Source organism: Martes martes (assembly GCF_963455335.1).
Source record: "Martes martes genome assembly, chromosome: 7".
Classification (NCBI taxonomy): Eukaryota; Metazoa; Chordata; class Mammalia; order Carnivora; family Mustelidae; genus Martes; species Martes martes.
In genome coordinates this window covers 20,271,365-20,415,543 of record NC_137894.1, presented here as the reverse complement: position 1 = coordinate 20,415,543, position 144,179 = coordinate 20,271,365, and the positions used below count along the sequence as shown (strand labels likewise).

Below are 144,179 nucleotides of genomic sequence, written 5' to 3'. Positions count from 1 at the left end.
AGGGAGAGGGAGAGGCAGGCTCCCCACTGAGCAGGGAGCCCAGCATGGGGCTCGATCCCAGGACCCTGGGATCGTGCTGAGCCAAAGGCAGAAGCTTAACCAACTAAGGCACCCGGGCACCCCCAAAATGTTTTAGTACTTTCAAAGTAAGCCAGGGGCAGAGTGAGGGTAAACTCTAATGTCCTGCCATAGGGACTGCATCAGATCCTTCTACAGAGGCTGAATTCTCACTAAGATGAAAGTCTTAGAACGTTAGAAAATTAGAAAGTCCTACAGAGAAAGGCGTTGGCGAGGTGACCCTGGGTGATCTGAGTTCCCTCCTCTCAGTCCGTCTGTTTGTTCTATAGCTTCAGGCAGGGCTCAGTCCACCAAGCTTGCCCTCCGCAGCCCTGGCTCCTTCAGAGCCCAGCTCAGGGGACTGGAGGGGGGTGGGTGGTGGGGGGTCTTACCTTGACAACCTTCCTCACTAGGACCAGATCCAACTCTCCATGAGGCGGGGTCATCCCACCTCCTAGACAACGTTGCTGGAGGCTAGGCCAGTCCCGAGGAAACTCACTCATAGCCTGTGCGGGGAACCCACTGGAATACAGAATTCCATGTGTAAATCCAAGACAATTTTCATTCTGAGGAAGGAGCAGACCCAGGCAGCCTCATTTCCCTGTTCTTTGGGACGAAGGGGACGAAGGTAACAGATCCCACCGCACCTGCCACCTGTCTCTCTCTACTTCACCATCGCATGTGGAGTAAAGTCCGAACTCTGTCTAGGGTACCCGGCCAGGTGCTGTCTTGTTAACTTGTCAGTCCGTCGAAGACCGATACTTTCGTGGAATGCAATAAAGAAGAATGACTAAAACTTGAAGTTCTCAAAAGGTGTACAAAATCCAGGCCCTAGGGTTGTCTTTTTATTTATTAAATTCCACAGACATCCATTGATTCCTTCAAATTACTACGTTCGTGTCCAAACCTTGGCCTCCGTTTGCTGCGTTCTTTGGACAGGGCCCCTTGGCTCGCTGTCTGCACCCTCTGTGCTCAGAACATACTTTGAGTGCAAGGGTGCAGGGAACTCTGCACCTCCCCTCCCCGTGGAACAGGGGCTCCGGTCCGCTTCCAAGCCGAGGAAGGTTCTCCGAGGTGAGAGGCTTGCCCGAGGAGCCTCCATCCAGGCTCTGCTGTGGTTGGTCTCTCGCAAAGGAGTCTCGTTCCAGGAGCCCTGCAGAGTGCTCTGTACCAAGTCCTGGGAGAGCTCCAGCAGCCGGGCCTGACTCACCAGCCTCAGAACTGTGTGAACACAGAGCTCTGGGGGGGCACCCCGACCTAAGAACTGGCCCCAGACCCCATGCCCATGTCTGAGAAGCGTTCTCTAGGCAAGAGTTCTCTGGGAGAAGTGGCATGGGGCCTGAGTCATGTGGTCAAGGGCCCTGGAGTTGAGTTGGGGACGTGCCACAGAAGGTCACCAGCTTAAGGACAGGACACTGGCCAGCAAACACTCCCTTCACCCACATGACGACTGTCTTCCTTGGGCCTGTTTATCCAGCCCCTCTCTGGGGCTTGGTATGTCATTCCCATCTACCAGTAGGCACCAGCAACCTCTCGGATTCCTTCCTGTTCCATATCCTCCACTTTTAGCTCAGTGGCAGAAAGTATATTTACCTGGTTCCTCTGCTTTGAGGGGCAGAGGCCTCAGACTAGGCCAGCAGGTGGGAGGCAGGGCAGGAAATGGGTTAGTGGTGTTTCCCCAAAGACCCTGCCCCTTGAAGCACCAGGTGAGGGAAGAGACAGCAAGGAACATGTGAGGTCGGACATGGGATGCCACCTCTGGGGTCTATGTATGAAGGAGTAGGTCATGGGGAAAAATAGCCAGCTGGGAGGGGGAGCAGGATGATGAGGAGTGAGGGGGTGAAGGAGCTTGACAGCCCTAGGGGCCCACAGGCTGACAGCCGGGTCTGGTCAGGGCTGAGAGACCACGGTGCTGGTGTGGGCTGCTTGCTGGCCCAGGCCAACACATGTCCAGAGCCCCCATGCCTCTGAAATGCCAACACAGCCTCCACACCTTCCTTGGAGTAAATACTCAGCAGAACTGCTGTCTCAAGGTGCTACATGATCTTGAGCAGGCCAGCCCCCCGGCTGAAGGAGGCAAGGGGCAACTCTTGAAAAGAGACAACGAAGGGCAGAAGGTAACTCTGTAAATTCTGGGGAGGACCCTGGCCAAGAAGGTTGTGAAACATTTGGTTGCTTTGTTCAGTTAGCCCAAGAATGAGGGAAAGAGAATGAATATAGGCTTGAGTGGAAATCTCTAATTCGTCGGGTGGGAGTGGCTATAAGCAACTAAGACATCCTCTTGCTTCCAGACTCCCAGGAGGACCTTTCAAAGTCTAACACCAAGTGGACCCTGGAAACGCCAGCCTCTGGGCATGTTAGACCCAAACCAGAGGGACCACAGAGGGCCCTTTCAGAGATTCACAATGCCTATCAGTCTATTAAAGGCTCTGATAAGTCCTGCAGGAAAGATACCTCCATTTAACCCGGAGTTCCCCACAGAAACCTTTCCAGGTAAAATGGGTCACCATTTCTGGAGCCCAGCTCTGAAATGCCCTTTAGGCTGTGGGAAAAGCAGCGTTGTGAGTTAGCACCTGTGGATGAAATGGAAAATCCACCTCATTCCTAACTTTCTGTGCAAACTTTAGTTTCCCAGGCCCTGGGGATGCTATAATCTATAATCGTAGAATATTGAAATGTTTGTTAAAGAAAGACGGGAAAGTAGATTTTGCTGTTTAAAGTCACTGTGGCATTGTTGATATCCATCAACAGAGTATTTTCAAGTTTCAGGATCGATGGACTTGGCAGAACCTTGTCAGGGGGGAAGAGAGATTTTAAAGATGCCCATGACCAGCCTCAGTAGCCTGTAGACCCATGGGGCTGTGTGCGGCTCTCAGCTGATTCTCAAAGCCTCACGAGAGCAGCGAGAGCAGCGTTTGGTTCTTATGCATATGCTACAGCACGCAGAGCCAGTGAACTACGACTGAAATCCTTACAAAACCTTGGAATAACCTGCCCCCACGCTGTCTGAGCTGGAATGCTATTTTCTTGGGGTTACACACAATGTAACTTGTGCATATAGCTAGATGTGGCCCCTCAGAGACTGGAGTAAACTCTCATGGCTGGCAGGGATTTCTAAAAGCCACCTTCTCCCGCGCATCCCTGCCCCAAAGCCAGCAGGGGCCTCTGGTGTCCCTTTGCTCATGTGCTTTTCCACGCGGCCCCGAGATCCTTGGGAGCTACAGTTGTACCCATGCAGCCAGCAACCTGGGAGCTTCTGTGTCCGCCAGGGTGTGCCAGAGCCCCCAGGCGGAGGGTCTGTCCTCTGGCCTCACAGTGGCCCCTCCCTTCGTTCCCCTCCTCCCTCTTTGTCCCCATTTCAGGAGCGAACCCAACAAATGTTGCAGACTGCTTCCTGCCTGGTTTCTCCGGCTCTCATCCAGGAACTGGTGCTTGCCCACGTCCACGGCCGTTCCCTCCCCGGCAGAACTTTGATGGTGGCCCTTTGGCTAAGTGTTCTCCCAGCATCTCCATATGTGTGTCATTTTCACGGGCAGGTCCACATCTCAGCCGCAGGCGTTGCCCTCCCACTCAGAGGGGGTGTGTATACGAGGCTGGTGCCATTTCTAGTTGTGGCATGCAGGGTGCACGCCAGCTACCCCCAGGACCACGAGGAGGAAAAGCTGGAGACCCTGGGGTGCTCGCCCTGGGCTCCCAGCTCAGAAAGCCTCAGAGATCCTCAGACCGCCCAGCTCTCTTACAGCTGACCTCTGAGATCACGCCAGGGCCGTATCTGTGTACTGGTAAACCACACAGCCGCCTCCCCACTCCTCAGAGGTTTCTGGGGGAGCAGGGTAACCTTTGTTCCTAGAGGTGAGATGATTAGTCTCCTGTACCAGCATCAAGCCCCGGGGTTGGCGGGGAGCTCTCCTCCCCTGGGCTGGATGACAGATGACTGGCTTCCAAAACTTACACAAGGACAGCCCTCACCAGCTGCTCTTCTGTCTTTCTATTGCCCTGTGGGGGGCCTGGGAGACTTCTGTGAGAATTTACCTTCCCTCTTGGCTTTGGAGGCCCTGACACTGAAATTCACAGGCTCCTGGCTGCGTTCGTTTCTTGCACCGAGATGAAGCTGAGTCCGAGCGGGCCACCCCAAGTCCAGAGCTGCTGGCCACAGCTAGAGGGTCTGTCCATGACTTCACGCTCACTGGGGCTTATTAGTTGGCTCTCATTCTTTCACCAGCATTTGGAAAGATCCAGAGGCCAGGGTCCCGCTGCCCTTGCAACTACTGTCAGACCCATTTCATCTGATGATCTTTGAATGGGGAAAGCACCTTGAGGCTTTGTATTTTGTTGGATCCTAGGGTAGGCCTGGGCTGCCCCCCTTCTCCTCAAGAACATATTGTAAAGCTCTTGGGGGATACTGAGGACTCAGTAGACGGCCTTGGCGATCTCTGACCCTCCTCCTGTTTCTGGCCACTGCTGTCATTTCTTTCATGGGTCCTAGCAAGTCTGCCAGCACCGTAGCCTGGGGCAAGCCTCTCGCACCCAGGAGGTCAGACACCATAAGTCCAGGCCATTAACCAGGCCCACAATCTCTAGAAGGCAGCTTGGCAGCCAGTCCCCCCCCCCCCCACCGTGGGGTCTTGGCCCCTCCTTCCTGCCCCTTTTCAAAGAAGCTCCCTCCCCAGGAGTATTCTAAGGAAAGTTATTGTTTTCCACATATGACCATTTGTGTCCTCAGAGACGTTCCTCACGTGAGCGCAGGTAAATACCTAGTGAAGGCCCGTGTGACCCTAAGCAGCGTCATACGGTCTGCAGGTGGGCTCACCACCATGCTGGCGCCCCCCCATTCTCAGCTCAGGGACTGCACCAGCCGCCAATCTGAGAGCAGTTTGGAGTGTGGGGGGAAAGCTGAGAAGGAAATCTTCAATCCAACTCCCAGCTCAGCTGTGTGTCCATGCGGAAGCCACTCAACCTCTCTGGGCCTCAGTTTCTTATCAGTGAAGAGTTGGCCTCGCCTGTGCCTTACTTTCTACATATTTTATGCCCTAAAGAAAAAAAAATCTAATCAGTCACAATTTTCATTTTTTGAATGCTGACTGAAAGGCAAACCAAACCTTACCATTAGCCAGTAAGTTGTTGGTGGGAAATGTGGCACCTTCCCTGTTTTTCTCTGCAAACCCACCATGGGGTTTTAATAAAAACAAATCCAAACCAAACCAAACAAAACAGCAACAACAAACCCCGAATGCATACCATCGTTCACCCAGCAAGCACACTGAGCACTGCCCTGTGCTGCGCGGTGTTCTTGGAGCTGGGGATCTGGTGACAACAAATCAGAAAACAATACTGTCCTCACAGGCAGATGTCCTTTCCGGGAGGGTCAACCGGGCAATGGACACTGCCAAGGAGAATAGCGGACAGCAGGGGGGCCAGAACCTCAGGGAAAGGGTTGCCCCTGGACTTTGGCCCCAGGGAAGGAGGCAAAGAGCAAAGACCTGAAGGGGGGGCGGGAGGAAGCCACCCCGATGCCTGTGGGAAGAGCATCCAGGCAGAGGGAACAGCCAACACGAAGGCCCTCCAGCAGGAGTGTGTCCGGCCAATAGGAGGAGAATTGAGAGGGGCAGGAGCACGGGGGCGGGGGGGGGGGGGAGAAGAGCGATGGGGCAGGGCACTGAAGGACCAGGCGGAGCAGAGAACGTACTGCAGGCCTCCGGCTCTGTAGGCAACGGAACATCCCTTTACCGCAATTGGCTTTGACCTATTATGAAGTTTATTGATTCAATTGTAAAAGGGCGATGGGCCAGGAAGGCTGAGCTTTGAGATTTGGGGAGAAGGAGGAGGTTGGGCTAATTATTACTGGGTTCGGCTGGATTTCGCAATCCACAGGCTTGGAAGAAATGCTTCTTTGAACAATACAGTGCTTCAAATGCGTCATTGTAAATGGCGCGGTAACACGTCTTCTCTGGTGGACGACAGGCCCCGTGCACAGACAGCAAGTGTGGCAGGGACCGGCAGGGTGGGAAATGCGCAAGGAGACACAACACCCCACAGAATCCACATCAGCGCCCCTCTCAGCGCACGTCCGGAGGAAGTGCCACTAGCCCCCAGGATAACCAGGAAGGGGCGACGCCCCACAGGCCACACCTTGCTTATGGCTGCTACACACACAGACGGCCACCTATACACACAGGGGGGCTGCGGGGAAGGGCACCAAGTCCCCAAGCTGGTGGTCTTGTCTTGACTGCAACAGAAGAACATCATTCTCGTCACTCTGCAAATCAGGGTTCCACTCACTCTTTCGGGGGGTACCCCTAAAAATCACCAGATCGCCAGCCGACTGTCTTGCATTTCTGGGTATTTCATCCATATATATGCACGTAGAGGGGGCTCTTTCTTTTTCCTCCCCCCCGCTCCCCTACCCACTTAGTTGTGTGCTGTGCAACCTGCCATCCCTCTCTCTGGGCTCAAGTGAATGCGTTCTGATGTGTGTGTATACAGGGTGTGTATGCGTGTATGCATATCTAGGGTACCAGTCAGTGTTTGCTTCTAAAGATGGGGTCATCTGTACCGGGCTTCTCTGTGTTTGGGGACATGAGTGCTTTTCAGATGCTTAGAACCAGCCCCATCCCCTCATTTGAGGAAATTGAGGCCAAGAAAGGGGTAACCTGCTGAACTCGGCTGGGCCCACCCCATCCTACGAGGCCCTGCCCCATTCCTGTCCCTCCCCAGCACTCCAGCCCCATGACAACGCCGAGGTCCTACCCAAGGTGCCACCTGGGGGCTCTGCACCAGCCGCTCTCTCTCCGGGACATGCCCTGAGCAGATAGCAGTGGGGCTCACTGCCACCCTTCCTGGGGCCACCTCCATCTGAGACAGCCACACCCCCCAGCCCGCATCCACCTTAGCTTCTCCTCCCTGCCCTACTCAGTACTTAATATGATGGCTGTGTGTGTGTGTTTGTTCTCAGTCTGCAGCAACAGCTCCCTAGAGCAGGGCTCTGCCCACCTCGTGTCCCAGCACCGCAAACGCTAGAGAATGAATGAGCCACTTCCCTGGTCGTCGCGGCCCCGCCAAGGGAAAGGAAGCCCTCCGTGGGGTCAGCCTTTGCGTCCTACCCATTGGTGTTCTTTTCCTTCCGTTTGCCCGATTGCAGCCTAATTCTCAGCTCTCCAAATCCCCCGCTGGTTAAGGAGACTATCTGAGCCGCTCTGAAACGAAAACTGAGCAACACGCATCTGCACTTGAGTTCCTGGCCCACTGCGCGTGAGCCACCGGGAGCCGCTCAGGGTAAAGATGGCAGAGGTCTCCACGTGGAAAGGGATTCTGCAGAGGGCAGCTGCCCACTCCCTGGGGCCCTCTGAAGCCAAGCGCTGCATAATACTGGTAATCATGGTTCATAGCAAGAGGAGCATCAGACGGAGCCGTGGGGGCGTGCGCTCGGCTGGGTAACCGGTGGCCCCACTCCATTACAGTATCAGTTAGGGCTTACTGGGGAGTCAGTAAAAGAAAATGTGCCTGACTATTTACCAGCTGGGACTCGGCAGGACCCAGTGGCCACAGAAGCACTGAATCAGCTAGCCCCGCATGCAGGGTGCCCTCCGGAGTCACCATGGGCTGGGCTGAGAGGCACCCGCCCAGGCTGCTTCAAGGTCGTGCCAAGGGCCTGGGGCTGAGCTCGCTAACCACGGCTCTGCTCATGGAGCAGCCACCTGCTGGCATTCCTCCTCCTGGCTCCTGAGGTGCAAAGTGTGCCTTTCCTTTGTGCTCCTAGAGCCTGCTGGGGCACATGCCTATTTGCCACTGCTTGTGGAACCCCCGGCATACCTTTACTGCTGTTACCAGGCTGGGGGCAGTAACTCACTGCAGGGAGCCGGGAGGACAGAGGGCCACGGAGAGGGCAGGGGAGCAGGAGTTTGTGTGTAGCTTGGAGGCCCAGGCACCCTTGGGGATCGTGGAACTGCCTGCACCCCTCCCCCACCCCCAGCCCCAGCCCCCCCCCCATCTCCCCTCCCAGGCTGCACGATGCCCTGCAACCCAGGGATGAGGGGGGGGAGGGCACAGTCCAGGGTAATCCCCGTAATGGCCCAGGACATGGTGCAGCAGCTGGCCTGGCTAATGCTCCTTTAATATCTGCTTTCATGTGATTAATGGCTGTGGATAAAACCTTGAACCCGGGGAAAGCAGGCCTGGCTGCTAAGCCTGGCCAAGAGCATCACTTTGGGTTATGTTGATAGCAAGGACTCATCTCAGCGATTTACATTTTAACACAACTGTCTGAGGACAGCTGCCAAGCGCCATCACTTTAGAACATAAGGAACGTAATAGAAGAAACAGGGAACGAAACTCACAGAGAGCGAGAGGAGGGCGAGAGGGAGATGGGCTGAGCCTGGTGTCGGGGTGTGAAAGCAGCTGGGGGACCGAAATGCCCTCTCACTGCCCCCCCCCCATCCTCACGGTCTCTGGCCTCCTCCCCGACCCCTCCAGCCTCCACTAGTAATAATACCATGAGTATTCTGCCAGCGTATGTAGTCCACACATCTTTTCTCTGCATCTGGTCATGCTGGCTTCTCACTGGGACCTTGTAAACAGCAATGTCAGTGCAGACAGGTCAGATACCAGGCAGAGCACTGACGGAGGTCCTAGGGGACCCAGACGTACCCTGAACTAACTCAGCAGTTGCCAGGTCCCAGGGGAGGGGTGGGACACCCAGGCAACTCTGGGCAGTGGCTACTTCCTGGCCTATATGGCAGCATCCTGGTATGTTACCATCTGGAAATGCATCCCTTCTAGACACCTGCCCCACCTGTGATGTGGAAGAGGGAGGTGTTTTGGTTCCCAAATCACAGGTGGGAAAACTCAGGCTCAGAACGCTATAGAATCTGCAAGTGTTCCTGGCCACAGACTGAATTTCACATGTGTTTCCTCCTGCCAGGTTGGTCCACCAGAATCTGGGGCATTGCCCCACCAGGTCTCTGCCCCACAGCAGGCTTGCACTATTCTCCAATATTCTGTAACCTCTGGGCTAGGAGAAGCACCACACACAGGGGTCAGATGCCCCCGCTCACCTCTCCTCACAGGAGGAGACAACATCTCTCTCTCACAAGAACAGTGGGCTGCGTGGGGATGATGGAGGTCTACCTCCCTTCCCTGGGCCGTCTAGCATGTCTCTGCCGAGGGCCTTGCCCTGCACCGCCCCCCCACCCCCACCAGTGTCCTCTGGGCACACTTCCCTCCTCATCTTCCCTGGGCTTCCCTGCTGTGCTTTATTCACTCCCCATGGGCAGCCAGTTCCTGGGCCATCCCCTAGGGCTGTCCCCACAGGCAATAGACACAAACTATCCTTTGCGATATCCTTTGCATGTGCTGAAGTTATTTGTTGGGATTGTCCTTTACTGATACGTCTTTTACTCCTTTTTGTCCCTCAGCTCCGATTTGTAAGACGCTTCTGATCAATTGTATTAGATCGAACCATTTAAAAACTGCCACTTGGGTGGGTCAAGAACAGTCGAATATCAGCAAGGTCCTATATTTTCTAGGATCTCGGCAAATTAGAGCAAACTCTAGGAGGTCAGGTTGGTTCCGGAGGTGGCCAGGTGGGGGCAGCAGAGAGCTAAACTGACGGAATCCAGGCTCGCAGGTGGGTCTGTGGACGGTCAGGTCCAGAAAACTGGCCTGTCAGATCTTGCCAAAGTGGAGAGGGGGTCAGCCTATCCGGGACTCCTCAGCTGGACAGAGCTGAAGGGTGAGCATGGGGGTAGGCACTGTGAGAGTTCCACCAATAGCTCTTAGGATGGGCTCTCCTGCACAGTCCAGTCTGATGACCCCCGAGGCCGAGCCTCTGATCAAGGGAGCTGCCAAGCCCCCGGGGCTCTCCCTGACCAGTCCACAGTGGAGAGATGACCCAACCAGAAGCAACAGCACACGAAGCTAGGAAGGCTGATCTCCGTGCCCATCGGCCAGCGCCGGATGCAGACTCTTGATTTGAAGCTGGAGGCGATCTTGTCAGGAATGCTCACAAGATTTGCTGGGTCCGGGTGCAAAATTAAAATGCTGGCTGACCCTTTGCTCAAAAATTATTGAGAATCTTAAGTCAGCAAAGCAGAGCAAAAGACTAAGCCCAGAGCCCCTTTGAGGACAGGGCCCATTTGTCAGCACGGATTGCATGCCCGTGAAGGCAGCCCTGGCTTTGGTCCTGTCTGGAGTGTTGTTCGGGAGGGGGAGCTTGCCTTCTGCATGTCTACCTGTGCCTGTGCCTGACATGCAGGTGGCTCTGTGACTCATGAAGCAGGGAAGCCCTGGCACAGGCCGGTCATCAGTGTCTAGCACTGTCCTCCCCCCAGTTGTGGGCAGGAAGGGAGCTGAGGCACCTGAAATAAGAATGTCACCAAACTCCTGAGGCCCCAAAATGGTATGCACACTTTCCTGGTGAAAGGGGGGTGTGCCGCAGGTATGCACCTATGCAGTCCAGCCAGGTGAGAACAGCCAGCATCCTTGATGGTCCAGCTTCAAGGAACAGGGCTCAGACAGGAGAATTCAGAACAAAGACGTGTGGGGCATGTGGGGTGTTCAGTAGGTTAAGTGTTGACTTGATTTCGGCTCACGTCATGGTTTCAGGGTCTTGGGTTCGAGCTCTGTGTCAGGCTCCCCACCCAGCTCTCTCTCTCTCTTTCTCAAACAAATAAATCAATCTTAAGAAGAAGAAGAAGGGGGTGCCTGGGTGGCTCAGTGGGTTAAGTCTCTGCTTTCGGCTCGGGTCATGATCCCAGGGTTCTGGGATCGAGTCCCGCATCGGGCTCTCTGCTCAGGAGGGAGCCTGCTTCCCCCTCTCTCTCTGCCTGCCTCTCCGCCTACTTGTGATCTCTCCCTCTGTCAAATAAAGAAATAAAATCTTTAAAAAAGAAGAAGAAGAAGAAGACAGCGACGATAAGCATTACGGCTCCACAAGAGAAAGACAAGAAGAGTAGAGGAGGGGAGGACCAGATTTTATAGCAGCCAGCTGGAACAGCCCAGGACAGTGAGATTGTGATGCTATTAGCCATTTCAGTCCCACACCTGTTGCACTGTTGAGTACTGACCAATGTTGATGTGCATTGTTGAATACTGTAAATATCACTCCTGGATGGTGGCAGGCCTTGTCCCTCCAATGATGGGTCACCATTCCCGATGGACACATTCTGGAGTTCACGGGGAAGAAGGAAGCTCTCCGTCCTGTCTTCCTTGGTTGAAACAATGGTCAGCAGAATGGGGAGGGGAGGCACAGGTCTGGGGATCTACAGATCAAAGGCCTGGCTGATCAAGATTCTGTTTCAGTCCTGGCTCTGTCATGGACCAGCTGTGTGATGTGGGCCAAATCACTACCTCCCTGGGTCTGAGCCTCCCCAATTGCAAAACAGGAAAGAATGTCACTTTTCCTTCCTCATAGAATAGAGACAGATGCCAGGCATTGACTATACTAGCCATGGGAGCCCCAACTTCCAGCCTCCAGGCATCACTTTAACACTTAGACCACATTGCTTCATTTCTCCTAATCACGGAGGGCAGTGTCTGCTCCAAGATGTCTGAGAATCCCTGGCACTGCCCAGGTCCTATTCCACAGTCACAGCTGATTGCTGGAAATTCCCAATGCCTACCCTCCCCCCCAACCTATATGTTCCTGCAACTGTCCTTGTCACCATCCTTATTTTTTTTTTAAAGATTTTATTTCTTTATTAGAGAGAGAGCACAAGCAGGGAGAATGGCAAAGGGAGAGGGAGAACCAGGCTCACTGCCAAGCAGGGAACCCAATGTGGGGTTTGATCCCAGGACCCCAAGATCATGACCTGAGCCAAAGGCAGACATGTAACCAATTGAGCCACCCAGGCACCATCCTATCTCAAACTTGGGTCTGAACCCTTTGTGGAACACCCCTCCCCGCAAACAACCTAGCCAAGGCAGTTATATGAGGTCAAGTTGTAGTAAAGGTTTGGGAACAACTGTGAGACCAAAATGGAATGTTAGCATTGCCCTCTCTCTGTCCTGGGCTGCACCCGCTGGCTGCTATAGAACTGAGCCCTCTCTGACCTTCCCTCGCTTACCTCCTTTCACCTCCTTTCTTCTGTGGAACTATATCATTTGTCTTTGTTCCAAATTCTCCTGTATGAGCCCTGTCCTTCAGAACCAGTAGAATGATTTTCTGCTAAACTGAAGACTATCTGCCCCTGTTAGACTGGTAGGTCTTTGACAACCCTGAATCACATCCAGATGCCAGCTGCCCACAGGAGGTCTGGAGTGGCAGAGACGCAGAAACGTCATAACTGACTGGTCATCTATGGGGATTCTGTGAGGTATGCTTGGAGATGATCCCTTCTTCCACGGTCTAAGTCAGGAATCACCTAGAAACCCAAGAAGGTTTCCAAGGAGTGGGAAAACCTGGGGATTTAGCCTCATAACCTCACACATCTGTTCTGCAGGCTAATTTCAATTCAAGATTAATAATTTGTAAAGTGCTTTGAAAAATCAAGCCATTTCTCCTCTGGTCAGCACCTGATGAAACCTTCTAGCAATTCATCTTGTCCACACTGCCAGTATCAGCTCCCTCCTCCCAACTCCTGGCCCCCACCTCCTGGAACCTGGACCCACAGAAAGGGACCATCAGAATGTCAAATCCTTCCAAAGGATGGTAGGAGAGTTCTGAAGGAAAATGGAGAGGGAGAGGGATATGGGAATATCTCTTGGAATCCCAGGTCCTATGTGTACATGTGTTGATCAAAGAAGGTGTCCCTAAGAGAGAGCAACCCATTCCTACATGCATTTTGCTATGGCCTCCTATTGTTGTTAGATGAAATTTATAAATGTCTCTTCAATCATTTTTTTGAATTGTGCTGTTCAAATATGTATTATTCTTTGTTTTTGTCTGTTTTCTTATCAATCATTAAGAAAGGCATCTTTAAATCTCTCACTATGATTTCTTCTTGAGATTCTGCTCATTTTTGCTTTGCGTATTTCGAAGCTACGTTATTAGGCGTATATGTATTTAGAATTCTTAGAACTCCATGGTGAACTGAACATATTCTCATTATCTTTCTCTGTATTTCAGTCATTCTTTTTAACTTAACATCTGCTTTGCCGGACATTAGTTATGACATTTTCTATCCTTTTGGTTTCAAGCTTGCTATATCCTTGTATTTTAGGTGAGTCTCCTGCAAATGGTATATGGGTTTTAAAAATATATATAAAGCATGAAATTTTTGGTGTTTCTCTATAGCACTTATTCCATTTATATATAACACAAATTCTGATATAGTTACTTAAAACTACTGTCTTTGCACTTTCTATTTCTCACTTGTTTTATGTCCCTTTTCTCTCATTTTCTGCCTTCTTTTAGATTGATTGATTATTTTTATTGTTATCTTTTCCCTCCCTACTGGATCGGAAATCACATCTTTCCCTACGCTTTTATTGTTTGTCTGAGACTACGGCACACATTCTTGATTTATCGAGGTGTAGTGTTAATTAGTACTTTTACCTCTTTCTAGCCAATGCAAAGACCTTAGAATTCTAAATCAATAGCCCTTACGTGCTATTGATGTCATGTACTTTTTAAATTACTAGAACATATTTTTTAGAGCAGTTTTAGGTTTATAGAAAATTGAGCATATAATACAGAGAATTCTCATATACTTCCTCTCTCCTTCTCACAGTTTTCTTAATTATTAACATCTTGCAATATATATGGTACATTTGTTATAATTGATGAACCAATATTGATACATTATTATTAATCAAGATCCATAGATTACACTAAGGTTCACTCTTTGTGTTGTACATTCAATGAGTTCTGAAAAATGCACAGTCATATATCCACCATCACAATATCATACTGAATAGTTTTCCCATTCTAAAAATCCCCTGTGCTCCACCAATATATCACTCCCCATGTCACTGAACCTCTGGCATCAACTGTTCTTTTTATTTTTATTTATTTTTGAAAGATTTATTTTATTTTATTTCATTTTTTCAGTGTTCCAAGATTCATTGTTTATGCACCACACCCAGTGCTCCATGCAATACATGCCCTCCTTAATATCCACCACCTGGCTCACCTAACCCACCACCCGCCTCCCTCCAAAACCCTCAGTTTGTTTCTCAGAGTCCATGGTCTCTCATGGTTTGTCTCCCCCTCTGATTTCCCCCAGTTCACTTTTCCTTTCCTTCTCCCCATGTCCTCCGTGTTATTCCTTATGCTCCACAAATAAGTGGAACCATATGATAACTGACTTTCTCTGCTTAACTTACTTCACTCAGCATAATCTCCTCCAGTCCCATCCATGTTGATACAAAAGTTGGGTATTCATCCTTTCTGATGGAGGCATAATACTCCATTGTATATATGGGCCACATCTTCCTTATCCATTCTTCTGTTGAAGGGCATCTTGGTTCTTTCCACAGTTTGGTGACCGTGGCCATTGCTGTAATGAACATTGGGATAGAGATGGCCCTTCTTTTCACTACATCTGTATCTTTGGGATAAATACCCTGTAGTGCAATTGCAGGGTCATAGGAAAGCTCTATTTTTAATTTCTTAAGGAATCTCCACACTGTTTTCCAAAGTGGCTGCACCAACTTGCATTCCCACCAACAGTGCAACTGTTCTTTATAATGACTTCATGGTTTTGCCTTTTTCAGGATGCCACATAGTTGGAATCATACTATCATTCAGATAGTGTGATCATACAACCATTCAGACTGGCTTCTTTCACTTAGCAATATGCCTTTAAGCTTCCTTCATGTCTTTTTGTGGATTGATAACTCATTTTTTAGTGCTGAGTAATATTCCATTGTTTGGCTCTACCACAGTTTGCTTATTCATTTATCTTTCGAAGGACAGATTGTTTGCTTCAAGTTTTAGGAACTGTGAATAAAGTTGCTATAAACATTTGTGTGTAGATTTTTGTATGGATATGAGTTTTGGATTCATTTGGGTTTATATCTAGGAGCTCAGTTGCTGGATCACGTTGTAAGACTCTTCTTAGCTCTGTAAGAAAAGTCAAACTGTATCCCAGCGAGACATTCTGACCAGCAAAAGTAAATGTTTCAGTGCACCTGGGTGGCTCAGTGGGTTAAAGCCTCTGCCTTCGGCTCAGGTCATGATCTCAGGGTCCTGGGATCGAGCCCCGCATCGGGCTCTCCACTCAGCAGCGAGCCTGCTTCCCTTCCTCTCTCTCTCTCTCTCTCTGCCTGCCTGTCTGCCTACTTGTGATCTCTATCTAATAAATAAAAAAGAAAAAAAAAATAAATAAATAAATAAATAAAGTAAATGTTTCTCATGTTCCACATCCTTGGTAACATTTGATATTGTCTTTCTTAAGATTTCAATCATTCTAATATATGGGTGTTGGTATTCTTTGTTTTAATTTGCAATTCCTGCTATTTCTGATAACATATGTTTACTTGTCATCTGTAGATCTTCTTTGGTGAGATGTCCAGATCTTTTGTCCAATTTTTAATTGGATTTTTTTCTTATTGTTGAGTTTTTAAAATTCTATTTATATTTTGGGTGTAAGTCCTTTATCAGAAATGTTTTGCAAATATTTTCTCCCAGGCTCTGGTTTGTTTTTTCATCCTTTTAACAATGTCTTTCACAGAGTAGAATTTTTTTTGTTTTAAAAAAGTTCAACTTAGCAATTTTTTCTTTCATGAATCATTCTTTTGGCACTGTATTTATAGTCATCTTCAAACCTAAGGTCACCTTTCTTTGATTTCTTTCATTATAGTTTTGTAGTTTTCTTCATATTGATCTTGCCCATATTTTGTTAGATTTACTACTAAGTACTTCATTTTTTAGTGCTAAATGTAAATGGGATTGTATTTTTAATTCCAAATTCTGATTGTTCATTTCTGGAATATAAGGAAGTAATAGACTTTTATCAATTAATCTTATATTCTGTAGCTTTGCTGTTATTGTGTATTAGTTCCTTTTTAAAAAAATTATACCAGTCTTTTTTTAAATTTTCTGCATAGACCATAATGTCATTTGGGAACAAAAGCAGTTTTATTTCTTCATTTCAAATCTGTATGCCTTTTGTTTCATTTTATTATCTGTTGCATTAGCTCTAATTTCTGTATGATGTTGAAAGGAGTAGTGAGAGGAGGCATCCTGGCTTGGTTCCTGATCTTAGCAGAAAAGTTTCTGGTTTCTCACCCTTAAGTATAATGCTAGCTGTAGGGTTTTTGTATATGTTCTTTATCAAGTTGAGGAAGTTCTTCTTTATTCCTGGTTTGTTAAGAGTTTTTATGATTTATGGGTATTGTATTTTGTCAAATGTGTTTTCTGCATCTGTTAACATGATTACATGATTTTCCTTCTTTAGACTGTCAAGGTCGTGGATTACATTAGTTGATTTTTGAATATTAGATACTCAGAATAAATCCCATTTAGCCATGATATATAACTTTTTAAATACATTATTGTATTTGATTTGCTAATATTTTGTTGAAGAATTTTTGCATATATGTTCATGAGAGATGTTGGTCTATAGTAGTTTGGTATTAGAATAATGCTGGACTTGTAGAATAAGTTAGGATGTATTCCTTTTTTTCTATTTTCTGGAAAAGACTGTAGAGAATTGGCATATTTTCTTCTTTAAATGTATTATATAATTCACCAGTGAAACCATCTCTGTGATAATATGCAATGTTGTCAGCTTATTAATTATTGACTTGATTTCTTGAATAGATATAAGCCTATTCAGTTTATCGATTTCTCCTGTGTGAGTTTTGATAGATTGTATCTTTCAAGAATTGGTTCATTTCATCAAAGTTGTCAAATCTGTGTACATAGAGTTGTTTGTAATATTCCAGTATTCCTTTACTGCCCTTTTAATGTCCATTGGGTCAGTAGTGATGGCTTCTCTTTTGTAACTGATATTGGTAACGGTGTCTTCTTTCTTCCTGATTAACCTAATTAGAGGTTTGTCAATTTTATTGCTCTTTCTAAAGAACAAGCTTTTGGGTCAACTTATTTTCTCTGTTGATTCCTGCTTTTAATTTCATTGATTTCTGTCTAATTTTTATTTTTTTCTTTTTTATTTTTTTTAAATTTTTAACTTTAATTTAATTTTTTCAATGATCCAAGATTCATTGTTTATCCTTATTTCTTTTCTTGTTCTCATATTAGATTTAATCTTCTTTCTATAGTTTCTTAAGGCGAAAGCTTAGATATTAATTTTAGATATTCTTTTTCAAATAAAAGCACCAAGGCTATCAATTTTTACACATATAACATTAAGCTGAGTTACAGTTCCCCTACAAGCTGGTCTATTCCCCTTTTTCCCCAAAGAATAGCTCTTCAAGGTCCCAACCCAAAGAAACACAGGGAATGTACCATGGTTTGAGAGTCCGGATCTCAGGGTTGTGTTAAGCATTAAGGAGAAAAGTCCTTGGCACAGGAAAGGCTCCATCCAAACCTCTTTCTCTAAAATCTTAATACTCAAAAAATAAAATAAAATGAAATTTTAATACTCAAAAAATAAAATAAAATAAAATCTTAATACTCAAGAGGAACATTTAGTCTAAATATCTACCAAGAAAGCTATGACAAAACAGAACAAGTGTAAATCTCAACAGGATCTGGTATGTCCAGCAGAGAGGCAGTGTAGCAGATAGGCTTAGAGCACAGCTCTGGAGCCTGACCACTCCATTTTTTTTTTTTTTTTTCTGTAGCTGCCATTTACAAGCTGTGATGTCTTAAACTAGTTGCTTAATCTCACAGTGACTCATTGTGTCTTATGTATAAAATGGAGATAATTATCGTATCTTCCTCACAATGCTCTTGTATTATGAATTAATTTCCACTTCACAACCATTCGTATGGCTATTATTTAAACACGACACAAAAACAGAGAACCACAAATGTTGGCATGGATGTGGAGAAACTAGAAATCTTCTGCATTGCCGGTGTAACTATAAAATCGTGCAGCTGCTGTGGAAAACAGTATGGTAGTTTCTCGAAAAAAATTGAAAATTGAATCACCATTTGGTTCACCAATTCCACCTCTGGGTACATATACAAAAAAATTGGAAGCAGGGACTGGCTATTTGGACATACCTGTTCATAGCAACATATTCACAGCAAAAAGGTGGAAACAACCAGAATGCCCATTAACCGATGAATCGATAAGCAAAACATGATCTGTACATACAATGGAATAGTATTCAGCCTCAAGAGAAAGGAAATTCGGATCCTTGTTACAACGTGGGTGAACCTCGAGGATCATGCTCAGGGAAATAAGCCAGTCACAAAAGGAAAAATATTGCATGATTCCACCTATATGAGGTCCCTAGAGAAGTTAATTTCATAGAGACAAAGTATAAGGGTAGTTGCCAGGGTAAGAGGGCATGAGTTTCAGATTGAGATGATGAAAAGTTCTGGAGATGGGTGTTGGTGATGCTTACACAACAATATGAATGTGCTTAATGCCACTGAACTGTACTCTTTAAAATGGTTAAAATTATAAATTTTGTTACATACAGTTTTCCATAACAAAAAAAAATTAAGTTTATTTAATATAGAGTGCTTTATAGGAAAACGAAAAGATGTGGTTATTATTAGGTCTTACGAGCTGGGTATAAAGAGAAGGAGGGGATTTCAGTTATTATGGGGGAGTCTCGGGGCAATTCAAACTATGGAGAAGCCACTGCTTCTCCTCATCCTTTCTCTTCTCTGTTTCCAGGTTAAGTCCAACTCGTCCTCAAACAGTTTCCAAAATCATGTGGGCAATTTCCCACTTCCCTATGCCCAAGGAAGACCTGACACTAGGGCAGTGTTTTCTAGAGTGGTGGTGTAGCCCCCTCAGAAACATTTCCATTTCTGAGCCTGTAGTCATATGTGCCTGCACACACCATCTTCAGATGGTAACAAAATAAACCAAGACAAGTGTTATCAATGTTGGAGATGTGGAAACTGTAGATAACAAGTTAAATTAATTACAAATAAAAATGACTTTCATTTGCATTCTTCAACAACAAAAGAAAGACACAAATTTGACGACACTGAATCTGCAGGCTGGGGCAGGTGTCTTCACTTCGTCTGCATGTCTTAGGTCACTCTGCAAGATGAGTGAAGGCAGGGGAAAGCTGTTGACCTTTCAACAGTGAGTGGGGTAAACTACGGTCCTTCTGCAGCTCCCAGAAGGGGCAGAGCTGGGGACTGGGCAGGGAAGTGAGAATGGGCAAGAGAGCCAGATGACCCCCCGTGGCGCCGAGGCAAGGCAGTCAGGTATGGGTGGAAACCCCACAAGCATAGCCAAAGCAGAGGCTCCTGTGGGGCCCTCCAAGATGGGCTGCAGCAAATGCAAAACCTCCAGCATACAAGATAGGAAGCCCAGAGTTGTGCAGCATGATACAGAGAGAATGTCTACCCGTGAGGAGCTGTGCAGATCATTTAACACCCAGTTGAACACCTACTAGGCACATGGGGACTCCTGCATTATGACGAGGCCCTTGGCAGGGGGGGTCATGTACAGCAGAGAGCACAGGGCTGTGTACAATTGTTCCCTTCTACAGCAGCAGGTGCTAGGACAGAAGGTGCTATGACAGCCAGAGAGGGCACAGCGCCCAGGCTGGGCTGGCTGGGAAGGGTTAATGGAGATGCTGCCCCCATGTGGAGCACGAGTTGGAAACAGAAAGCAGGGCCCAAGCTTAGCAAATGTGCTAGATAAAATGTCAAAGGTCAAGAAAGAGATGGGGAGAAGAAGGGCATGTTTGAAGATCCCTGCATGGGAAAGGCAGTCAGCTAGTTTGGTGTATGTGGGACTAGAGCCACAGAGACCAGATTTTTTTTTAAAGATTTTATTTATTTATTTGACACAGAGAGAGAGATCACAAGTAGGCAGAGAGGCAGGCAGAAAGGGGGAAGCAGGCTCCCTGCTGAGGAGAGCCTGATGCTCGATCCCAGAGACCAGATTTTCACAGAAGGCTAAGTGCAACCAGTGGCCTTTGAGAGAGCCCTGGGTCCAGTGGTCACAGCCTAGTGAGAAGCTCAGGATGCAGATGCTCTCCCTGGAGTCTGAAAGGGCGGGGGCAGGGGTGGGGCTACTTGTGCCTCCCTCCTCTTTGGGCTGATTTAGCTGGGAGATTCACTCCTATCAGGGACCATTCCCCAACCAGATCGTTGAGTCACAGTGGGAGCTGCTTAGAATCCACGCTGGGATATGATTCCATCTCACCAAAGCCAAAAGAGCCCTCAGTAGGGACCATCAGGAAACACTCTCCAGACCTTTGAATGGGACCTCTGGGAATAAGTTCCCTCCAACACAAAATAGTTCATGGGCTCCTCAGATGGTTAAGTTCATGGTTACCTGAGTCTGGGGTTTCCCAAATCTTTTCTTTGGCTCTGAGAGATATTTAGAAGTATTTTAGAAGAAAACAAAGACTCCAGGGTCACTGAATTTAGGAAATGCCGGACTCCATAATAGTAAAGAGGTTTCTTCATTGCATGACTTCTCAGAGCCTTTAATATCCTAATATGCACTGCAACTTTTCAAAAGGAAAAGAGACTACGCAGAACTGCCCCAATTTAATACACATGGGATCATTTTTTGAGAATGGCCAAGTTCTTAAAAGCCCACTTTAGAAGTTTAAAGAATGTTGCTCCCAGGCAGAAGCAATACTGTAAGAAGCTGCATCTCTGAGGTAGGGACTCCTCAAAGCAGACACCACTCCTCCTCATCCCAGTAGCTTAAAAAAAAAGTATAATTGCCCCCTTGGGGGGAAGGAACTGGGCATGATGAGAAGGAAAATCTCAGCCAAGCATTTTCCCAGGACAATGGAAAATTTGGGACTAATTACTAACAATCTCTTGAACCAAAGAGTTCCTTGTTTGCTTGCCTTCTGAGTCAACTGGGAAAGAAATAAGTATCTTTAAAAAGTAGAATGATTCAGCCATGAGACAGAAGGAAATCCTGCCGTTTGCAACAACATGGATGGATCCTGAGGGCATAATGCTAAGTGAGATAAGTCAGACAGGGACAAATACCGTATGATCTCACTTCTTGTGGGATCTAAAAAAGTTAAACTTTTTTAGACTCTCAGAGACACAGACCACAGAGTGGCGGTTAGCAGGGGCTGGGGGGAGGGGTAGGGAGAAATGGGGAGATGTTGGTTAAAAGGTACAAACTTCCAGTTATAATATTAACAAGTTTGGGGATCTAATGTACAGTATAGTGATGATGGTAACAGTTCTGTGTCATACACTTGAATGTTGCTAGAAGAATGGATTTTAAATGTTCTCACCACAAAAAAGAAATGGTAACCATGTGACAGGATGGAGGTGGTAGCTTCAACTAAGGCAGTAATCCTTTTGCAATTTGTAAATGTATCCAATCAACACATTGTACACCTTAAACTTACACAGTGTTATGTGTCAATTCTATCTCAATAAAGCTGGAACAAAATAAACGGAATATAGATCCTTAGAACAGAAGAAAAGACATTAGAAAAATCTAAGGAAATCTGGATATACTGTTTAGTTAATGATAATGTATCAATATTGGCTCATTAATTATAACAATATACCATAGTATATATGCTACCATAGAAATATATACCGTATCTATTCTTATTTCATAGTGTAAATGTACTATAATAATATATTAATAATAGAAGAGTACAGGGTATATGGGAACTCTCTATACTATTTTCTCAATTTTTCTGTAAATCTAAAATTGTTTTAAAAAACAAAGTGTAGGGGCACCTGGGTGGCTCAGTTAACCATCTGCCTTCAGCTCAGGCCCTGATCTCAGGGTCCTGAGATCGAGGAGTCCCACATGGGGCTCCCTGCTCTGCATGAGTCTGCTCCTCTCTCTGCCTCTGCCCCTGCCTCTCTGTCTCTCTGTCCTTCATGAATAAATAAATGAAATCTTTAAAAAGTAAAAATATTCCTAAAAAAATAAAAAATGAATTCTATTAAAACTGTTTAAAAAAATAGAATGCCGGAATCTCTCCTAATGTTTCACGCTTTGCAAAACTAGCCCTTAACATCTGTAAGCTCTGTTTGCTCTCACTTGTTACCCTTATCTTTAGAGCCTGCCTTGGCCTGTTTTTCAGATGCTTTTCAAAAGATTCTTATCAAAAGATTAAAATTCAAAATCATTCTGCTAATCGAAACAAAGATTCAAGTAACAAGGGCACTTTATTCCCAGAACTTTTTGCTTAAAACTTTACTGAGATTTACTGGATGTGCCTAAATTTCTGTCTCGAGTGCATTTTTGCTTTATGGGTTATTGCAACCAAATTGGTTAAAATCCAAATTTTAGTAGCTATGAAGCATTACTCAAAAGAGATGCATCTGGTAGGCAGTTATCTCGAAGACCATTAGGAACTCTCCCTTTCCAGTGAGGCATGATGCATGAAATATAAATAACTTCCGTGCCAGGTGTCAAGGGAGCACAGCCTGTAGAACCTCTTCACATTCTGAGGCATCTTTCAGTGCTGATCTGTGAGAAGGCACAGCTGGCTTCATGAGGCTCATGCACATCTTTTATCTCCCAGAGATCTGTTCTTCTTATGCGTCAGCTGCTCTAAACCAAGTCACAGAGAGGTGAAATAACTTCTTGCCATGGCTCCTGCCCAAAGTTCTTCTCAGGACCACAGATATCTTCAAGGAAGAAAAGGTCAAAGGGACTTTCACATAACTGGATTCACATTTTGGGAGATTTGCCATTGCTCCACAGCGAAGAGGATTTAAGAAGCATGAACCACAACGTACGCTTGGAATTTGGAAGTACACCATTAGGTCCCACCAAAGGGCAGAATGTTACATTCAGACTTGGATAGATTCCAGCACTGTAAGAGTAGTGTGGGATTACCACGAGTAACCCCAGCTCCTTATGTGTGGTTGGTGGACTGGCGGATGAATGAGATGTCAAGAATTTTGTGAGAAGGAAAACCAGCTCAGATAGTGCTCTTTTTGGGGAACTTCCAGAAGCTGTGATGAGGCCGTGACGAGGCCACCCTTAGCAGCTCCAGGCACACTGCTCTGCTTTGCCCAGACTGGCCATACCAGTTCTTGACATTTACACTACTATAAGACTTCCACAAAGCTTTGACATAATGGGTGATTTCTATAGCAAAGTCACTGGCTTTATTTTCATTGTGGAGATTATTCTGGAAACTAAAAAACGTTTAATGTTTGGCAGGTTTTTCACCCATGTGCTTGTTATCCTGGCTCACGTCATCGGCCAACACTGCAACATAATCCACTGCCAAAAGTAAATAATAAAAAAGAAGAGAAAAGAGAAAAAAAATGAAAAGAAAGCTGTCATGATCAGACAGGAAGCCACTGTGCATTTGGGAACTTCCAACTGATCTCTCCATGGTAGGCTTTCCAGAGCCTCTGTCCCCCGTTGCAGAATGACCAGCAATGAAGGCATACGAAGAACTCCAGCTCCCACAAGCTTGGAGCCATGTGGAACAGAGAAGGGTTATATAAAGAGATTGCTGTCAATATTCAACTGTTGATAAGGCTGGGAATCCTTTGGAGAATGGCCAGCATATCTTGGCCAACTTGGCTCCTGAGACTCACCAGGAAGGACCTCTGCCTTCAAGAGAGTGGAGTTTCCACAGCCTGCGTTCCAAATGTTTGAGGATCTTAGTTCCCCCAAGTGGAAAAACCCACTATATCTGCCAGTCAGCGGAGAATTTACAGAGAAGTGGAGGCAAATTTATGGTGATCAAAAACGCTGATAGACTTGTAGGTTTCTGCCTAATCTAATCATTCATTTATTTTTTATGACTACCTTTGATAACAATACGAAAGATTTTAAATTCCTCTCTGGACTTCTTCATTTGCAGAGGCACTGTTCAATGAAATGTGAGTTTAATTTACAAAGCAAACATATATATTTTTAAAAGATTTTATTTATTTATTTGATAGAGAGAGAGATCACAACTAGGCAGAGAGGCAGCAGAGAGAAAGGGGGAAGCAGGCTCCCTGCTGAGCAGAGAGCCTGAAGAAGACTCGATCCCAGGACCCTGATATCATGATCTGAGCCAAAGGCAGAGGCTCAACCCACTGAGCCACCCAGGCGCCCCACAAATATCTTTTTAATCTACCACCTCAGCTTCTTTATTTCAGGGATTCTGCCAATTAAGTAACTAAAAGTCAACATTATCTTGTTTTTTGTTTTGTTTTGTTTTTTTGCATTATATGCAGGTAGCACTTACCACTATCTTGTTTAAAATGTATATAAATAATCCAGAAATATAGAAAATGGAAACTCACCTCTGCAGCCAATCCCAGGAGTAATGTGTTGTTGTACAGATACAAGTCATACCCCAAATAAGACTTTGAGAAGGAAGGTACTTTAGAACAAGACTTTGAGGTCAGAATTCACAAAACTTCTGCTTGGCCAGTACTAGCCTGAGCCCTCAGCATCCCCAAATATCTCCCACTTTCCCCTTTATTCCCAGCCTGGTCTTCCCCCTTCCCTGCTCATCACCAGTCCTGGTCTCGGAACTATGCTTCAGGTCACAGGGTCTGCAGGCCCGCCTGAGGCCCTGCTTATCCCCCTTCCAGCTCTTTGCATAAAGTGCCTCCTTTCCTCAAATCTGCCACCCAAATATGTCCAGTTGGACCACCTCGCCTCTTCCTGGTAAGTTCTCTCTCCAGTTATTTTTTTTTTTTTACTTCTTGGCAGGTCTGATTAGAATGCTTCCTATACTCTGCCTTGTATTTCAAATGTGTTTGTATAGGTGACATCTCCCATACTAGCCTATGAACATTGGAAGTCACGTCTGAGTCATTCCCACACCTCTTCACAGTGTGGAAAGGATGATGTCATATCTGATGAAGGGTTATCATCCAAAATATATAAAGAACCTATATAAATCAACACACAAAAAACAAATAATCCAAAATAAAAAATAAGCAAAAGACATGAACAGACATTTCTCCAAAGACATACAGATGGCCAACAGACACATGAAAAGATGTTTATCATCACTTACCACCAGGGAAATGCAAATCAAAATTACAATGAGCTATCACCTCACACTTGTCAGAATCACTAAAAGCAACACAAGAAAAATTAAGTGTTGGCAAGGATGTGAAGAAAAACGAATACTCGTGTACTGTCAGAAGGACTGCAAATCTGGTACAGTCACTCTATAAAACAGTATGGAGATTCCTCAAGAAGTTAAAAATAGAACTACCTTATGATCCAGCAATCCCACTACTGGGTATTTACCCAAAGAATGCAAAAATACTAATTCAAAGGGATACATGCACCCCGATGTTTATAGCAGCATTATTTACAAATAGCCAAGATAAGGAAGTAGCCCAGTGTCCATCGACAGACGAATGGATAAAGAAGAGGTGGTGTACATATACAATGGAATATATTTTGCCTTAGAAAAGGATAAAATCTTGCCATTTGCAATGACATGGATGGAGCTAGTGAGTGTAATGCTAAGCAAATCAGTCAGTCAGGGAAAGACAAATACCATATGATTTCACTCATATGTGGAATTTAAGAAACAAAACAGATGAGCAAAGGGGAAAAGAGAGAGACAGAAATCAAGAATCAGACTCAACCATGCAGAACAAACTGATGGTCACCAAAGGAGAGGGAGGTGGAGGGATGGGTTAAATAGGTGATGGAGGTTAAGGAGTGCATTCATTCTGCTGAGCACCTGGTGATGTATGGAATTGTCAAATCACTATATTGTGCACCTGAAACTAATAACATTGTATGTTAACTAACTGGAATTAAAATAAAAACTTTAAAAAAAGAGAGAAAGGGTGATGTCAGTGGTGAGTTAAATTGATGAACTATGGATAGCAAGGAAGCAGGAGGCCAAGGCAAGTAAGGGAAGTTAAATAACAAATGACAAAAGGGTGGAAAAATTTGCTGACTTTATCATGGTTACACGTTCACCATCTTTATATGAACAAGCTCTAAGAATTAAAAAAAAATCCTATTTTTAAAATGAACAGAAGATGTGGAAAGTTCACAGAAGTAGAAATGCAGATAGCACTTCAACATGAAAAGATGCCCAACTTCACTCATAGTAACATAAATGCAAATTAAAACTACACTAACCTACAGACATCTAATACACCACCCAAAAGCAGAATACATATTCCTCTTGAGTTCACATGGAACATTGTCGAGGACAGACCATATGCTAGTCCATGAAACAAGCCTAAGTAAGTTTAAGAGGATTGAAGTCATGCTAAGTATGTTCTCCAACCACAGTGGAATTAAATTCAAAATCAATAACGGAAAGAAATTTGAGAAATTCACAACTATACATACACTTAAGCAATCAATGGGTTAAAAAGTCACATGAAAAACTAGAAACTACTTTAAGATGAACAAAAATGAAAATACAACATACCATAACTTACAGAATGCAGCTAAAGCAGTGTGAGAGGGAAATTGATAGCTTTAGACACCTGTGTTAATAATGAAAGACTGCAAATCAGTAATCTAACCCTCAACTTTACAAAACAACAAAAAAAAGAAGAACAAACTAAACTCAAATCAAACAGAAGGAAGGAAATTAAACTAGAATGGAAAGAAATAAAATAGAGAATAGAAAACCAAAACAAGAAATCAGTGTAACCAAAAGTTAGTTCTCTGAAAAAATCAGCAAAGTTGACAAATCCTTAGCTAGATTGACAGGGCGGGGGTGGGGGTGGGGGTTCTGAGAGAAGATTAAATCTACTAAAATGAGAATGAAAGAAGGGATACCACCACTGATCAAAGAAATAAGAAAGATTATAAGAGAATATCATGCCAACAAATTGAAAATTCTGAAGTAATGGACAGATTCCTTCAAAGACACAAATTATTAAAACCGAGTCAAGAAGAAATAGATCTGAATTGATCTACAAAACAAAAAGTAAAGAGATTGAACTATTATTTTTTTCCTTTTTTGAAAAAATTTAATTTAATCTTATTTTTTTCAGTGTTCCAAAATTCATTGTTTATGCACCACACCCAGTGCTCCGTGCAATATCTGCCCTCCTTCCCACAAAGAATACCCCAGGCCCAGGTGGTTTCTATGGTAAATTCTACCAAACTTGTAAAGAAGAATTAGTACCATTCCCAAGAAAAAAGAACTACAGACCAAAACTATACGCAGACACCATTTCTAAGTAAGATGGGCCAACATCCCAAAGTTTCATGATATATTCTGCAGATGAGGCAGTGGGGAACTCTCATAAAATGCTGGTGGAACACATAATGGTAACCTGCATGGAGAGGAATTTTGTAATATTAGAAAAATCACATATCCATTTACTGTTAATTCCAGCAATCTCTCTTCTAGGAATCTAGGCTAAAGAATCCTGGCAAAGCACAAAAGAATGTGTGGCGTGGCTTTTAATTGTTATGAGACCTGAAAAGATCGAAAATCACCCAAGTGTACATCCAGTTGAATCAACTTTCATTCATTCACCCAAGGATTTAGGTGATACAACTACAAAAAAAAATGAGGAAAGGCTGAGTAATTCCCAGGAAAAATGAAGATGCAAAATATTATTCCATTTATGTGAAAAAAAGGAGGGATATATACATATATAAAGTTGATATTATATGCTAATATTTAAAAATGAAAAGATTAAAAAAAATTTTAGTTCACTTTTGAGAGGCCAGACAAGGGTGAGAGATAGCTCCAGTAGCCAGATATTTCTTAATAAATCTTATCTGCAGTTTTGGTTTTGCAATAATATAAATGTTTTATAAAATTATAAAAAAATGAAATTGAAAAACCAATTCCTAAAAATCGAAAAGAAAATTAAATAAGTGAATCCAACCGTGTCTCAAGTTTGCAGAATAACCTCAGGAAGAAGAATCATTTTAAGTAATTTTAAAACTCAAACAGGATATACCTAAGGTCAAAATGAACAATAAAACAATGTTTGAAATTGCATTTAGGAATTGTATTATTAATGGTAATATTGGCATTGTTGCTTTGAAACTGCAGCTAGGATAAAGTAAAAAGACAAATTGTGTTAATATCATTAGGAATAAGACTCAGCATAAGTGAAAAGAGACATAAATATAAAATCAGGACATAAGTAAATTAGCTGTGTTTCTAAATTAGAATTGGAACTGTCAGTATGAATTCATGGTGAATTTTCTCTTCTATGTCTTATATCTTATACATAATTATGTTATATAATTATTATATATTGTATACTATATGTATATTGTATGTACATACACATATAAAATATCACCATTCTGCCAACTGCAGGGACTAGAAACACTTCAATTCAGAAGCAGATCCTGGTTTCTAAGGACCATTCCCCACTAAAATGGGACAAATGGCCACATCCAGGTCTAGGGCAAGAAATGTACCAGATGAGCAAGAAACACCTTTTCATTCCAAATAGCGAGGATGCTCTCAGAGACTCCTGGTGTCATGCCAGAAGGAATCAAGATCCCATGTGAAATTGGGACTATTTGAACTACAATAAGGAAAGTTGCTGCTGTTGAATTGAAATTCATCGTGTGTGTTTCCATCTATGAATTCATACACACTGACACTCTGAAAAAAAAAAACACATTAGTCACCTTGGGATCACGCCAGGGAAACAACTCATTACTCTGGAAGCCAAAACCTTTTGCCTTTCCTGTGTGAACCACACTAACCAATTTGGTCAGGTGGAGTTTCTCTTCATAAGCGAATTCCAGTGAATAAATGACGAAGGAAAGCCAGAACTGAAGATCACTCTTTCGCAAGTTCTAGTGATGCAAAGGCTCTAGGCGATCATCATCAAGACACCCCCAAAATCGCAAAAGACAGACAAGAGGACGTTAGGTGCCTCCTGATGGAAAGACACGTGTCACCAGTGAGTCTTGTCAAAAAATCGCTTCTTCCAAACAGGTCTCAAGATCTTACTATTGGTCAGGAAATGCAGGGCACAGAGCAGCATGAGAAACATCATGGACTTGTCTCAGAGTCTCCTTTGAGGGGAACCCAAACCAAGACCCCAGAGACAGAGTGCGACTGGCACCACCCCGGGTTCCTCCCTGGTCCCCTGTTGCCCGGTTGCCCACAGCCTTCAGGGAGTCCACGCTGGTGACCACACAGGTCACCGTCCTAGCTCCTCTCACCAGCTGGGATCACAGGCAAGATGCATATTCCTTAGGCTCCTCGGCAGCTTTATTCCTGACCCAGGATAAGAAATGCACCACCTCCCAGGCTGGCAGAATTGGTCCCTCCCAGTGGCAGGACCTGGCAGCAGTGTGTCTTCCTCATCACTAACATCAGTGCTAATATCATCTGCTCAGAGACTGCTTCCTGGACACGTAATAATCCTGACCCACAAACAGCGTGTCCACAGTTCTCGAGTATCGTCTCCTAGCATCAGGTTCTTTCCAGGGGCCGTGCCCAGAGGAAGAGACCTCCTGAATATGGGAATTCTGCTCCGGATCCCCTCCCTGCCCCGGCTCTGGCTCAGCACCAGGGAACAGGAATATAACGTGAGCTGCAGCTGTGAGCCACAGACATTTTACATTTTCCAGGAGTCGCTGTAAAGAAATAGAAGCAGGTTAAAAAAAAAATTAACAATATATTTTACTCAACCCAAAACATCCGAAATGTCATCTCAACATGTAGTCAATATAAAGTGTTGGCCGTCTTGTGTGTGGTGCGCTCGGAGCATATTTCATTTCGGACTGGATGAACTTGGAGTTCTCCGGGGCCAGGAAGGAGGGCTGTTCACTTTTGGAAGGCTCCAGATCTCCGTCTCTCCGTGTTCTCTGACCCCAGCCCCACTATTGACGGGTGACAATAGCGTCCGTTGGCGGGAGAGGCACTGACGGATGGGCTGAGGTGGGGCCGCAGCTTGGCATGAAACATCAGGTTTCTATACTTCGTAGTCGTGATGGATCACGAGCCTGACACAGGGACGGCATTGGAGACCATCACCTGCCACAGGGGGCCCCCCAGCGGCTTTCAGTTTGATTCTTGATACCCCAGGAACACCCTGCCTCCGCAATTCTGTCTCAACCTGCGCCATCCAAAATACTGTCATCGCAGATAAGCTCTGACCCCTGGAGGAACTCCTGCCAAAAGCCGTTAGTTTATCTAGAGCCAACCATGAGTTGACGAGGAAAACACCCCCGGCGCTGGGCCGGAGCCGCCGCTGGGTGGGCGCTACCCTCCCCACAGGCTGTGTGCACCTGCAAACCATGGGCAAAGTCACCCCTATTGGGCCCACTTTCCTGGGACGAGGTTGTCACCCTCTGGCGGGAACAGACCTGAAGGAAGCTGACGAAACAAAGTGCAGACTCCCTCCCCAGAAAATGGCCCGGTCCACCTGCGCCGTCTGACATCCACCTCTGGAGGTCAGAGGCTCCCTGAGCCCCCCGGGGGGCCTCCAGGTGTGGGTATGGTCTTCTGCAGCTTGCGGTGGGGGCATGGTCCCAGGTTCAGGCTCCACCCCCTTAGGGCTCGATGGGGTGAACTTACGTTCCTGCTCCACATCCCGTGCTCACTCAGAGGCCTCAGTGTCCTCATCTGTGAAATGGAAACTGCCCTAACGGTCCTGCATCCAGTCTGTCTGCATGTCTGTCCACTCTTCTGGGAGATGAGGAAGGCAGCCCAGGAGACCCACAGGTGTGTGGGGAACCTGGCCCCTGCCTAAAGGGTTGCAGATAGGAGAAGTTCAAGGTTTGGGTTTTCTGTCTCTTGCGAGTCTGAGAAAGCGTCCTGACAGCTGGAATACCCACGCACATCCTTATATCGTACCCCCCATAGCAGTTTTAGAGGGATTGTGCAACGGGTCATGCAAGCTGCTGGTAGTGTGGGGACAGTAGGGGTTAGGAGCACCCGGATGGGGACGGGAGTCATGTGGGACTCACGCTGCATGTGCAGTGGAGTTCACCGCGACCTCGGGCTCAAGCTCAGATGATTTGAGAAAGGATTATGGATGATTAGTGCCATGTGCTGCCTTCTCCGGGCTCCCTGGGGCCCTGGCACAGATGAGGGGCTTCTGAAAGAACGATTATGTCCAATTCTCTCAATTATGCAAACCATGCTGACATTTCTAGCAGGGGAAGGATGGGCTGGGGGGAGGGTCACTTCAAAGGGAAAGTTCTAGCTCCCTCATCTCTCTCAGATCCCAAGGCTATTTTCATGGGATCCCACACCAAGCAGCCTGGCAACATGGGGCCCTGGTTTCCTTTTTTGGCCAGGGAGCGAGGTCATGGGGCCATCGCCTCACCAGGATCATGAGGGCCCCGGCACGGGCACTCACATGCTCCTCATGTGGACTTCTGCTCTTAAAGGGTGGGCCCGCCTCAGCCAGCTTCTTGCCTGGCCTGAGGAAGAAGCTGGAGAAGGTCTGGCTGAGCCCTCCGCACTCTGCCACGGTACCAGGTAAGCCCAGGTGGGACTAAGCTCAGGTGGGGGTGAGCTCAGACGGGAACTCTGCTTCCCCCAGGCCTCTCCTGCGGGGGCTGGCTGGACAGGGGTGCATCCATTCTCAACCAACAAGGCCTCCGGGATCATTCCCTGAGGGGACAAGCCCTGTGTCAGCCAGGTTCCAATGTGTTGCGGTTCCCCCAGATCTGGCTTCTAAAGGTAGGTGCCAGGGGTCTGCACGGAAGTCCCAACTGCAGAGTTTAGGCTCCTTGCCTGTCACTCCTTATCTTACCTCTGCTTCTTTGCTTCCTGGAGAGGTGCCTCTTCCCGAAAGCCCTTGCGGTCACTAAAGTTCTTTGGGGTAGGGGGGCAGAGGCGATACCTGTAAGCCTTTATCCGCTGATATTCCAACTGTGGGTTCAAACCTCAGGGGAAAGATAGGTTCCATGACACAGGACTGTGAAGGGAGGTGGGAGTTCCCTCTCACTGCCGATGGGAAGCAGGAATGGGTTTCTGGAAGGCAGTGCAGGAGTGTGTACCAAAGTACAGTTCTACGTGTGGGGACCCATTCTGAGGAAATAGTCCTGAAGCGAAGCCAAGATTTACACAGCGCTGTTTACTGCAGGGAGACACGGGAGCAACCCAATGTCCAAACCAGGGGACTGGGCTCATAAATCATGGTCTATCCACAGGATGAAATATAATGTAGCCATTTGCAGAAGGACAGAGAAGAATGCGTAATGACAATGTACAAAATGGGCATGTTTTTCATTACACACACACACACGCACACACACATATGTCTAATCTATTCACAGAAAAAAGCCTAGGAATACACTGAAATTCTATCTGTTGTTATTTTAGGGTGAAGACCATCTGGGTGATGTTTATTCATTCCTTGGTATATTTCCTCTTCTTCTTTTACTTTAATCATTTTCTGTAACAAATACATTTTCCTTTTGTTACCAGAAATTGTACCTTTTTAAATTCTTTTATCTTTTTTTAAAACCTTAGCAAAAATTAGCAGGAACAGAGGGGTGCCTGGGTGGCTGTCCGTTAAGCATCTGCCTTCGGCTCAGGTTGTGATCCCCGGGGTCCTTGGATCGAGTCCCGAATCGGGCTCCCTGCTCAGCGGGGTGTCTGTTTCTCCCTTACCCCCTCTCCCTCCTTCCCCCCCCACTTGTGCTCTTTCTCTCTCTCTCTCAAATAAATAAATAAATTCTTTTTAAAAATTCGCAGAAATAGAGAGTAGGGGGACGAAGAATGGGAGTATTTACAGGAATTGTTCCTGAGTTAACCAGGAGTAGGAACTGCAAATAAAGGAGGGCCAGAAAGGTAGGGAGGGAAAACAGGAGACAAGTTTGTTCCGTCTGAATTAAATATTTAGGGAAGAATTAAAAAGGACACCTGCCTCTCTGGGAGCGGACTTCATACAGGCTTGACTTTAAGGAAGGATTGTCCTTGGCAATCTTCACCAACTATCACTCTGGACGGTACCTAGCAGCAGTTTTAATTCATGGCATTTGCGATGGAATTTACAGCATGAATGGGCCACGGTCTACAATGTGTTTCAGGCCCCCAGAAAATGTAATCGAAAACACCAACTAACGTTGAATGTGTTGGCTGTAATTGTTTGGGTTTGATTGGTTCTTTTCTAGGAGAAGTCTGGGATTTTGTTTGGTTTGGCTCTTTGCGTTCTCATTTGTTTGCTTTGCAAAGTTGATAAGTACAAGAAACAGAATGACATTCAGGCATTTTAAGTGGCTAGCCATCTTCACTCTGAACTAAGGGAAAACAAAACACACTTTCTATTAACTTAAAATCCTCTTACTTGGAGCAGTTAATATTTTTAGAAATCTCTCTTGTGCTTTGGTTGAAAATATTTTCGAGAATGTCCTATAGTGTGTGTGTGCATGTGTGCGTGTGTGTGTGTGTGTGTGTGTGTGTGTGTGTGTGTAAATTCTGGACTTGGGAAAAAAGAAGCTCTCATCCAGGAGAATAATGGGACCCACTCCCTGATTCTCTTCCATAATCTAGAAGCTAATGGGGTTCAGCATCTTAAACCCTCCATGAAAAAGGCAGTAGCCAGACACGTCGACTTGCAGGGCACCCCAGGCAGTCGGTGGCTGTGATGCCCCTTCGTTCTCCAGCTCTCCTAGACTCTGCAGTCCGTGAACGAATTACAGCATCCCCTGGAAGTGAGCAGGGTCCAGGAAATGGTTGGTTCATTGCCCCAGACACACATCACATACAGGAGCACTTTTCCCAGGCTGCCACAGGAAACACTTACTAGAATTTATCTTGCTATTTTCCAGAAACTGTGCCTTCAATTGCTATCCATGTCCGGGGAAGGATACGTTTCCAGTGCTAGAAATGGCTTTAGGAAAACGAGCTAATGTCAGCTCACAGCGCTCCCTTCCCCGGCTGCCAGGCCCTTCTGTTGCTGTGTGTCTCCCCACCTTCCCCCACTGCTTCTGGCTCTCATCCTGCCTGCTCTGCTCTCTGCATGAATGTGGCACGGAGACAGCATGTCCTGTGTCTGTTCCTTAACGGCTGGTCATGCTCGATATGCCCCAATGTAAAATTAGTGCTGAAAGGGCAGGTGGCCTCTCTCCACGGGCCACGGACCCTGCCTGGAGATAGGGCAGGGGGAGGGCACATTTGTTAGGCATGATGGAGTGGAAAGCATGCTACCAGGAATCATGGCAACAGCATCCTTTCTCTGTTAATCATTGGAGAGATTACATACAAATACCTAAAGCTGTATGACCATGCAGAAGAACCAAGGGAAGTTCCTGGTTTACACACTTCTCCTAATCTGGCCCCCCACCCTGCTGAGCGTGCTTGGTGGTTTGCCATCTATCGTTCTAAACAAGGGCACCCAGTCATGCCTGAGCCACAGACATAATTTTAAATTGTAGAGAAGCCACGTTAAGAAAAGGAAAGCCATGCTAAAATAAGGGAAATTAATTTTAGAACTTACTGAACTCGATATATCCCAATTATTATTTCAACATGTTGTTATAACAAAACAACTTATTAATGACATATTTTATGTCCTTTCATTTTATTTTATTTTATTTTATTTTTGGACTTCAAAATCTAGCCAAATACTACCCCCCACCCTTTTCCTATGCTCTAATGTCAGACATAAAAAATGGCAGTTTTCTGTCTTGTGCTTGAACTCACAGCATATCTCGGTTAAGACTGGCCAAATTTCTAGGGCTTAATAGCCACATACAGCCAGTGGTTCCCATATTGTACAACACAGCTCTAGACCTTTCAAGGTTTGTTTGTTTTTGGTTTTGGGGGGTTTTTTTTGAGATTTTTTATTTATTAATTTTAAAGAGAGACGGAATGAACAAGAGCCAAGAGTGTAAGCGGGGGGCTGAGGGTCAGAAGGAGCTAAGCTGGGAGCCCGACACGGGGCTCGATCCCAGGACCCCGAGATCATGACCTGAGTTGAAGGCAGACGCTTAACTGACTGAGCCACCCAGGCGCCCCTCAAGGTTTGTTCTTGTACAACTGCATCATAAGAGAAAGATCTGACTACAACTTTTTTTCCCCCAATTCATAATAGAGGTATTTACACTCTAGAACTTAAAGTTCTTCTTCAGAATGTCTGAGTGTTGCATAGCCCATGATTCATTATATTGCCATTGGTTTACCCAGTCCCTGACGGAGAGGAAAAAAGAAATTGGAGACTTCTAATCCTTCACTCGGTTCAAAACATACTGCAACAAACTTCCATGTATGCATGTAAAAGTATTTCCTGATAATAGGTCCCTAGAAGTGGACCTTGTGGTGACCTAAGTGGGTCAAAGGGTATATACGCTTGACCCTGTGGCAGGTGTCGCTCAGCTGCCCTCCAAAAACATGCTGCCAAGAGTCTGTGATGGGGAACCACATCCATAGCCAAGCAGGCCACCAGCTAGCCTTGGGGTTTGGACCTTGGTTCCCTTAGAAGTAAAACCAGGGAGCTGGGCTAACCCTTCCTAAATGCCCGATTCTATGGCTCAAAGATTGGTGGTTCCAGCCCATCCCTTTGGTAGGAAGGGGGTGCCTGGGTGAGACCCACCTTCAGCAGGGCAGGCTCAGAGAGGCAGATGAGCAAACAAAGCTCCACACGCCCTTTGTCTGAGGTCAGCAGAACACTCTCAGTGAAGACCCAATTCTATTTATTGTACAATTACTATTACACCCTTTTCCGTGAATACAATATTGTCTATGAAGTGTCACCCCAGCAAAGGGGAAGAGGAGCGAGGACCAGCCCCAGCAGTCTGGTTCCTGAGCTGGCTGCCTGAGGCATCACGTTGAGCTGTACCCACCCGACTCCGCTGGCATGCCACCCGGGGTCCTTCCCCACCCTGGTGGCCCCAGCTGTCATCACAGTCCCTGAGGGACACAGTCCCTGTTTGCACACACTGCCGATGGTGTGGGAAACCTTCCCAGGTCCTGGGAGTGTTGATGGGGGAAGCCCTGTGGACAGGGACCTAGAGAGTGGCAAAAGAGCACTGAAAAGGAGAAGGTGCCCCCCGTGGGATCCAGGCAGGCATTGGGAGATCAGTCTTGGTTTTCCGATCCTCTCTCTGATGAGCACTGTGCTGTACCCTCCCAGCCAGGGAAGACCAGACTGGGCCCTCCCACCATATCAGGGAGGCTCTATACACAGTGGCTTCCCAACTTGCTGGCCCTCCTCAGCAAGCCAGCCAGGTGTCGCTAGCTGAACCAGAAAGGGGAGCTGCAGAGGGGCTCCCCTGAGACCCTTGCGGCAATCCCTAAGTTCCCAATCAGGGAGGAACTGGTGATGGGGGAAGGGAAGATTGGGGCATTTGTCCATCCCCAGCTGTGTGCGGCTGAGGCTTCCAACCATGGCCATGGGTCCACATTGCATTTAATCAGGTCTTCTCCCCTTCCAGCGATGCCTTCTGGTTTTCAGCCTGCAGGTCTTTCGCCTCCTGGGTTAAACTTATTCCCAGATACTTTCTTCTTTTTAATGTCATTATAAATGAGATTGTTTTCTTAATTTCCTTTTTGAGTTCTTCACTGCTGGTGTTTGGAAACACAACCGGTTTTTATTTGGGGACTCTTCTAGAGTTTTGCTATTGTTTCATTACGGACTGCATCTGTATCCTTAAACAATACATTGTTTAGCTTTGTCTGGTTTTGAACTTCGTATAAATAGACTCGCACTGTGTGTGTCCTTGGGGACTTGCTTCTTTTGCTCTGTGTTATGTTTTGAGAGCCATTCAGATGGTGTGGTTTGTCTGTTTCCGTGGCCATATCATGTTCCCTTGGGTGAATATGTGATGACAGACTATAGCTCCTACTGCAGCTGGGCGTCTGGGCTGCTGTCTGTTAGGGTTCTCATGAATGGGGCCATGTGAGCATGCATGGAGGGGTCTCCCGGTGCACACATGCAGGAGCATATTTGGGGCAGAACTGCCGGATTCCAGCACGTGGCTGCTCAGCTTCCCCAGACAATGCCAAAATGTTTTCTCTCCTCTTTAAAGGGAGGAGCTCAGAAGCATCTGTCCATTCTGGAGAAAACCTTTGGAATCAGCCAGAGGACACAGGTGCGTAAGGAGGGACAGGGCTGTGCAAAGCCTGGACTGGTGACTTCACCATGACTCAGTGTCCCCTCTTGATGCCCATTCACCTTCCAGAGCCCGGACCAAAGCCCTGATCCCTCCACCCTGTTTAAAACCACAGGGAGGGAGCGCGTGCTGTCTGCAGACCTCTGCCGCCCAACGACGGTGGCATCTCAGTTCTGTGCGACAAGTACAGCGGGAAAGAGGATCGGGTGCTGTGCCTTGCTCCCGCTGCTCCCGCTGTTCCCGCTTCCAAGGAACACTTTCCTCTTTACTGCTGCACCCAGCTAAATTCTCCTTAGGCTCCGAGGATGAGCCAAAGGCCCCCTCCTTGCCTTCCCCAACAAGAGAAGTGCTTGTTCCTGCCCTGTCCCCCTACACCGTGCACACCTTTACAGTGCCATGTGTCCACCCGGGAGCTCCCGAGGGCTGAGAGCAGTCGCCTCACCCACAACCAGCAGAGCCCACCAGGTAAGGGAGCTTCATGGGCCACGTGCGTGAAACACAGGCCCACTGGCTTTCCGTCACATCACAAAAGGTGATCCGGGGCCACAGAGGTCCCACTGAACTTTTGAAGATAGATTTTTCTCTGCCACAACCCTCCCAAGTGTAAAATGCTGACGTGTGTGGAAACACTTATCTGTAAATCCATGAGCAGCCCAGATGCAGGCCTGAGTCCCGGGTCACTGCAGACCACATTGGTTAGGGCAGCCCTAGAGGAACCCGGCAAAGGTGAACAGCATCTGGGATGCTCAACCATGCCCCCTCCTCCCTACCCAGTCCCCCACGCAACTCTGCACAGCCACTCTCACCACAGGCTCCCTGCCAAGACTGGTCCCTGCAGGAGTGACCCTGTCGAAAGCAAAAAACTTTGTATTATTTGTTTCAAGTAAGAAGACAGGGAGAGGGGCTCCTGGGTGGCTCAGTGGTTTAAAGCCTCTGCCTTCAGCTCAGGTCATGATCCCGGGGTCCTGGGATCGAGTCCCGCATCGGGCTCTCTGCTCAGCAGGGAGCCTGCTTCCTCCTCTCTCTCTGCCTGCCTCTCTGCCTACTTGTGATCTCTGTCTGCCAAATAAATAAATAAAATCTTTAAAAAAAAAAAAAAGAAGAAGAAGAAGAAGAAGACAGGAGATAACTCTCAAAACACTGTCTCCAGTGGGGTCAGTACAGTGTATTAGGGGGGCAGGGGAGGGAGCTTGCGTATACATTAAGGAACTTGACACATTCTATTACTTAGGCACTTCTGTTCCACTGCGCATGCCGAGCATGTCCACATGCTAGTGCACACATTGCATATTTGAAAAGTGGTGGAAAACTCCACCCATAGGAGATCTTCATAATGAGCTAAAGGTAACTTCAGGACAGCTCAGGGGGACTTCTGGGGAGGGCCTCAGCTCCAGTCTGGTTCAGACTGGCTCATGTAAGGGGCTTTCAGGCGAGACCATCTAGCAAGGGGCTCTCGGGTGAAACACCCGGGCTGGGTGGGGGTCTCCTTGGCTGGAACTGTTGACTCTGCAAAACAAAACATATTCCTTCTCTGCTTCTGTCCCTCCCCCATCTCCCTTCTGCTAATAATGCTTAGCCCTCTTATTTGAGTAACTTCCCTCTGCATTCTAGCTGCCCAATGTGTCCCATCCTGGCTCTCGGTCTCTCAGAGCTGGCTATTGCAAACTGGCCGATCGGCACAAACAGTACTGAAATATGAGAGGTGCTTGCTGATTAATGCATGCACCCTGGTCCCCAGGAGCCCCAAGAAACTGATTTAGCATGGATGATAATATCATCAGTGCAGAGCTGCCATGAGGACAGAGAGGGAGAATACTGGTGAAAGAAAGCCCTGGAAAAACACAAACCCACATTAATGTCTGACATTGTCAGAGCTGACGACTGAGCAGTGAGTTGGAGAGGGAAGAGTCCCTGGTTCATCAAAGCGTCCCTCATCTCGGGGACAGCTGGTCAGGGCTGGGCCTGACTCTCAGCCCCGGCATCCCACTGGCCTCCTGCTGCCTCTGCCATGAACCATGAATTAGGAGCAATGTGTTCCAATGCCCACCGACCCTACCTGACAGAGCCTGGGTATTTAAAGGGAAGCTGAAATCCTACCCTGGATACTCTTCATCCAGTTCATGCTCATTTAAGAGACTCAAAAACTGTTTACTGAATACCGATCTCTGCCAGACAAGGGGCTTGAGGTTTTTCACACTAAATTGTATTTAACCCATACAACAATCCCACCTCACAGGCAAGATAGTCGAGGCTCAGGCAAGGTAAATACCTTGGCCAAGGTCATAAATGTAAGAAACGGTGAATCTAGGAGCTGATAGGTATGTCAAAATCCAGACTCCTTTTCTTTTCCCCACACCTTTGATTGCATTTTTACTTTAGGGACCACCTTTAAAGCCTTCCGCCAAAGAAATGACTTCAAGAGTAAAACTTTCAGGCTCCGGGGAAAACCCACTGGAAAGATTCTTTTCAGGGTGTGACACCATGTAGAATATGCCCAGAAAGTCACAGGACGAAACACCATGCCCACGGGCTAAAGGGTAAGGAGGCTTTCTTTGCAATGGCTGCAGGCTGGCCGGGTCCAAGGACCCAGAGGGAGTCCTGAGGGACTGGCCAAGAGGGGTGGTGGTTTCATGCGGGAGAGAAATCAAACACAAGCCAGTAAGAAGTGAGGGAAGAGTTTATTGAAGACATAGACCAGATAAAGACAGAGAGTCTGGGAGACACAGCAAGGAAAGGATAGTGTGTCTCATCTTCGTCCGGGGTCTGGAGTTTTTCTTGAGGATTGTGATCTGTTGTACGTGTCCTCTCCGGCACTGGTTGAAACAAGGACAAGTCCCCAGGTGTCCTCCAGAAGGCATTTATGCCTTGGAGCCATGGGTCTTGGTAGCAAGGTGTCGAGAGTCAGTGGTCTTGAAAAATGTATATGCTGACCTCGCCCAATCACTCTTTACGTATTATCTATGGTGCTGGAAGACTCCAAAGAAATCATTAACTCCCTGACCTTTACAAGGAGGACATACATTACGGCATGGGTGAGGTGGGGGTACAAGTCCTAGCAGGGATAGCAGCAGAAAAAAAGCAGTCCTTTCATGGCACCCATTTTACAATGGCTCAAAAGATGCCCACAAATGTCACTAACTTGTCATTAAAAAAAAATTTGTTTTTTTTACCTATTTATTTACCAGAAAGAGAGAGAGAGAACAAGCAGGAGGAGCAGCCGGCAGAGGGAGAGGGGGAATCAGGCTCCTCGCGGAGCAGGGAGCCCAAGGAGGGATTCGATCCCAGGACCCCGGGATCATGACCTGAGCCAAAAGCAGACGCTTAACCAACCGAGCCACCCAGGCATCCCAACTAACCCATCATTTTAAGAACGTTCTTTACAAGAGTGTGTGTGTTTGAATTAACAGGAGGAAAAGTCTGAAGGGCAAGTGTTAGCGAGTGTTACTGCGGGAGGCTAAGGGCTGGAGGCAGAAGGAGGGAAAATCACTTTTCAATTTAGACCCTTCTCAATCTTTTTAATTTGTTCCATGGAGCACTTACAAGTTTAGGGATGCTTGTTTGCTTTTAATTCTAAGCAAAGAAAAAAAACCCACACCATCCTCCCACCCCACCCCTACCAGCCCATGGAAATGGCCGCCCCCCCCACCCCCACCCTGTGCTCCAGGCATGAAACCTTGGGGGCCATCTCTATAAGGAAAATAATAGAAAACTGTGAGCTCCAGATCAAGTTTCAGGTCTTGGAGAGGTGAGCGTGGGGCCCTGTAGCTAAAGCTTCTCCGTCCTCGTAGGGGAGCAGCGCCCAGGCCAGGGACCCCCATGCCTCTCCATGTTACAGTGTGACTCCCAGCCCCACCCCGTCCCTATCTGCTGTGTCTTCTAGAACATGTCTTCTCATTATGATCCCAGGTCCCCTTGTAGCCTGGGTACAGGGGTGCCAAAGCACCTGACTCTGGGACTCCCAAACAGACCAGATTTGGCCACTGACAAAATCTGAAGGCAGAGAGACCAGGGGTGACAAAACAAAGGGATGTAGTTCAGTGAGGCCAACACTGGGAAGACAGCAGACCAGCTTCTCAAGGACTGTCTCCCAAGCGCTAAAAATACTCCTAGGTTCATAGAAGGAGAACGTGGGACAAAGGTCAGTGGGTTTGTGCAATGGGACTAAAGGTCAGGGGCATGATTGTCTTGGAGTCAATCATGTGGAGTCTTGCTGGCATCAGGCCCGTCGCCATTATGTCTCCCATCACGGGATGCTTTGCCAGCTGGATCTTTTGCCCAAGTTAAGAGATAAACTGGGAAGAAGAACTTGATTTGTTAAGAAGTACAGACTAAGGTCAAAATGGAGGTAGTCTTCTGTCACAGTCCCCACAGGCCTTCCCACCATCCCCCGGCAGCCGTGTGCACCATGGAGGGCCGGCCTGCCATGGTTACCAGTGACCTGTGGTGGGCGCCACACTGAGCCATATTGGAGTCTGTGGGAGAAGGAACAATGAGTGCCCTACATACGTTTACCAAAATATCCTCTCATGTTTTAACCCGTATGGGAGAAGTGAGTAAGACCTCTATAGTCAAAACACACGGCTGTCTAAAAAGCCTCCCACTGCCCAGCATGCTGGCCGGCCACTGTGAGCCCTCGCACACCACCCAGTGGATGCAGGTTGGTGACACAAGCCAAGAACTGGGAGCGCATTGGGAACAACCTTCGCACTACGATGCAAGGTCATGAAACAAACAACAGGAACCTGTCTTTAAAAGGTTGATGTTGTGTTCACAATGAACCCTTTGCGTGGATTTTATTTTTTTTATTTCATATGAAATGTTATTTATCTTAAGTACTGAATTTGGGGCACCCTGAGGTCAGTGCCTGGCCCCAGGCATCACCCAAGAAAGGCACACCAAGCCCAATTGTGCCATGCCTGCTCCGCAACTTCTGAGCACTGATTCCTTCCCTGGGTGTCCAGGTGGCAGTGCTGCCATCAGAGGCGTCCTCCCTCTGACTTGTTCCCTCTATACCACGAACCTGCAGCTCGTTGAGCTGTCTGGCTTGGAAGGACCCAAACAGAGTAGCAGGACGCTGCGGGCAGCATGGGCAACGGATCTCCAAAGCTTGTTAAAATATAGATTCTCGGGATGCCTGGGTGGCTCAGTTGGTTAAGCTGCTGCCTTCAGCTCAGGTCATGATCCCAGCGAACTGGGATCGAGTCCCACATCGGGCTCCTTGCTCGGCGGGGAGCCTGCTTCTCCCTCTGCCTCCGTCTGCCTCCGTCTGCCAGTGCTTGCTCGCTCGCTCTCTCTCTCTCTCTCTGACAAATAAATAAATAAATAAATATTTAAAAAAAAAAATAAAATAAAATATAGATTCTCATGCCCTGATTCTGATTCTAAGGCCTGGAGTGGAGCCTAGATATCTGCATTCTTTAAAAATTGCATTTAATTAGAGTAAGATACACACAACGTAAAATGTACCAACCCCGCCATTTTTAAGGGTGCCGTTCACAGGCCTGGAGGACATGTACGTTGCTGTCCGGGCCATCATCACCACCTTCTCCAGGACTTCATCCTCCGAAACGGAAACTCTACCCATTAAACACGAACCCCCCATCTCCCCTCCTCAGCCCCCATCCCACTGTGTCTATGGATTTGGTTGTTTGAGGTCCCTCATGTAAGCAGTCATTCTTCACGACTGGCTTGTTTCACTCAGCATAACAGCCTCAAGATTCATCCGCATTGTAGCAGGTGTCCGAACTTGCTTCCTTTTCAGGGCCGATCCTATTCCATGGTGGGGACAGACCACATTTTGTTCACTGCCTCATCTGCAGACGGACACTTAGGTTGCTCCCACCTTTTGGCTTATTTTGAATAGTGCTGCCATGAACAGGGTTGGACAAACCTCTCCCCGAGGCACTGTTTCCAACTCCTTGGGGTATGTGCTCAGAAGTGGGATTACTAGATCATATGGTAATTTTAAATTTCACTTTTGGGGAACTACCAGACTGTTTAGCACAGCATCTGCTCCCTTTCAGAATCCCACCTGTAGTGCACAAGGGTTCAGCTCTCTTCCCCACACTCACCAACACTTGTTATTTCCTATGCTGTTTTCACAGTAGCCATCCTAATGGCGATGGCTCACTGTGGTTTTGATTTGCATTTCCCTGATGATTAGCGATATTAAGTATCTTTTCCTGTGGGTCGGCCATCTGTGGGTCTTCTTTGGAAAACGGCATTCCAGTCCTTTGCCAATCTTTAGATCAGGATGTTTACTCTTGTTGTTGTTTTGGTCACTGTTAAGTTGTTAGAGTTTCTTACATATTCCAGATGTTGATTCTTTTTTTCTTTTTAAGATGTATTTATTTATTTGAGAGAGAAAGAGGACGAGTGGGAGGGGCAGAGGGAGAAGGAGGGAGAATATCAAGCAGATGCCCCACTGAGCACAGAGCCTGACACGGGGCTCGATCCCGGGACCCTGAGATCATGACCTGAGCTGAAACCAAGAGTCAGATGTTCAATAGACTGAGCCACCCAGGTGCCCTAAATGTTGATTCTTCTTCTTTTTTTTTTAAGATTTTATTTATTTATTTGACAGACAGAGATCACAAGTAGGCAGAGAGGCAGGCAGAGAGAGAGAGGGGGAAAGCAGGCTCCCCGCTGAGCAGAGAGCCCGATGCGGGGCTTGATCTCAGGACCCTGAGATCACGACCTGAGCCGAAGGCAGAGGCATTAACCCACTGAGCCACCCAGGCGCCCCTAAATGTTGACTTTTTAGTGGGTATTTGATCTGCAAATATTTCCTCCCGATCTCGGCATTTTTAACCACCGCCCCCGCACCATACTTTGAGGAACACTGGCACAGACCCTGGGGACCCCTTTCCAGAAGCAAGTCTCTGGGCCAGGTTCTGTTGAGGAGCAGGGCTCGAGGGGAAGAGATAGGGAGAAGAGTTGGCTCCGCTCAGCACCCATTGGCCCATTCTGGGAGAGGCAGCAATCCTGACCTCAACACCCACCAGCTATGGGTCTCTGGCATCAGAAGGAGAAGAGGGCTTTGCAGGTTCTGGTGCCCAGAAACGGTGGCTCCCCCTCATCTACAAGGCAAAGCATCCTCCTTCAAAAGCATGATCCTAAAAAACATGGGCCAGCCCTGGGTCCCATGCTATAATGAGGAAGAGTGGCCACTCCCATCGGTGAAGCACAGCTTGTATTTAGAAGTGTTTGTCAGTCTTACCCTTATGTGATCCTGGAAGTGGGGAGCAGAGGCGTCTGACATCTAGAGGGCCTGTGACTTGCAGGAGCTTTCTGCTCAGATGGCTCTGCAGGGGACTGGGGGTAGAAGTTGACCTTGGCCACCTTCCTTTTCTCCCTCCATCACCTCTGCCAACCCATCATCTTACCTGAGCTCCTGAAAGCTCACCCCTTTTCTTCAGGCTTAATGGAGAGCCCTCAGCTGGAGTGAAAACCCCTCATGTTCCTTGTGCATCGATCCTCATTCTTGACCCGACCAGCAGAGTCGTCTGCGGGGGTGGGAGGTTGGATTATCTCAACACATGGCCCTTTTTAGTTTCCTCTCTTCCTTCAAATGGTGCAAGAAAAGTGGATGTGTGAGTTGGTCCCACAAGACCTTCCTTCCAGGATATCAAAATATCAGTCTGGGTCTGGGGTCTTTTGCTGCATCTGTGGGACCTCGAGGTCTTTCCTGTCAACAATAAAAAATCAGGAGCAAGTATCAAAGACTCAGTAGCCCAAGCCCAGCAGCTACCTGTGTGGCTGGCGCAGCTGTACCATTCAGTGCCTGATTGCTCAGACTCGCTCTTCTTTTCTTTTGTTTTGCTTTGGTTTTTCCTCCTAATGGACAATTTGCATTTGCTCAGGGCTAATAACCGCCCTGCATTCCACCCAAAGGTCAGCAACCTCCTCACTTAAGGTGAGGTCCGCCTGGCAGGCAGCAGGTGTGAGTCTCTGACGTTGGGGCAGCACCACTTTGAACTAAGACACTATCTTATGTGATCTGACTGCATCGAGAATGATCATTCCAAAAACAAATGGGTATGGGCTCCCATTTGAACCGGAAAACCCAATTTTGATGAAATCCATTCGCTGGATCCTGGCAAGACTTTCACCTTCTCCTGTTCAGGCTCCTACAACAGAATACATACATCGAGGAGCTCATTGATCTACTTCTCACAGGTCTGGAGGCCGGGAAGTCCAAGATCAAAGCACCTGCAGTTGTGGGGCCCGCTGCGGACTTCCTGGCTCCCAGATCTTCTCACTGCGTCCCCTACATGGTGGAAGGGGCGGGGGAAGGCTCTGGAGTCTGTTCTGTGAGGACACGGATCCCATTCATGAGGGCTCCATTTTCTTCCTAAAGTCCGTTATCATTTTCCTTAGAAAATTAAAAACACGATATGAACAATGAAGAAATGGAAGGAAAGCATTCTGCGTCTCCCACCACAAGCACAACTTAACAAGCTAGTAAATGTGCTTCCTTTTTTCCTGGCCTTATTTTTTTTTTTAAGACTTTATTTATTTATTTGACAGAGATCACAAGCAGGCAGAGAGGCAGGCAGAGAGAGGAGGGGAAGCAGGCTCCCTGCTGAGCAGAGAGCCCAATGCGGGGCTCGATCCCAGGACCCTGGGATCATGACCCAAGCCGAAGGCAGAGGCTTTAACCCACTGAGCCACCCAGGCGCCCCTTTTCTGGCCTTATTTGGTACGCCCTCGATAAAGAGAAATGTCTTTAGGGCAGCGATAGGCAGGGAGCGGCGACAACCCGGGTGTCTGTGAACGGCTGGGCTCCCCCAGCGGAGTATTACTGAGGCATAAAAAGGAACGAAGCCCGGACACCAGCTGCGTTCCTGCTACCCCGGAAAACATGCCGAGGGAAGGAAGCCAGCCACGAGAAGCTACACTTCGTATGATTCCGTTTACATAAAATGTCCAGAATTAGGTAAATCCATAAAGACAAAAGGCAGATTCGTTGTTGTCAGGGACTGGGGGAGTAGGGGGTTGGAGAATGACTGCCAATAGGCAAAGGACTTTTCTTTAGGCATGACAAAGACACTTTGGGATTAGACAGTGGTGCCATTACTCAGCTTTGGGGATATACTAAAAAAACTACTGACTGTACCCTTTAAAAGGTGAATTTTAGAGTATGTGAATTGTAGCTCTTTTTTTTTTTTTTTTAAAGAAAAAGAAGAAGGTCACTTCCGGTGGCCTAAAGATGAAGCTCTTTTCCCATGACTCTAGTCTGGAGGATGATGTTACGGTGTCCCAGGGAGGGTCCCTGGATAGAAGAGGGCTGGGGGTCTGGGATCTGGAGAAGAGGGAACCCTGGCCCAGGGGAGGGGGGCTCTGATGACCCCCAGCATTTCCTGCAGGTCACCTCCTGTGGACTGTGTCAATAAAGCACAGGAAATCAGATCTTGAAGCTCTTCCAAGCATTATCGTGGAGTCTCATGTTATCATCCCCATTTTATAGATGTGAAAACTGAGGCCCAGTGCCTGAGGGACAACCACACAGTGGGCCATTACTTGGGGATCCTACTGGTTCTCTTTGCTGTAGGGGGCAGTGAGGCAGAAGTCTCCCTGAGAGGCCAGAGCAGAAGTATCTGCCAAAACAACCGAGAAATGGCCTATTGGATGGGGCCCAAGATCTCCTATACGGGTGGTGAGTGCGTGGCAGGTGGAGGAGGAAGGAACAATTGTGGAGTTTTAATCCTTGTGCACACAAAGATGGGTGGTTTGTCCCAGTGCTTTGGCGGGGAAGTTGTTTGATTCTTTGGGGTGGAGAGTTTCCAGGCATGCAGGTGCTGCCCAGGCGAGGCCCACAGGTGCTCCCAGAAGCCAGGCAAGGGCAGGTAGGGGGCATAACAGCATATGCAGGGGCACAGCCACCGCAACTGTGCAGGGATGTCCTCCGGTGTTCCCACATAGCGAGGGCATTCTAGAGAAGCCAGAAGTCAAGATTTCCGCCTGTAATCCCCCCTCGGTTAATCATGGCAGCTGATTCTTCTCTTTATCCAAGGGTCAAACCAAGTCCACATGTGCACCACACGCAGCCCCAGGATGAGAGTTTGAGGCCTCTGTTTTAAATACCCACGGCAGACAAGCAGTTTCTTTTGGCTAAATTGGTCCACGAATCAGTCATTTCACTGTGAGGTTTGCTGTTAATTTTGGACCAAAAAACAGGGCCACTGAGTAAACAGAGACTTGCCTAACAGTAAACCCACTCTTATATTTGGAAGTCACATCCCAGGGCTGGTCACATCTGCCCAGGCCAAAAGCCACTCCCTGTCCTCCTGGCCCTGCCTCCTGCCTCCCCCTGTCCTGTCCTCCCCCGTCCCTCCCCTTCCTCTCCTGCCTCCCCCAAGTTGTCCAGGCCCCGATCCCCCACCCCTCCACTCCTTGCCCTCCCCACCCCCACCCCCGGCACCCCATCCCAGCCCCAGCTTTCTCAAGGGTGTCCCCCTGCAAATTCCTCCTTCCTCCCGCACCTCTCCTAAAGAGTCATTTCCACTGTGTGCACATGTTCCAGAAGGTTCAATTCTCCTGACTCCTCCCGCCCCGCCGGCTCCCACCCCTTTCGGGCTTCCTCGGAAACTTCTCACAGGGACTGGTGCCAGCTGCCTGCATGTCCTCGGGCCCTGCCCTCTAAATCTACGTAAAGATCCAGAGAACAGTCTGACAGTGACCATCTGGGGGACCACAAAACCCAGACCGTACAAAAATTATCTTGGTCATGTTTACAAGTATTTCTTTCTTTTCTTCCTTTTTTTACCAAAAAAAAAAATCATAATAAAAACCTGGTAGACCCTGGACACCCTTGAGAAGGCTAGGGCTGGGATGGGGTGGTGGGGGTGCAGGGGTAGGGGAGCAGGGCCTGGACTACTTGGGGCAGGAGGGGGAGGTCCTGAGGCCCCGTACTCTTGAGCCATCATCCGGCGTGGCCCATCATGGGCACACAGTCCCCAGCAGAAGGACCATCTTGGCTCCTGTACCATTGCCTCCGTCCTCCAACTCACCTGTCTTTCTTCTGCAGCTCCCTCCTCCACTCCTCGGGGCTCAGTGCTAGGCCGCCTTTCTCTCTTAGACGTGTGGTCTTTTCTTTGCAATCTCAGCGATTCCCAGTATCTTAGATAGCACCCGTATAGTAAGCCCCAAACTCGTGTAGCTAGCAGCTATGAGACCCCTCTGCTGTCCCTGGAAGTCTAAGGGGCCCCTGGAGCCTGGGCTCTCCTCCTCGAATCCATTCTGGAGCTAGTCCCACTTCCATAAATTGTACCACTAGCCACCCAGGGCCACAAGCCAGAAAACCAAGGGCCATTACTTGTTTCCCCTTCCTTTACCTTTTTCAGCACAATGTCCATTCTCTGTCCCTCCAACCCCACCAACTATCTCCAGTCTGCCCACCCCACTCCACTTTCCTTGCTCCCAGGCTGGTCCAGACCTCTAACACATCTTGCCTGGACCACACTCCAGTCTTACTGCTGGTGGCCTGCATCCCCTTTGCCATCCCCAGAGGTTCATGCTACTCCTCTGTGCACCAATTCCTATGGCCTAAAGTCCCTGTGGGACATGCCCCACCTGCCTCTCCAGTTCCAAGGTCTGCTGCATGCCCAGTCCATGCTCCTCAGCTACCACCCCAGGTCTCTCCCCCATAGGCCCCCCCAGCACCCTAGAATTCTTCTCTGGTCTTTCATGTCTCCATTTCAATGTGTAAGCCGTTCAGCCAAGACTTGCCAACTTAACAAGCCCTCCAACCCACCCCACGTGGAGACCACGTACTCTATCACACCCTCTTCTTTATCCCCTTCGTATTCTTAGCACAATCTGCAATTTCTCTGGTTTACCTGCTGCCTTGCTTGTTTGCTGTTCATTGTTACTTGACCACAATGGAAGCCCCATGAGGGCAGGGCCATGACTACCTTGCTTGCCTCCATCCCCAGCCCATGGCCCTGAACCCAGCCATCCCCACGCTGGCCAGGTGGGGACACTCACAAAGGACATGGAACGTGAGTCTGTGGCAGCCTGGTTTCTGCCTGCACCTCCCTTCCCCAGAGAAGCCCCCATTAAGACACTCATCTCACGGTGGGCCTTCTCCTGCCCCTTCACAGCCCATCTCCAATCTCACCAGGGGAAGGATGGCACAAGACACCTACCCCTCCCCCATGCTCCCCCTCCACTATCTCCCTGCCCCTCCCCCCCATCCTCCCTCCCTCTGCTATGCACATGCTGTTCCTCCCACCCCCACCGTTCCCTGGCCCCAGATGTCTCCGACCCACCTTTTCAGATCTTACCTGTACTATGAAGTAGTAGGAAGTTCAAGTTCCTTCCTCCCTATACTTACCCCCTCTAGACTCCTGGCACCTGGTGGTTTTTGCACCACCAATTGAAGCCTTGACAACATACAACCTCAATTTCCTTCATGCATCTTACTATCCTGTGATAAAAACAATGACCAGGATTTCTCTTTAAATCTAGTACCTCCCTGGGGCACCTGGGTGGCTCAGATGGTTAAGCATCTGTCTTCGGCTCAGACCATGATCCCAGGGCCCTGGGATAGAGCCCCACATTGGGCTCCCTGCTCAGTGGGGAGCCTCCTTCTCCCTCTCTCTCTGCTCCTCCCCCCCCCCACACATGCTCACATGTTCTCTCTCTCTGTGTCTCAAATAAATAAATCTTAAAAACAAAAACAAAAACTAGTACCACCTAGATACTATACAAGTGTTATCCCACTTGTTATCCCAGGTGAGACTCAAACTATGCAATCCAGTTTCCATCTCAGAGATGAAAAAAGCCGCCGCTCAGAGGGCTTGGGGAGCATGACGGTGGCACCGTCTCCGTGTCCCCCCACTCCACCTCGCAGACAGACTGTCCAGTGAGAGTGCACTCTCTCAGGTCAGATTTTAACTCCCAGCGCCGGTGTTCCTATGATCTTGCCCTAAAGCATTTAAAATAACCATTCATGATGGGTGGGAATATTTTGGATGAGTGGACAATATCTAACCTAACGGGGGGAACTGAAGGGTTTATAAGTGAACCATAAGGGGCTCTGCTCTTCTTCCATTTCCAAGGACGTGCTGTGCAAGATTCCCTGGCTCTGTGTGGTTACGCTGGCAGTCTCAGCCCTGGTAGCAGAGGCTGGAGGGGAAGGAGGAATGTTTGACTAAGGGGTCCTCCACCCTTTGCCTTTCACCTGCATCAGTGCTGTGCAGCCACCCAGGAGGCTGAGCTCCTCCCCCACGGTGAGCAGAGACTCTCCTCAGGTGACCTGGGTTTCCTCCCTTCTGCTCCACGTGCACCTCGCTGCGGGAGCGTGGGCGCAGGGGCCAAGGCTGCGGTAGGCGGTGTTGATAAGTGCTGAACAGCCCTGGCAATGTTCCATCAGGGCGGTTTACTGACTCATTTAGTCCTCGCAGGGTACTGAGCACCTCCTCTCTGCCAGGCACTCCTGGAGGCCCAGGGGATAAAGCAGAGAACAGAACAGCGTTTCAGGAGAGGGAGAAGGGAAGAGAGTGGGATAAAGTGTATGAAGGACAGGGAGCAGGGCTTGGGGGTGGGATGGGGAGTCAGAGAGCCTCCCTGAAGAGGGGACCTTTGAGCAGAGACTGAAACAGTGTGAGAGATTGTGCTCAAAGAATGGTTCTTGTACCTTTTGTTTACCCTCAGAAGATTCTAGAACATTTCTGGAGACCCAGCTGTAACTTAGAATTTTGAACAAGAATGTTCTTCAGGACTAAACTTTAAAAAAATAAGTAGTTAATACTTCAAGAAAAGCACTGTTTCCCCCCCAGGGAAAGTATGTTAGTCATATGCTAGCTTATTCATTAGAAGAGGAAAAAAAGGATTTTTGGTGAAGCAGAGGGGTAATGGATTGAGTTTGGAGGATGCCAGCTGCTGCTCTTGTCCAGGGCTACAAGCAAGGCCTGGGGCTTGGCATTCTGAAAAGGTCCCAAGTTTGCCGGGTAATGTGCAAGCCAGTGCTCCGTTGGGGTCACAGATGTCCTGCACCTGCTTGCAAAGGATATGCTGGGGGCGGGGAGGACTCTGTGATGGAGGAATTTCAACGCTGCCTGAGACAGAGCAGACATTAATAAAAACGAGAGGCACATTACTGCTTTCCAAGTCCTTCATCCACCTCAGCATATTAAATCCTGTGGGGCAGGTGGCATTTCCTCTTTTGATGATGTGGGACCTGAGCCTCGTCCTCCAGAAACTGGACATTGGTTTTCCGATTGCCAACTGCGTAGGCACAGGCTTCCTGGAAGTGCCCGCTGGCTGGCTGGTTATGCGAGGCGGGCTGAGAGGGAGGACAGGCAGAGAGGGCAGAACCTAGCAGGGGGTGGGACCTAGAGAGGGAGTGGGGGGAGGGGCTGCGAGGGGGTGGGACGGAGACAGCATAACCCAGAGATGGGAGGGCATTCCATGGTCATGTGACTACAGTCTCTAAAACTATTCCCAGTCTTTCCTTGTCTTTCATGGCCTTGACATTTTTGCAGAGTATGGGTCAGTTATTTTGTAGGATGCCTCTCAGTTTAGGTTGTCCGAGGTTTCGTCCTGATTAGATACAGGTTATGTATTTTTGGCATCTTTGTCCTGCGTGCGTTTTATCGGGAGGCTCCTGACGAATATTCATTCCATTACTGGTGATGCTCACTTGGTTTTCGGGGGTATTTGCCAGATTTCTCCACTGTCCAGCCATTAATTTCCCCTTTGTCGTTAGTAAATACCTGTGAGGGATAGTATGAGATTATGTAAGTGCCCTGTTAAGGCTTCAAACTTTGACCCACGGCTTTTAGCATTCCTCCAACATCTGTGGTATCCTGATATACATGCCTTTGGGATTGTTGTGTTGGTCCCATTCCTGACTAAGAATACCCGAGGCACTTGCCAGGGCCTGTGTTACTCAGGGCAAGCCCACACAGGCATTCCCTTAATGGGACAAACGTTGTGGCTGGACCAGCCCTTGTCCTTCTTATCATGGTTGCACGATGCACTTCAGCAAAAACCAGCAGGAAACTTGGAGGAATGAGATTTATCACTTGCAAGCCTGGAGGGTATATGGCACACCCCAGGACCACACAGCGAGGGCACGGATAGAGATAGAGTGCAGACCTAGAACTCTACCTCTGTTAGGGTGCAAAGGTGGGGTGTCTGGGTTTTTGAGAGTTTACTCTGTATGGCTCATTTCAAGCATGAGAGCAAGAATGAGGGCACAGGAAGGGCCATGGTCAGGTATCAAGGTCACCCAGGGCTTTCTGAAAGAGGGAGCTTCGTGAGTTGGGGGGAAGCCTGGTTCTTTATTTGGTTGTTTTGCTAGTAGCTGTGTCACACACCTGCAATATGTTTACTGGAAGTGGATGTCTTTGATATGGGTGCCTCATCACTCAAAGGCTTCATGTCAGGCACTCACATTAGGATAGAGAAAGTTTAACATTCACTTATACTACGGTAATCCTCTCCATCTGAGTGTGGGGAGTAAGACTAGGTGACTCTCTTCCAATGCACGGAATACAGAAGAAGTGATGAGATATCACTTCAAATATGAGGTTATAGAGAGACTGTGACTTTTGTCTTGTGTGACTTTTATGCTTCCCCCTCCGATGGAGGTCACCCGCCATGTTGTGAGCACCCTGTGGAGAGGCTCACATGGCAAGAAACTGAGGGAGGTGCTGGGCCCACAGGCCTTGAAAGGAACTGGGTCTTCCCAACAACCACATGGGGGATCTAGGCATGTCCTCCCCAGTGGGTTTCCTTCAGATGAGACCACAGCCCCCACCCATGGCTTGATTGAATCCTTGAGAGAGACAGAGTCAGAAGCACCCAGCTAAGCCTCATCTAATTCCTGGTCCACAGAAACTGTGAGATAATAAATTTTATTGTTTTAAGCTACGAAGTTTGGGATCAATTTGTTATATTAAGCAATAGGTAACTAATACAGTACGTTATATATACTCATCGTGTGTGTGCGTGTGTGTGTGTGTGTGTGTGTAGAAAGGGACCACACGCACCTATATCTATATAAATTTTTCTCTCTCTACACATTACAAACCATGGGTTCATACTGATCATTTCAATCTCAATCTCCTGCTACAGGGATTTGTTCTAACCTTCCCCACCTTCCACGTTTGTAATCCTCCAATAGTAAGAAATCCAGCTCCTGTTACCCACAATGTACGGATTTCTTTGCTCTGTCCTAGAATACACAGAAAGAAATTTCAGAATTGCTATCCTATGTCTCTGTGAAAAGCTAGCCCACTCATGGGAATTCAGTATTTGTTAGAACTCTTATTGTCTTTAATTGAAGGCATATAGTCCAAATACTATGACTCTATTTCAAAAGTGGCGGAGGGTGGGGGTGGGGAGTGCCCTCCCACCTTCTCTGGGGAGTGAGGAAGGACAGGCAAAAGGGAAGCATATTTTCTCTCCAGACAGCAAATGCTCTGCTTAGCTATTCCACACTGGATTATTAGAACATTCCACATGAGAAGCGTTGGGCACAGGGCTTGCCACCCAGAGATTTCTCCCTTGGGCTGATGTGGCCACTTTCCCCTTACTGACTGTGGTTTTCAAGCACTCATTAAATTGTTTGGGGAGAAAGGTATACAGCGTTTCTTTTTTGAAGGCCCCTAGGGAAGTTTTTGAATTATAATCCTTCCTGTCATTCAAAAAGGAACCAAGTGACCGGCTGACTCTACGATCTTCCCATAAAGGCTTGGGGCCCCATAGGTCCCTCCAGAAGGATGAAAACCCTGATCAGACTGTCTCTGCATGCCTAAGACTGGGGCCAGGACTCTGCAGAGCAATAAAAGGGGCATTGGGTCCTGACTTGACTTCACTGGGGAGAGCCTCTGTGATACGTGGGTGTTATTGCCCCCCTCTGAGGAGGTGACATCCATGGACACAAGGGAACCCCTAAAGCAGCATTGCTGCCCAGGTGGGTGAGGGCCACTAGACCTTCAGGTCACAGTCACACTGCGACGCTCCCTGGAGACTGTGGGACGGTGGCCAAGAACAGGAGGCTCTGCCTTCCATGGTTTCTCCAAGATCTGGCTCAGGATATCCAGGTTTCACAAGCAGGTGGCTGCATTCCCCCGTGCCTGCTAACCCAACATCAGAGACACACTCATGTTGCATACACACCACATGCCACATAGCACACATGCCACATGCATGATACACACCACATACACTGCGCACATCACACGTGTATATGCACCGCACATATCACACCCACTCACACACATGCTACCACACATGTGCACACATCACACCACACCACATACCTATATCCCATACACTCCACACTCATACACCACAGATACATCCTACACATGCACGAACACATCATACAAGCACACACAAGCACATACACAAATAGCACAACCCTCATTGAGCCAGGCCTCAGGGAGATACAGAGAATGATGCTGGCTCCCCAATAAAGGAGACAGGTTTGCATCCTGCCTCCATTGGCTCCAGAAAGCCACCCTGTGCTGCCAACCTCCTTCAGTGTGTGCGGGTGCTACACAGTCCAGCACTGCTGGGGGCTGGTGACCCAGCCTGCCCTGGAAGTCCCCAAGCACTCAGCACAGCACCTTGTACAAAACACATGTTCAACAAATGGACGTAGAGAAATAAGAGGTTGGCAAATGAAAAATGACAGCAACAAGGGCTTTTCTCTTCTTAAAAACTTGTTTTATTTTACTTTTGCATTATAGGCAAACTTTTTTTATTTTTAAATAGTTTATACATTTATGTAATTAAAATTTTTATGATTTTATGATGGGATTTCTCATATTTCTTTTTAAATTTTATTTTATTTATTCACTGTTCCAAGATTCATTGTTTATGCACCACACCCAGTGCTCCATGCAATACGTGCCCTCCTTAATACCCACCACCAGGCTCACCTAACCCCCCGTCCCCCTCCCCTCCAAAGCCCTCAGTTTGTTTCTCAGAGTCTACAGTCTCTCATGCTTCATCTCCCCTCCCAATTTCCCCCAATGCACTTTTCCTTTCTTTCTCCTAATGTCCTCTATGTTATTCCTTATGCTCCACAAATAAGTGAAACCATATAATAATTGACGCTCTCTGCTTGACTTATTTTACTCAGCATAATCTCCTCCAGTCCCGTCCATGTTGGTACAAAAGTTGGGTATTCATCCTTTCTGATGGAGGCATAATACTCCATTGTATATATGCAGCATATCTTCTTTATCCATATGTCTGTTGAAGGGCATCTTGTTTCTTTCCACAGTTTGGTGACTGTGGCCATTGCTGCTATGAATACTGGGGTACAGATGGCCCTTCTTTTCACTCCATTTGTGTCTTTGGGGTAAATACCCTGTAGTGCAATTGCAGGGTCATAGGGTAGCTCTATTTTTAATTTCTTAAGGAACCTCCACACTGTTTTCCCAAAGTGGCTGCACCAACTTGCATTCCCACCAACAGTGTAAGAAGGTTCCCCTTTCTCCACATCCTCTCCAACACACGTTGTTTCCTCTCCTGTGGATCTTGGCCATTCTAACTGGTGTAAGGTGGTATCTCAATGTGGTTTTGATTTGAATCTCCCTGATGGCTAATGGTGATGAACATTTTTTCATGTGTCTTTTAGCCATTTGTATGTCTTCTTTGGAGAAGTGTCTGTTCACATCTTCTGCCCATATTTTGATGTGATTATCTGTTTTTTGAGTGTTGAGTTTGAGGAGTTCTTTATAGATCATGGATATTAGTCCTTTGTCTGTAGTGTCATTTACGAGTATCCTCTCCCATTCCATGGGTTGCCTCTTTGTTTTGTTGACTGTTTCCTTTACTGTGCAGAAGCCTTTTATCTTGATGACATCCCAAAATCTTTAAGGGGGAAAAAAAACGCAACATTTTATTTTTTTTGTTAAAGATTTTATTTATTTATTTGACAGAGAGAGAGATCACAAGGCAGGCAGAGAGAGAGAGAGAAGTAAGCAGGCTCCCCACTGATCAGAGAACTGGATGCGGGGCTCGATCCCAGGACCCCGGGATCGTGACCCGAGCCGAAGGCAGAGGCTTTAACCCACTGAGCCACCCAGGCGCCCCAAACCCCAGCATTTTAAAAGGAAAAACTTAAGCCCAGCCAAAAACCTGCACATACATGTTTATTGCATCTTTATTCATATTTGCCAAAGCTCAGAAGCCAACGGCTTCAGTGAACGGTGGCTCATCCAGACAATAAAATCTTCATCAGCATGAAAAAAGAAATGAGCTATAAAGCCACAGAAAGGCATAGAGGAATCTTAAATGCATGTTAGTAAGTGAATGAGGCCAATCTGAAGAGGCTACATAGATAGGATTCAAACTGTATCACATTCTGGAAAGGGCAAAACTGTGGAGACAGTAAAAATATGAGTGGTTACCAGGGTCTTGGCTAGGGGGGAGGAAGGGATGAAAAACAGAGCACAGAGGATGTTTAGGGCAGTGAAACTGCTCTGTATGATAGTGTGATGGTGGATACGTGTTATTATACATTTGTCAAATCCATAGGGTATACGACACCAAGAGTGAATCCTACAGTAAACTATGGGCTTTGGATAATTATGAAATGTCAGTGTAGGTTCAACCTTAGTAAACCACATACCACTCTTGATGGACAGTGCTGATAATGACAGAGGCTGTGCATGTATGGGAACAGGGAGTATATGGGAACTCTCTGTACCTCCATTTCAATTTTGTTATAATGCTAAAACTGCTGTTGAAAAATAAAATCTTTTTGGGGCACCTGGGTGGCTCCGTGGGTTAAAGCCTCTGCCTTCGGCTCAGGTCATGGTCCCAGGGTCCGGGGATGGAGGCCCGTGTCGGGCTCTCTGCTCAGTGGAGAGTCTGCTTCTCCCTCTCTCTCTGCCTGCCTCTCTGCCTGCTTGTGATCTCTGTAAAATAAATGAATAAAATCTTTTAAAAAAGAGTAAAAATAAAATAAAAATAAAATCTTTTTCAAGAATTTAAAAGAGCACTCCATTTGTGAGTGTCTCCTCTTCGCCATGTCCCCCAGGTTTCCAGATCCACCCACCTCCCGGAGCAACCAGTGTTAGCTGCTTCTTGTGAACCCTTCCTAGTATATTGCATCTACCTTCAAGCAAGAGTATTTCCATATACATATTTCTTATGTAATGGAATGACAATACCCTAGAGATTATTCCATGTCTTGCTTTTTCACTTACTATAGCTCGGTGATCTTTCCCTGTTGACACAGAGAAAGTCTTATTTTTTTTTTAATAGCCACAGAGAATTCCATGAATGACTCTTCCATAACACAGGTAACAATCCCCTACTGGAAGACAGTAGGTGTTGTCCAGTCTTTGGATATTATAAATAGTGAATGCATAGTGTGCATTTTGCATGTGTTCAGGCGTATTGGTAAAGTAAAATACTGACATGTCCAGAGGTATATGCTTTGCAATTTTGATATTATTGCCAAATTGCCCTTGACAGACATTGTACCAACTTCCAGCTGCAGCAACTGTGTTATATGAGTGCCCATTTCCTTACAACTTTCAATATTTTAAATATTTTAAATTATAAAAATAACATTCAGTGAATCTGAGCACCAGAGAGCCCACTTGTAAAATTACTATGGTGTGTGGGTGCCTAGAAGCCCACAGAAGACGACGTTCTTGACAGCAAAACAAAATCTTAACCAGAGCCTTGTAGACTTGGTTGGTTGGCTTCTCCAGTAACTCACGTTCACACCAGGGCTTGTCCAGGGCTTGTCCAGGCACTGGCTTACTCCAGGGTGGCATCATGCCCCCTTTGCAGACTGATTTGTATGCAAAGATTACTTTTTGCAACCTTATGGAAACCATGAATACATACTTCCAAGCCATTTCTCTGAAAAGGAACCGGAGCTAAAATCCTTGAAGAGCTGCCTCCACCATCAATTCAGATGTTTTGGGCAGACTTCTGTTAGTGGCACTGTGGTTTTATAAAAGTAAAAGAGAGAAATCTGACTAGACTTTGGGAAGATATCAATCTAATTTTCATTTCTTTCTCTTCCAGGGACAGAAAGCTTGGATAGAAAAAACCTTTTGCAAAAGAGAATGTATCTTTGTAATTCCCAGCACTAAAGACCCTAGCAGGTAAATTGGAAGTCACAACTAAGACATTATCCAAACCAGCACTTGTCTACCAGGTGCTAACAACTATTCTTGTGTTTGTGGGGTTTGGGGGGACGATGCAAGAAGAACGGTCAGAATCCATTCCCCATGGGAAGCATTAACCATGGAATACTTCAGCTAAAAAGCTTCTCTGTTAAGATGCAGGAAAGATTGCTGTCCGGCACTCATCCTAATCTAACGTGAGCTCTCATAACCAGATGGGCTGATAGTGTTCCTCCTAGTCTTAGGGAGAGCAAGATGCTGACAGCTTTAGACAGATTTCCAGGGTAACTTCATGGCCTTTTGTTAGAGATTTATAATGTTATTTAGATAAACAAGTACCTCCACCACGGGAAAGTTCTGAGCAGTTAAGTGAACTAGATGTAACTCTGTGAATGAAAAGGCAGACTTTGTACACAAAATGTCAATTTCATTCACTTACATGGAAATTAGTCTGTTATAAATTAAACAATAGGTTTTCTAAAGCTGTGAAAGTGACTGGAGATGAATTTAGCCAAACCTTCCCATCTCTGAGGACAATAGCTATGAGTGGAGTTTGGAGAGCCAGAGGGAGATGTTTTCTCCATATGTTCACCCGATATGATCCTACCATGCAGGTAGGATCACTGACAAAGAGTGCACAGACTCTCAGAGATCACGTAGGTCAAATCTGACACATACAGCCTCAGCCCTGTCATGTCCCCACGCTCGTCCTTTCCACCACCACTGCATAGATTCTTCTCTCTGCTTAAACCCCAGGGCAAAAAATATGCTGTAAGGGACAATGCCAAAGATCACAAAAGTGTTCCTTCCGTTGCACATAAATTTCCCTCCTTATTTCAGTGATACCTGGACCCTCCTTGAAGGAAACTACCTATGCCAGCCTTCCTGGCATTGCAATGCCCCACACAACCAAGAGGCTAGGCAGCAGAAGAAGCAGAAAGGGCCTCAGGGACTCACACATGAGACTCCTCTGTGAGTTGGATACATTCTCTAGCAAGGGCTTAAAAAAAAAAAAAACAAAAACCTGGAATGAATAAACAACCATTTAACAGTCCCTGGAAATGGTCCAAGGGGCAATAGGAAATAAAGAAATATCTATTCAAAAACACCAACAAAAATTCAGTAAGAAGGGCTAGAGTCTGGTATTTGAACCAAGAGAGCTCCACCCCTTCCCGCTCCAGGCTTAGTAAGAGCAAACTAAATCTTACGGAAGCAGAAGGAAATGATAAAGAATAAAATGGAAGTTAACAAAATAGAAAATTTTGAAACAATAGAGAAAAATCAATGAAATCAAAAGGTAGTTCTTGGAAAAGATCAACAAAATTCACAAACCTTTAACTAACTCAATGAAGAAACAAAGAGAACAAATTCAAATTACTAGAATCAGAAATAAAAGGGCATAACTTACCAATCTTACTATCAAATTCCAAGAAAGATACAAACTACCAGACTAATTCAAGAACAACACAATCTGAATAAACCTATAAGAAATGAAGGCATAGGGGGTGCCTGGGTGGCTCAGTGGGTTAAAGCCTCTGCCTTCGGCTCAGGTCATGATTCCAGGGTCCTGGGATGGAGCCCCGCATCAGGCTCTCTGCTCAGCAGGGAGCCTGCTTCCTCCTCTCTCTCTGGCTGCTTCTCTGCCTACTTATGATCTCTGTCTGTCAAATAAATAAAATAAAATCTTAAAAAAAAAGAAAGAAATGAAGGCATAGGATTAGTATCAAAAATTACCCACAAAGTGGGGCATCTGGGTGGCTCAGTCGGTTAAGCAGCTGCCTTTGGCTAGGGTCATGATCTCAGGGTCCTGGGATCCAGCCCCACATCGGGCTCCCTGCTAGGTGGGGAGCCTACTTCTCCCTCTCCCTCTGCCTGCTGCTCTGCCTACTTATGCTCTCTGTCTCCATCCCTCTGTCAAACAAATAAATAAAATCTCTTTAAAAAATTTTTATGATGACTTTTACCAAATATTTAACATAGGCAGTAACCTCTTCAACATCGACCATAGCAATTTCTTCCAAGATATGTCTCCCAAGGCAAAGGAAACAAAAGAGAAAATGAACTTTTGGGCCTTTATCAAAATCAAAGCTTCTGCACAGCAAAGGAAACAGTCAACAAAACAAAGAGGCAACCCATGGAATGGGAGAGGATACTCGTAAATGACACTACAGACAAAGGACTAATATCCATGATCTATAAAGAACTCCTCAAACTCAACACTCAAAAAACAGATAATCACATCAAAATATGGGCAGAAGATGTGAACAGACACTTCTCCAAAGAAGACATACAAATGGCTAAAAGACACATGAAAAAATGTTCATCACCATTAGCCATCAGGGAGATTCAAATCAAAACCACATTGAGATACCACCTTACACCAGTTAGAATGGCCAAGATCCACAGGAGAGGAAACAACGTGTGTTGGAGAGGATGTGGAGAAAGGGGAACCTTCTTACACTGTTGGTGGGAATGCAAGTTGGTGCAGCCACTTTGGAAAACAGTGTGGAGGTTCCTTAAGAAATTAAAAATAGAGCTACCCTATGATCCTGCAATTGCCTACAGGGTATTTACCCCAAAGATACAGATGGAGTGAAAAGAAGGGCCATCTGTACCCCAGTGTTCATAGCAGCAATGGCCACAGTCACCAAACTGTGGAAAGAAACAAGATGCCCTTCAACAGACGAATGGATAAAGAAGATATGCTCCATATACACTATGGAGTATTATGCCTCCATCAGAAAGGATGAATACCCAACTTTTGTACCAACATGGACGGGACTGGAGGAGATTATGCTGAGTGAAATAAGTCAAGCAGAGAGCATCAATTATCATATGGTTTCACTTACTTGTGGAGCATAAGGAATACCATGGAAGACATTGGGTGATGGAAAGGAGAAATGAGTGGAGGGAAATTGGAGGGGGAGACAAACCACGAGAGACCTTGGACTCTGAGAAACAAACTGAGGGTTTTGGAGGAGGGGTTTGGGTGAGCCTGGTGGTGGGTATTAAGGAGGGCACGTATTGCATGGAGCACTGGGTGTGGTGCATAAACAGTGAATTTTGGAACACTGAAAAAAAAATAAAATTTTTTAAAAAAGAAAGAAAAGAATTAATACCAATTTCTCACTAAAAAATTCAAAAAATAGAAGATTAGATAACACTCCCCAACTCAGTTTTCAGTTTCATGAGGTCAATACTACCTCAATATTAAGACCAGACAAAGACATCACAAGAAAGGAAAACTATACGATGACATCTTCTGTGAGTACGGATGCAGAAATCCTGAACAAATACTATCAAACCAAATATAAAGACATATAAAAAAGAATTATACACCATAATCAACTGGGATTTATCCCAGGGATGCAAGTTTGGTTTCACACCAGAAAATCAACTAATGCAATACATCGCACCAATAGAATAAAAAACAAAAATCACACAATCATCTCAACTGACAGCGAAAAAACATTTGACAAAATCCAACCCCTTTTTCATTAAAAAAAAAAAAGTCCTAGGAAATAGGAATAAAACTCCTTCAGTCTAATAAAGGACATCTATGAAAATCCATGGTCAACATCATATTCAATGGTGAAAGACTGGGTGCTTTCCTCTTACTATCAGAGACAAGACAAGGATGTCCACTCTCACCACTTCTATTCAAAATTGTACTAGAGGTCCTAGCCAAGATAATTTGGAGAAAGAAATAAAGGGCATCTGTAGTGGAAAGGAAGAAGTAAAGCTATCTTTATTGGCTATTGACATAATGTTATATATAATGACTCCTAAGGAATCACTAAAAAGAAAAAAAAAACTATTGTACCTTTATGAGCAAGTTCAGTAAGGTCACAGTGTAAAAAAAATCAATATACAAAAATCATATGTATTTCTATGTATTTGCGATGAACAATAGGAAAATGAAACTAGCAAAACAATTTCATTTATAATATCATCAAAAGAAATAAGATACTGGGGTGCCTGGGTGGCTGAATTGGTTAAGTTTTGGACTCTTGATCTCAGCTCAGGTCTTGATCTCAGGGTTGTGACTTCAAGCCCCACCTTGGGCTCCACGCTGGACACAGAGCCTACCTAAAAATTTTTTTAAAAAATTAAAAATAAATAAAAGAATAAGGTACTTAGGAATCAACTTACAAAAGAAGTGCAAAACCTCTACTCTGAAAAGTACAAAACACTGTTGAAAGAAATTAACAAAGATCTAACTAATTGGAAAAAATTGCCTGTGTTCCTGGGTCAGAACAGGTTAATATTGTTAACATGGCAATATTCACAAGAGGATCTACAGCTCATTTCTTTGAAGAAATTGACAAGCCAGTTAATAGGGAATTGTAAGGGATGCAGAATAGCCAAGACAACCTTATTTGAAAAAGAACAAAGTAGGAGGACTCACGCTACTTGATTTCCAAACTTACTACAAAACTACAGTCTTTAAGCTAGTGTGGTAGTGACATAAGGGTAGACATACAGACCAATGGACTAGGATTGAGGGTCCAAACATATCCGAGCAACTATGGACAATCAATGTTTCAGCAAGGTGGCCAAAGCAAATGAGGACGGAACAGCCTATTCAACACATGGTACAGAACCAATGGGATGTCAAGATGAAAAAGAACGTAGCTACCCTCCCACCTCACACCATATATAAAAATGAGCTCAAAATGTATCAAAAATCTAAATGTAGGGGCTAAAGCTATAAAGTTCTGAGACAAAAACGTAGGGGCAAATCTTCAAGACTTTGGATTTAACGAAAGATTCTTAAATACGTTAATGAAAGTATAAGCAGCAAAAGAAATATATTCCCAATGTGACTTACGTAGAGAAGTGTTTTACTAAGCAACAGAAGAATTCAATAACATTGAAAAATGTTTATAGCATGATTATACTTTGTCACAGAATGTCCAACAATTGATGCCTATATTGATGTTTTCAAAATATCAAAAAGAGCTAAATATGTTCGGTAAAGAAGGGCAACCATCTGATGGGTTTTAAATGGACTGGTATATAAATAGATATATGTTGGTTATCTGGAAAAGGCCATCATAAGGGGCATTTCTACCCCTACAAACCCCAGGTAAGGGTTTAGTTTGCCCCTGTTCGGATGCTACCCTTCTGTTTAGATTAACTCATCGTAAGGAGGAAAATGTTATGGAAAGACTCTGTTTTACCTTTGTTTTCAGGTGCTGCTGTGGCCAGTTCACCAACCAGCACATCCCCCCTCTGCCAAGCGTAACATCTGGCAATAATGAAGAGGAAAATAAACAGGTGGAGACTCAGCCCGAAAAATGGTCTGTCAGCAAACACACCCAGAGCTACCCAACAGATTCCTATGGAACTCTTGAATTCCAGGGTGGAGGATACTCCAATAAAGCCATGGTAAGAGAGGCCTTTGGAAAGGATGCTGCTGAGCCCACAGTCTCCATCAGAGGCCCAGCCTCCCAGATCCCCAGATGGCAGACACCTGGGTCTTCTTTCAAGAGCGTGGCTCAGTCTTCCTAGATATTTCATTGCAAAGACAAGAAATATATCTGCACACTCAACTTTTTAGTCATGAGATTTGGAAACTGAGCACTATTCTAAAAAAAAAAAAAAAAAAAAACAAGTAGTGTCACTAACTTCATACCAGAGTTGTGAATCCACAAATTATGCTCCAGCCCAAGTCTGCAACCATACTCATCACTCTATCTCCAGTGATGAGTGAGAAATTACGCTATTTGTTTTTTGGGGTTGTTTGGGGTTTGGTTTTGTTTTTTATGACTGTAGACCTTCAAGCCCCACCCCCCTTAAATGGGTTAGGAGTGTCTGGAAATGGTTCCCTCTGAAGTCCGACCGCAGCCTCCCTGGGCCTGCATTCAGTTGGCCCAAGAAGACTGAGGTCTTTCACATTTGCGTGTAAACAGGGAGTGCCCTCTGCCTTTCTGATGAGCCCTGCCAGAGAGGGGAGGCGTTAGCACTGTGATTCCTTTCAGCTAATTCTGAATAATACTCCCACATGCCCAGTCAGATCATTTTTGCAATTTCATTTTATTCCACTGGCCCAACGTCATTGTGCAAATAAAATGCATTTGTATTCCAAATAGCACAAAATAGAGACTTCTGGAATGGCACCCCACATGTTGGCATGGACACAAAGAAGTGGTTCATAGGGGCCAAGGCAGATATTGGACCATTAACCTCTTCCTCACCTTGGGGGGAAGGTCATCTCCAGAGGCTGGCCCAGGATCCCCATTCTCAGCACCCACTCAGTGTGGCCAGTAGACCACTCCCTCAACATTGCCCTGTCCAACCTCTGGAGCCACAGTTCTAGCTGAGCCAGCTTTAGAATTGATTTTTTCAAGATTAAGGGTTTGCCAGGTAAAACACAGGACAGCCAGTTATATGTGAATTTCAGATGAACCACATAACTTTTCAGTATAAGTATGTCCCAAATAGGGCATGAAGTCATACTTACAATAAAACATTTTTCAATGTTCACATGAAATTCAAATTTAACTGAGAGTCCTATATTTTTATTTGCTAAAACCTGGCAACGCTTCCAAAGTTCCCTTCCCTCACTTGGCCACAGACTCACACAGAGGAACAGAAAAGCCAAGACAGCTTTTGCTTGGGACAGGACCGGTAGCGCTGTTTCCCTGCGATACGAGAGGATACAGAGGAAAACCAGAAACAGTCCTGAGTGTCACATACTCTTTTACAGTATATCCGAGTATCCTATGACACCAAGCCAGATTCACTGCTTCATCTTATGGTGAAAGACTGGCAGCTGGAACTCCCCAAGCTCTTAATATCTGTGCATGGAGGCCTCCAGAACTTTGAGATGCAGCCCAAGCTGAAACAGGTCTTTGGGAAAGGTCTGATCAAGGCTGCCATGACCACTGGGGCCTGGATCTTCACCGGGGGAGTCAGTACCGGTAAGAACAGCCTCATTCCCTTGCAACAAACATGCAAACCCAGAACTCATGGTGGTTCCCAAAGAGCTTCTGAATAATGAAGATCCAAAAACAAAATGCATTGCAACCAGACAATATTTATGACAGAAGTGAAATCTTTACCCAGTAGCTTGTTTCTTATTTTGATATGACAGCAGTAATGGTCAACTTTTCTGGCACCCACGATGTGTCATTCCTTGAACTGAGCCCTGTACAAGCCTCATTTTCACTGAAGACCCCTGAAAATCCTTTCCACTGTCCTATGGGAGAGGAAACTGAGGCAGGGAGACATTAGGGACACGCCAGGCAGTCTGACTCTCAACTTCAGTTAAATGCAGCCAGCAACTTCCAAGGCACCCCCGCTTACTTCCCTCTTTACGTCTCAGAAATTTATAAAGGAAGTCCATGCACCATTGCTCTGGTTTTGGGTGTTTGTTTTCCCTTTACTAGGAGCGAATGCAGAATGACAAGTTATTATGAGCTCCGACTTTCAGCTTACTTCCTTTTAATGATGAACATCTATATGCTTCAACCCTATTCCATAGGGAATGGAGTGGCTCAGAGAAGGGGCCCCTAAAGTTCATAACTAATGGTATGATGGGAGGTATTGGGCCTAAAAATATGATTCATGGCTGCTTACAGGTGTTATCAGCCATGTAGGGGATGCCTTGAAAGACCACTCCTCCAAGTCCAGAGGCCGGGTTTGTGCTATAGGAATTGCTCCATGGGGCATCGTGGAAAATAAGGAAGACCTGGTTGGAAAGGATGTAAGTGTTTCCTCCCCCAGATATTGGTAATTTTTTAAAATCAAAGTCTCTGTTTTGAGATAATTGTGGATTCCCTGCAGTTGCAAGAAATAATAGAGGTCCCATATGCCCACCCCCCCTTCCCCAATGGTACCACCTTGTGAAACTATGGTACAGTATCACACCCAGGATATTGACATGGATACAGACAAGATGCAGCACATTTCCATACCCACTAGGATCACTCATGTTGCCCTTTAACATCCATACCTAATTCCTTCCCACCCCTCCTACCTCCTTAACCCCTGGCAGCCACGAATCTGCTCCTTATCTCTATAATTTTGGATCATGCACTTGTAACCTTGAGGATGCATCTGAATTCTACCTGCTTCCCCCATTAGTCTTCATGTCTGAGTTCTGCAGCTCTGATCTGTGTTGTGCATTTTGCCAGGTAACGAGAGTGTACCAGACCATGTCCAACCCCCTCAGCAAGCTCTCATTGCTCAACAACTCACACACTCACTTCATCCTCGCTGACAACGGCACCCTGGGCAAATACGGTGCCGAGGTGAAGCTGCGGAGGCAGCTGGAGAAGCACATCTCTCTGCAGAAGATTAACACAAGTAAGTTCCAGCGAAGGCCATGGGTGCTGGGCTGCCACGGCTGCCGTGAAACCTGGGCTGAAAAGGAAACTTCCCGAGGGTCTTGAGAGCTTTCACCTTGATTCTCATTAGATCCACTGAACAACAGACCAACAGACTTGTCCAGCCCCCTCACCCTGGCCATCTACCCACTCGCACTCACTGGGCTGTGCGGCGATGCTCTGCCCCAGGTTCACTGGGAGGGACTGTGCAAGAAACAGCCCTGCGGCAGTTGTCATGGTGATGGCATTGCCCACCACGTTTTCCACTGTAATTACTCTTGTTATTTACTTAATGTCTGAACAGGAAGGAAGCTTCTCACTCATCCACCTGTTCTGGTCCAGACGGCACAGCTCGCAGCGGAGCTGCTGCCCAGGGGAGGAGGGTGAGGTCAAGCTCAAGAGAAAGGAACAAACCACAACCAGATGAAACAATACCAGTTAGAATGAAAATACCTGGTGTCGTCTCTTGGAACATGTTCATACTCCAGCAGTTCTTAATGCCAAAATCTTAGGAAGAGATTTTATTTTTATTTATTTTTTTTTTAGGAAGAGATTTTAAAGAGTATTTTGTTTTTACCATTACTGATAAGATTTTTGTGAAAGCCAGTCTAAGCCCTGGAAATAGTCATCATCAAGGCTAATGAAGGGCCTACAGGATGGCACAAGCGGTTAGAATGCTTGCCTGCTAAGGGGACTGTGGATTTCCAAGACTCAAATCTCCATTGATACTCTGCTTGATAACTGATTTTGTTCTCACCTTTGCCATTGTCTCAGACTTGTAAGTTTTCACGCTACCCAACTGCATCTGTCCATGTGACTTGTGGGCTTCCCTTTGTCATCCTTTGCCTAGGGCTCTGAGTGGGGCAGGGACAGCAAAGGGGTGCTCAGTTGTCATCTCTCACAGCTTGGAGCTTCGGTGAGTCCAGCCTAAACCAAGAAGAACCAATTTTACACTGTTTATAGAAAATAAAGTGATTTGGCTACACTATTCCTGAGAATCTAGAATCCCAAGACTTGCTTGGGTTACAAATCTCAAAGGCAGGGTCCACATCGTCTTGATCCATTTTTCCAGTATCTGTTGGCCAGGGCTTGGCACAAGGCAGACCCTCAGTGCATATTCACTGAAATGAACTTAACGGAGATGACCCTGGTAGGAGAAGACAAAGGTGTTCAAAAAATTTTTTTAAGAGTTCTTGGCTATAGAGATGCATCATGGAAGCAAACCTGAAACTCTGAATTCAGCCACTTGAAATTTTTAGATTTCCTCCTCCTATGCTAGCAGATTTTCTCTGAAGGTCTTCAGAATGATGAGACGAGGGACATTTCTCCTACTTGCCATGCATTAAAATGCTCATCAAGTAACTCCCATCACAACCAAGGGACACTAGGTGAAACATGCTCGGCATATGACCTGTCCTGCCCAGTCCGGGATGAAATTGTCAAGAAGACAAATGTGTCTCAGTGGCTTCTCCACCTCCACTGTCTTCCCTCTCCAGAAATCCCGGGTTCTTGAAGTCTTCCAGAGTTCACTCTGTTGGTTCTGCCTCCAGACGTTAGCCTGTTCCTACTGAGTTCCTGAAGAGTCCTATTATCTGGTGGAGACAGATGGAGGTCTCGGGGGAACAAGTTAGGCCCTGCCAGGCTAACGATGGTGGCCCGAGTTTGCCCTCCCAGGTAATCTGTGCCGTGACATTGGTCTCTATGATGAATGTATTTTATGTTGCAGGATTGGGGCAGGGTGTGCCCCTTGTGGGCCTGGTGGTAGAAGGAGGCCCTAACGTGGTTTCCATTGTCTTGGAATATCTCCAAGAAGACCCTCCAGTCCCCGTGGTCATTTGTGATGGCAGTGGACGAGCGTCGGACATTCTGTCTTTTGCACACAAGCACTGTGAAGACGGAGGGTAGGATTTCTGACCTGTTGCAGAGGGTGGGTTTTTAACTGCCTTCTTGTTAGACCAAGAAGAAAACTGTAAGTGATACATTGAGCCATTCCAAAGATGCTAAATAATGAAGATTTACTAGCTCTCTCCCATTTTCTGAGGTCAGCATGTGAGGGAGCTGTCAAGGGCATGATGTTTCTTACGGAATTCTTTCTCTGGGGGAATACGCTCTCTTCCAACTTCATTTTCCCTTATAAGGTTTTCAACGAGCCTGGAATTTAGGACACGTGTGAATGCAGTTTTTGACTGCGGTCCCCTTTTGTCTCCTAGCCTGGGATAGCCTCCAATGGTAAAGTTTCAAGTCAAAGACACCAGACCGACCTAGAGTTCTCTGATCTATTCACGTACAGATTTAACTCGTGCTGTTTTCTTCTCTTTCGCATTTCCTTCGAACAGGGTAATAAATGAATCCCTCAAGGATCAGCTTCTAGTTACCATTCAGAAAACATTTAATTACAACAAGACACAGTCGCATCAGCTGTTTGCAATTATAATGGAGTGCATGAAAAAGAAAGAACTCGTAAGTGTCTTCAGTTTATGTCCAAACCAGCTCCACAGAGAGAATTATGTTTCCTTGCTAATTCTGCCCATGTGTGCGTGATAGACTCGCTCATATTTTAGTTCAGGCTTTGCCAAGGGCCAGTTTACAAATCCCTACCAAATTGGCCGTTAGGCCCACGTGATGGAAGCAGAGTACGCATGCGCAAAAGATGGACCGGGGTGCTTTCAGATCCTGGCAAACATCAGGTGACCCCATGGCACATCACGCCAGTTCTGAGGCTCATGACATTAATCGTATGTCAAGTCTTGAGGAGTGACAAACACACCCTTTTAGGTGTGCTTACAAAATTCTGTCCCTTCACTTTCCAAATACAGTAATTATTTCCCACTCCTTGCCCTCCCTAACTATGCTGGTAGAGGAATACGCACATTGGGCAGCCCCTTCAAAATTCCAAATCTACAAATTTCCTACGAATGTGGCATGTTTCTGAGTGGAAATGATTGTGTCATCTCTGATGGCGATTTAGATAATGGAGTACATAGATCCTGAATGAGCTCTTTCCTCTCCGGGGGTGTTGAAGCAGATTGGGTAAAATAATAAAACAGGGACCCAGGCAAGAACTCAGAGCCTGGATGAGCAAGATTGTCCCTCATGGAAATGAAAGGCACCTGGTTTAAAATTGATGCACTTTCCGAATCATTGCATCCCACGTCAGGCTCTATGGTCCTTTTTCAAAAACACCCCAATTTGCCCTCTCAATTGCAGCTTGACTTTACCTAGTCTTCTCATGATTAACTCATTTTCAGGTCACCGTGTTTAGAATGGGTGCCGAGGGTCAGCAAGACATCGAGATGGCAATTTTAACTGCCCTGTTGAAAGGTGAGCTCTCAGGAAACAGCGACTCCTGGCCTCTTGGTGCTGGCCTCACCTGGGGCTTTGCTCATGGCCAGAAACCCCACTCCCTCTTCTGCCAGGAACTGTGTCTATTGGTGATAGGCTCCCGAGCCCGTCAGGCTGCCTAGAGTTATCTCAGTGTGAAGCCATGGGGAATGACCAGGTTCACGATGGGTTTCCCGGGAAGGGGTGATTTCTGTGGGTCCCAGTGGCCTGTGATGGCTGAAGTCAGACAGGTTTCTATTTGTCTGTCATTAGGATTTCGTCATAGAGGTGACCACGAACCGTTCTTCATTGGTTATCACTGCATCCCACAGTGTTGTGTTCAATTTCCCCATCCTGCTCCTAATGATAGGCTGCAACCTGGCCACTCTCGGGGTCACTCCCAGGACAAACATTTCCTCCCTGCCTCTTGGTTATTCTGGGACCATAGGAGGGCAGGGATGAGAGAGGAGAATGTCACCATTGGGCCAGCTGCCCAGTAGTCCTGTGCTGGTCTCCCTGCAGCTGGGGGATGTTGCTCTTGGCCTATACTCACCTTTGGCTTGAAGGGACAGCACCCCTTGCCCTGGCCTGACAGATGCCTCTTGCAGATGAGGGTCCTGGGGTCACCAGGTACCTCCTCCGTCCCTTCCAGGGAGACCAAGCCAAGTAGGCATGGAAAGAGGTTCCTCCAACCTCCTCTCAGGCAACTCTTTGAGAATAGGAAGTTCTTAGCTTTGGGGCTTGAGTAGACACTCAAGGGCAAGAGAAAAGACAGGAGTGCTTGGTTCCTGGGGGGGTGGGGGTCAACCCCGGGAAGCCCGCGCTAACCGCTCAGCACCTGCCAAACCAGGGCGGTCCAGGCACGGAGTGAGAAGAGCCTCGTTTCTTGCCTTTCCAGGAACCAATGCTTCGGCCCCAGACCAGCTGAGCTTGGCACTGGCTTGGAACCGCGTGGACATAGCACGAAGTCAGATCTTTGTGTTTGGGCCCCGCTGGCCGGTGAAAATAAGTGTTTTTCGTTTTAAACCATTTACCATGACCTTGTACAGACGATAGATCAGTATGTTCTCCCTCGTGACACAGATCTTAGGAAATTATCTGGGGTTTCTGATGATCCAATGTGTAATCCACTAGGATCATGAGGAGATGTTGCTATTTAACTTCAAAGAACCAGCCAGAAGAGCTACTAGCCGTAATTATAGATTCAAACCAGTGATCTTGAAGAAATGAACAGTAAATATTTTATCTTTGCTGGTGAGAAGTGGGGCTTACCCTCTGCAAGGAGAAGAAGAAAGAAAAGAGCCCATTAAAATTAAATACAATGATCGCATGGACAGCATTGTTTTTCTTTTTTTTTTTTTTTAATTCTGTTCTGTGGTACCCTGGAGGCCTAGAGAATCGTGTGTGTGTGTGTGTGTGTGCACGTGCACACGCACGCGTGGTCTTTGGGGTGTAGGGTGTATGTGTCTGTGTAGCATGTATGTGGGTGTGTGTTATGTGTGGGGGGTATATGGTGTATGCACATGCATGGTTTAGTGTGTGTGCATGTGTGTGGTATATACCTATGGTATCTCTGTGTGTGTGCTATGTGTAGTGTGTAAGAGGGTGTTCGTGTGTGCAATATGATTGTATGTGTGGGGGTTGTGGGGGGGTGTACAGAATGAGAACCTGTAGTAAACAACTCTAGGCTTTCCTACCTCCTGCTGGTTCCATTTTCATGCCAGCCTATTTTCAGCTCATGAATGCAATACCTGAAGATACAAATTGGATTTTTTAAGTCCTCTTCTGTTCCCTAAATTATCTCTATTTTTCTCCCCGGTCAGCTGCTCCCATTAAGTTCGTCTTGTCTTTTTCTGTTGCAAATCCTGGCCTGTCCATCCCCATTTCAGAGCGAGGGATGAGGCTAGTGTGGGAAGCCTACTTTGTCACTGAACAGCTTTGCTTTGCCATGTGCAGACTGGAACAAACCAGTGAAGCTCCAGGCCTCTCTAAGCAGGTCCTTCCAATTCTTGAGCAGCTAGCTGTTCTACAGTCTCTGCCTGGGGATGAAGCTCAGGAATGCAATAATTCTGCACCTACCCACTGGGCTGGCAGCCTGCCACACAAGAGGGGATGAGGGGTCTGCTGCTCTGTGGACAGTCCTTCCACTAACCACCATGCTTTCCCCCAGCACTAACTCTCACTCTTTAAAAACCTGGTCCCACCTCTACTGCTCTTTCCACATTATTCCTTCCGGGCATCAGCTTCCTCTCCATGATTTTTAACTGCCCATCAGTATTTGCAGAAATTTGTTAATAGCTCTTGTCTGCCTCTTCTTGAAATAGATTTTTCTTTCTTTCTTTCTTTTTTAAGATTTTATTTATTTATTTGACAGACAGAGATCACAAGTAGGCAGAGAGACAGGCAGAGGAGGGTGGGGGGAGGCAGGCTTCCCGCCGAGCAGAGAGCCCGATGCAGGCTCGATCCCGGGACCCTGAGATCATGACCTGAGCTGAAGGCAGAGGCTTAACCCACTGAGCCATCCAGGCGCCCCTATAGATTTTTCTTTATCATAGTCTTTTGCAAGTCATTTCCATGGACAAGCAGGAGACGTGATTAAGACTGTAACCTGGAACCAAAATCCTTCTGTCTCCCCACAATGCAGTATATGGTCTCCAAAATCTTCCTTTAATGGTGAAGCACTCGATTAACTATGTGGCTGTGAATCTATATTTTTTCTAGAATTCTTGACACAACAGAGAACTCATGGTGGGCAGGACTTGATAATTAGTTCACGACAAAGCAATCTCGGGTCTGATGCGTTATATTTTACTGGTCTATATTCTTCTACCTATATTTTTTTAAGTACAAAAATCACAACTTCCCCAACAAAACTCTTTGTGAAAAGGTTTTATTAAAAACAACAACAGCAAAGAGAGAGAGAATAGTGTTTGATATGAACATATAACAAGGTAATTTATTTATACTGAATCACAAAAACTTGGGCTAGCAATTTTTTTTAAGGAAATAGGCCCAACTCAGTCTGAGCATCCATGAGCAAAAGGTTTGGGGACCTCTAGACCACTGTCCATTTTAAAGACAAAAATCTGCAAACCTTGGCCAGCCTCCCTGAGATTTCTGAAATAGAAAGAAATGTCTGCTTATTTTTCAGGATGAGAACTATTCATTTGGCTTCCATCTATAGGCAAAGGCTTGCCCTTGGTAAAACACATGAACTAGAATCTTAAATTCAAAGGAGCAATTGGTGATAATACCCGATGTTTAGATTATACACTGTGTTTTGCCCCATGTGTTCACATACATGAGCATTACAGCCTTCAGAACTCTGAAATAGATCTGATTGTCCTCATTTTAGAGTTTGGAAAAAAGCTGATACTCCCAAGAGGTTAAACATATTTTCCCGGGGTGCCTGGGTGGCTCAGTGGGTTAAAGCCTCTGCCTTCGGCTCAGGTCATAATCCCAGTGTCCTGGGATCAAGTCCCGCATTCGGCTCTCTGCTCACCGGGGAGCCTGCTTCTTCCTCTCTCTCTCTCTCTGCCTGCCTCTCTGCCTGCTTGTGATCTCTGTCTGTCAAATGGATTAAAAAAAACCAAACAAACATATTTTCCCAAGTTTACTCATCATACTTCTAAATAGCATATAGATCAAAGAAGTCTCAAAGCAAATTTTAAAATATTTGCAACTAAATGAAAATGAAAATACAACTTACCAAAATGTGTGGGATGCAGCAAATCACTGCTTAGAGGGAAATTTCTAGCATTGAAAGCATATATTAGAATAAAAATTAAATCACAAATCAATAACATTGAAAACAGGAAATCAATAGAGAAAGTCAGCAAAACCAAAATCTAGTTATTTGGAAAGATCAATAAAATTAATAAGCCTCTAGCCAAGCTAACTAAGAATATTAATATCACAAATGAAAGAGGGGACATCAGTACAGACCCCATGGACATTACATGGATAATAAAGGAATATTATGAACAACATCCCCAGCAAGTGATCATTTAACCTGTACTTAAGGTTCCAAAGAGGAATTTCCTCTTCCAGATATGGTCCATGCCATCCCATATCCTTTTAAAAGAGTAGTGCCCCCAAATTAACACCTTGTGCAGCCCAGAGTAGGACTGCCACATCCTTGTGTTGGAGCTAGAAATACAGCAATATATAATTCCTCACCTTGTACTAAGTTTCCATCTGCAGAAATTCCCAAGAGTTTTATCATGCTCACACCTGATAAACCACATCTTGCAGTTCTCAGGTTAGGTGTTCTTGGGCCCAGGTGGACCCAGTAGAAGACATCATTCCTTGTTACATCTCAACTTGCTAGATTCAGTCCATCATATCAACCTATCAACATATTTCAAATTGAAATTCTGTCACCCAATATACTTAACATCTCACTTTCCTCCCAGTCTACTCAAATGTTACAAGTACCCTACCTACCCTCCCTCCAGCCAGTCACACCTCTCTTATTATTTGGGATTCCTCCAGAAAAGCCCTTTCTACAAGTGGCATTGTGAGTAGAGCAGCAACATATATAGTAGATAAGAGCCAAGCCACCTCCTTCCAGGCAGCCCCTGAAGCCCCTCCTCAGAATAAAGAAGTCTACTGGCCCAGGCTAAAAGTTACCCCTCTATGATTACCAACAAATGCTCTTAGAATCCTAGGGTGTGACCCTAGAAGGAAGAACGAGTAAGCTTGTTTGAGCATCTAGGAATTCTCTTACATTGCCTGACCACATCTATACCATATTTAATTCTCTCCAATGGCAAAGACAGAAATTAAAAGAGAAGAGGAGGGGTTCTGCTCCTCTCATTCACCTAGCAGCAGCAAATGGTAGAACCAATCTCTTCTCTGGCTATTTTGAACCAAAGCAAACTTCTTTTAAAAAATCCACGTTTTTACTCATTCATTCACTTAACAAAAGTTGATCAACAATTTCCTGTGTGCTAGGCCATGTGCTGGGTTCTGGGGACACAGGGGTAAATAAAACAGACCTGCCACAGCCGTTACAGAACTCTCTGTGTGATGCTGGTGTGGACATGCTGTGGGAGAGAGGGCAAGAAAAGACAAGAAACAGATCATTGAATGACTAGATACTGGATTATAAATTATAGTAATTGCTAAGAAGGAAAAATGCACACGCCCATGAAACAGAATGTGGGAGATGGGAGGGCTACTTTTTATTGTGACACCAGAGAAGACCTTGCAGGAAAAGTGAACTAACACTGAGACCTATCAGGAGGATAGATGCTGGCTGGTGAAGACTGAGGGGTGAGCACCTTCCATACAGACAGAAGAGCATGTATAGGGCCTGAAGCAAGGAAGAACTGGACATTTTCAAATAATTTATTGAAGAAGGAAAAAAGGCCAGTGTGGCTAAAATGCAGAGTGGGCAGGGGGTGACTCGGGAGGAGGCTGCAGGTCAACCAGGAGCTGTGTGTTACAGAGTGCTGCAGACCTGGTATAGGGCAGAAGGCTGGGGCCAAGAGTTTCGGGAACAACTTAAGGACTCCTTTTTTTTTTTTTTTTTTTTTTTTTTGAGCAACAACAAATATTATCTCACACTGTGTCCATGGGTCAGGAATTTGAGAATGGCTCAGCTGGATAGTTCAGGCTCAGGGGCTCTCATGAGACTGTAATTAAGCCATTGCCTTGGGTTGCAGTCATTCGAAGGCTTGACTGAGGCTGGAGGATCCACTTTAGGATGGTTCACTAAAGGGTTGTGAACTTGATGTTGGTCGTTGACCTCAGTTTCTCCCCACGTGAATTCTCCATAGGGATGCTTGAAGCTCTTGCCAATAAGATGGCTGGCAATTTGTGTTATTCCTTCTGGTCTTTTGCCTTTTGTTACCTTAAATGCTGTGTCATCCTGTTTTTGTTTTTGTTTTCTTCCACCCAGTTTGTTTATTGTGGCAAAAGACATTTAAATAAAAGTGAGCATCTTCAACATTTTGAAGAGTACAGTTCAGTGACATTAAATACATTCACATTGTAGTGGAACCATCACCGTCCATCCACAGATTCTTCATCTTGTACAACTAAAATTCTATACCTGTGAAACAATAACTCCCGGTTTCCTACTTACCCTTGCCCCTGGCACTCCATTCTACTTTCTGTCACTATGAATTTGACCACATTAAGCACCTCACACAAGAGAAATCATACAGTCTTTATCCTTTTGTGACTGATTTAATTCACTTAGCTTAATATACTCAAGGTTCATTACTGTTCTGGTATGTATTAGGATTCCCTCCTTTTTTAAGGCTTACTCATATTCTGTTGTATGTATAGACCACATTTTCTTATCCATTCATCCATCAATGGACACTTGGCTTGCTTCCACATTTTGGCTACTTTGAATAACACTGCTATGAACATGGGTGTACAAATACCTCTTTGAGACCCTGTTTTCAATCATTTTGGATACATACCCAGAAATGGGATTGCTGGATCATATGGTTATTCTATTTTAATTTTTTTTTATAAGCTGCCAAACTTTTCAATGGCAGCTGCATCATTTTACATTTCTTCCAATAGTGCACAAAGATTCTGATTTTGCCACATACTTGCCAACACTTGTTTTTGATAAGGGTCCTCTCATTGTGGTTTTTATTTGCATTTCTTTAATGATTAATGATTTTGAGGATCTTTTCATGTACTTGGGCATTTGCAGATCTTCTTTTAAGAAGTACCTATTCAAGTTCTTTTCTTGATTTTGAGTCAGTATGGGTTTTGTTGCTGTTGAATTTTAGGAGTTCTCTATAAATTCTAGATATGAATCTCTTATAAAATATGTGATTTGCAAATATTATCTTCATTAGGTGTGTTGCCTTTACTCTGTTGATACTGTCTTTTGATGCACAAGTTCTTAGTTTTGATTAAGCCCCATTTGCCTATCATTTCTTTCACTGCCTTTGGCACCATATCCAAGAAGTCATTGCCAAATCCAAAGCCATGAAAATTGCCTTAGTTTTTCTTCCAATAGTTTTGTAGTTTTAGTTTTTACATTTAAGTTTTTGATCCATTTTGGGTTAATTTTTTATATAAGATAATAGATAAGGGTCCAGCTTCATTCTTTTGCATGTGAATGTCCAGTTTTCCCAGCACTATTTGTTGAATGCTGTGTCACTTTTTCTTGAGGATTATAATAGTCTTGTCTGCATGAGGAGTCAGCCAGGACATTTATCCACATCTGTGTTGACCAGGAACCACACAAACATGCATGGTGTCCCCAATCCGATCTCTGGCCTCTGGCCTGCCCCCTTAAGGATTTTAAGCAGGAGAGTTACATAGTCTCGTTTACATTTTTAGGATCATCCTGGATTTAATGCAGAAAATGCATTGGGTGGGTACAATGGCAGATGGAAGGAGCCTTGTTAATAAGCGACCGAAGTAATTCAGGAGAGAGATATTACCTTGAGCTAGAGCAGAGTCAGAAGTCAAGAATGGGACAGAATAAAGTAATATTTAGCATTGAACACAATTGCACTTAGAGTCAGTTTAATCACGGAGGAGGGCCTTGTGGGGAGTGAGATGTCAGCAATCACCCTCTATTCTCTGACTTGCCACTTCACTGAGTTAAAGGACACTGGAAGATGAGTAGGTTGGAGGGGGTGGTTTTGAGTGTGGTTTTGGATATGATGAGCCGAAAGGGCTTTGAGGCGTTCAAGTGGAGGTGCTAAGTTGGCCGGAGGAACTCTAGGGAGAGACATGGACTGAGGCTAGAAAGGACAGGTTGTGGGCAAATGCACGGGAGCTGGTAGTATGGGCCTCGACAAGCTTGTTGAGGGGGAGTACAGAAGAAAGGAAGGGGCTGAAGACAGAGCCCTAAAGACCCTCAGCATTTACCGCCTGTGCTGAGAAGCAGTGGCCAGACAGGAAAGCCAGAGCATGCAGTGCCTGAGAAAGCAGGGAGAAGAGGCTTGAGGGGGAAACAGGCAGCAGAGTCAGATGCTCTAAAAGCCCAGCATGAGAAGCACTGGGATACACCTGTACAGTGGCACCAGAACAGCCATCCATGGCCATGGCCAGAGCCATGGGCAGATAGGAAGCAGCAGCATGGAGTCTATGGAGCAGAGCGTGGGAAGGGAAGGGAGGGAGACTTTGCATGCGGTTCACCAGAAGAGTTTCGCCAGAGGACAGGGCAAGTCTGGCAAGATAAGACAACAGCTGGAGGTGTCAGCTTTGTTTCAGTGTTGGTGTCACTCTGCATCAGAGCCATATCCCCCACCACCACCCCACCATGTTCTCCATGTGACCAGAAGGCAGGCCCAGGGGCCAGGTCCCACCACTGCAGTCCCTCCTAATCGCTGAGTGAAACAACATTCTTCCCTTGATGCACTCAGTCTGTCGCCACATTCCGTACACCTCCGTAACCTCCGGGAGGCCTTCTTTACCCACCAAGAAGCTCCGTCACAGTTCCAGCCAAACAGGCATCCTTAGGAATACCAGACATCCCCATTGTCTCTGATCCCTTCAACAGTCATTTTCTCCTTTCTACATTAGCAACTTCCCTTTGGTGCCTTTGAACCTACCTCTCAGCAAAAACACACATGATTCAAAATGTCAACCACTTTAAGGACATACCTGTGCTTCAACAAGCCTGTAAGTAACAGTGGTTGATGGTATCAGGGCCTCCTTCAGCAGGTGGCAGGCTTGCAATGACTGAGTGTGTGCATGCAGGAGTGTGTGTGTGTGCGTGTGCGCATATGCATGTGTGTGCAAGTTCGTGCATTGGTGCCTGTGTGCTTATATGTGCATGCATATGCACGCGTGTGTGCACCCGGAGGCGGGGCATGCACCTGTCTTGGGACAAGGGGCAGCCTTAACATCTTTTCCCAACTCTGTTTGCTGTGGACTGCAGCCCCTGGGAAGCCTGGCCCCCCCTACAGATAACAAGGTCACAGAGAAGGAGAAGAAGCCGCCAACAGCAACCACCAAGGGAAGAGGGAAAGGAAAAGGCAAGAAGAAAGGGAAAGTGAAAGAGGAAGTGGAGGAAGAAACCGACCCCCGGAAGATCGAGCTGCTCAACTGGGTACGTGCAGTCTTTGCTCCCCTTTCCTGGGATCACAGCGATCGCCAGTGGGTCACCCTCTTTCTTCAGGGCAAGGGGCAGTCCCTGTTGCCTTTGCTTCAGCCCCACCCAGGCCCTGAGTCCCGGGAGGCAGTGGCAGCCCACGGATGGGACGGTGTCAGTATTTCAAAAGGCAATGGTGGGTTTCACAAACGCCAGACATTCCTGCTCTGTGGGGGAATGTGTTATGATGCCTTAAAATATGGAAACAAACCAATTATTCTGAAACAAACACCATTCAGGGAACAGAAGAAGGGGCCCAGGATTGGGATGTGCGAGTAACAGCACTCGTCTGGGCAGGGAGGCTGAACCACATGCGGCACCGTGTTCTTGGACGGCTGCTCTGAGGCCACGAGCATGGGAGGGCCGCTGCAGGGACATGTGGCTGCCACTGTCACGGCCACTACGGCTGGTGGCAGCTGCGTGCTCATGATTTCCACGCCGTGACCATGTGGAAATCAGTCAAGGAGGCAAACTCTCCCAGCGGCTCTCTCCAGAAGGCCTCACGCTACACTGAATGCTGCAGCTTCTGTCATTATTAAAGCACAGAGGCACACACGATGGATAATAGCATCTCAACTATTACAACCCACCACTTCTGAATACACTGTTTATGGAGTCCAGAGCTTGGACGTGCGAGTACTGAGTTAGCTGCATTTTGCCAGGAATGCTACAGCTTACGGGGTTTTTCTTTCCCATCTTTATTTCAAAAGAAAAGCAAATAAGCTCAATTTTAATTAAAACAAAATTGGAACTGGAGAGAGCAACAATACCAGTCTGGCTCTAGTTTTGAGTCCTCCTTCGATTTGTTTTGAAGAGGAGAGAAGCATTTACTTTTTTTCCTTTTATCAAGCTTCGATACTTGGATAGAAAAGGCAGGGGCCACACTGAGAAAAAAGAGGGGAGATGGGGCATGTTTAGTCCAGACGGACGGCAAAGAGAACCAGGTCCAGCACGCTGTAAGGTCCGACTGCGTGTTCCCAGATGCCTCCCGCCGGCTTCCTGCTGGAGTCCCTCTGGGAGGCCGCTCACGAGCCCCTCTGGTTGCTTCGTTCAGGTGAACGCTCTGGAACAAGCCATGCTGGACGCTCTAGTCTTAGATCGAGTGGACTTCGTGAAGCTCCTGATTGAAAACGGAGTGAACATGCAGCACTTTCTCACCATCCCGAGGCTGGAAGAGCTTTACAACACGGTGAGTGTTCCAGAAGGAGGGAGGGCCGTGGGGAGCTGCCGTCTGACGGGGTTCATCAGCAGTGCCTGGTTTGCATTACTGACTGGTTTTAGCGGGGTGGGGGGCAGGTGGCTGTTCTCCCCCATGCGGGCCACGGCTTAGGTTCACGTCCTTACCAGTACGACCTTGCCTCTCCAGACAGCGGCAGTAAGAACCCAGGTGCGGTATGTGAAGACCAGTTTCTACAAAGAGGGAATCTAGCTTCCTAAATCATTCGCAGAGTGAAAAGTTCCCCGGGGTGAGCAGTTCCGTGGGACTCCCAGTTTTGTTTTTTGTTTATTGTTTTTTTTTTTAAGATTATTTATTTATTTGACAGAGAGAGAGAGAGAGAGGCAGCAAGAGAGGGAACACAAGCAGGGGGAATGCGAGAGGGAGAAGCAGACTTCCCGCTGAGCAGGGAGCCTGACACGGGGCTTGATCCAGGGATGCCCGGACCACGACCTGAGCCCAAGACAGACGCTCAATGACTGAGCCACCCAGGTGCCCTGGGACTCCCACTTTTTTAAGCAGCTTCAGTGAACAATGGACAACTAAGCTTTCCCTGAGTTTTCCCAGCAAAGAGCTCCACTCTCTGAGAATCCAAGTATACTGGCGAAATCCTCTTGGCGTTTATTATTACAATGTGGATTTTGAGAATTTACATTCCCTGTCCCCATTCTAAAGTTTTTCACAGTGAAAACAGTCCTCAGCACTTGTTTGGTCCTTGCTGACTTTCTCACACAATATTGCACACCAGAAGACGATCTTTAAAAAAAATTCAGGGGGAACCTGGGTGGCTCAATGGATTAAGCCTCTGTCTTCGGCTCAGGTCATGTGGGATCGAGCCCTGCATCAGGCTCTCTGCTCAGCAGGGAGCCTGCTTCTTCCTCTCTCGCTGACTGCCTCTCTGCCTGCTTGTGATCTCACTCTCTCTGCCAAATAAATGAATAAAATATTTTAAAAAAATTCATTAGAAAGCAGTTAACGTATCTTTGAACACGTTGGGTACTTCTTCACCCCAACCGGTCCTATCTTGTAGAAGAAACTTACTGATCGTGGGTTACAGTCCAGCTCTCACAATTCATTACTTCTACAGAGTAGGGTAGGATTTAGCTCCAAGAACTCAAGAGAAAAACATGTTTAATATGGCTGAATGCTTCTCTTTCAGAGGCTGGGTCCACCGAACACACTTCATTTGCTGGTGAGGGATGTAAAAAAGGTCAGTCTGCCATTTTGCAATTCCTACCCAATGGTGTCTTTCAATAAGACATTTTATAAAGCAATTTTTACATTTCTGAAATGTGTTGTCATATTATTGGCGGCATCAGAAATAAGGAGCTCCTCTTTCCATAAAAGAACTTCCTTAAAACTAATATATGTTTTTCAAGTTCATGTTCATCCGCACACACGCTAGGCTCGTGTTGAATGACTATTGGTTACGGCAGCTTGGCACCATTTCCATTGCCTGGGGCAACAGCCAGGGAGTGTCATCTTACCCCTGACCTGAGCTCCCATCTGTCGGTGGAGTCTCCTGTTCTGTATCTCCTTTAAGATCCGCTGCTCTCTCCTTCGCTGAGCCAGCTTCCAGAAGGAACTTGCCTCATGTCACTGTGTGTGTTCTGTGGACCGACGCAGTCATTCTTCCTGTTCTCTCATTAGTGAGTGATAGATGTTTCCCCCCCCTTCCACTGCTGCTGACTACTAGAGTGTGTGTTCTTGTAGGATCTCATCCGATCCCTGTTCTGTCATGTCGTCACACGCTACAGGATTAGACTGAGTTAAGGTGTGAGTGATTCATTTCTCGAGGATGCAGTCCCTGGCTTGCAAAGCGTGGAACGTGTATTTGTATTCTGAGCAAGAGAAAATAATTCAAATGAGAGAAGAGAGTTTTCAGAGTCCTGGATAGTCTGGCCATCCTTTATACAAATGTCTACTTCTAAGAATACAAGAATTCAGTTTCTACAGACATTCATTGAATGAGTGAATTATTGGTGCTTCCGGGAACCAAGAGGGACCAGTACCCTTGCTTCCTCCATCAGGAATCTGATTTCCCAGATCTCTTAGATTAGGAAGAGCAAACATTCAAAAGCCCCAGCCACCCAAGTTCAGACCCAACCATTTCTCACCTAAATGGCTTCAAGAACCCTCTTTCTACCTCCGGCCCCACACTCCATGACCATCCCAGTCACAGGACTCCCCGACTTAAAATCCTCCAAAATCTCATGACGTTCAAGGTCTTCCAAAAAAAATTGTACCCCCCTGGGCCCAGTTCGTCCATATCCCCTACTCTTTCCCATCCCATCCCCACCACGGGGTATCCATGCCAGACTCTCCGGGGCCCATGCAGTTCTCCTGTCTGCAGGGCCCTTCCTCTTTGGCCCCTGCAGTTTCTGCTCCTCCGGCTCCTAGCCACCTCATGGGCGCCTCCTACAGAAAGTCCCTGCGTACCCTCTCACCCACCCAGAGTTCAGGAGTTCAGGGCCAGACTCAGGGTTTGTGGCTTTGCCTCTCCTCTAGAACAGTGAGCTCCCCGAGGGCAGGGCTGCATCTCCTTATCTTTGCAAATGGCATTCGGGATAGGGTGGAGAATCCGGACGGGAGCTGAACAAACTTGTCAATGCAAGTTTCTACGGAGTGAAGTATTCGGTAAATGTGGCCAGTTCTGAAGTAAAGGGAGGACATTGGGAATGTGTAATCTGCACGCGAACCCTGGGTTCTCACCATCATTTCAGCCAAGTGAAATTAAACAATCAATAATAGAAAACAAAATCCTTACAATTCACTGGTCCCCTCTGCCCCCTGGGTAAGTCAGCTGTCCAGCAACGTGAATGACTGGCCAACCTCGTCTCAACATACCCTGTTGTATTTTGTTGAAACGCTCTGCCCCTTCACTGACTCTCAGTCACACCAGATACTTTGTCCCCCCAAAAGTCACAGGGCACCATGTGGAGCTTTCTCTAAGAAATTCGCAGCCCCAAGGATACTCTTCCCAGTGCCTCCCATGGAGTCCTCCTATCTATTTAATAATGATGTAGTTATCTGATTGATTCATTTTCCAGTTGGTAAGATCTTATTTTTATAATATAAAATTTTTATATTATAAAATTTTATATTATAAAATATAATATTTTTATATTATATTTTATAATATATTATAATATAAAATATTTTATAATATATTATATAATATATTATAATATAAAATATTATATATTTTGTGCCTCCTTCAGCACAAAAGCTGGATTCCAGGCTCCTAAAGCGGGCTTCTCCCGGGCAAGCAGCTATCAAAGCACCTTCTCAACATGACTCATCTGCTCTCACAAAGGAGGTCCCAGGCCAGCTGCAGACTCTCTCCTCTACAGATGTAGAGGGCACACTGCAGGCCATTTTGACCCAGCCCATGGGCAAGCCCAGGGCTCTACCCTGCCCTCTCATGGGTTTCTAACTGTTCTCACTGGGAAAGTTTAACCCATTTTCTGAAGTATGGCTTACCCCCTCATCTCCTTCAGTCATATGGTAATAGACTGATTATTGTTTAATACTCCACTCCATACATCAGCACCCAAGTGGTAGCCAGGAATGGCCACTTATGCCCAAGGTGTGTGATGAAGACCACAGTTGGAATGCATTCTTGCAAGGCCTGAGACACGGCTTCTTTTCTTCTAGGGCAACCTGCCACCTGATTACCACATCAGCCTCATCGACATAGGGCTTGTGCTGGAGTATCTCATGGGCGGGGCATACCGCTGCAATTATACCCGGAAGAGCTTTCGGACCCTTTACAACAACTTGTTTGGACCTAAGAGGGTAGAACAAAATGAACCTGTGATGTTCTATGGTCCCCTGCTGTCCTTTCCAATATAACTCAGCCTGTTCAAAGCCAAGTTCATCACCCCATCCCCAAGGATACCTGTCCTTCCTCCTGTAGCTATCCAGGTGTGAGGCTGCATGGTCCCTAGAGATGCCCATGTTTTACCCACAGCCTTTACCTCCCTCAGCAAGGCAGGCCCTTGGCCCATGGTTACATCTGCTCCCTGTCTTTTGTCTATGGTAGACTTCCTCCCGGGCTCCCTTGTCTCTGCCTTCTCCAATCCACCCTACCACCGTAGCCACCTTCATCTACCAAAGCAAGGGACATGACACTGCACTGCTTGCTCAAATACTTACAGTGTTCTCCACCACCTGAGGAATCATGGCCAACCTCATTATGACAGCATCCAAGCCTCTCTGTCAGCCCAAGAGCTGTCCCACGCTGTCACGGGAGACCACAAACCTCTGCCAAACTCAAATTGTATTACTGTACCAGCCACGTCTTTCCCCTGATCAAAATGCCACGCCCATCACAAGACCAACTCAAATGCCAGATCTTCCATGAAGCTCTCCTCTCGCCCCCCGCACAGAGCCCCACAAACTCCATGTCTGCGTTTCTGTTAGTGAACCTCTCTGGTTCTACCTGGGTCATGTGTCTGCACATCTTTCTCCTTACCTGACTTTGGCTGTCCAGAAACAGCATCCATATTAAAGCATTTCCTTTCCTTGGGTATTTCCCTTAATTGTTAATGATACCAAGTACTTCTGAACCCAGGATTCTGTCCCCTACTAACAACACTGCCAATGTACTACTAACATTACTGCTACTACTATTATTACCTGATTAAATGGATGTTTTTTTTCCTCTTTTATTATGCAGCCTAAAGCTCTTAAACTTCTAGGAATGGAAGTAAGTATGATATGTTTTCATTGGTTTTATATCTTCATCAAATACGTGTAGCCTCTTTGTGTTGTATTTGTTTAATGTAGACTGGCAGTTGCTTTCAATGGATCGATCCACTACCCTATACCACCAACACTTATTTAGATAGACAGGCATTCCAAAAAAGGTAAAAACTACTTAATTCATTTTATAGAGTTAGCAAAACCATAGTTCCAGAAGTAAACAGAGAATAAACAAGAACAACCAAAAAAGCCCTCAAAATCATAAATAATAGTGAAAGAAATTCAGCTGCATATCTTAAAAGTTCTAAGTAAGTAATTAAAGTCTTCTAAGAATGCAAATATAATTTAACGTTAGTAAGTTTTGAGTATATTGCATCATATCAAGAAGTCAAAGAAGGAAAATGGTAAAACAGCATTTTCAACAGATGCTAAAGAAGAATTGAAAAACAGTTTCCTTAATTTGTTTTTTAAGTTTACTAGAAAGAGAATGAAAAAAATAGAATGATAAGATAAAAAATACCCCCTGATACGATTAAAATACATGTATGTAGTCAGAAATCTATGACTGAACACTAGTGTCCTCGAGTCATTTTTATTAACATCAAGAAGACAAGCATGCCCATTATCGTTGCCATCATAATGAACCCCATTAGTTTTTTTAAAGTTTTCTAGGAATTGTACCACATGAAAAAAAAAATAAACGTTAAAGGAAGAATACTCCGAAAGGGGAGAAAATAATTACTTAAAAAGAATACTTAAAAGGAAGGAAAAATTATTAGAGCAAAAAATACTATTTTGTGTCTAGAAAATTCAGGAAAATCAATTAAAGTTCTCTCCCAATAGAACAAAAGCACCCAGAAATCAGCTTAACAAGGAACCTTAAGAACAAAGCACTAGACATGAAAATATGTACACGAATGGAAGAATACCATGACACAGCAAATTAAGACTATTGTTAAGATTCTCAAATAGGGATGCCTGGGTGGCTCAGTTGGTTAAGTGACTGCCTTCAGCTCAGGTCATAATCCCAGCGTCCTGGGATTGAGTCCCATATCGGGCTCCTTGCTCAGCAGGGAGCCTGCTTCTCCCTCTGCCTCTGCCTGCCACTCTGTCTGTCTGTGCTCACTCTCTCTGACAAATAAATAAATAAAACCTTTTATAAAAAAAAAAAAAGATTCTCAAATAAATTCATGAGTTAAATAGCATCCCGATTACTATATGGACTCAGGGTGGAAGGTGTCGATTCTGTGTTCACTGCGAAGACTGATTTTAACATTGTTACATCATTGTTGATGGAGCTGTGGTCTTACAAGGACTGCGATATGGAACTTTCTATAATTTCCTATTCTCTCACGTTCTTTACATCATGTAGGGTTTATCTTTTGGGTGAAAGTTCGCCCACATAGCCTAGACCCGCTTCTCTTTTTAGAGGTATATCTTTCACCACCTTCATAACCACTCCATGAGTCCGTTCAGGCTTTCTATTTTCTGGAGTCCACTTTTGTCATTTGGATTTTCCTAGACAACGTCATGATCCCAGGGTCCTGGGATCAAGTCCTACCTCAGGCTCCTTGCTCAGCAGGGAGCATGCTTCTTCCTCTGCCCACTGCTCCCTCTGCTTGCTCCCTCTCTCTCTCTTTCTGACAAATAAATAAATAAATCTTTTTAAAAGGAGGGGTGTGCCTGGGTCTCTCCGTTGGTTAAGCATCTGCATTTGGCTCAGATCATGATCCCAGGGTCCTGAGATTGAGTCCCACATTGGGCTCCCTGCTTAGTGGGGAGTCTGAGTCTCCCTCTCTCTCTGCCCCTCCTCCCTGCTTGTGCACGCTCTCTCTCTCACTCTCTCACTTGCTTTCAAATAAATAAATAAAATCTTTAGACTTTCCTAGGAAACAATTTGTTTCATCTAGATTTTCAAATTCATTGGTATAAATCTTTATATTACATTCTGTTTCAGTCTCCTCAATATCTTAGTTGTGTGCCCTTCTGATTTTTTAAAATTATATCTTCTTTTTTTTTTTTCTTAACCAAACTGTCCTACGTATTTGATTGGTATTTTTGCTGTATCAAACAACTTTATTTTTTTCTCTTTTTGTTCTTATTAACGTCTCCTACATTTTTATTCATTCCTTCCATATACTTTCTACAGTTACTGTATTGTTTTTATAGACTCCATTTGATGGGAGTTTCATTCATTTTCAATCTTCCCTTTATTGCAATAAACACATGAAAGGTATAAATTTTTCCCTGAGCATTGTTTTCATATCACACATGTTTAGGTAAGTAGAACCTTCATTGTCATTTATTTCTAAATTGCTTATAATTTCCTCTTTAATCCAAGAGCATTTAAAGTTATTATTATTATTTGAAAGAGAGAGAGAGAGAACAGAAGTGGGAGGGGTGGCCAGGAGGGTCAGAGGGGGAGGGAGAAGCAGACTCCCCACTGAGTAGGGATTTCCCCAGGAGGGATTCAGTCCCATGACCCTGGGATCATGACCTGAGCCCAAGGCAAACACTTAACTGACTGAGCCACCCAGGCACCCCTAATCCAAGAGCATTTAAAATCCAGAAGTGCATTTAAATTTTTCCAGATGCAGACTCCTCTGTTGTTATTCTACTGTTGTTGATGTCTAGTTTTATTCTTTGATAAGTCGACTCTGTGATTTGTAGTATGTGGAATCTGTTGAGATAGAAAAATCTCAAAGGACTTGGGGTCCTTGGTGGGGGTTTTGTTAATGATCCATGTATGGTGGAAATACATATGTATTCTTGGTTTGTTAGGAACATTTCTTATATTTAGTTGTCAGATCAAATTGATAATTACGTAATTTAATTTGTTTCCATATTTAGGAATTTTTTCAAGTTCATTTGGGAGTGAAGTACATTCAGGGACTCTTTACTGTGACAGTGGATGTGTCCATTTCTCTTTATACTTTCTTATTTTATTGAGTTGTTTCTCTTTTTCTTGTTGCTTTGTAGCAGTGTAGGAAAATTAACTCCTTGTTTGTTATATCCTCTCTCCAGCAATTTTAAAACTATTTTAAAAGAATTTTTATACAATTAGTATTTTGATACTATGTATTATTGAAAGGTAGGCTTAAACGGCTTCTGTTTTATAACATTTCATAGCCATTTGTGGATTTTTATTTAATTTGGTATATTCTTAATTTGGTATATTCTTAAAAAATATATATATATTTTAAGAATATATATATTTTATTCTTAAAATATATAAATTTTAACAACTCTATAATATATAAAATATATTTGTATTTATATAATATAAATAAATAAAATATATAAAATATATATTTTATATATATTTTTTAAGAATATGTACGTATAGAATATATAAGAATATATAATATTCTTATAAGAATACTAAAAATATATATATATATATTTTTTTTTTTTAGAGGTGGAGAATGGCAGTGGGAGGGACAGAGTCTTAAGCACTTTCCACTCCCAACATGGAGCATGACGCAGGGCTAACTTAGTATATTCTTGAAAATAAAGCTGTGAAATAAGTCAAGCAGAGAGAGTCAATTATCATATGGTTTCACTTATTTGTGGATATAAGGAATAACATGGAGGACATTAGGAGAAGGAAAGGAAAAGTGAATTGGGGGAAATCGAAGGGGGAGTTGAGCCTTGAGAGACTGTGGACTCTGGGGTGGGGGAATGGGTGAGCCTTGTGGTGGGTGTTATGGAGGGCATGCATTGCATGGAGCACTGGTTGTGGTACATAAACAATGAATCTTGAAACACTGAAGAAATAAAATAAAAAATATATATATAATTAAATTTTTAAAAAAGAAAAAATTTTTTAAAAATGACCTGTAAAGAAAAAAGAAAGAAAGAAGAAAAAGAAAAGAAAAGAAAGGAAAGCTGTGTTTATTTTTAAATTTCTATGCGGCAATTTTTTTATTTTTTTAATGTTTTTTATTATTATTATTATTTTATTAACATATAATGTATTATTAGCCCCAGGGGTACAAATCTGTGAATCACTAGGTTTACTCACTTCACAGCACTCACCATAGCGTATACCCTCCTCAATGTCCATAACCCAACCACCCTCTCCCTACCCCCCTACCCCCACCCCACCCCCCGGCAACCCTCAGTTTGTTTTATGAGATTAAGAGTCTCTTATGGTTTGTCTCCCTCCCAATCCCATCTTGCTTCATTTATTCTTTTCCTACCCCCCAAACCCCCCATGTTGCTTCTCGACTTCCTCATATCAGGGAGATCATATGATAGTTGTCTTTCTCTGATTGACTTATTTCGCTAAGCATAATACCCTCCAGTTCCATCCACGTCGTCGCAAATGGCAAGATTTCATTTCTTTTGATGGCTGCATAGTATTCCATTGTATATATATATACCACATCTTCTTTATCCATTTACCTGTCGATGGACATCTAGGTTCTTTCCATAGTTTGTCTATTGTGGACATTGCTGCTATAAACATTCGGGTGCACGTGCCCCTTCAGTTCACTACGTTTGTATCCTTAGGGTAAATACCCAGTAGTGCAATTGCTGGGTCATAGGGTAGCTCTATTTTCAACTTTTTGAGGAACCTCCATGCTGTTTTCCAGAGTGGTTGCACCAGCTTGCATTCCCACCAACAGTGTAGGAGGGTTCCCCTTTCTCCGAATCCTTGCCAGCATCTGTCATTTCCTGACTTGTTAATTTTAGCCATTTTGACTGGTGTAAGGTGGTATCTCATTGTGGTTTTGATTTGTATTTCCCTGATGCCGAGTGATGTGGAGCACTTTTTCATGCATCTCTTGGCCATCTGAATGTCTTCTTTGCAGAAATATCTGTTCATGTCCTCTGTATGTGGCAATTTTTAACCTATATAGAACAACCTCCCCTAAATTACTGTGACTGTAGTTTTACTGTGACCGTTTAGAAAATTAGAACAAAAACATTTAAATCCAGGACAAGGTATGGCAGTTTCAGTAGAAATGTTACAACTCATTAAGAGACTATAACAAATTGAGAGTTTTGCGTGGGGTGGGGGGATAAGCCTGGTGGTGGGTGTTATGGAGGGCAGGTAGTGCATGGAGCACTAGGTGTGATGCATAAACGATGAATTCAAGAACACTGAAAAAAATAAAATTGAATTAAATTTTTTAAAAAACGAAGCTATAACAATTAGGTCAGTCATGAATGACGCATGATAGGAATTGGCGGGCCAGGCCTCCAACCCAGCCACTCTGGTTGGGTGAATGTGGGCAAGTTATTCAGACTTTGGGCCACAACTTCCTCATCTGAGGGAATGGAAGAAATTCACAACCTCTGAGTCATTGAAGAATAAGTGTAGGTAATTGATGGGAAAGCTGTTTGCAAAGGAATAAATACCCACGTCTGTTATTCCACTGAGTACTGAAGTCTTAGCCTGCAATAACCTCAGCCCACCTAATTAATCTTGCTCCCAGTTTCACCCCGATTCTCCCTGTCATGACCCACCTTTCTTTTGGATCCTGTTCTATTTTCAGAACAGTCCCTCATCATCCCTTGAGGGAATGGAAATTTTGGCCTTCCCTCTGCACCACACACATGAAAGGACAAAGCTCATTTAAAAAGGAACGTTTGCTTCCTTTAAACATTGATAGAGAAAACCTACAACATTTTTTTCTCTCCCCTTCTACGTTTTCCTATTCATCTCTGGTCACCTATGTCTGACATGGATATTGGGAGACTTCCCCAAGAAAATAAACTTGACCTCTCCCGTGATGCTGTTTGTGTTTTAGTGTATTCCTTCTTTCAGTTTTGTAGCATGTCCTCAGGCTTTTTCAAAAATTTGGAAGTATATTTGACACACAATGTGACATTAGTTTCCCATATATGACCGATTCAACAATTCTTTTTTTTTTAAGGTTTTATTTATTTATTTGACAGAGATCACAAGTAGGCGGAGAGGCAGGCAGAGGGAGAGAAAGGAGGAAGCAGGCTCTCTGCTGAGCAGAGAGCCTGATGCCGATGCCGAAGGCAGAGGCTTAACCCACTGAGCCACCCAGGCACCCTGATTCAACAATTCTATACGTTTCTCTGCACTCACCCTAATAAATGTTATCATCATCTGTCACCATGCAATGTCACTACAACATTATTGACTATATCGCCTATTCTGTACTTTTCACCTCTATGACTTACTTATTTTATAACTGGAAGTTTGTACCCCTGAGTCCCTTTCACTGATTTCACCCATCCCTCCACATCATCCCCTCTGGTAACCACCAGATTTTTGTCTGTATATAAGTCTGGGATTTTTGTTTGTCTGCTTATTTGTTTGTTTTGTTTGCTAGGTTACACATGTAAGTGAAATTATGTGGTATTAGTCTTTGTCTGGCTTATTTCACTTAGCATCATATCTTCTACTTCCATCCATGTTGTTGCAAATGGCAATATCTCATTCTTTTTTTATGGCTGAGTAATATTGCATTGTGTGTAAATTCCACCTCTTTATTCATTCATCTGTTGATGGACACATGTTGTTTCCACATCTTAGCTATTGTAAATAATACTGCAATAAAGATAGGGATACATGTATCTCTTCAAATTAGTGCTTTTGTTTTCCTTGGGTAAATGCCCAGCAGTGGAATTACTGGCTCCTAGGGTAGCTCTATTTTTAACTTTTTGAGGAACCTCCATACTGTTTACCACAGTGGCTGCACCAGCTTGCATTCCCACCAACAGTGTAAGAGGGTTCCTCCACATGCCCATTATACTTGTTATTTGTATTCTCCTCAATTTTTAAAGGCTTGTGAAAAAAAAAAAACAAAAACAAAAACCTGCCAACCCAGAGGTGTAAAGTCATCAGACTCTAGCATGCCTTTTCAGTCCATTTGGGGTTTAGGTGTTTTCCTTATTATAATAAACACATGTCCTTCTTTCCACAAGAATTAATATACTGAATGGGAACCTCAGATGTATTTACAAAATCTCTTTATTACCACTGACAAAAGGGTTTTCCTCTTTCGGTAGTCATGAAATCCTTTGCTGTGCACTGATGACAGAACCGTGAAAAAAGGTGCTTGTCTCCCCTCAGGATGATGAGCCTCCAGCCAAAGGGAAGAAGAAGAAAAAGAAGAAGAAGGAGGAAGAGATTGACATTGACGTGGATGACCCTGCCGTGAGTCGGTTCCAGTACCCCTTCCACGAGCTGATGGTGTGGGCCGTGCTGATGAAGCGTCAGAAAATGGCGGTCTTCCTCTGGCAGCGAGGCGAGGAGAGCATGGCCAAGGCCCTCGTGGCCTGTAAGCTGTACAAGTCAATGGCCCACGAGTCCTCCGAGAGTGAGCTGGTGGACGATATCTCCCAGGATCTGGACAACAACTCAAAGTGAGTGTCTCAAGGGAATTTAACAACTGGGAGAGACTATTGTCCTGAGGACCTGTCCCCTTGGGGGAGGGTGACAAATGCATTTCTCACTTAAGTCCCATTATGTTTAAAGCTTGGTCATAAATCACTTTGTCCATCATGTCAATATTTTTCCTTCTGTTTCTCTGAGGTATTTCTAGACTGTCATTGTTTTGTTTTTTTTACTGCCCTCTCATGGGAACTATGGAAACATAATGTTAAGGCAAAGACAGTAAAACAGATTTCCATACTGAAACACACAGAAGTGTACAACTCTAGTGAACATTACTTCTCAGCTTGACTTTCTCAAGTGCTCCTTCTCTCATTTAGGTGGGACAGGACAGCCAGAGGGTCCTGCGGTTGGGTATTTCCCTTCTCCCAGGACAGTTAGGCTCTCATAATACCCCAGTAAGTTAGTCTATGGCTAACTCGTTTCTCCTTCCGGCAGGCCTTGTTAAGAAACAGGGCCCACTGACGTATTTCTCTGTCTGTCTCTGCAGTTTTGGGAGCAGCAGTGTGCGTTGTGATCTCAATTCTCTGATGAGTTTAGAAGAGCTGTCAATTTTCAGTTTGTCCAGCTTTTCACTTATTGTGAGGACAGACTGGTCACTTCCAAGCCGCTTACGTGCAAAACCAAAACCCAGAAGTCCCAATACAACTTTACAGAACCAGGAACTTGAGGCCTACACAGGCAACTCTGCCAACATCTAACATCTTTCTTTTCTGAGGCACACTGCTTTTATTTTCTTTCTTTTTTTTTTTTAAAGATTGTATTTATTTATTTGACAGAGAGAGATCACAAGTAGGCAGAGAGGCAGACAGAGAGAGAGAGGAGGAGGAAGCAGGCTCCCTGCTGAGCAGAGAGCCTGATGTGGGGCTCGATCCCAGGACCCTGAGATCATGACCTGATCCAAAGGCAGAGGCTTAACCCACTGAGCCACCCAGGCGCCCCTGCTTTTATTTTCTAAATAAAATTAGATTTAGTGAGTTCCCAAATCACTAGATTTCTAAACATTGGGAATTCAAGGTTATCTAAAAAAAATAGGGCGGTATTCCCCTGTCTCAGTGGGTTGGTAAACACCGTCCCTCTGCTTCCTGGAGGATTCTCATGGTGATATGTCACCCTACAGCCTGTAGGACCTGAGACTAGAGAGCATCCCTTTTCAGGGAACAGGGAAGGCCATTCCTCCCCCCTCCCCCCCACATAATTCCTCCCTTCTGTATCCTTCAGCTCATCATTGGAATGAAATCTTACAAAAAATGGAGAAACAAAATCTTCACGAAGGGTGATCACTTTGGAACTTTATTTTAACCACATTCCATGAAAAATGTTGAAGGGACAGGGAATGTTTATGACTGCCATTGAGTATTGGAATGTCATGCAGAAAATGGAATAAGTTTTATGTTTACAGGGGTGCTGGGGTGGCTCAGTTAGTTAAACGTCTGCCTTCAGCTCAGGTCGTGATCTCAGGGTCTTGGGATCTCAACTCAGTGGGGAGTCTGCTTCTTCCTCTCCCTCTGTGCTCTCTCTCTCGCTCCCTCTCTCTCAAGGAAATAATTTTTTAAAAAGATCTTAAAAAAATTTGTATATTTGTAGTTCAACTTGTGTCATCCTCTCCTCCCTTCTCCTCAGCTTGGCTCCCACTACTTTCCCACCCTCCACCTCCAACAACGGGGCCCTGATGCTTTAGGCCCCCATGACAACTAGAGCCCGTCTCTTTCATTGCACTGAGAGTGACCACTGTGTTACTGAAATAATTGCTCACATGCAGAGAAAGGCATCCATACAAACGTATGTGTTCACAAACAGAACATACTGTTATGACCAGAAGCTAGGTCAAGGAACAGGACCTTACCTAGACCGACCAGCCCTCCTGGTATCCCCTTGCAATGTCCACCCGCACCCTCCATAGAAGGTAGCCATATTCTGACTTCCATTGCCACGGGGACTTTGCTCTCCTTTCTGTCTACATCCCTTTTCCATGAACAGTCAAGGGAAAGAACTTCGTCTCCTCGTCTCTGTGTCCCTGGGACCTGAGGGCAAATGTGGGGTCATTCTAAAGTCCATTTGCAGCAGGAGCAGTCAGTCCCCCAACATGACTGAGCACAGAGCCCTGGTCCCAGCCATTCCCATCTGGGGACATACCCCATGAGCTTCCCAACCGCAGAAGATTGGAAATCAAGGATTCTGAGTCCTGTGGCTCTGTGATGTCCCTGTGGACATGTCTCTCTAACAAGGAGTGTGTGGCCACTGCAGCTTCAGCCCTGGCTGGTTTCTTTCCCTCCAGAGACTTCGGCCAGCTTGCAGTGGAGCTGTTAGACCAGTCCTATAAGCATGACGAGCAGATCGCCATGAAACTGCTGACCTACGAGCTCAAGAACTGGAGCAACTCCACCTGCCTGAAGCTGGCGGTGGCGGCCAAACACCGGGACTTCATTGCTCACACCTGTAGCCAGATGCTGCTGACCGACATGTGGATGGGAAGGCTGCGGATGAGGAAGAACCCCGGCCTGAAAGTACGTAATGACGTGTTGTGAGCTCTGACTCTGCACCTTGCTGAGCTGGGCACTTCCTGTGCATTATTTCATTTATTCCTCTGAACAACCCCACCAGGGAGATGCCCGTCTCACAGATGACTTAAGTAATTTGCCCAGGGTCTGAGCCGGGAAGGCGTGGGTCCAGGACCTGAACCCAAGAGGTCTAATGCCCAACTTAATCACCGTGCCTGGCTTATGGAGCCTGGAGTCCACCCTAACTAACCACATGCCCCCTGGACAGGCCATCTTCCTGCCATTAAAGCAGACATCTGAACTCTTTCTATAGATCCCGTTACAACTCTGAAGCTGTGTAATATTATTTTGATTGGCGATGTTTTCATTACATGGGGTTTGTAAGAGAATATGAGGTTATGAATGGGTTTGAAAAGGAGGTAGTGGGTGGGAAAGTGTATTGTGATGAAATCGTAGTTCTGCTGTTTACTACTGCTAATGACTAGGTTACCTTTCTTTCTTTCTCTCTTTCTTTCTTTTTCTTTCAAGTAGGCTTCACATCCATCATCAAGCCCAATGCAAGGCTTGAACTCATGACCTTGAGTTCAAGACCTGAGCTGAGATCAAGAGTTGGATGCTTCACCAACTGAGCCACCCAGGCACACCAACTATTAGGTTATCTTGAGGAGAGATTCTAATCTTCAGATAAGCCAGTCCCTCATGGCAGTACTACACCAATCTCATGCGAGAGCCATGAGGGTAAAGAAAAGACACTAAATGTTATGCTGTGTGGCTCTGGCAAATAGAAGGCCCTCCGTGTCTTAAAATTTTGAAGGGGAGCCGCCTGGGTGGCTCAGTGGGTTAAAGCCTCTGCCTTCGGCTCAGGTCATGATCCCAGGATCCTGGGATCTAGGCCCATATCTGGCTCTCTGCTCAGTGGGAAACCTGCTTCCCTTCCTCTCTCTCTGCCTGCCTCTCTACCTACTAGTGATTTCTGTCTGTCAAATAAATAAATAAAATCTTAAAAAAAATTTTAAAGAGGATACTTTATCCCCATATGAGAACTGAACATCAGGACTAAAAGTCAGTCAGATTAAATGAATTTAAGGAGTCAATGAGATCCAAGAAGAAAGTGCTTCCAGTAAATTCCAATAAATTCCAATAAATAGATGGAATTACTGAGCAGCTACAAGCATCAGAGATACAGGTTAAGGCAACAAACACAGTTTCTTTTCTTTTCTTTCTTTTTTTTTTAAATGAAAACAGTTTCTTAACAAGAAAATCCTTTATGAGAACATAGAAGGGGAATCAAATTCCAGGAAGAAAACAAAAGTTAAGGTTCAGTTAGGATTCAAATTAAAATTCAGAATGATTCTGAGTGGCTGGTCGAATGTAAAAAAGACCACTTGATCTCTGATGCCAAGAACATGATCCTTTAGGGGCGCCAGAATTCTACATTAAAATTGCCATATGGCCGTGCAATAAACAATATTTATATAGTACTGAAAATGGAAATGCTTTTTCTTGGTTTTCAGCTTTTAGAATAGTCCCACAGACAATGCACTGAAAACTCAAGTAAGATTCTTAAACAGGATACAAATGTCACCAAGTATGAAAATACAGAAGCAAAGGCACCGCTTGGGAAAACTGGGTGGTGGAAGGCAGAAAGGAGGGTAGTGAGAAGGAGAATGACCCATATTATAAAGCAGGCAGTCGAGGGGCGCCTGAGTGGCTCAGTGGGTTAAGCCTCTGCCTTCGGCTCAGGTCATGATCCCAGGGTCCTGGGATTGAGTCCCACATCGGGCTCTCTGCTCAGCAGGGAGCCTGCTTCTACCTCTCTCTCTCTCTGCCTGCCTCTCTGCCTACTTGTGATCTCTGCCTGTCAAACAAATAATAAATAAAATCTTTTTAAAAAGTCAAAAATAAAGCAGGCAATCGAGAGTATCAAAAGTTGTTGAGACAAGAGATAAGGATTTCAGTTTATGACAAAGGCATTTTCGTAGGAACTGAAAATATTCCTGTGCCTATTAAAATGGAGCAGAGGAATAGGATGTCAATAGGTAATACTTACATTAACAAAAAAACAACAGTATCAAATATCACTCAGGTTGTTAAAAATGTGAAATTTTTATCTGTAAGGACGAAAACCAGGAATAGTTCAAAGTAATTATCTTAAAATATAATTCAAAGATTTCTCTGGAAGACAAATGATTTGAAATTATATGTTGAAAAAACACATTCCAAACCTGAGTTTATCAACCCAGGAGAGCTAACATCAACACACATTTTTAAATTAGTGGATTTTCGTGAAAAAGAAAAAACCCTCCGGACATCCAGGCAAAACACAACAACAACAAGATTATTGTCAGACTTCCAACAGCAACCACTTGTGTCAGGGAGAAAAAAATGGAGTATATCATATAAAGATACTCCCAGAAGAAAAATGACAGGCCAGGATTTTATATCCCAAAAAGTGACTGTTAAATATAAAGGGTACATACTAACTCTTACCAACAGGCAAGAACAGCAGGAAATACAGTTCCTAGGAGGCCATTCTGAAGACTCTGTTAGGAGAATGAGATTCCAAGAACCAAAATAACCAGAGAGGCATCAGTATAAGGACTAATGGTAAGCCTCAGATAGATATTTATTTACAGAGCTGAGACTGGGGGAAGGCTAAGAAGGAGAGAGCATAATATGTAATGGCTATGTGTTCTGATAATGTAGATATAATAATTACTTTCAAAAGGAGGAGATAATCAGAGCACCTGTGCAAAAAAATTACTGTTTTCTTTTCTTTTTTAAAGATTTTATTTATTTATTTGACAGACAGAGATCACAAGTAGACAGGGAGGCGGGTAGAGAGAGAGGGGGAAGCAGGCTCCCCGCTGAGCAGAGAGCCCGATGCGGGGCTCGATCCCAGGACCCTGAGATCATGACCCAAGCCGAAGGCAGAGGTTTAACCCACTGAGCCACCCAGGCACCCCCAAAATTACTATTTTCAATAATCATAATTGATTATAGTAGTATTATCATTGTTATTCTGAAACTATAAAGTTAAAGCAACTAACGAGGAATATATTAATTCTAACATCGTGCCAGTCCTGGAGAACTAGGACTCAGTGTGGAACAAAAGGAAACACGGCTACAGTCTAAAAGGGGCAAGCAGAAAGCCTATAGTATTTAACTGGAAGCATCAATATGAACTTATTCCATCTCTGACCAATGAAAAGCCTAGAGACAATGACCTCCCCAAAAGTCACAGACATCTCCAAAGCCCAGACTATGGTCTTAAAATAAATTTCCCACTAACTGGAGACAGAATTTCTTAGAGAAATGATTCACTCCAGATCTGGAGAGCTGGAAATGTACAAGATAAGCCCTGAGCATCTTCACACATCAGATGGCAAAGAAACTATCAAAGACCAGTACGGTAAGAACAAGGAGACCAGGAGCCCACTTGAAGAGGCTTCCACTGGCAAAGATGGGACAATTTGGCTTTCAATAACATTCCTAATAGCAATAGATGGAAAAATATCATACATGTTTAAATCCATGAGTTTATAATCATATGCTATTACTTTACTGGATGGTAAGAAACCAATTCATTATCTGGAAGATAGTTGAATAAGAAGTAAGCATTTAGCCCACATTTCCTACATGATCTCAACCATGGGTAACACTGATAGATGAAGGGAAATGTGAAAGTCTTCATAAATTTAGTCCAACTAAAAATTAACAATAAGGGGTGCCTGTGTGGCTCAGTTGGTTAAGCATCTGCCTTCTGCTCAGGTCATGATCTTGGGATCCAGAGATGGATCCTCACATCGGGCTCTCTGCTCAGCAGGGGAGTCTGCTTCTCCTTCTCCCTCTGTCCCTCCCCTCTGCTTGTACTTATACTCTATCTTTCAAATAGATAAACAAAATATTTTTTTAATTTTTTAAATTTTTTAATAAACATATAATGTATTATTAGCCCCAGGGGTACAGGTCTGTGAATCGCCAGGTTTACACACTTCACAGCACTCACCATAGCACATACCCTCCCCAATGTCCGTAACCCCATCCCCCTCTCCCTACCCCCCTACCCCCGACCCCCTCAGTTTGTTTTGTGACATTAAGAGTCTCTTATGGTTTGTCTCCCTCCCGATACCATCTTTAAACAAAATATTTTTTAAAAATAAATGATAGAGTTAGAATATCACCAATTCGCAACACCGAGTGAACTAACAAATCTAACAGGCATCAGTGGTCCCTAAAATCACCAAGAGCTTCCTGATGAAAGAACACATTATCTACATTCTCAACAAGGGGCTTGAACCTGGGTCTGGTCAATAAAAGCATATTGTAAAAAGTAAAAAGATAACAGTTGAAATTAATTTTAGTATCTATTTAAACCATTATATACAAAATATTATCATTTTGACATATCAATAGGAAAAAAATCATTAATGAGGTTGTTAATATTCTGTTTCTGTTTTAAGTCTTTGAAATCTGATGAGTACTTTGCACTTCTGATTTAGACCAACCCCATTTCAAATGCTCCATAGCAACTTGTGACTCATAGACCCCAAACTGGACAACCCAGGTCTAGGAATGCATGCTCAGGAGATAAAGCTGTAAAAGAACAGAAGGAACCTGTTCCTTTAAAGTCATTATGGAGGTCCCTTTGGAGATGGGCTTGTGATGCAGGTGGGGTACGTGAAGGGGCTTCTGCAGTGGCTGACACCTACCAATTTTATCACTTGCATGGGTTACAAGGATGCTCACCTTATGATGATTCATTAATCTCTGCCTTTGTTTGTGTGTTTGTGTATGTATGTGTGTTTTGTATTCGTGTTTCATTCTATGATAAAAAAATATTTACAAGTTTGCCTCTGGCGAACAGGATTTGAGAAGAGAGATGTGGCAGGGGATCTTCTCTTTTCACTCTGAGTCCATCCAGGACATTCAGATGTTCAATCACGTGCCCATGTTCTTTGATTATTAAAATATGAATAAATAAAATTCAGAAAAGAGACCCAAGAAAGTTGATTAAGCTTCAATCGCTTCCTTTTTTTCCCACCTAATTCTTCTCTTAAATATTATGTTTGCCAAGAGGTATAGATAATTTTAAGCACCAAATTTCTACATTGGGAACATGAAAATACACTTTTTTTTTTAAAGAATCTATTTATTTATTTGAGAGACAGAGATCACGAGTAAGCAGAGAGGCAGGCAGAGAGAGAGGAGGAAGCAGGCTCCCCACTGAGCAGAGAGCCCGACGCAGGGCTCGATCCCAGGACCCCGGGATCACGACCCGAGCCGAAGGCAGAGCCCCAACCCGCTGAGCCACCCAGGTGCCCCGAAAATACACTTATTTTAAAGCAATAATGGTCTGGATCATTCTTTTTGGTTGTTCTTTTTAACCTAACTTTTTACAGTAGTTAATATGATATGCACAAAAATTAAAACAAAACTATTTAAAAGGGTGAATGACGAGTCTCCCTCCCACACCTGCCCCCATCTGCCCTGTTCCCACCCAGCAGCAGCCACTGAAATCCGTTCCTTGTGTGTCCTTCCATATATAAAGCTACTAGGAGCGACCATTCTCTTTGTATCCTCTTTTCCGCAGGAGCTGCCATACACACTATTTAGTACCTTGCTTTTTCACGTGATCTGGGAGCTCTTTCCATATCATTATAGGAAGTTCTTATTCTTTCCCAGCTGGGTCGTATCCCATTATTTCAGATTAAAATTTCGTCAGTCCCCTCCGAGCCCATGGAGGGCACTCCTGTCTTGTGGTCTTGTGGTATCATACCCACTGCCACAGTGGAGGCCCTTGGACACAAATGGTGTCTCATGTATCTGTTAGATAAATGTTCAGAAGTGGAATTGGTGGCCCCGTGGGGATATGTGCTTGCAACTTGGATAGGTTTGACCAGCCTCCCTCTGTGGGGATGGTTCCAATGTACACTTCCACCGACAATGTGGGAGAATGTCTGTTTTACCACAGTCTCCCCAACACAGGGGGGTTAGTAAACTTTTGAATTTTTCTAATCTGATGTTAAACAACAACACCCTTATGTAGTTACTGCGCATTTATCTTATTATGAGTGAGGGTGAGAACATTTTCTTCTCAGTACCAATGTCTCTGCTCACCGCCTTTGCCTATTTTTCTGTTGAATTGTTGGAATTTTTTCTCAATTTCTAGGAACTCCTTTCTAATGAGAAAGATTAGCCTTTTGCCTGTCACATGAGCTACAAATATGTTTTCCAGAGTTGTTTTTTACTTTGATTAAGACTTTGTTGTTGTTGTTTTGTTTTGTTTTTTGTTTTTTGGCTGTACAGAACTTTGTGCTTTTTTTAAAAAAATTGATCTTTTTTTAATAGCTTCTTTTATTTTACTAATTGTTTTTTAATTAAGGTATAATTGCTTCTTGATTTGTGGGCATAATTAGAAAGGTCTTCCTCCAACCATCCTTTTTCTGAAAAATTCTCACATGATTTTTTTTTTTTTAAGTTCTTTCACATTCTTCCCAACTACCACCTTTTTTTTTCTTTTGTGGTATCTTTAATCTTTCATTTAGGCCGGGCAGAGGTCGAATCCCACTTAATTGTGTTCTGGATGACCATGCAGTTTCTCAATACCACTTTTTTTTTTTTTAAGATTTTATTTATTTGACAGTCAGAAATCACAAGTAGGCAGAGAAGCAGGCAGAGAGAGAGGGGGAAGCAGGCTCCTTGCTGAGCAGAGAGCCCGACATGGGGCTCGATCCCAAGACCCTGGGATCATGACCTGAGCAGAAGGCAGAGGCTTTAACCCGCTGAGCCACCCAGGCGCCCTCTCAATACCACTTTTATTAAATAGTCCATCTTTATTCTTCCAATTTGAGGTGGTACTTTTACCTTATACTAATTTTCGATGTGTATTTGAATCTATTTCTGGACTTTCTATTCTATTCCTTTGTTTGGTCTATTCATGCACATATACTATCTTAATTATGGATTTTTAAATTGTGTATAATTTTTAATATATGGTAGAAATAACCCCTTTGTAGTGTTCTTAATAATGGATCACTGAGGGAAATTTCTCAAACTCAGCACTGAACATTGGGAACAGATTTCTGTATTGGTGGTACGTATCACAGCACCGATAAAAATGACAACAAAGTTTTCCATCCATGGGCCAGGCCATCCTTTTGTCTAGATCTAGCCCAAATTACATCGTCTTTTAATTCTTGATCCATACATTCACATTTACATCTAAGTCATTTCTATATAAAATATTTTCTATCTACTTTGCTAAAGGTATTATGATGTATTTATTCTCACTCATATTATTATATTTTAATTTAATGATTTACCTTCTTTGAAACGCAATGTAAGCTCTCTGCTTTTTAAGAGAGGATTCCACACAATACTGCTTGCTGTCTATCTGAAATAATTTGGTGTAAGTTCTTAAATTTTTCACAGTCTGCAACTCTGCCAATATATCAAACCGAGTAAGCCACAGAACATCAGAGCAATGACAAAGCTCTTCTAGGACTGCTCAATTTATTGAGTAACACTGAAGGTCATAATTTAAAAATTTTACGTATACTAGGAACATTTTCTAGAATTGCCAGAGCTTAAAAATCTAAAAATCTTTAAAAAAATTTTTTTCTCATTCTATGTAGGTTATAATGGGGATTCTTTTTCCCCCTACCATCTTGTTTTTGGAGTTTCGCACATATGATGACTTCTCATATCAGACATCCAAGGAGAATGAAGACGGCAAAGAGAAAGAAGAGGAGAATATGGTTGGTGTCACCCTTGATCACAAAGTATCAATTCACTCTCATTCTCAAAACTGTTGAGATTTCTCTTGCCATGAGTTTAGAAACCACAATAATGGGGGAACTCGGTGTAATTCTTTATTTTTGAAGACGTCCATCTGTTAACTGCTGTGCACTTCCCATTTAGAAACCTGCTTGTTGTGTGCCATTGTTTTCCAGGATGCGAATGCAGACACTGGTTCAAAAAAGGGTGATGAGGAAAATGAGCACAAAAAGCAAAAAAGCATCCCCATCGGAACGAAGATCTGTGAATTCTATAATGCTCCCATTGTCAAGTTCTGGTTCTATACGGTAAGGCTTCCTCATTAGCGTTTGCTAAGTGTTGAACACACAGAATTGTGAGACTTGAGAAACGTGTCAAACATGTCAAAGGCTTTTACAGATGTTTTAAAGTTCACAGAATTAAAATGAATTATGAAAACAAAACCAGGACTGATTCAGATCTTCAGCTAAAACTGTATCTGGGATCTTGTCCTGTACTTACATGCATGTAGGTATATGGCCCTCCTAGCCCCAAATACACCACCTTGTAAAACAAAACAGTCCTGTTTGCTTAAGTTGAAGGATTTTTTTAAAATGCCATTGGTAGTAAAAAACTTAGAGAAATACAGTTTTATTTTTAACCCAACAAAGATGACTCATGATTTAAACAGCAAACTCACAGGTGCCATTTTTTCCCCCATAATATCAGTGGGGTTACCAAAGCAGTGTGGTTGAACCCAGATCACAAACTCCTAGAATAGGGGAGCAAGTCAAGGCCTCTCCACTCTGAAATGCACACCCAACTGACCACTGCTTGGCTGCGCACTCTCCTCCAGATGCCTTTGGTGGCCTCTGTCTCCCCATTCCCAAGAGTGAGGCAAGAGTGTTACATCTGTAGCAAGATGTGTAACAATAAGAGTGTTAATCTGTAACATCTTGTTACATCTGTAACAAGAGTGGCCCTGGCTTTACACATGCCTACTGTGGCTTTCGCAGGTAGGCTCTGGCTGCAGGAGGTCCCAGCAGGCAACCAGAGGCTCCCACAACCATTGCAGGCTGGGGAGGGTGGGACAAGACTTGGGACATGAAGTCCCAAGCACCAAGCTACAGCCTATACCAGGCAGGTCCTGGCGTGTGGTTCCATTTGGGACTAGGCAGGAGCAGGTGATGGGAGGTGAGGAGACGGGTCCAAGTCTGTAAATGGAACATTAGGCAACAGGGTCGGCAGTAGGCAGAGGAAGTCTGAGTGGGGAGCCAGATCAACTGTGGACCTGGACACCGAACCTTCTGGCAGCTACAGCTGGTGATGAGAGAAGCCACTGCTACCCACCTGCTCTGGTCAGAACCAGCTGAGTACCACTGATACACCTGGCCTGCAAGAGAGCTCAGCACAAGGCAGAGCCAGGAGGCAGAGGAGCCCCAGTGTCACCCCACACCTCTGAATACTATCTCTGGCCTGTGCTGAGCTAAAATGTACTATCTCGCATGTTTCAGAGTTTCCCAGGGAATTCTGATGAAGCCCAATTTTCAGAACTCTGGTTCTAATCCTTCTGCAAAGAATAAATCATGGGTGCAAGGGATTTTACCTATATTACTGGTAAAGATTATACAACTGGGGGGGGGTGAATCTTAAAAAAAAAACAACAACAACTGCTGCATCACAAATACACAATTACTAGAACACCCCCCTCCTATCACTCAACCCCACTGCCATAAGTCCTGAAGAGCCCTGGGCCAACAAGAGGCAGGCCCTGGAGGCGAAGTTTCATCCACTCCACAGTGAATCAGCCTCAGACAATCAACTTCATCTCACCTCCCTCCACCCCATGCCTCACTCCCATACGTCTCCAAACTCTGCATCTTTTCTTGCCACAACGATAGGGAGCATGTTGTGGCCACAGCAAACACTAGATATGTCGATCCTAATTGTGGGGACTCCGGACAGCTTTGTGCACCTGGGCAGACAGCTTTCACTCCCCCACTTCTAACCTCCCGTATCTATCGGCAGTGTAAAGATTCAAGAGGGAGATTTGCAAAGCAGGGAGATTAAGTAACATTTTCCAACTTCCAGGAATGTAGAAGACACATCAGTGAAATATTAAAAATTTCCCCATCTACTCCGTAATTCCCCCATGAGAGTGATAGTGGCCACAAATACATCTTCATGTAGAAAATGAAATGCCAGTGTCCGTATCATCCTAGAGCATAAAATGCCTCCTGACCTGCCCCAAAGTTTATCTGCACTGGTGATGTGAACAGAAGGTTTCCTCTAGATGAGTCAGTCCAGTTGGAAATGCAAATTTTAGAAGACCTGTCAACCTGAAAATAGGATTTCAAAGTTGTTGTTGTTGTTGTTGTTTCCCAGCATGTGTTATCTCCCCAAACACTGCTAACAGTTGTTCTGCCCTTCAGATATCATACTTGGGCTACCTCCTGCTCTTCAACTACGTCATCCTGGTGCGGATGGAGCGCTGGCCCTGTCTCCAGGAGTGGATTGTCATCTCCTACATCGTGAGCCTGGCATTAGAGAAAATACGAGAGGTGATTACTCCAAAGTCCTGTCCCAGGCCCACTGAACGCTGACTTCAATTCAGATATAGCTTCTTACTGCAAAAACACTTCATGCAAATCATGAGTGGCATCATACCATGATACCATGGTACCTTTTTCTCTTTTGGGCTATCACAATCCCAAGTTTGTTCTATTCCCTTGCTTAAGATTTCTATGTCTTCTGCTTTTTTTTTTTTTTTAAGATTTTATTTATTTGTTTGACAGACAGAGATCGCAAGTAGGCAGAGAGGCAGGCAGAGAGAGAGAGAGAGAGAGAGAGAGAGAGGAGGAAGCAGGCTCCCTGCGGAGCAGAGAGCCCGATGCTGGACTCAATCCCAGGACCCTGGGATCATGACCTGAGCCGAAGGCAGAGGCTTTAACCCACTGAGCCACCCAGGCACCCCTGTCTTCTGCTTTTGATTTGAATTTGCAGATTAAAACACAAAGCAGGGCGCCTGGGTTGTTCAGTGGGTTAAGCCTCTGCCTTCAGCTCAGGTCATGATCTCAGGGTCCTGAGATCAACCCCCTCATCGGGCTCTCTGCTCAGCAGGGAGCCTGCTTCCCCCTCTCTCTCTGCCTGCCTCTCTGCCTACTTGTGATCTCTCTGTCAAATAAATAAATAAAATCTTTTAAAAAAACACAAAGCAAAATAAATGATGTTTAGTAGTAAAAACAGTCTCAGGTCCTGTAAAAGCAATAATAAATGCTGCCAGGAGATAAACCAATTACTACAACAGGGTACAAATTTTGGTTGTTTACTGGGAACTGAAACTAAAAACAAAGAGAGACCCAAGATGATGTTTTACCTACAACTTGGGACTCAGAATCATGACTCCCTACCACCTGCAATGGGGACTCTACCTTCTTATTAAGGAAGAGCTCTCAGGAGATTCTGAGAGTATGGCAGAGGAAAGAAAGCCAGGTACTTTTCTTCAAGTTTTAACATATTAGCTTGTAAAGAGAAAGCTTATATCCAAGTAAAAAATGAATTTGAACTGGAAAAAAGCACACAGAAGCATTTCACATGCCTCTTCCAACTGATACAGACGCAGTACTATTATTTTGCCATTGTTGTTATTAAACCTTTCACTGAACTGAAAACAAACAAACTAACTAACAAACAAACAAAAAACCATTACTGGCAACTCCTTCCCAGCCAAGGTAGTTTGATGCTGTCAGTCTAATGAAAGCCTGAGACACAAAAAAGTGCAGAATCCAACACCTTACAACCCGTCTCCTTTGCTACTAGTCTTTCTTTTCCAGGTGGCTTCAACAAAGTCTGCAGGTGTTACAACTGGGATTCCCCAAGCGGCCTGCCATGCCATCCCTATGCCAACATGATCCCACTGAGCACCAGCCATGTGCTAAGATGCTGTTCTTTTTTTTTTAATATTTTATTTATTTATTTGACAGACAGAGATCACAAGTGGGCAGAGAGGCAGGCAGAGGAGGGGGATGGAAAGCAGGCTCCCTGCTGAGCAGAGAGCCCGATGCGGGGCTTGATCCCAGGACCCTGAGATCATGACCTGAGCCGAAGGCAGAGGCTTAACCCACTGAGCCACCCAGACATCCCTAAGATACTGTTCTTTATTCTAGGAGCTCACCCTCTAGTTACAGCTTGCCCCCCCCCCCAGGCTACAGTGTACATAGGTGGTTAAACTAGTCAATCCCTTCTGTTTTGGCCAAAAACTAGACACCACCCCATCCCACCTGTGGGATCTCCAGGACCCACCCAGTCTCCATAACTAGAGGGGTGCCACATGGCACAGCAGATCCCCACCTTACTACACACCATAGTTGCATCCATGGGGTTCACTCTCTGTGTATCGTGGCATGCTGTTTGTTAAATGTTTTTAATTTTACCCTGAGGAAGTAGTGATTTTTAATCAGTGGTGGGTTTTTTTTTAAAGATTTATTTGAGATTTTTATTTATTTATTTGACAGACAGAGATCACCAGAAGGCAGAGAGGCAGGCAGAGAGAGAGGAGGAAGCAGGTTCCCCATCGAGCAGAGAGCCCGACGCGGGGCCCGATCCCAGGACCCCGAGATCATGACCCGATTTATTTGAGAAAGAGAGTGTGCATGGGGAGAGAGGCAGAGGGAGAGTCTCAAGCAGACTCCCTGTGGGGCTCAGTCTCAGGACCCTAAGATCGTGACCTGAGCCATAATCCAGAGTCAGATGCTTAACTGACTGAGACACCCAGGAACCCCAAATAAATGGTGATTTTTAAAGGGTAATATCTCAAAGAGGAGAAAAATCATTTAACCTTCCCCTGACTTCTCACATCTAAGTTGCAAAGGAATTGTGGCAAACAAACATCTAGCCCAATTCTGCCATCTCCACCAGGTAGATTACCCTTTTGTGAGACCACCTGGGTGTATCTCCGCTGTAGACTTTTCCTCCTGGACTAATTCTGGAACGCGGGCTGACGGGCACATATCCAGAGAATTAAAAAGAAATCAAGAGGCAGCTGTTTTAATTTCACCCAGAAGGACACAATTTAGAAGGCATTTCCTGAGAATTTGTGAAACACTGCATCTAGGAATATAGAGGATTCCGTGGAATTTCCCTTTCGAGATATCTTTCTCCGTCTGAGAAGATTAGTGTTTAAAGGTCTTAAGCAGGAAATGGGACCAGATGCCCTGGAATGTTCCACCAGTCCTATCTTTCCAAGATTCTAAGAGGCTTCCAACACAGCACTCCCTGTTTATTGTTCTTTGGCAATTGTTTTCAGATCCTCATGTCAGAGCCAGGCAAACTCAGCCAGAAAATAAAAGTTTGGCTTCAGGAGTACTGGAATATCACGGATCTCGTGGCCATTTCCACATTCATGATTGGAGCAATCCTTCGCCTACAGAAGCAGCCATATATGGGCTATGGCCGAGTGATCTACTGTGTGGATATCATCTTCTGGTACATCCGTGTCCTGGACATCTTTGGTGTCAACAAGTATCTGGGGCCCTATGTGATGATGATTGGCAAGATGGTTAGTACCGGCATCCCATTAGGAGCTAGAGACGTTGTGGTTGTGGTGAAGACCTGAGACCAGGCCTTGGGTGTGGCTTTGTTAGACTTCATTTGGTCTTTCCTTTGTAGTTGGTTTCTTGCAGGAAACATTTTTGCTTTAAAATACATAGTTTTCCTACATGTTAATACTGCATGTATATGTATATACCCAGTATATACTACTTTATATAGAGAAATATATCTACTGTATATATGTACAATACTAATACTGTATATGATATGTATGTGTGTGTATATATATTATGTATACATACACAATATATATGTATAGCAATAATCTGGCTCATAACATGGGATGAAAGCCAGAAATAAATGGGGCCCAGGGTCATTCCCCCTCCTGTATTCCAGTCTTCAGCCCATGTACTCTGGCCTGGAGTGGGCACAGGCAATTCATGTTATAAAGGCCAAGACAAATCCATGGCAACATTTCTTCCAGATTAAATCATACAATATGAAAGAAAAAAAATGAGCCAACTGATCATCCTTATATCACCTAAAATAGCTTCAGTGTTAGGACTGGTCCCAGAGGAAAGGAAGTCTCTTAAGTTTAGGAATAACTCTTTATAGCACAAGCCATTTCGAGTGAAGGAATATACGGTTTAGCTTATCCTGGCAAGGGCTCTCATCTTCAGGGATATCCAAAATTAGGAATTATACCAATTCAGTATCCACAGTTACCAGAACATTGCTCACTGTAACCACTCAGCATTTGTGTAATGAATGAATAAATATTCCGTACTCTCAATTCATTATCTTGTTCCTTTCTTAGATATCTCCTCCTCTGTTTCCCTGAAAAATTCCCATGCTTACCCCATAATTCTTCCCTTTCTCTATTTGCTGTTGTTAAGAGAGGAATATTTGTTTATGGGCAACAAAAGCGGAGAAGAGTTAAGAGGAAACGAGGAAGTCGATGTTCTAGAATAAGATGTATGTATTGCGTAGCATGTAAAAACTAGGAGTCCATGGATGGGATGGAGAGAAGGGAAAGAGGCTCTCTTTATCCTAATTAAACACTCATGAAGTCATCAAGGAGAGCAAAAGCAAGAGAACCTGGCCGATGAGTCAAAACAGTAAGAGACGCATTTTCTTTCTATTTAGATGATTGACATGCTGTATTTTGTGGTCATCATGCTGGTTGTGCTGATGAGTTTTGGAGTAGCCCGTCAAGCCATTTTGCACCCAGATGAGGAGCCTTCCTGGAAATTGGCCCGAAACATCTTCTACATGCCCTACTGGATGATCTATGGAGAGGTGTTTGCAGACCAGATAGACCGTAAGAATAGAATTGATAGTAAGATTCTCTTCCCTGCTTCTGAGGCAGATGATCAGTTCCAAATTAATGGAAGAGCATGGGTTAATTTGGAAATGAATTACTTTTCATTCTGCCACAAGCATCAAATTATTTTATGAAGGAACAAGTGCAGAATATGCAATGTGGATTTTTGAGCCTTCAGTCATTTCTTCTATTCTAAAAACCATTAACCAGAATTTTGAAAGAGTCTCCCATTCTTTTAGCTGGACCTGGTGAACATCTTATCTCGTGAATATAATCCCAGTGCCGATATCCCAATATTTCTTCAAACTAAATCTCTTTCTACCCCAAGACAGAGTGGGTAGTGTTACTCCAATAGACTGAGATGGTAAGTATGATAGGGCGACTGGTGCCTTGTGTCACCCTCGTCTTCAGGCTTCTTCTCCGAAGTCCATTATCCACATGGCTATCAATTTCCTCTTCACTTATGGGGTTCAACTTTTTAAAATTTTTATTATCAACAATAATCGGAATGTTAGCAGAGGAAATGAGCCACACAAGACTATGTGCATTTCTGAGGGGCACAGGACCCAGCTCTGCTCCAGGCTGAGCTGCCAGGTCATGGTGTCTCTTGTGTCATAGGAAGTGAAGCTCAAATGTTCTTATACCTGTTTCACCTGACCAGTTAATGTCCCATGGATGAATGAGGCTCTTCACACCTGCTTTTGTGTCTAGAGCCATACCTTCATTTGTATGTTGTGCTCTGTCACAAAGATACAGATACAACAGCACATCTGCTATTTCCAGTATTCTGCTTCTTGGGGATAGATGGTCTTGAACATCCTCTTCTCGTATGAAATGCAGGATTCTCCGTATATCTCCGGCCACTGGTTTAGACTGATAACTAGTTCACCCAATGCCATCTACCTAGCTTTTATAATGTGATTCCGAACACATCATTACCACCTGTATATCTCAAAGTCAATTGTTGAATGTGTGTGTACATTGGTAAACTGAAACATAAAAATCTAACTTGCTTTCCAAAGAATAGTTGCTTCAGTAAATGTATGATCCAGACATAAATTGTGATATTTTTATTTTTTATTATTAAATTAGGTAATGAGAAGATAAAGAGACAAACGAGGCTATTTTCAATAACACTATTAAATGTTAGGTTTTGATTCTTGATCTGATTATTGCATAATAATTTTTCATTTATTTGTGCTTATGAGGTTTTTGAATTAGGATATGGAGAATGTCTGATTGGTTAACCAGTTGGTTAAAATGATCATCTGCCAGTAGCCTCATATCTTTTTCACAGTATTTTTAACTAGTTAGCTTTTTATTGCTTATGACATATGGTAAAATCAATATTCATGAAGTATATATGTATTTTCTAGAATTAATAAGGTATACAGTTTCGTCTAAATAGACCACTGCTTCCAAGTGTGAATCTGTAATTCTCAAACTTGAGTACTTTGCATTTCGTGACAACCAAAACCATTCTCGTCTTGTTAATCATTTGTTTTACTTTTTTCTCAACTGTCATCTTATTTTCTTTCCTCCCTTCCTGACACACCTAAAAAAACCCCAAAATCCTGCTTTCCAATCGCTATATAGTCTACGCCATGGAAATTAATCGTAAGTTTACGCAGAATTGATGACTTCACTCCATGAAGTGTGTGTATTAATCAGTCTCTCCCTTAGCTAATTACTGACAGCCTTACACTGGTTTTAAATACCTCTCTTGTTTTCTGGTGTCAGAAACAAGTTTTTTTTGTTTTTTGTTTTTTTTCCTGGTGTCAGAAAACAAGAGAGGTTTAAACTGTAAGTAAGTAAAAAGTAGGTAGACTATAAATCCACGGAAGTTACTTCACTGATCACTGCTGGGATCATTCTATTTTTTAGTTCAGGACATAGGTCCTATAGAATCAAAGTGGCATTTTGAATGAGCTAAGAGAAAGAAAAGATGATTTTCCAAAAGGGACATCAGAAACGTTGATTAATGGATTTGAGGGTAGAGGGCATCCTTGCCTCCTTCCTCATAACAAAATTATAGCTGAAGTTCATGTACAAGTGAAACCAAGGAGACAACATGAGGTGATGTTAAATAATCATATTATCCGTTATCCATTAGAAATTAGCTTTCTAAAGGATAACAGTACAGAAAAAAAAAAAGATAGATTTATCTGCTTAGAAATTATGTTTCTAATGTGTATGAAAAACGTAAATACAGAAATGGGAATATGTTTACAAATACGTCAAGTCAAGAATGACTATCACAGAGTGCAGAAATGAGTATTTTTTCTTTGTATGAGTTGATATTTTTCATATGGAATATTATTGCTTATGAAATCAGGGAAAAATCATCTTAAAAAAGAAATAGATTGTGTAATGGCATATGTAAGTTATTTATTCTATTCATTTTATGTAAAAAGTACAAGAAGACAAATTTTTGTTTCAGCTCCTTGTGGTGACAACCAGTATGATGAGGAAGGCAAGCGGCTCCCTCCTTGCATCCCGGGTGCCTGGCTCACACCAGCCATCATGGCGTGTTACCTACTGGTGGCCAACATCCTGCTGGTGAACTTGCTTATTGCAGTTTTCAAGTATGTATCAAGGCTGATGACTGGTTGCCTATTATTTATTGTATTACAGATTTCCAGTTTAATCTTGGAACACTCATGCGGCCATGGATTTACACAGAATTTCAGTGGGGCTTTTAAATATGCAGAGTTTTTGCAATCTCTTTCATTCAAACTTAATCAGCCTTCATGTATTCATGAATCAAAAGTTGACACTTAAATACGTTAAAAAAATTTTTTTGATGGTTCAATACTTTATTTTTTATTGAAGTATAATTAACATACCGTGTTGTATCAGGTTCAGGTATGGAGTACAATGATTCAATAATTCTGTACATTACTCAGTGCTCAAGAGGCTGTGATTAGTGTACTGTTAATCCCCTTTAATCCATTTCACCCATCCCTCCACCCACCTCCCCTCCAGCAACCACCGGTTTGTTCCCTGTGTTTGAGAGTCTGGTTTTTTTTTCCTTTCTTTCATCTCTTTTTTCTTTGTTTGTTTTGTTTCTTATATCCCACATATGAATGAAATCATATGATATTTGTCTTTGTCTTAAATACATTTAAACTCAATCTTGGTTAGTATTTTAACACTTAAACATGTATTTTAATCTGATGAAAATATTTCCTTAGATGAAAGTCTCCTGGAATAGGGAAGATTTGATCAAGGCATGACTTTAATTCATTATCACAGGCACAGAAAGCAATGTCGACTTCATAAGCTGTGACAATTATTGTGATATAGTATAAAATGTTTTCCTAATTATTAACAGAATAGAAGATAAAATGGCCTTGGAAAGAGATGGCTTAAACTATAAAATCAAGTGTCTTGTAAAACTTGCCCATTTTGGCATGAGGTGTTGAGCATGTGACCATGCTTAATAAATGATTTTTTAAAAATTCTAGCTTCTAAGATGAAAATATAAGGGAAAAATACTTCACAGAAATACAGAATCTTAGAGCTATCCAGGGCTTTGGAAAGAATCTGGTTCAAACTCTTATACAAGTGTATTTCAGGTTTAAATACTTCAAAATGCTTAGCTGAATAGCTCCTACCTTTAAAAATATGAAATAATATTTTCCTGAGCATATGAATCAGTAGACTGTAGTATGGTGTCTCGAGAGAGCAATAGGTAGCCATTTTAATATAGTTAATCCTTAATTATTTATATAAGTAAAATGTCCTTGGGTGTAGATAATTCACAATGATAGATAAACCAAAAGGGTAATTCAGGAGTCAGTACTAAAGGGCACTAAAAGACCCTTTCACTGTTTATTTTCATTCCGATGTGAGTGACCGATTGTCCTGGGAAATCAAAATGAAAAGCAAAATAACTAAACCTTTATTCTTTTTAAAGCAATACTTTCTTTGAAGTCAAGTCCATATCCAACCAGGTGTGGAAATTCCAGCGATACCAGCTGATAATGACATTTCATGACCGGCCAGTCCTACCTCCACCAATGATCATTTTAAGCCACATCTATATAATCATCATGCGTCTCAGTGGCCGCTTTAGAAAGAAAAGAGAAGGGGACCAAGACGAACAGGATCGTGGACTGAGTATGTACAGGACTCTTTCATTTCTATCCTGCGCGAATTTCAAGAGGGCCCTAACGGGACACCCTCACAGAAATCTCGCTGAGCTACTTAAATTGTGTGAAAACGTAACACCCGAATCCAACTGTTGTTCTTTGCAGAACGCTTCTCATTTTATGTTGATTTTATTCCAGTTCTGTTAGTTTGGGAGTAATGCATGTTACTGAAAGTTTGCTCATGAAGAGATTAGAAAGTGAGAGAGTTCTTGAGAATGACTTGCCTGTATAAATTCAATGCTCCTTTAAGAATGTTTCCACCCAGGGACACCTGGGTGGCTCAATGGGTTAAAGCCTCTGCCTTCGGCTCAGGTCATGATCCCAGGGTCCTGGGATCGAGGCCCACATCGGGCTCTCTGCTCCGCAGGGAGCCTGCTTCCCTCTCTCTCTGCCTGCCTCTCTGCCTACTTGTGATCTCTATCTGTCAGATAAATAAATAAAATCTTAAAAAAAAAAAAAAGAATGTTTTCGCCTGTTGCATCTCAAAAGGATAGGAAAATACTGCTGTCCACCTGACTCCATCCATAACACAGATGCAACAGTCTCTCCAGAAAATAGTACTTGGCTTCACTTTGCAAATAGCTGTAATCGTGGTGTTTTGTGTTAAAAAGTGAGCCATTCTGCTCCAATGGGAAGATGATGGCTGCATACTGCAACCTGTTTGAGTAAAACAACTGGGGTAGTGGGAGAACTGCCCAGCAAAGGAGCTTAAGGCCGGTTGGGTTGTGATATTCGCAATGGCGCGCCTCAATTGATTCTTCATGGACAGGGCTCATTTCTCACTTGGCAAACCCTTCTCCCTTTACGCAGAGCTGTTTCTCAGCGACGAGGAGCTGAAGAGGCTGCACGAGTTCGAGGAGCAGTGTGTCCAGGAGCACTTCCAGGAGAAGGAGGACGAGCAGCAGTCGTCCAGCGACGAGCGCATCCGCGTCACTTGTGAGAGGTGAGCCCAGCGCGGGGTCGGGACCCAGCCGCCGGCCGAGGGTGTGCGGGCCACTCCGCCCCATTCTAAGAGAGATGCCGATGTTCATATAAATGTTCCCTCCAAGTTCTCTTGTCGGTTCCCACTTTGGGTTCTTTACGTGTTTTCTCCCGAAATAGTGGGAGAATATCCCGCGTGAAAGGGTGATTGTAAATTGTATCTAGAAGTGAATGACGGGGTGTCTTGCAAATATCCCAGACCCAAAGTAAAGCAAACCAAAAGCCCCTGACAGTTCTTGCCCAGCCCCAGAGTGGGAGATTTTACTGCAGGACCCTGCACGAATGAAGAGAAAAATCCGCTGCTGGGCTATGCAAAGGCTAGAGAAGCGGTCTTTTGACTGGTGGTTGCCTTCGTCAAGGATGGTGTTCCTGCAGGGACTGACCTGCTCATCCCACCTTAATGTTCTTGTTGCTCCTTTCCCAGAATGCAGAATGAATGAATGAACACATGTGTGAGCCAATCTATGAATGAGCGAAGGAAGGCAGGTGAGGGAGAACCAGAAAGGGTGACATTTCCCAACCTTTTCATTACTGTTCCTCCCGCAGCTGAGAACGAGGAACCAGCAAAGGGTAGACAGGAACAATAAAACCACACTATCTGTATTTTTTAATCATATAATTTTTAAGAACCTTTATCACTTACTAAAAGAAATGTAAGCTATTATTATTACTAAGACTGTGATCATTGATAAAACATCGTTCCAAAGAGTTTAACCAACAATGCAGGTAGAAGGATGACACCTACGGGAATTCTAGCTTATCATTCCGTCGTTCAGAACTCAGAATTAAAGTTTCTTGGTACAACTATATGTATATATTGATAAACATAAAGACATTCACAAGAATGTTTCAGCAGACCATCCAGTCAAGGGCCTCAACCACTACAACAGAATTTATAACACCCTTGAAGTCTCCCTGCTCTACACATTCCAGCCAGTGACTCTGCCACAGCCCCCAGGCTCCAGGTCTCCGGCCCATCTCCCCTCCTAGCCCTAGCCACCTTGTAACCCAGTCTACCAAATTCAAGGATGATCTGCACCAACTTTTGGCCTTAATAAGACACATTTTCAAAACTACTTTTAAATGCATCTTTGCTGTTTTAATAGCAACTGCTAAGCTTTCAAGATACAAAAATTATTTCTTCCTGAGAAAGATAAGTTACTCCCATCTTAGTAATCTAAAATCTCAACTTTTTAGTTAGACATTAACTTGGATTTAATCATAGCCAGTAATTTACAATGGAAATTGTGTTTTGTTTCACTCTGCTTCTGCCCCTTCCCCCCCCCCCCCCGCCCCCCAGCATTGTTTGGATTTTTACCATTCTTGGAGCAAGCCTCCAAGAATGTGGTTATCAGGTCACTACCAAACTGCATTTTCCTCTTGGGGCTTCGTGCACACGTAATAGGAATGAAAGTGTACTGGGCAGTAAAAACATCTACTTCCCGTTTCTCTTGGCTGAGATCTTCAGGAGTGATCGGAGCACATTCCTGCCCCTCCGGTTCCCTTGTTGACCCTTTCTAGGCTGAATCACAGGTGAATATCAGAGACAAATGGAGGAGGAGGTTTGGAGAGAAGGTACTTTTTCTTCACTCTTAACCTCAGGACAGCTGAGGTCCTAAGGGTGGAAGAATAGAAATAAAATTAGTTATTTTTACCTAAATTTGACACCGGTGATAATTTTTTAAATCAAATTTTTGAGTACTCATGTATTTCTGCCATTTTAAAAAATCTACTTTATATGTTGGCTTGTTTTCATTTTCCACATTACCATATGCCATTTGATGATTCTCCTTATCATCCCCGGCACCATTCTATCTGCAGGGTCTGGTTAGGAGTGAGCCTCCTAACCTCCTAAGATGCGCCTGGCATCAGTCCCTGCTGTTGGCTGGTACCTTTCAAAACCTGAGCCAGCAATTTGCATGACTCAGTCTAACAAACGTGTTCACACAGGAAGTTTACGTGCTTGTGCTCCTCCTTGCAGGGTGTTTTGAGGGCTTATGTGCAGGAACCAAATTCATGGCTTTCCCTTCATGTTTAGAGAGTAATAGATGCAGTTCTAACAATTTCACCCAACTTCACCATTTTGTGAGATCTAACATTGAGTCTCTCAATCAGAGATTTACATTATAATCCAGTTTTTAGTTAATACAATCCTGAAGCAGGGTATTTAGCCCAAAGCCCCACACAGCATACCCACTTAGCTGACTTAACGGCAATGCACTCATGGTTTTCCTCCCAAATTTGGACATGCTCTGGGCTCTGAGAGTGGCACCACTAGCCATCTCGTTTGACACTGTCAAATAATCAAATTCTGCTTTCTTCCCCCTGTGAATGAATCATGCCCCCCCACACACACACACATACACACACACTTCTTTCCTTCTCGACCACCAGCACACCAGTACAAGCTACCATCATTTTTCACCAGGATTCCTGTGGTTGCTTGGAAAGCATCTGAGCTCCGAGAGCATCTGAGCTCTCCATAATCATTTCCACTCTTTCAATTCATTGTGCACTCACTAGACTCGAATCCCGTTGCATTGCTCCCCAACAGCTCTCTTTAAAAGTCTTTCAGGGGCTCCCATCGCTCCCAGCTCCAGTATCACCCCGGACTGTCCTCCCTCCATGCTGGGTTCGCCAGTCTTGTCAGCCTTCTTTCATTTCCTCAAAGTCACCACTCCCTTCCTGCCATAAGGGTTTTTGTACATGTTTTAACCTCTGTCTACTCATCCTTTGGATCTCTGCTCAAATGTCAGTTCCTTCTGGAAAACTTCCCTGACTACCTCACACCTTAGACTAGGTCAAGAAGCCTGCACATCTCCACATAGCAAAACCTTGAGTTTTTGAGTGAATGGATGACTAAAAAGTTCATGTCCTGACTTGAATGTAAATTTCCATCCTATCCTCAATGAATATCAAATAGGATATCAACTATGCTCCCTCTGGGTTTGCAACTTTGATTTTGCTATTGGCAACCGGGAAGAATTTCAATATACAAATGATTCTGCTACCCATAACTGTCAGGAAGAATCTTTAATATCAGCAACACCAAAACAACGGGTGGTGTGGAAGGGTGTTGTTTCTTTGCTTGAAAGTTTAATGTCAGGTAACCTAGAGGGCTGGTGGAAGAACATTTTACAAATGCATCTGCCAGCACAACCAACGTAGAATTTGTCAACCTAGATATTCATCATACCAGGCCAATACCTAGTAACATGTATCTTTATCAATCACAACCTGAAGGCCATCTCTGTGTCTCTTGAAAATCCAGGGTTGAGCACAACATTCCTTTTGTGGTTTGGCATCCCTCAGTGCACAGGTTCAAGAGCAATTGAGTTGAAAAGAATCTTTTCTAAAAAGATTTTGTCCAAGTTTCAACTTCCTTTTCTTGAACAATGAGAATTATGTAATCCAGTGTGTTTTCCTTTTTTCCATGGCATCAAGGAAGCTTAGCACCAACTTAATATTTAATTAAAATAGGTATATTATTATAGATTTTTGGAATACATGGTGTACATTGCCTCCTTATTACCTCTTCTTCATTCATAACTTCCACTTAAATGAACTTTCATTTTGCATGTATGATATTTTCAAGTATGCAGGCTATAATTCATAAATCATACATTTTAAATGCTGTTGGTCTTATACTTAAGCATCTATAGGTCTTAGACTAGCCAAACCTATAATAGAAGGCTTGGATTCCCCCCAAAACCTCTGGGTCAACTGGTTTCTTGTCATATTTGTGGATCTGGGTTAAGGTGTTGGGTTTCCTCTAGGCTTGATTAGGAATGAAGTGATTCATGGTCTTGAGATCTTATTTGGCATCCTTTTCCCAAGTAATCAAGTAGAGACAGTAGTAACAGAGATCATAACAAGAAAGACAAGAAGGAGAGAAGTGAGATAGTCAGTAGAAGAAGACCTGAAAGAGAGATGAGCTTCAGAAAGGAGGTGGGTAATTCCTCTGATGTAGAAATTAATAGGAGTCAAAGTTGTTTGGATTATGGGGAAGGGGTGGGATTAAATGTGGGAGTTTTAATGTGTCTAGTAAATGACAATCTTGTTCCTTACCTGACCTTTGAGAGCCAATTCAAGGACAGAGGCAGGTATCAGGCAGATAGAGTTAAAAATAGTATTGGCTTTACTAGTAATAAAGGTGCTAGAGGATGTGGTTCAGTTGTTGCCAAATTCACAGAATTAGCCAGAATTAGCCATGGTCACTCAGTCACAGGCACCTGCAGACCTCTGTTCTCACAGGCAGAATCAGCTTTCCCCACGAAGCTTACCATATGAACAAAACAAAGTGAGAAGCCGTGCTCTCTTCAGGCAGCTGGCTCTCAAAGAGAGAGAAAAAAAAAGCAAGCTAGTGTCGTGGTCCCCAAGTTCCAACCACAAAATCAGTCCTCCTCAAGAATAAATAAAGGGGGTGCCTGGGTGGCTCAGTGGGTTAAGCCTCTGCCTTCGGCTCAGGTCATGATCTCAGGGTCCTGGGATCGAGACCCGCATCGGGCTCTCTGCTCAGCAGGGAGCCTGCTTCCCCCTCTCTCTCTGCCTGCCTCTCTGCCTACTTGTGATCTCTCTGTGTGTCAAATAAGTAAATAAAATCTTTTAAAAAATAAATAAATAAATAAAGGACTGGAGAGAGGCCAAGAGTTTTACACTAATAGAAAGTCCAGATGCATAGGAAGGCATGATAGGAATGGGAAAAGAGTACCCCTAGCAATATTACAGACTTAAAGCCTCCAAGGAGGATTCAAGTCCACCTTTAGGAGAAATATGATAGGAAAGGAGCTAGCCAAGAGATTGCTCGGCAGGAATATTTAGGATGTAATGAAATGAGCTAATATGACTTTGTATCGCGCCAAGTCAAGGTGACTCCCATGACCCTCATCAGTGACTCTCTACAGCCCAAGGGCAAGAATGCAGCTAGTGAATGAAGCATAGGGCATAGCAAAAGGGAGGCTGAAAGGGACCTGTGATCCTGGGAACCAATCAGTGGGGATACCATAATGATGTTAGTATTTGCAAATGGTAGCATAAACATTTACACTGCCTCAAGACACCATTTTTCCCTGCCCAGCTGTGGAGTCCTAGTGGCAAGAGAGGAAGGAGTAGAGTTGACACTTCTGTCTGAAAGTAAGGGAAAGAGAACCTAGGATATTATTAAGAGCTTCAATGAGTAGCTGACCTGAGCCTTGCCCGAACAGAAAGTGGAATATAGCCAGAAAAGTCCACTGATTTAGATGACTTGAATTCTAGAAACCAAGGAGGTCTGAAGTATGGCCATGTTGGTATACATAATGATGTGGCCTAGAGTTAAGATCCTAGAGAGCTTAATATTCTTTTAGTAAGTCTTCAGTATTTTGTTTATTAAAAACAATGAGAAAGCCAAAAGATTTAAGACTTAAGTCTTGTTCTTCATTTAGTCTTTCACATATAAAAACTCTGTAAGTAAGCACAACCGGGTTCCATCTTGAGTGTTCTCATTATAATTACTAAACTTAAAAGGCAGCCTCATACAAAGATGGAAATTAAAATAGCTGGATATAAAATTTGGACTGGATTAAACAAGTTTATGATCTGTAGACCTGGAATAAAATTACAGGGTTAGAATAGTCTTAGAACTCAATATAGAATACCATGGGACCTTGAAACATGGGTTTCTTCAAGTATAAACTGGATCTAGTTGTTCCACTAACATTGTTTTTAGGTTAACATTGAGCTCTATCATTAAGGAAATGTTCCCATATAATTTATAAGATGCCTTACAGGTGAAGCGTAATGATTGCACATGAAAAGAGGATGGCACATAAAACAGGTTTTGGTAACTACCATGCTACAAAACTCCAAATATCTAAGTTCTGTCCTTAGGAAATACACGAGAGACTCTTACCATGAGAACATGAATTTTGACCTTATATTTAATATATAAGAGTCTATGAAACTCCAATAAAATTATGCCGTCTATCGGTATTCTCTTGGAAGTTACTACAAAGTGCCACACATTTATATATTGTTGTACCTAGTAGTTGAATGAAATGGAAAACTTTATTTACAATGCCTTAAAAACAACAACAACAAAAAAAACTGTGTTTTCTTTCTTTTTTTTTTCAAGATTTTTATTTATTTATTTGATAGACAGAGATCACAAGTTGGCAGAGAGGCAGTCAGAGAGAGAGGAAGGGAAGCAGGCTCCCTGCTAAGCAGGGAGCCAGATGCAGGGCTTGATCCCAGGACCCTGGGATCATGACCTGAGCTGAAGGCAGAGGCTTTAACCCACTGAGCCAACCAGGCACCCCAAAAAACCTGTGTTTTCATTAAGCTACTTTCAAGTTTAGTAGTACAATGTCCAAAACCAAATATCCTAAATAATTGATATATGAAGATAACGATGAAAGCATCTGGAGATTTGCAATCACACCCACTTCACATGGTCATGTTATTGTACACTTGCATAGCATTCATACCTCACAGAGTGCTTTCATTTACACAATTTCACTTAATTGTGTAACACACAACAACACTATCATGCTACCACTGTTGTTGTTGCTGCCTTTGCTGACGTTGTTTTTGTCACTGGTGGAGATGCCGGAGCATTCCATCCCTAACCTGAATATGGCCACATCTCAAAGAGAATACTGAAGTTGACAAAATGTTGATTCTCCATAGCCCTTCTTTTTTCTTGAAAACAAAGTCCTGATATGCAATGTCATTTGCTAATTTGGTACCCTTACCTCTAACTTTCTGAATTTACAAAACAAGTAGAATATATATGGGCCAGATTAGGAGACTGATGAGGGCATTGGGATGTGGCCTTTTAACAGAAAACCCCGTAGACCAGTCTATACTAATCTCTGAGTGAAACCGGTGAGGGGGACAAATGCTACTATTATGAACTAGAACTGATAAAACAAGCTGGGGTCTGGGCTCCCAGGGATTTTAGCAGGAAATATACATTAAGTGGTAAAAGGCAGGGCAAATGTTGTTGTAAGTCAAGAGCAGCTTAAATTCCATTCAAAGACAGGAGAATGATCACGTTGGTCCCAGCCAGTTTGTAGATGTCACTTGGTTCTAGTTTCCTCTGATATAAAAGCCTAGTGCTCACAAATTGTTCCTCTGGCCTGCCCACCGAAACTCAGAAGTTTGGTGGTTAGAAAAATGGCCTTCTGGCTCTTTTCAGTAACATTCTAAATGGGAGAATTTTTACTGTGAAGTAAATGCTACCAGAGTGTGTGAAATAAAAACCTAGAGAAGCACATGTGATGGGCTGACCACTGGGTGTTATATGCAACTGATGAATTATTGAACAATATATCAAAAGCTAATGATGTACTATCGTACATTAGGTAATTGAATTTAAATTAAAAAAAAAAACCTACTGAAGCTACTTATGGGATCTATATGTAAATCCAAACACAGAAATAATTATGAGAAGCCATGAATTCAAACTGGCAAAAATAGATAGACCTGGTAAGAAATCATCAGTATTTCAGTCTAAGAAAATGCATTTGTGTTGTAAAAATACTTAACATCTGAAGAAATAGTCCTTTTGAGACAAATACTGTCATACTAGACTCATAGTTACAAGTGACTTCACCAAATGATTTGAAATACTCAAAGACAAATATTGACCTCTTTTATAAAATGAATATGATTTTGAAAAATAATAAACAATGCGGTCATATTGATCTAATTAAATAATGGTAGAAGCCAGTGCAACAACATAATTCTATACACAATGGCTGGGATCCTTGGCATCACCAAGGCAGCTTTCATTCATCTGGTTCTACAAACATCAGAGGTAGCAAGTTCTAGAACAAGTTTTTTCAAAGTGAGGTCACCAAATGCCCTGGCATTTGGGGTTCTCAAGTTCTAGGAGAATTTTATTTTTCCATTTTGGTGATGATGGAATGTTTGTGAAGCAAATTGGAGGATGAAGATCACGATGAAACAGAAAGGGAGGATGGGGGACACATTCTGAAAAGTCTTGAGTGTATATAAGGACCAGAAATATTTTTTAAAGATTTTATTTATTTATCTAGACAGAGAGAGAGAGAGAGAGAGAGAGAGAGAGAGCACAAGCAGTGGGGAGGGAGAGGAAGAAGCAGACTCCCTGCTGAGCAAGGAGCCTGATGTGGGGCTCAATCCCAGGACCCTGAGATCATGAACTGAGACAAAGGCAGATGCATAACTGACTGAGCCATCTAGGTGCCCCAATAAACAGTAATCTTTATAGAAGGAAGTTAAGAGCTTCTATGGAATTGGAAGAGAAAACCTGAAGCTGCATTTATGTGGCACTTTACGTAATACTGAGGTAGTGCAACTGTTTCTATCATAGAAACATTACCAATGGAGATTACAAGGTTTCCTTTACTTTTAAAGATTATGTATTTATCTGTTTATTTGAGAGAGAGACAGAGACAGAGAAAGAGCATGAATGGGGAGAGGGGCAGAGGGAAAGGGAGAAGCAGACTTCCCTGCCGAGCAGGGAGCCCAGTGCGGGGCTTGATCCCAGGACTCTTAGATTATGACCTGAGCCAAAGGCAGATGCTTAACTGACTGAGCCACCCAGGCAGCCATAAGGTTTCTTTTTAACATACCCTTGGTACCCATCATTGCAATAAAATTTGGCTTTTAATCTTAAATGTTATGAGAAGCTGCTACTGTGTTTAAGCTAGGAGTAGCATGAATGAGTACCTGTGTTATTGTTTTGGATTAGAGTGAGTAGCCATTGGAGGCAAAGAGGTTATTCCTAACAACTAACACTTTTTTCTTTATCAGCCTGGGGTATAACATGAGGTCGTATCTCTTTAAATATTAAGGAAAATTATTGAGACCTCATCCTGCTTATTCCAAAAGTGTCTTCTTTCCCTTCCTATTTTTCCCCTAACTGAGTCAGTTGTAGGAGATCCAGTGCTCTAGCGAAGTCCCTACCTATTTCATCAAAAACCAAGAAGGTGGAGGCAATTTTTGATTTTTGTTTTCTCTCTATCCTCCTGCCACTTGGCCCTGGAAGTTGTGGAAGTGCAGGCAGAGTGGATTAATTAAAGCCCCATATTTCTGATTAGATGTTGAAAAGAGGGAGCTCCAGGGTACTGGAAATACTAAGCAGATTATAGACAGGGAGGATATTGGGAAAGTAACACTATGAGGTTGCTTATGAACTTTAGAGCTCACCCCCAAACTGTATTTGTATGTGTATGTGTATGTGTGTGCATGCGTGTGTGAGTGTGTGTGTGTGGTTCTGCTCCTTATTAGCATATCTAAAGCACTGAGGGAGACAAAGTGAACAAAAAGTTATTGAGTAAGGAACTCTTGGACTCCATCCCTCCATAAAACTGGCAAAACTTTCAGAATCAAATTTTTTAGACAGATGGAAATGAACCAATGGTTTGCAACCATTTGTGGAGTGCTTATTCAAGAAACATAGCTGAATCTTTTTTTTTTTTAATGAGATTTGTGGCATTTCAATTTACCTAGTCCCATCCCCCACTCTTCAGTTCAGTGGCAACCATGAAAATAATAGCCTGAATTCCTGGTACCAGTGGAAGCAAAAAGGACCCTATCCACAAAGAATTGTAATTATCTGTTTTGACCGATCTGGTGATTCCCTGAAAGTCTGGCTCAAAGACTTGTCTTAATTTCCCCTGGCTTGAAACTAGCCAAGGGCTAAAACTGCTAGCCAGAGGTGGAGATGGGGAGAGGGCATTTTTCAAAAACATTTACAGGCAAATGTTTTAGTCCCTATTCCCTGAGGTTAAAAAAAATAACAGATTTGGGGCAAACGAGACTAACCAAGAAGCTTCAGAGAAAAGGCTGGGAAATGAGATGTCCATAGGGCTTTGAAAAGCTCTGACATATTCCTGGGAATCTAGAAGGTCTTGTGCATGCATAGCTGTGCACATGCTCTGAAAATACCTGATAAGGTAGAAAGCTTCCAATTCTAACTTACGTAAAGGCTCTGTGCAAACAGGAAGTGAAGGCTAAGAAAAGATGCAAACTCTGGTTGAGTATTAAAGATGTGTATGCACAGAGTCCCTCAGCAAAGTCTAGGAGAATTTTTTATTCCAGAGATTTAAAGAAATCTCTGTTCAATCATCAGCTGACCACTGAGCTAAAAGAATAGGATTTCAGTGACCGCACACAACAAAGAATACAGGCTTTACAGGATCATTTTAGAAAAATCACTAAGTAAGCAACAACTACTACAAAATGAAGCAACAATAATAAACCCTGGGGAGGAGAGAGAATCTGACTTCAAGAATTGCTGTGCTCTATTACTCAAAATGCTCAGTTTTAAGTAAAAGGTCAGGAAAAGAAACAAGACAGTATGGTCTAGGGAAAAGGCACTCAAAGAAACTGGCCCTAAGAAGTTCCAGATGTTGAACTTTCTGACAAAAACTTTAAATCAGTTACTGTTAATACATTCAAAGAGCTAAAGAAATCCATCACTAAAGATTTATAGGGAGGAATGAGGATGATGTCTCACCTTATGGAGAATATAAATAAAGAGATAGAAAATATATTTTTAAAAAGAAAGAAGTAGAAGAAGAAGAAGAGGAAGAGGAAGAAGGAGAAAAGGAGGAGGAGGAAAAAGAGCAGGAGAGAAGGAGGAGGAGGAGGAAACAGACATTCTGGAATTGTAATGTACAGGAACTAAAATGAAAATTTTACTATAGAGTCTCAAAATCAGATTGGAGCAGGCAGAAGAATCAGTAAACTTGAAGATAAGTCAACTGAAATTATCCAGTCTAAGAAAGAGAAATATAAAAGAATGAACAGAGTCTCAGAGAACTGTGGAACACTGTCAGCGTGACAGCATACACATAATGGGAGTGCCAGAAGGAGACAAAAGAGAAAGTGGCAGAAAATATCTGAAAAAATAAAGGCCAAATATTTCCCAAATTTAAGGAAAAATATTAATCTACACATACAAGAAGTCCAATGAACTCCAAGTAAAATAAACTCAAAGGCATCCACACTTATTCAAATCATAGTCAAAGTGTCATAAGCCAAAGGAAAAAAATCTTGAAAGCAGCAAGAAAGAAGGAACTCATCACATACAAAACATCCTAAATAAAATAAAAGGCTGACTTCTTATTGGAGCAAGTAGGCAGTGGGATGAAATATTTTAAGTGCTGAAAGAAAAATACTGTCAACCAAGAATACTGTATCTAGCAAAATAGTGTTTCAAAAAAATGAAGGAGAAATTAAGATTTTCCTAGATAGAAGAAACTGAAAGAATTTTATTTGCTACTAGACCTGCCCTAGGAGAGATACTAAGAAGTTCTTTGGGCAGAAATGAAAGGTCACCAGAGAGTAACTAAAATCTACATGAAGAAATAAAGAGCACCAGTGAAGGTAAATACCTACATAAGTATAAAAGACATTATAAATATATTTTTTGTTTGTAACTACTTTTTATTTTCTATATAATTTAAAAAATAACTGCAGAAAGCAATAATTACAAGTCTATACTGATGGGCACAGAACATATAAAGATGTAATCTGTGACAACAGCATAAAGTAGAGGAAGAAGTAATAAACTTTAAAAGAGCAAATTTTTGTATACTATTGAAATTACATTGACATTAGTCTGAATTAGATTGTCATAAATTAAGATGTTCATTGTAGTCTCTAGGGCAACCACTAAGAAAATAACTCAAATATATATAATAAAATAAGTGGAAAGGGAACTAAAATGGTACACTAAAAAATGCCTATTTAACACAGAAAGAGGTAGCAATGGAGGAATTGAGCAAAAGAAGGCATAAGACATGTGGAAAACAAACACTAAAATGTTAAGGGTAAATTTTTCCTTATCAGTAATCATATTAAATATAAATGGATTAAACTCGTCAGTTAAGACACAAAGACTGTCAGACTGTATATTTTTAAAAACACAATCTAACTGCATTCTCTCTAAAGTTTATTACAGATTCAAGACACAATAGTTTGAAAATAAAAGGGTGGGAAAAGATATTCCACATGAATAGTTATCAAAATTAGTATAGCTGTGGGGCACCTAAGTGGCTAGACAGAGATAATAAAAACATAAAAGACTTAAATAATACTATATGCCCACTCAACCTAACAGAACACTGCTCAACAACAGCAGGATATACGTTCTTTTCAAGAACATATGGAACATTATCCAGGATAGATCATAGACCCTATGTTAGGCCATATAACAAATCTAAACAATTTTTTTAAAGATTGAAATTAATCAAAGTGTGTTCTCTGACCACAGTGAAATAAGATAAGTTAATAATAAAAGGACATTTGGAAAACTCAAAAAATATCAAAATTAAACAACACTACCTCAAATAACCAATGAGTCAAAGAAGAAACCAAAAGGGAAATTAGAAAGTACTTTGAGGTTGCACAACAGTGTGAATGTACTAAATGCCACTGAAATGTGCATTTTAAAATGGTTAAGATGGTATATTTTATATTATGTGTATTTCAGCACAGTTTAAAAATTTTTTAAAAGAAAGAAAATACTTCAAAGTGAATAAAAATGAAAACACAAAATAACAAAATTTATAGGATGAAGCAAAAGTGGTACTCAAAATAATTATAATAGTGAATGCCTGTATTAAAAAAGAAGAAAGATCTCAAAGGCACTGAGTCCTGAACTAATGAATAGACAATTATCAAGGTCCCAAACTGATCACTGGGCTGTACAAACACAGGACAGATTTCAAAGGCACTGCCAAGACTTTGAAAATTGAACTGCAACTGGAATCACAGCCCACAGAAGTCATGGTGGAACTTACACCTTGAGCTTAACTAGGTCAATCAATTGCTAAAAGAAAAATATCAACATCTGTCATGGGATTTAAACAAGACTCTGTCACATGACATAAGATTTGAAATGTCCATGATATAATCTAAAATAACTTAGAATATGAAGAATTCAGGAAAATCTAATTTACTGGGTAAAAAAGAAAAAAAAACTAATAAATGTCAAGGCCAAAGTAGTACAGATGTTTGAATTATTTGACAGACTTGCAGGTAACTATTATAAAAATGCTTGAACAAAATTGCAAAGAATGTTGAGACTAATTGAAAAATTAAAGTCTCAGGAAAAATGGAAGATATAAAGAGGAACCAATGAAAAGTTTAGAACTGAAAAATATAATGAGTGAAATTAAAATTTCACTGGCTAGGCTCAATGGCATAACAGAAATGACAGAGGAAGGCATCTGTAAACTTGAAGACAAATATATAGGTAGAAATTACCTAATTTGAGCCAAAAAGAGTAAATAAACTGGGGAGGGGGGCAGCAGGAACCTTGTGGAACTAAATGTGTAACACTGTGCCATCAGAGTCTCAGTAGAAGAGAGAAAGTGTGATGCAGAAAATAATATTTTAAGAAATAATAACTGGGGGCGCCTGGGTGGCTCAGTGGATTAAAGCCTCTGCCTTCAGCTCAGGTCATGATCCCGGAGTCCCGGGATCTAGCCCTGCATTGGGCTCTCTGCTCAAGAGAGAGCCTGCTTCCCCCTCTCTCTCTGCCTGCCTCTCTGCCTATTTGTGATCTCTCTCTCTCAAATGAATAAATAAAAATCTTAAAAAAAAAAAGAAATAATAACTGAAAAACTCCCAATTGGGTGAAAGACATAAATTTACATGTTAAAGGAATTTAGCAAACACCAAACAGGAATAATTCAAGGAGATCCTCACCCTGGTACATGTTAGAATCTTCTGAAAACAAAAGACAAAATAAAAAAAATTACAGCAGCCAGAGAAAAGGGATTTATAACTTATAAGGGAACAGCTATTTAAATAAGGGCAGGTTTCTTGGAAGAATCCAAGAAGGCCAGGAGAAAGTAGCATCATGGTTCTAAAGCTGAAGAAATAACTATCAACCCCAAAATTCTATATCCAACAAAAATTCTTCAGGAATGAATATGAAATAAAGACCTTAGAGAACTCATTTTAGGAGTTGGGTCCTAAAATATTACTACAAGAAGTTCTTCAGACAGAATAACCTATACCAGAAGTAAACTTGGGACATCGGGAATAAAGGAATGTTCAGGTTTTCAATATACGTCTGTGTAATATCTAAGACAACCAAAGCATGAAGGCATGGACAGAAAATGGACCCATATGGTGGTAATGTTTTTATATCCAATTGAAGTGGTAAAATATTGAAGCTAAGTAGACTGTGAAATGTTACTATCTACTTTGTATTCCTAAATCAACCACTATAAGATCTACAGTAAATGATATAGTCATTTCCCAACTTATTTCTGAGGCCAGCATGACCGTGACACAAAAACCAAAGAACTGAAAGAGAAAACTATAGGATACTAGCCCTTATGACCATAGATACAAAACTTCCCAACAAATATTAGCAAGTTGAGTCTAGCCACAACTGGTAAGATTTATCTTAGGAATGAAAGGATGTTCAATATTTGAAAATCCATGCTATCCACTATAGTAACAGTTTAAAGAAAAGTGAAGAAAAAATTATTTCCACAAAATTCAACATCCATTCCTGATTTTTTTAAAAAGAAAGAATATACTGAGTGCTGTGAAATGTTTAAACCTGATGATTCACAGACCTGTACCGCTGGGGCAAATAATACACTACATGTTAATAAAAATAATTCTAAAAAAAGAAAAAGAAAGAATAAAATGAAATTAAGAAAAGAGACAGAAACCTCTCATAAAACCAGGAACAGAGAGGAACTTCCTCAATCTGATAAATGGCATTTATAAAAAAAAAAAAAAAAAAGCCACAGCTAACATGGTAAAAGACTGAATGGTTTCTCCCTTAAAATTGAGAGCAAGGCAAGGATGTCCACTCTATCACTGCTATTGAACAACATACTGGAAGTCTTAAACTTCTTAAGTCTTAAAGTCTTAAGTCTTAAACTTCCAGAACTTAAACTTCTATAACTCTTCTAACCTTCAAAACTCGATAATGTGGGAGAAAATGACCCCATTTTAAAAATGGGCAAAAGATGAAAATAGACACACCAGAGAAGACTTAGTCTTGGCAAATAAGCCCATAAAAAGATGCTCAACATTATTATCTATTAGTGAAATGCAAATTAAAACTATGATGAGATTACACACATATTACAATAGTTAAAATAAAAACATACTGACAACACCAAGTACCAACAAAGACACTGAGCTCATGGAACTCTCTTACACTGCTGGTGGGACTATAAGATGGTGCAGCCACTCTGAAAAATGGTTTGGCAGTTTCTTATAAAGCTAATATACTCACTGTGTTCTCTAGGTATGAAATGAAAACTTATTGGTTCAGCCACTATGTTAAACAATATAGAGGTTCCTCAAAAATTTAAAAATAGAACTACCAGATGATCCAGTAATTCCACTGCTGGGTATATATTCAAAGAAAATGAAAACAGGACATCCAAGAGATAGATGTATTCCTATGTTTATTGAAGCATTACTTGTAATAGCCAAGCTATGGAAACAACCCAAGGGTCCACAACAGATGAATGGATAAAGAAGACATGGTTTACATATACAATTGAATATTACTTAGCCATGAGAAACAAAGAAACCCTGCCATTTGTGACAACATGGATGACCTTGAGGACATTATGCTTAAATGAAATAAGTCAAACAGAGAAAGAGAAATGCCATATGATCTCATGTCTATGTGAGATCAGAAAAAGCTAAAGTGATAAAAACAGAGTAGAATGGTGCCTACCCAGGGATTACCAGGAGAATTGAGGATATGTTGTTTAAGGGTATAAACTTGCAACGGGTAGTTCAATAAGTCCTGGAGATCTAATGTACCTCATAGTGGTTATAATAAAAAATATATATATTGTATATGGACTCTGAAAAACAACCTAAGGGTTTTGAAGGGGCGGGGTGGGAGGGTGGGGGAACCAGGTGGTGGGTATTAGGGAGGGCACGGATTGCATGGAGCACTGGGTGTGGTGAAAAAACAATGAATACTGTTACGCTGAAAATAAATAAAAAATTTAATTAAAAAAAAATATATATATATTGTATTATTAACTTAAGCATTACTAAAAGACTAGATCTTAATTGTTCCTACCACAGAAAATAAAGGATAATTATGTGACATTATAAAGGCATTAGCTAATACTACAATGGTAATCACATTGCCGTATATAAATGTATCAACACATTTGACATCTTGAAGTTACACAATGCTTCAGTGATTCATACAACTGAATGCCAGAAAAAAAAACCAGTTGATTTACCATATGAAAATTTCTAAAGGAAAATTTAAAAAGGAAAATACGAAATTAAAAATATGGCATGTGAGAAATATGTCTTTAAGAGCAAATCACTTAGCCTTAGAATACCTTCGTAGTCTGTGCTATACTAAAAAAAAATTTCACTCCCTGCTGGAAGGAAAGTAGAATTAAGACTTAGAAAAGTAAGAAAGTTCATGTTTTGCTACAAGCTCTACAGAAATGACAAATTTCTCTTGTGTGTTTTCCTGCCACTCAGAATGTCAACAGATCTGGGACTCTTGTCAAAGTGTTTCCTAGCTAGTCTGTCTTTCCACATCTGAAATGGAAATCACTCTTCGTAGGGATGTCAAGATTTGTGAACCATCTTAAGTAATTGAGGGAAGTGACAAAATATGGCTAGCATAGAAGATGGCTTATTATCCATTTTTTCGTTCATCATTCCAGACATAAGTGACCTTAAATTTCTTTCTTTCTTTCTTTGTTCACACATACTATAAAAACTCAGTCCAATGTCCCTTGATTTGATATAAGCATTTAAACTTTGTCTCCAATGCTGTAGCTGTTTATAGGCTTGAAATAAGCATCTGATCATCTTTCTTAATCTAAGCCACATCGTGAAACCTTGGTTCTTCCACAGTTTTGACTAAAGGACTGGCAGTAGGAAAGGGAGGAGATTTAGAGACACCCACGGGAGAGACCCACTATGGAGCTTGGTAGTTTATTCAATGCAGGGGACTGGGGAGCTAGAGAAGTAGGGAGGCTGAGTGCAGTAAGGGAGACTTCAGAATCAGATGACTTCTTATTTCTTTATTTTTTTATTTTTTATTTATTTTTTTTACTGAAGTGTGTTTGACACAGTGTGACATTAGTGTGGGTATACAATGGTGATTTGACAGCTCTGTATCTTATGTTTTGCTCACCACACGTGTAGCTACCACCTGTCATTACACAACTCTAGTGTAATACCACTGACTGTATTCCCAATGCTGTACCTTCCATCTCCTTGGCCTATTCTATAACCATAGGCTCATACCTCCCACTACCCCCCCTTCTCCCGTTTTGCCCATCCTCGTTCCCCTACCCTCTGGTAACATCAGTTTGTTGTCTGTATTTAGGGGTCTGTTTTTGCTTTATTGTTTGTTCGTTCACATGTTTCTTTTCTTTTTCTTTCTTTCTTTCTTTCTTTCTTTCTTTTTTTTTTTTGATTCCACAAATGAGTGAAGTCATAGGGTATTTTTCTTTCTTTGTCTGACTTATTTCATTGAGCATAATACCCTTCAGGTCCATCCACGCTGCCACAAATAGCAAATTTCCTTTTTATGTATGAGTGGCTGGCCATGCTAGTATCTGAATTAGGTAACACAGGAAAAACATAGGCAGAGAATTCTAGAAGATTCGAAAGGAGAACTATTTATCTATATTTTACCAGTATATTTATTTTTCAGAGTTTGGATAGAGTTTGTATTCTCTCTCTCCCTCTCTCCCTCTCTCTCTCTCTCTCTCTTTTTTAGTTTTTATTTATTTATTTGACAGAGAGAGACCACAAGTAGGCAGAGAGGCAGGCAGGGGGAGTGGGTAAGCAGGCTCCCTGCTGAGCAGAGAGCCCAGATGTGTGACTCGATGCCAGGACCTTGAGATCATGACCTGAGCCGAAGGCAGAGGCTTAACCCCCTGAGCGACCCAGGCACCACTGCATTATCTCTTAAAGTAGTATTTGTTAGAGGATCTCAAGTTTGACTTTAGAGAGGACATTGTGGATTTTAACATCAAAGGAATCATCGAGAAAAATAGATCCGAAGTGAGCGAAGAGACATTTCACAGAGAAAATCAAATCTTACTTGAAGTCACGCAAATTAATAGGGAAAGTTCTGTTGGTCCCCGAAATGCAAGAGGAAGGAGAACCCTTAGAAGGTGTAGTGTCTATGGTATGAAAGTCAGGACTTCTCATACACAGTGAATTTGGTCCTCCTGGTGGCAAATTTCCAGGAAGCCAGACCCTTCCTGCTCAAATGATGTGGTTTCCTAGGGGACATATAAATAGTCTTTTCCCCACACAAAAAAAGTTAAGAATAGAAGCCAAAGACCCTCCCACACATCAGAGCGCAGCTGTCAATGTGGCCAACAGAAGCACAGCATTGGCAAAAGCAGCTCTGGCAGGATGTAGGGAAAGGTAACCACAGAGGTAGCAGGGAGTAAGGAAAGCACAGGAGACATGGTCGGAGAGCAGAAACTTAGTGCAGAAAAGAGCAGCTGGAACTCAGGAAGTGGGTAAGAAGAAAGAAAGGAAAACAGGTGGAAGGATTTATAAGGATATGGAAAAAAGGTAGCAAGGACCTGCTAGAAACAGACTAAGTGCAAACCAGGTGACCCTAGAGACTGCCTGTATGTTCCTAAGACGGGGTCAAATGGTGGGAGAAAACCAAGGCATGACAGAATCAGACCAAAGTATTGGTCTTCATCCAGGGAAGAACTTGCTGGAATGGCCCACCATACCCCTGGTTCGGAGGGCCCAGAGCCTTATCCCCACTGCCCACCCCCATCACATCCTGGGGGGCAAATTCAGCTTTTATTTATTTATTTTTAAAGATTTATTTAATTCTTTGAGGGAGAACACATGCACCTGTGAGTGGGGGAGAGGGAGAGGGAGAGAGAGAATCCCAAGCAGATTCTCCACTGAATGTGAGCCTGAGGAGGGACTTGATTTCAGGACCTGAGATCATGACCTGAGCCAAAATCAGGAGTCAGACCCTTAACCAACTGCGCCACCCAGGTGCTCCAAATCCAGCTTTTAGAAGGCAGTGCTAGGTCCTAGGCATACCTCACTGCCTCTTAGTGTTAAATTTCAAGAACCAGTTGAAAAAGTTCATCTTGTACATATTCTTGAAATATAAGACATAGTCTATTCTAGCAGGCTTTAGTTCAGACAACATTATGGTTTCATAAGTTGTTGCCTGATCTTCTAGGAGTTAAAAATCTAACTGCAGATATTTATAATCTACCATGGTCTTTAAAAAAAAACTCATTAAGGGAATGCTAATTATTAAATATAATGAGCAATTTAAAGCTAGTGGTATTCTTCAGATAATTAAATGACCTTTTGTCCCTTAAGTAAACCATCTGATAATCTGTACTTAATTACCAACAATTCATCTTCTGAATCCCCTGAACTTCAAATAAGGATTTTAATTAATTTTATCATTATAACCATTAATTGCTGGCAGCTATAATCAAACCTCAAAAACCTAAGGGCTAGTATCTTCTTTTATTCTCAGAGGCAATGTGATATGCCTCTAAGAGACAAAGGCTGAAGCAAATGTTAAAATAGATTGTGTGCATTCGAATGTACACTGTGTACCGCCCCACTGCTTACCAGCCATGTGAACTTGGCCAAATTATTTTCATGATGACTTGATTTCCTCATTAAAATGGGGATGATGATAACAGCGATTACCTCATGAGGCTGTTATAAGGATTAAACCAGCCTAGAATAGTGCCTCAGTAAGTACTTATTAATGAATACAGAAAACATTTAGAGCCATGGATGGTAAATAGTACTCACTGTATGTATTAACCATAATTCTATTACTTTCTGATGTTCCTCATAATAACTTTTAGTAGTTAGAAGTATGGAGTAGTATGAAGTTTGAAAACATGCCCAATGAGCTCCATGATTCTCAAAAGACCGGGAAATAAAGTAACAATGATAACATTATAGTTCTGTTTTTAATACTTAGTTAATCTCAGCATAATAATTCTATCCCTTTGTGTTCCCCAGAGTCGAAAACATGTCAATGAGATTGGAAGAAATCAACGAAAGAGAAAATTTTATGAAAACTTCCCTACAGACTGTTGACCTTCGACTTTCTCAGTTGGAAGAACTGTCTAACAGAATGGTGAACGCTCTTGAAAATCTTGCAGGAATTGACAAGTCCGACCTGATACAGACCCGGTCCCGAGCTTCTTCTGAATGTGATGCAACCTATCTTCTAAGACAAAGCAGTATCAACAGCGCCGATGGCTACAGCATGTATAGATACCATTTCAATGGTGAGGAGTTGCTGTATGAGGATGCTTCTCTCTCCATGCCACCAGGGACAGGATTCAGGAAGAAAGCCTGTTCCTTCCGAATGAAGGAAGAGAAGGAGTCAAAAATGCATCTGGTACCAGAGCGTCAAGGCAGCCTTCACCTTTTATCCGGCACAAGCCCGCCAGCAACACCAGACTGCGGTCAACTTGCATTAGACAACGTCAAGAACTCTTCAGAGCTGAAATTAGGTCCAGATACTGGGATTGCAGCCGAAGATGAGGGAAGGCAGACCGACTCTGAAAGGGAAGAAACTGTTCCCCCAAGTGTAAATCAACCAGATGTTATGCATGGACAGAACAAATCAGATTTTCAAAACCCTCAGCTCACAGTGGACACAACCCAGATAGAAGGCACAATTTCCTATCCCCTGGAAGAAGCAAAGCTGATGCGTTATCACCCTGAGGAAATGTTCAGTGCTTATAAAACAACGAAGTCCAGAAGCTTTGTGTCTTCCCGTGGACAGAAGCCAGTCAGCGAGGTTAACACCTGCAGCACAGTGTACAGTTCAATCATGGACCCAGCACGCCCCTCGACACTTCAGCAGTGGACGACAGAATGGAAATATCAAGTTCGGAAGATCACACGTTCTCGCAGTACCGACATCCCTTACATTGTGTCAGAAGCGGCCAGGCAAGCCGAGCAGACAGAACAATTCGCAGACACCGAAGATGAGAACTGTGTGTCTGAAACAGCCCCTGGGATCTCTCGTTTATCTCTAGCTGTCCCTGACAGAACCAAAAAGGAAAACTTACTGTCTGTGAAACCAGACCCAACTCTGGGGTTCCCATCTTTAAGGTCAAAAAGTTTACACGGCCACCCTAGGAAGGCTAAAGCCGGTCAGGACAAACTAGACAGACCTGGACATGCCCGCAGTGTAAGTAACTTGGCAGTTGTGTCTGGGATTACAACAGAAGAACAGAAAACCAGGCAAGAGAAAACTTCCACAGAAACTGCATGTTGACACGTTCTGTCTCTTTGATCTTTAAATCGAAACCACTGATGACTACCATCTTGGTCATCTAAAGAGCATCAATTTCTGAAAACACTTTCATTAAAAATGTCCGGCAATTTGGACGTAAGATTTAAAATTCAATGCACTAAACGTGAAGTCCTATTTCGCTAGCACATGTTAGTAAACTTAGGTTGTTTTTAGTTGGAGTAGGATCAGATGAAAGTGACAATATTCCAGTTGAGATAAATTGCTTAATCTGTAAACAATTCTACAATCTCTTTGTTAGGCAATCTCTAAATTGCTTAATCAGTAAACGATTCTACAACCTCTTTATTTTTTGGGTTATTGGGTGCCACCAGTAGGTTACTAAAGGAGTAAACAGCTATGTAAAAAGAGAAATTAAAGAGAAAGCAAACATGAAATAAAAAGAAGGGGGAGAAGAAAAACAAAATTATGAGGTGCAAGAAGTAAGAAGTGGAAAGAAGCCATCAGCCATCAGAAGCCATATTTTTTATGGGTCTTTGTTTTCTGTTTCAATGTTTTATGTTTTACAATGACACAGTGGAAACAAAAATGCACTATTATGTCAAAGATCACACTATCATAGTCTAGGGTGACCAAGAGTTGTGTTAATGTGTAAAAATAAAGTATCCAATGTGCATTTTCCTGTTGTCATAGAGTCCCCGATAGCAAACACAAATAAATTGTACCTCTGCCTATTCAATGGTTTGTGCAAAGCTGTGGATAAATCCATAAAGATACATCATCAAGGTCAAATTGTTGAGAATCACAGAGACCATTCATGGCTGAGAATACAGGATCTTATGCTTCAACTTATAAGTTCAAAAACCTATCAGACTACTGAGCCCCCCATCCTCAGGTCAGGGGCCACTCTCTGGAACCCTTAATACCACCCCTAGCCCCACTACTCTTGACTATACAAACAGGGGCAGAGAGGGGCAGAAAGGGATCTTCTCTGGCTAATGCAGAGGGCACCAGCACTCATAGAGGCTAAGAGTTGGATCCTTACCATCTCACAATGGCATCTCTTGGGAGGACTCAAACACAGAGAAGGCCAGCCTCATGCCTGGAGTTACATGCCTATTACTACTTTAGTGAAGTGTCTCATGGCGGAAAGCAGGTCAGACAGAAATGGGGATGATCACAAAATAACCACTACACCCATTCTCATGTGAGACTCAGACTGTCACATCGTCATAAACCGGCAAGGGAAGAGAGAGAGAGAGAGAGAGAGATTGATTCCCTGTAGTTACGCTAGTTACGTAGTTATGTTAGTTATAAAGATAGTGATCAGAAATAGTTAACAACTAAATAAGACTGAAGTTTTTAATAATCAGGTTCAAATCCCTGAACCAGGGTGAATTGATCAAAAAGCAAAAGATACCATTGCAGGGATGATGGGGCTTTGAAATGTAAGAAATAATAACATTTATTTAATAAATAAAGCTACCGCTACATTGAGACTGTTTAATCAATCCTGCTATGTGCGTTATTTGACCCAATGCTTAACCCGTTACATTTTACCTCATTGCTAAATCTTTCCTTTTGGAGCCAAGAAACTTTTTAGCCCTTTGCCACGTTCTAGAAAAAAAGGTTTCTCAGAATAACCTGGAGAACCGAAGACAGCTCAACAGAGTGGGTGTGAAGAAGACAAAGCTTATCTTTGCAACTCCCTGTTCTCCGTTCCTTTCACAGCTCCCCTCCCCACTCTCTCTGAGGTCTCTCTTACCTTGTTATGGGACCAAGTCCATTCCCATCAGTCTCATTAGATTTGAGACACCTCCTTCCTGTAGAGGTGTTGGCTAAAAGGGATGTGATATTTTCCTTTAGATATTGGTCTGACAGGCCCAAGGAAGAGTGTTATAATGGTGGAATTTCAGAACCTGGGGCAGGGACCTTTCTTGCACACCTGAAATCATGCTATATGTCTACGTACTCTACCATCTCAATACAGTTCAAATATTGAGGCCCTTTTATGTAGGGCTTATGATATTATTATTACTCTGTCATTCTAAGTTTGCTAAATATGGGGCAGTACATGTTAGGAACTAATATCCAGTTGGGTCAAATCTAGCAATAACTAATACAATTAAAATAGGAACACTGTGAATGTTCAAAGCATTTGATATTAAGTTGTCTAAGTAGGAGTGCCTGGGTAGCTCAGTGGGTTAAGCATCTGCCTCCAGCTCAGGTTATGACCCTGGGGTCCTAGGTTTGAGCCCCACATTGGGATCCCTCAGCAGGGAGTCTGTTTCTTCCTCTCCCTCTCCCTGCTCATTGTTACTCTCTTTTTTTCTCTCTCTCTGTCTCAAATAAATAAATAAATTTTTTAAAAATTTGTCTTAATCAATAAATTATAAGCCTATTTCTGTTCTGTGTAAGACGCAGTAAGAAACATACTAAGAAGGTTTTATTCTCATATCCCATAAATTCTGGCACACTCATAAATGTTATGATAGTTGTATAAGCTGAAAGTAAGCTCATTTTTTACTTTGATCAAGAGGAATTAAGAATTTAACTCATTATAAGTGGCTTTCTCCTTTGAGACTATATGATTGCTTATTTTCTGAATATATATGGCATCACCTTGATGCTCCTATAGACTTACACAATTTAGGTTTCAAGACTTTAAAATTTAACTCAAAGCATTGTCCTAGAGTTATTTCATATCAAAAAATGCATTTGGGGGGCACCCGGCTGACTCAATCAATACAGCATGCAACTTTTGATCGCAAGGTCATGAGTTTAAGCCCCACACTGGGCATAGAACTTACATTTTTAAAAAGTTTAAAAAATGCATTTTAGGGGCACCGGGATGGCTCAGTCAGCTAAGCATTTGCCTTTGGCTCAGGTCATGATCCCAGGGTCCTGGGATTGAGCCTGAGTCAGGCTCCCTGCTCAGTGGGGAATCTGTTTCTCTGTCTCCTTCCCCACTTGTAGTCTCTCTCCCTCTCAAATAAATTTCTTAAAAAATAAGATCTTTTTAAAAATGCATTTTACCAGATATATATTGGAAATAAACACAAATGAAGTCATCACCCTACTATCTCCAACATTAAAAAGACTATTTTAAAGAAACTTTTATTATGAAGGACACAGAAAATCATACAAAACAAATATGACTGAGTTATTTTAAGATGAATATCTTTATAGCCACCACCCAGAGTAATAGAATTTCCAGCTACCCCAGAAGTTTCAGCAGTTCCAATCTCAATCATCTTCCTCCCCACAAAAGTGACCACTATCTATTTACAATAGTCATTTCCTTGTTGTAAAAAAATTACTCAGAACCTAGATGGCTTAAAATACTTATGTGATTATGCTCATGGATTTTTTGGGTCAGGAATTCAAACAAGGCACAGAGAAATTCCCCTGATTTGTAATCTTTGCTGATTTTCATGGAGTAAATCCTCCTACCAGGACCAACTGCAAGCTACATGTGACATCACTGAATGCAGACTTGGAAAAAAATGCTGACAATTAGCTCCTGCAAACCAGTGCAAATGGGCAAGAGCACATCACTGTCTCTATTTCGTGGTGGTTTTTTTTTTCCCCAAAGATTTTATTTTTATTTATGACCCAGAGAGATAGCCACAGAGGGAATACAAGCATAGGGGAGCTGGAAAGGGAGAAGCAGGCTCCCCACTGAGCAGAGAGCCCGATATGGGGCTTGATCGCAGGACGTTGAGATCATGACTTGAGCCAAAGGCAGACACTTAACCAACTGAGGCACTCAGGTGCCCCAATTTCATGCTGTTTGAGCTGAGAAGATTCAGCGTCTGGAGGTGATTCAACAGCTGGAGGCTGACGTCATCTAGAAGCATCTTCCCTCACATGTCTGGGAGTGGATCCTGTCTGTGAGCTGTGATCTGAATCTCAGCTAGGGCTATTCACCAGAGGACCCATGTATGGTCTCTGCATGTGGCCTGGACTTTCTCACAGCTTGGCAGCCTCATAGAAATCAGATTTCTTACATAGTAGTTCAGGGCTCCAAAAGTGAGTGTCCCAGTGAGCAAGGAGGAAACGTCATTGCTTTTTATAACTTAGTCTCAGAAGCCATGCAGAGTCCCTTCCGTTGCATTCTCTTAGTTACAGGTGAGTCACTAAGCTCAGTCCGGACTCAAGGAAAGGGAGGAGTGTTTAGAATTTTGCGGACATGGAGCGTCTGGGTGGTGTAGTCAGTTAAGCATCTGACTCTTGGTTTCGGTTCAGGTCATGATCTCAGGGTCACAAGACTGAGCTGTCTAGCTCTGGGCTCAGCATGGAGTCTGCTTGAGAGTCTCTGTGCCCCTCCCTCCCCACCGCACTTTCTCTCTCAAATAAATAATCTTTGAAATAAAACAAAATAAACTTCTGCAGACTTGTTTAAAAATCACATTTTCATTTCATTATAGCTTCATCACCTGAATGTCCTTTAGCACCATAATTGAGCTTTGCTCTATTTTTTTTTTTCACTTACTCTCTTCCATTCCTTTCTCTTCCTTATATCTATCTGTTGAAGAACATGGGCCATTTGTCTCGCAAAGTTTCCCACAGCCTGATTTTTACTAGTTGAATATTCATGTGCAGTTTGCATGTTTCAGTGTTTCTGCAAGTTGGCAGAATTTAGAGGCTTACTCAGGCTTGGATGCAATTCTTTTAGCGAGGCTATTTGGGTGGTGTTGCTTCCTTCCTCGTGAGGCACATATGTCTACTTGCCTCTTTTTGGGATGTCTGTAGCTGTTGATACTGCTTGATACTACGAATTAAGGCTTCTTAATTCATAGAAGCTAAAAACATAATCTACTGTACGATTTCTTTTTATTATTTAGAATACTTTATAAAGAAATGATTCCTTTCACCTGTCATTTGGTTGCATAGTAGTATAGTTCATACCATACAGCAAGGACGATGATTGACTTTTCCCATTTATTTGTCAGTTTTTAGGATACTGAATTAGTTCCCTATCAACCTCTAATGGTAACCAATAGATTGAAATACACACACACACACACATACACACACACACACACATATATAAGTAAAATTACCTCATAGATTTTAACATATGGATGTGTTTCAATCCTTGCAATTATCATATTCTCACATTTTTTTCCTTGAGTATATTAAATATGTTGCTCTATTTTCTTCTGGCATAAAGCATTGCTGCCAAAAAGTCTGAGGATAATCGAATTCCCTTTCATCTAAGTCACTTGCTCTTTTTGTCTAGATACCCAAAGAAATTTGCATTATTTTTTTTCTTTAAAGTCTGATATTTTTACAAGAATGTGTCTTAGTGTTGATCATTCTAGGTTGATTTTCTCAGCTGCAATGTGTTCTCTCAATGCATAGATGCAAATACATATATATATATAATTATATATATTTTTATATATAATAATAAATATATATATATATATAATTTCAAGGAGACTTTCTTGAAGTCTAATTTGTATTATTTGTTGTTTTCTTATCTCTGCCTCTCCGCCCCCCAGCCCCCACCCCCCGGCCCGGGACTCCTATTACCTGAATGCTGGGTCTCCTTTCTCTATCTTCAATATTTGCCATTTTCTCTCTTTTTTAAACCTCTCTTCTTTGATTTTAAAAATCTTCCTCCTGTTCATCTTCCACTTCTCTTAAAGCATAATTAAATGTGTTTATTAACTTTGGGTTTCTTTTAGTCTTCATTTCCAAAGTAACTTTTTTCTTATTTCCAATTCTATTCTGAGTCTGTTCACTTCATTTTGATTGTTTCTAACTCTGATTTATATAGTTCCTTCATGTCTCACATCATTTAGTGTCTTTTAAGTAGTGGGTGTTAGCTTTGATCTACCCTGTGCACATGTCTTTTTGGTGTGCTTTTATTGTCCGTAGAAGTGCTATTCTGTTCTTATTCTCTTTTCACAACAGTAGTCTCCTATGGGATTTGACTTCCATACTTTCCTGTTGCTTATGTGTATGTGAATTGGTTTTCTAGAACTTTTGGAAGGAGGCAGTTTTCAGGATAGCTTTTCTGACTTCACAGAGAGCCTTCTTCTGTTTTTACAGTGGTATTAATATTTAAAAAGTCAGCTTACTTTCCGAGACTTTCTGGTCCTCATTTTTTTTTTTTTTTTCCTGAACCTCCTCTTTCCTTTTTTCTATCTGGTGTAATTTTGTTTCCATGTCCAGAAGTCTGTCCTCCCTGTGGCCCCTTTCCTAGGGAAGCCTTGATAGGTCAATTTCAAGAGTTCCTACAGCTATACTGCTCCAATCTCCTCAGACCCTACCATGAGTCCCTCATACTCCCATCATCTTGGAGATAGCAAACACCCTTTCCTATTTCTGCTGCTCTTCTCAACTTGACTGGCCAGGACCTCCAGTGAATACCTTTGGCTATTTGTAATTTTCCAGATGTCTCACTGATTCCCTTTGCTGATACAATAAAGATCTTGTGACTGCCACTGCTTTGTTCTCACTTGCCGGTGCTGGAGATCATGGGGTTACCATTTCACTTAGCCTTGCTGTAGATGTCATCTATAGGTTTTGATTTTGCTTTAGAATTGCTTTGTCTATTTTTATGTGGAGACCAAACAATAATGCTGCTGCTGTCATTTTCCCAGAATCTCCCCCAAAGAAACAGACTTTTTAAATTACTTAATAGTCATCTTAAGGGTCCACATACCCAGGCAATGGCATAGTTTTGTAGACAGTATGTGTAACCATGTTTTACCTTTTCTACTGTTTCTACAATTACCTTCTTTTATCTGGACCATTCTAGTAGCTCCCAACTATTCTCCGGGCTTCTACCATGCTGTACCTCTATAGCAGTAGGAGTGATTTTAAAATATCAGCCAGATCACGTCACTCTCAGCTCAAAATATTGCAAAAGCTTTTCTCAACTTTCAGGCCCTCCAAGATCTGGCTGGTTCTTTCTGACTTCCTCTCCCAGTGGTTTAGGCTGCATCAGCTGCACTGGCCTCAAACACACCAGGCAGGCTCTCACCTCAGGGCATTTGCACTGCTATCTACTCTGTTCCTAAAATTTTCCCTCTGATTTCCACTTGGCTTTCTCCCTCACTTCTTTGGTCTCTGCTTAAATGTCATCTTATCAGAAAGGCCTTCCATGATCACACCTCCCCTCCCATCACAAAATAGAACTCTCATCCTCTTCCCATGTTTTATTTTTCTTCATGGCTCTTATTAACATGACATGTTATATATTCATTTTTTAAATGTATTATTCTACCCATAATGCCATGAAAAGTAGGAACTTTGTCTTCCTGGCAACCTGAACAGTTTGTTGTTGTTGTTGTTGTTTTAAGATTTTATTTATTTATTTGTCAGAGAGAGAGAGGGAGAGAGAGTGAGCGAGCATAGGCAGAGGCAGAGGGAGAAACAGGCTCCCTGCCAAGCAAGGAGCCCGATGTGGGACTCCATCCCAGGACTCTGGGATCATGACCTGAGCCAAAGGCAGCTGCTTAACCAACTGAGCCACCCAGGCGTCCCTGTTGTTGTTTTTAGCACAAAGGTAGCACTCGATTCAAATTTGATAACTGAATGAATATATTAACTACCTAGCACCTAACAGGTATTCAAGAAATGTTTGCACTTTTTTTTCTTCATAGAGAAAAGGAAGTGATCTGTAGGGAATACCACTATCTGCCACGATAAAACCAATAATGGAACAGAGTGAGAAAAATAAGAGAACAAAATAGTGGCATTAGAGCCAAAAGAAGGGGGTAGTCAAAGTATCAAGGACGTCAGGGCTGAATAGAGGCTATAAAAGTGGTGCTATGGACAGCACTGTATCCCCCCAAATTCATATGTTGAAGCCCTGACCCCCAATGTGACTACATTTAGAGACAGGAGCTTGAGGAGGTAATTAGGTGTAAATGAGATAGATCATTAAGGGTGGGATCCTGATGCAACAGGATCAGTACCCTTAAAAGAAGAGATACCAGAGCACCATGTGCTCGCTCTCGCGCGCGCTCTCTCTCTCTCTCCTTCTCCCACCCTCAGGCCTGTGAAAACACAGCCACCATTGGCAAGCAAGTCAAAGAGCTCCTAGCAGAAACCTGTCTTGTCTGTACCTTGACCTTGGACTTCCCACCCTCTAGAACTGTGAGAAATAAATTTCTGTTGTTTAAGCACAGAGTCTGTAATATTTTGTTGTGGCAGCCCAAGTGGACTAATACAATTAGGTTTCTGAAAAGGTCACAAAATTTAGGGTTAGGTTAACAACAAATCTGGAAATCAAAGTTTTTCTCCTTTTCAATTGTAAGGCCACATCTTAGAGTTGTAGATTCTAAGAAAACCAACATAACCAAATCACAATTTAAGTATAAAGAAAAGCCCATATATCGCTTGAAGAGTATTTATGGAAGAAAAGCCATTTTTCCCTCAGTTCTGAGATATAATTGACATATATCTCTGTATAAGTTTAAGGTGTACAGCATAATGGTTTGACTTACTGCAATAAGTGAAGATATGATTACTGCAATAAGTGTAGAAATGATTAC

General features: G+C 43.6%; 2 protein-coding genes across 2 annotated transcripts; both read left to right on the top strand.

The window, feature by feature from the left end:
- The first annotated feature begins 31,351 nt into the window (after window positions 1–31,351).
- On the top strand, window positions 31,352–71,103 carry LOC308345425 (transient receptor potential cation channel subfamily M member 1-like). The gene is made up of 10 exons (XM_080807558.1): window positions 31,352–31,416; window positions 58,014–58,093; window positions 63,310–63,505; window positions 64,827–65,040; window positions 65,701–65,825; window positions 66,256–66,427; window positions 68,174–68,348; window positions 68,784–68,907; window positions 69,696–69,768; window positions 70,667–71,103. The coding sequence occupies exons 3-10, from the start codon at window positions 63,503–63,505 to the stop codon at window positions 70,822–70,824; spliced, it is 1,044 nt and encodes a 347-aa protein (XP_080663684.1). The 5' UTR covers window positions 31,352–31,416; window positions 58,014–58,093; window positions 63,310–63,502; the 3' UTR covers window positions 70,825–71,103.
- A 7,326-nt stretch (window positions 71,104–78,429) lies between these two features.
- TRPM1 (transient receptor potential cation channel subfamily M member 1) lies at window positions 78,430–137,146 on the top strand. The gene is made up of 16 exons (XM_080809661.1): window positions 78,430–78,808; window positions 79,905–80,039; window positions 81,226–81,276; window positions 83,724–83,864; window positions 84,748–84,777; window positions 91,831–92,123; window positions 94,430–94,658; window positions 102,290–102,412; window positions 102,608–102,739; window positions 104,843–104,971; window positions 107,716–107,967; window positions 109,107–109,281; window positions 111,725–111,869; window positions 113,204–113,406; window positions 114,249–114,381; window positions 134,415–137,146. The coding sequence occupies exons 1-16, from the start codon at window positions 78,527–78,529 to the stop codon at window positions 135,685–135,687; spliced, it is 3,726 nt and encodes a 1,241-aa protein (XP_080665787.1). The 5' UTR covers window positions 78,430–78,526; the 3' UTR covers window positions 135,688–137,146.
- Window positions 137,147–144,179: the final 7,033 nt, after the last annotated feature.

Coding starts and splice junctions, on each gene's coding strand:
- LOC308345425 (XM_080807558.1), top strand. Junction 65,041..65,700: donor CACCGGGGGAGTCAGTACCG/GTAAGAACAGCC, acceptor GGCTGCTTACAG/GTGTTATCAGCCATGTAGGG. Junction 65,826..66,255: donor AAGACCTGGTTGGAAAGGAT/GTAAGTGTTTCC, acceptor GCATTTTGCCAG/GTAACGAGAGTGTACCAGAC.
- TRPM1 (XM_080809661.1), top strand. CDS start 78,527: ATGTGCATGCATATGCACGCGTGTGTGCACCCGGAGGCGGGGCATGCA. Junction 83,865..84,747: donor ACTTGTTTGGACCTAAGAGG/GTAGAACAAAAT, acceptor TTTATTATGCAG/CCTAAAGCTCTTAAACTTCT. Junction 102,740..104,842: donor TCAAGTTCTGGTTCTATACG/GTAAGGCTTCCT, acceptor TCTGCCCTTCAG/ATATCATACTTGGGCTACCT.